The sequence below is a fragment of the Pinus tabuliformis genome, chromosome 1_1, assembly GCF_031772625.1.
Source record: "Pinus tabuliformis cultivar Carrire ecotype Pingquan chromosome 1_1, CPIR1, whole genome shotgun sequence".
In the NCBI taxonomy this organism is placed as follows: Eukaryota; Viridiplantae; Streptophyta; class Pinopsida; order Pinales; family Pinaceae; genus Pinus; species Pinus tabuliformis.
This window is the reverse complement of record NC_142297.1, coordinates 952,844,306-952,988,484: the sequence shown is the minus strand read 5'-3', so window position 1 is coordinate 952,988,484 and position 144,179 is coordinate 952,844,306. Positions and strand designations below refer to the sequence as shown.

The following is a 144,179-nucleotide window of genomic DNA, read 5'->3' as shown; positions in this document are numbered from 1 at the left end:
TGGCAAACCGTTAGTCGTTTGCATTGGCAGTCTTCACGATAGAGGTCACATGTGGCATTAACCATGAATGTTATGGTTTGTGTAGCCACCAGATGGATTAGCCACTAGCTGTTACCGCCGGATGTTTGGTGTGTTCACATGGGAGGGGGTTGGCCCACAGGCTGGCTCCCTCCTAACCTGCAACTATCAACACATATCATAACAAAATTAATGTGAAACCATAGTATGGTAAGAACTGCAATGGTGGTGTATCGGTATGTCGTTGAGTTTGTATAGCACAGGTCCCGAGTTTGACCGCCCGGCCTTTCATAATATTTTGCTACAGCGCGCCATTGACACCGATCCTTTGGGGAGGGACACATCGCGACCTCCGGGCTTGCCACTTGTCCCCTTCTCATTGGTCCACCATAAACCAATAAAATCGAGCCAAGTCACCACTCCTGGAGACCAATAAAAACATGACACTCAGTACGCTCTGATAAGCCGTTGACCTCCTTTCACCCTACCCAGTCACCTGCCACGTCAGTAGTACGAACTGCTAACTATGCAGTGATTGTACATTTTTTTTCAAAAAAATCTTTTATTTGGCAAAGCGGAAAGAACGTGATATCTTCCTCATACTAACTCGGTTTTGAGTGAAACGAGTTGCTTTGGGATCATTTCGCTGAGACGGATGCGGTCATTCAAGTTTTGAGAGATTCTGAGAACTTTGATTTTTGAGCTAAATATTGAGCACCTAATCAGTAAATGATAAATTTCATCAATAAATAACAATACACCTGATGATGAGATATTATAGACTTGGGTCTATAGATCCCCCTCCATGGGATGGGTCCTTCTTGACCTTACACTTTAGCAATATTATGCTCTCTCAATGGTGTATGCAATGGGAAAAAAGAAACTAGTGGTGCTTGAACTCAAGTTGGAGCTCAAATGTCATGAGGTGATAATGGTGATGATGAGTAATGATTTAACAATTATCTCATGAGAAAAATAGTGATAAATATGGAATAATAAATAAATAATGATTTATTTAATTATTCCAATGTGATTAAGTCAAAAGTGATTAGAAATAATTATTTATAGAGAATAATAAATAAATAATGATTTATTTAATATTATTCTCATAGGGTTTTTGGATTTTAATGATAAATAATTGAGGAAAATAGTTCGCTAAATTATTCCCTGTGGTGAAAGTGGGTTTTACCATGGAAAAACTCATTTTACATGTATTTCGATCAACCTAGTAAAAAATGGCTAGGTGCACAATTTTAGGTGATAACATATTTCCCCCCCAATGTAAGAGTGCCAGGAGCAAATCATATGGCCGAAATACATTGTAGTTTTAACTTTCATGAGACGTCGAAGGGGAGAGAGAGAGAGAGAGAGCATTGAAGCAATGCAAGGAAGGACTAAGATTGGAGAGGGAGAGACCTACTTGTCTAATAGAAGTCTCCTTTTATTGGTAAGTACATAATCTCAAATGAGGCATGGGAGGCATACCCATACCCACCAAGATAACCGTACAAATAATAGTGATGTGCCGAAAAATGTGGGTCTGAGAAATCAAGTACATGATACATGGTATGTTGGCATCAATGGGCCAGAAAATGATATAATGATATAATGAGTCCCATATACATAATGTGCCTAGAAAATAGAGATTGTTATTGATACAATGAGGTCTATTGATTTGAGTACATGAGACATAATGCCCCTAAATTTGTTATGGTGAGGGGAGATCACAACCAAAGAAGCCTTGTTGAATAGGAAAGGGCTCTGAAGATCTGAATAGACCATACAAAAGAGAAGTGCATGTATTGGGCTCTGCGATCGGAGGGAACCGAGCCATTCAAATCTACGGAACTGCATCTAAGGTTGGATCATGATCTTCGGACGTCGGGCTATGTGGGGGACTACCTGAAGGGCCACCACCTCATGAGGTTTGGAACATCTCACACACACTTGGGAAATGTCGATATAATATGTTGGATCATTGGACCATCAAGTGTACGATTCTTGATCGTGCAATAATGAGTTGGAGTCAATCAGGCGAGAAACAATAAATTCAAAGGGAAATGAGGATTCCATTTGCTTTATTCGAGGTTCCAAACAATTATGAATGTTGTAACCAAGGTACACCACCCTCCAAAACACTCTCCTGGAAAAAATTTGTTGAAGTCAACAGAAGAGGGCCTGCCAGAGTTGAGGCAATGAGGGTTCCTCAACAAAGGCACACGGATCATAGCATTGTGACTAATATAGACTAACACCAAGGATGATGATGGAGGAATGGGGGGATTGTTGGAATTATGACTTCCCTTATCATAGCATAATATTCAAGGTTGAACTTGCAGTGACTGATACAATTCCAGAGGGGATGGTTGATTACTTAGATGAGGGATTTTCAAAGACAGGTCAGAATAGCTGGAGGCCAAATGTGAGCAAAATGGGATGAATGTGACGCAAAGAGGGATAATATATTGTAACAGGACTCAATGGGACTCTGAACATACTCCATGGATGTAGGGGTGACTCATCTCTGATGCTCTGAACAAGGGAGCCTCTTTGATGTTTCCACATGGGGAAGGCCCTAAGGGGATTGTCAAAACATGGGTAAAAAGTGGTTACTCATGAAGAAACTCGACACATAAGTCGACCAATGCAAAGGAAAAGTAGTACCAGAGTACATGTGTCTCATATAAAGAGATTTGATTTTAATATGCGGCAAAGTGAGACCCTCTTGAAAAAATGGCTTCCTAGTGAATTTTCAACTTACCAAAAATGAAGAGAGACCCATTATAGAGTTCATTGAGAGATTTCCAACAATGTTGATTGTTTGTCAAATAAAGTTATGATTTTCTCGTAATGGCCAACGAAAAAAAACTAGGTTTTTTCCTATTAAAGTTATTTTTGCCCCCTATTCCAATTCAATTTCACATTAAACTATTGGAGAATTTGGAGAGGAGGAAGAGGTCGTAAATCTTGGTGAGCTTGTAGCAGATAAACTGACCGTTAGATTTTTTATCTGTGACTTTCTAGTTGATAACCGTACTTTTCTAAAATGGCCTTAATGCTTCGTGTAACGATGGTTCATAGTGAAGAACTAGGGAAAGAAGAATACATGAATGAACTGCTAGAGGAGGTCTAGAATCATCACCACAAACCAAGTCAAACATGGGGACTGAGTGGTGTGGCATCACATAGAGTAGAATGTTTCAATGCATTTTATGAATCATCAACGTTATGTGATGTGTATATGTCTCATCGAAGAGGTCAGTGGGAAAAACTATCCAAGGAATGAAAGGATAATCGACCGTAATAGGAATGAAAGAAATGAAAGGATAATAGGTTAAAACTGATGTTAATTAAGTGAGAGGGTGGTCAGGGGGAGCCATCATGCCCCAAGAATGAGATGTTCCCCCTAGCATATCATGAAGGGGGGAACTAATTAGATATGCAAAGGTGGGAATTATTCCCCTAGCTAGATGAGTTTGTGGAGCGCTATTATGTTCTAAGTGTTCAAATAAGGGATTCAAGCATCTAGGCCTACTGGCATAAGATCCTCCAGAGGATGATGAGTATATGTAGGGGCATATGTGCCCCCCAGTTTTGTATTTATGGCTAGAGCATGTTATGGACATGTCATATGTATTTAGAAGAGTGGACTCTAAACACTCATTATGGATATTTTGATACATAATGTGATTATGCATGATTTTATGGTGTTGTCTCCATGTCTTGTTTATGGTTGTCTTCTTATGGAAAGAATAGATAGATACAGTTAGAGAAAGGCCATGGTGGATTTTAAATCTCATTTGGTAATGTATCTGTAATTCAAAGGAACTGAATTTCTAGGTTCGCATACATGGTGTCACCATACGAAAGGGCGGTTTTGAATACGATGAATTGATGCTCACTTAGACGACACAGTGGTTGAACAAAAAAAATGTTAAAGGGACTAGGTTGTTGATGTAAGATGAAGGGATGATTAAGTGGATCATGCCCATGGTGATCTGGAGTGATATGGGATTCTAGATTTTCTTCAGCATGGCGAAGAATGATGGGACTAGAATCAACACTACCATATGTGATAAGAGGGTTGGGGAGAATTGCTTCTCATAGACTTTTGAAAATGGAAGCCCCATTACCCAAACATTGGCCGACAATGTAATGGCCACAAGGTGGATATGGTTTGAATTCTTGGGTTTGAATTAAGGGGTGGTTGAACTGATCATCATCATGGGAGACATGGTTCACATATGTATCATCACATCCACAAACTAGTGGATGTGACATTCACTGATGTTGATATCGAAGTGTCTTTCGAAGATGGTTCGAAAGAAGCATAATAGGAAACTCCTAAAGAGTTTGAATAGATCGATCCCATGGATAATGACAAGTAAAGAATGGGCGTTGAATTATCCTTCATATCGACATCAGAAGGGGGAATCACAATAGTGGGTTGAAAAACCTCATGTCCTAGTAAAGAACTGGGGCCAGAACTCGCAAGTAAAGAAGAAAGATTGTCACTACGAGCAGTAGCTAACCTACGAAGCACATGAAGTGTATCATGAAAATCTTCAAGACGAAGACAATGGTGTGAGTAATGTCTGTATGTATTGCACAAAGCACAAGGGTTTTTCATGCGCACAATTTGTTCTTCTTAGAGGACTCACATAAGGCAACATGGACCTCAGGAATGTTAGGATCAGGTAGAGTATCTGAGACCAAATTCTTAACATGGGGGAGTTCAACACAATTATTAGTGGAATGCTCAGGAACACCACACAAGGCACATGGAGGAGAAGTATTTGGTCATTTCGGAGAATTGGTAGTCGCTTGGGTTGCCTTGTCTTTGCTTCCATTTTTCTAGGATTCCCCCCCCCCCCCCCCCCCTCGCCAGATTCTTTTGCAACAGGGGTAGACTCCTGCTGAGGTTGTTGTGGAAATGAAGAAAAGGATGGGGAGGTAGGAACAGGTTGAACTGGATGCAAATCCATGTAAGGTTTGAGTTGGTCGAGAGGAGTGGTTATAGAAGGATTGATGTACCAAATTGGGATCTCTAAAGCCCTGTTAGGAAGACTCAACATGGCCATTACAGGAGTATAAAACATTATTGGTGGTGGAAATAAGAAAGGTATCTGACCAAAGGAGTAATAATCAGGAGGAACTCCTCCTGTCAAAGGATGGTTTGGAAGAATGACTCTTGAAGGTAAATGGCTTGGAGGAATTGTTCCTGAAGGACGAGTTTAGTCTTAAGCAATAGATTGTTGAGGAGTTGGCTACTAGGAAGACATACCGAACTGCTTGTTGGCAGCCCATGATGCTTGAAACATGCAGAAATTTGAAGATTTGCGCTCAGAAGGAGCAGGGGGTGGGCCATAATAAGCCCCAAGCACCGTGGAATGTTTATAGACTCTAGGGGAAACATCGGTCAAGGTAGGGGTATTTTTATTGCTTGTCATTGATGAAATAGTGGTTTGAGGAGAAGTCTGAGATTAAGGGTCATTGTAAGCCAACTAATTGATAATGATGATCTTAAAGCACATCTTGTGAAAGACAGAGGATGCAACAGTTGAAATGGTGTATGTGTAAATATGACCCAGTAAGATGTTATAATCTGAAGGGGCATCGATGACTTCGATATCAATCAAGATTGTCTTGCCAACAACGATGATGGGACAATTCCTATATAAACCGAGGGGCTACGAGGGGTGACCGTCCCAAGCACGTAGAGTGATAGTGGATGGTGATAGGTCAGGGGATCCAAGTTGCTTCTAGACACTAGCGACATCACACAAGTGGAGGCGCCTTCGTAAATTATACATCATTGAACAATGGTGTTTTTAATTAAGACTGATATCTAAAAAACAACAGATGCAGTGAGAGGAGGATGTTTCATTTTATTAACATCAAATACAATCAAATGATCGTCAGAGGGATCCACAATGCCCAAAGAAGATAGTAAATAATTCCATTGGGATGGGCACATTTGGAAGACTTCCAGTGTTGACATAGCGGCAAGAGACTGCGCTAATTCATCTACTATACTATATGTATGGGCGGCTTTAGAGGAAGCATAATTTTGACGTAATGATCCTTTAATGATATTAGGGTGAACCTTTCCCTTAGGCGGAGGGATATGTAAGGTACCATTTGGCGATGACAGGGGCTCAGTGGAACTTTTGGGTTGAGAATCAGTCATTGACTTATCGAGAAGATTGTCATATTAGCACGACCAAGTCTGGAGGTTGATATCTTCAAAATTTGAGGGCTATAGGATTTTGGGAGGATTGGGCAGCCACATATCCTTGATGAGGGAATGGATTGGTAAGCACTTCCAACTGCTAAGAAGGAGGGGGTTGAGTGATGGGTTGCAACCCTCAAGGGGTAGTTGTTTGAGCTTCCCATGTCTGATACATCTAAGGAAGAAGGGGACATTCATGAGTATAATTGACATAAGTCCTGCAACAAGCACAAGGTTTACTAGTTCTAAGAGCCTTTTTCATCTTGGGTTTTCTGCCCTATTTCTGGGTTGTATTATTAGATTGATCACCCTTATTAGTATTAGGTTGTCTATCTTGGTTGCCTTGATTACCTTGTGTTAAAATTGGAAAATAGGGTCAAATTACGGAAAACTCATATGATGGAGATCATTATTGCATTGGATTCCTCTTTTCGAGAGGTATAATTTTGATATAAACATCATCTCATTCTGACAAGGAGAAATGGAATTTTGAATTTATTCTTTCTCATGGACAAATTGTCAAGGTCGACCTCAGTCAAATGTAGGCTCATGAAGCGCAATGGATGTGTCTCTTCACCTCAACGAATTATATAAATAGGAGTGACCCTTCTCTCATTTGGACATCACTCATCTCATCACATCATCTTCTCTCTCCTCTCTTGATTGGTTCGTACAATTGGAGGCTCTCTCTTCTTCGCATGTCTAGAAGGAAGGCAGATTTTTGGACTAGTTTTGGAGGCCAAAATTGTTGAGATTAGGGCAGCGTTGACTTGGGAAATTTTGACCATGCATTGACTTCTGTTTTGGGGGCAGAATTTTGATATTTTCAGGCTGCATTCTTTGGCACGAAATTCAAGGTGATTGGGGATAGTTTGACTATAGCATTGACTTTCTGGTTTGACCACATAAATTACAACAATGTTTTCTGGGTTGACCAAGTTGTTTTGAGTTGACTTTGACCCTCTTTGGAGGCCGCATTTTTCTTCTGTTGACCGAGTTGATTAGAGGATGATTTGGGGCAGCTTTGACCACCGTTGACTTTCTAGTTAGGGCATTAACTATTGATTTGGCAGATCTGTTTTGAGCTTGTATTTATGATATTTTTACTCTCTCTATCTCTGTTGAACTATTGAAGAATAATAAGAAGATTTGATCAAAGGGTTTCCCCACATTGGGGTTTGTCCCTGGCATTCGCCACATCTTGTGTCCTCTTGTCTTGGCTTGTCTTCTGCATATGATTTTATGTTATATCTTCATTTATTGTCAATGTTTATAATTTAATGTGATTTCTACTGGATATAATTTGAAATTGTTCTTAAGCATAGAACATACCATTCTTATCTAAAATTAACATGGAATCGGAGCAAGAGTGAAGCAAAGCAATCACTAAGAGAAGTTGTTGGACAAGAACTATTCCCAATGACGACTACATCTTTCTTCAAATATGAGGATAAGCTTAACGACAAATCTGTCTATCATGCATGGAAGATGACTTTGGATTTGACTTTGGAAGAGAATTATGCCATGGAATATGTCAAAAGAAGAATAACAGAGCCTCCTTCGAATGCATCCACTGCTGCACAAACAAAGTACAAGAAAGGTGAGGTAAAAGCTAAGAAGATTATTGTTGATTCCATCATAAGCCTTTGGTTACCTATATTTATGATTTGGAAACATCTAAGGAGATGTATGAAAAGATAGTTGGGTTGTTCAAAGTAAACAATGCAAATTAAATTCTCTTTCTCAAGAACAAGTTGAAAGATATCAAGATGGATAGAGGAGAATCCATCCAATCCTACTTCATGAGGATTACCGATATCAAGAATGGTCTCCTATATATTGGTGAAGTCACTCGTGACCGAGAGCTCTCTCTTATTGCACTTGGGGGCCTTACAAGAGATTGGGATGTGTTCAACATTACCATTCTCAAAAATGAAAAGATTTCGGGATTTGATGAACTATTGGCCAGATGTATTCAAGAAGAAATAAGGATGATGGAAAGAGACAAGCCCTCAAATGGAAACAATCTTACTGCCTTCTCTGCTCTTTCTAAGAGAAGGAACAATGTTGTTCCAAGGAATTAAGGACAAGTGTTCAAGCTCGGAATCAAAGAAGGAAGGAAAGGAATATGCTTCAATTGTAACAGGTTTGGCCACTTCGCTAGAGAGTGTCCTCACAAGAAGGATACTTCAAGAGATTATGATAATAACAACAACTTCAAAGGCAATGGCAATCAAAGGAACAAGAGGTTCAAGAACAAAGGAAAGAGGAATTCTCCCACTCTCAAAACGGAAGTGGTCGTCCTCCCAATAAGTTGAGAAACTCTAGGTATGATGAAGTTAATGTCGTAAAGCAAAAATAATGTTATCTTATTTCTGCCCTCTCCATCGCCTCTCCTTTGGATGCATTGGACCATTGGTTGATTAATAGTGGTGCCTCAAGGAACTTCACTGGGTACAAAGAAGCTCTCTCAAACTTGGTTGAAAAGAAGATGAATATGGAGATTATACTTTGGGATAATGCCACTTATTCCATGAAAGGAATTGGGACCGTTACTCTTCACTTAAATCAAAGTAAAACCCTCCACTTACAAGAAATGATATATGTACCTGATTTGAAAAAGAACTTGGTTTCTATTTCTGCGATGAAAGACAAAGGTTTTAAGGTGACATTCATTCACGGGAAGGTTCGTGTTTGGAAAATGAACCCAAGAGATGCATTCACTCTTGGATTTAGGGTTGAAGGTGTCTATCAGGTTGGAGGAAGTTTGTTGGGAGCTATAACTTGTAATACTTCTCTTCAATATGAATTATGGCACCGGATATTTTCTCACGTTCATTTCAAAGCCTTACCCGATGTAAGGAAGATGGTCACAGGGATGTCCAAATTCAACTTAAATCATGAAGGTGTTTTCCAGGGATGTGAAGCTGGAAAACATACAAGGGGACCATTCCCCTCAAGTGAGACTCAAACCACTGATATTCTTCAATTGGTTCATTTTGATCTATCAGGTATGTTGCCCGTGACATCTTTGGGTGGATATTTGTACTATTATTTTTGTGGATGACTTCTCTCGCAAAACATGGATCTATTTCTTAGAGAAGAAGGATGAAGTATTCAATTTACTCCTTCAAAGCCTTGTTCAAGAATCAAACAAGGAAGAAGATCAAAATATTGAGGACCGACAGTGGGACCGAATATGAGTCAAATGAATTCAAACAATATTGTATAGAAGTTGGCATTAATAGGGAGACCACTATCGCATATACTCCTGAACAAAATGGTGTTTCCAAAAGGAAGAATTGTAATATCATAGAAGCCACCCATGTTATGCTTCATGATCAAGGTCTACCAAAGTTCTTATGGGGATAATCTACTAACACCGTTGTGTATGTCCAAAACCAATGCCCACATCAAGCTTTGGACTTCAAGACACCCGAAGAAGTTTTCACTAGTAAGAAACCTAATTTTTCTCATTTTAGAATTTGTGGTTGTCCTGTATACTTTCATGTTTCGAAAGAGAAAAGAAACAAACTGTATGCATCTGGGAAGAAAGGAACGTTTGTGGGCTACAATGAAACTTTGACGGCATACAAAATTTATATGCCTAGTCAAAGGGAAGTGCAATTAAGTCATGATGTCACTTTCAATGAAGATTCCACTCTTAGAAAGATCTTAAATCTTCCTATCCCTAGGAAGGACAATGATGATGTTGATGCAGAAAATCAGGATGAACATCCATCCGATGAACCGATGCCCAATGTTGAAGGTTCGATGGATCCTATTGATCCACCTCCTAGTGAGCCTTCTGCTTCAAGAAAAATACCTTTATGGATCAAAGATACTCTTGAAGATTTCGAGAAACACATTGCACCGAGGGCGACATTACTTGAAAGAAAGAAGTCGAATAGGTACCAAGCGTAATTAGATGCCATGAGTACCATTGTACAATCTGAGCCTTGTACATTCAAAGAAGTCATGAAGCAATAATTTTGGAAGGATGCAATGAACAAGGAGTATGAGTCGATCATGAAGAATGATGTCTAGGATGTGGTTCCTAGACCCAAGGACAAGTCAGTGGTCACTTTGAAATGGCTCTACAAGATCAAAAATGGAGTTGATGGGAGTGCTAAGAAATTCAAGGCCAGATTTGTAGCTCGGGGCTTCTCTCAAAAAGGAGTAGACTTTGATGAGATATTTTCACCAGTTGCCTAATATACCACCATATGTTCGATCATCGCCCTTGCTGCCTCGCAAGGATGGAACCTACACTATATGGATGTCAAAATTGCCTTCTTGCATGGTTCTCTTAAGGATGAAGTAATATGTGGAACAACCCGAGGGGTTCATGATCGTGAGACACATGTATGCAGATTGAAGAATGCCCTCTATGGGTTGAAGCAAGCCCCTAGGGCTTGGTATGAGAGGATCGATAGTTATCTTATGAAGTTGGGATTTACAAGAAGTGATGCTAACCCGAACCTATACTTCAAGGTTGAAAAGGGCAGACCTCTCATTCTAGTCCTTTATGTGGATGATCTCTTTTTGATAAGTGATGACCCTCTCATTTATCAATGCACGTTCGAGATGAAGGACCTAGGACTGATGCATTATTTCCTAGGGTTGGAGGTCTAGAAAATTCTAGGTGATATTTTTCTTTATCAAGGAAAATATATTGTGAAGCTACTTAAGAGATGTGGGATGGTGGACTGCAAGTCCGTGACTACTCTTATGGAACTCAACTTTAAGAAGCTATGTGGAAGTGTTTTTGGGCCCGAATTGGTGAACCTTATTGAGTACCGTTAACTTGTGGGGGCTTTGATGTTTTTGGTCAACTCTTATCTTGACGTATGCTTCATTATTAACACGTTGATTCAATATATGGTCTAGCCTCATCACATTCATTAGATTGTTGCCAAGAATATCTTGAGATATCTCCAGGGCACAATCCACTATGGACTGAGATACACTGCCGGGAATTTGAGGCTACATGGATATACAAATGTTGATTGGGCTGGAAGTGTGGTGAATCGTAAGAGTATGTCTGGGTGCTACTCCTCTTTGGGGTCTGTTTCTATATCTTGTATGAGAAGGAAGCAAAAATTGGTTGCACTAAGCAACGCCGAGGCTGAATACATTGTTGCGAGTATAGCCTATTATGAAGCAGTTTGGTTGAGGAAGCTCTTCAGTGAGCTATTTTGAGCATGTATTAGATACCACTGTGATATTCTACGACAACCAGAGCGTGATTTGTCTATCATAGAATCTTGTGTTCCATGATCACTCCAATCACATTGATATCAGGTACCACTTTATTCGAGATATGGTACAATAGGGAGAAATTAGGCTCCAACACATCAGAATTGATGAGCAGGTTGCAGACATTCTCACAAAGCATTTAGGGAAGTTCAAATTATTAACCTTCCGAGAGAGACTTGGATTCATGGAACGACCCTCCTATGAGGGTCACGTATGAGTTGGACATAGAGCTATGGGAGCTCCTGGGGGCGTGGGGTACTTCTTGGAGCTAGCTATGAGCGACCATAGGGTGAGTGGCTCACCTTCCCCTAGTGGTGCGTTGGATACAAGGTGAGTGGTTCACATTCCCCTACAATTTACATATGCATGAGATGAGTGGTTCACCTTCTCCTATGGCATATGAGTAGGATGAGTGGTTCATCTTCTCCTGTTAATGCCCTAGCACACATCCTACCCATAGAGTCTGGGACTCATGGGAAGTACCTCTCATCTGGCCAATGAGTTGGGAAAATATGGTTGGGGACCATAGCACTACCGATGGATGCATCGTTTCTTGTCGTACTCCCTATGACTAGGATGCATGGTGTTCAACAACTTGATTTGGGATCAAGGACTGACTTTAGGCAATGGAGAGTGGAATGATCTTATGACTCACTCTTGATCACTTATTCTTAATTATTAATTCATGGTTCAACAGAGAAGTAAAGGAAAATGATGACAGGGATGGTACAAGACAGGGATGGTACAAGATGACAAGTTGGCATGATGATGGATTGGTAGGTGGAATTCTCCCTAGTTTAGAGGGAGTGTTAAAATTGGCAACTAGGGCCAAATTCCACCTTAGGAAAACTCATATTATGGATATGATTATTTCATTGGATTCCTCTTTCCGAGAGGTGCAATTTTGATATAAATATCATCTCATTCTCACAAGCAAAAATGGAATTTTGAATTTATTCTTTCTCATGGACAAATTGTCAAGGTCAGCCTCAGTCAAATGTAGGTTCATGAATCCCAATGGATGTGTCTCTTCACCCTCAACGAATTGTATAAATAGGAGTGACCCTTCTCTCATTTGGAAATCACTCATCTCATCACATCATCTTCTCTCTCCTCTCTTGATTGGTTTGTACACTTGGAGGCTCTCTCTTCTTCGCACGTGTGGAAGGCAGATTTTTGGACTTGATTTGGAGGCCAAAATTTCTGAGATTAGGGCAGCGTTGACTTGGGAACTTTTGACCATATGTTGAATTCTGTTTTGGGGGCATAATTTCGATATTTTAAGGCCGCATTCTTTGCATGAAATTCGAGGTAGTTGGGGATAGTTTGATTGGTTTGACTATAGCATTGACTTTCTTATTTGACTACATAAATTACAGCAAGGTTTTTCTAGTTTGATTGGGCTATTTTGGATTGACTATGACCCTCTTTGGAGGCCACATTTTTCTACTGTTGATCGAGGTGATTAGAGGATGATTTGGGGAAGTTTTGACCACCATCGAATTTCTGGTTAGGGTTGCATTGACTGTTGATTTGACTATTGATTTGACAGATATGTTTTGAGCTTGTATTTATGATATTTGTATTCTCTCTCTCTCTCTGTTGAACTATTGAAGAATAATAAGAATATTTGATCAAAGGGTTTCCCCACATTTGGGTTTGTCCCTGGCATCCGCCACATCTTGTGTCCTCTTGTATTTTCTTGTCTTCTGCATATGATTTTATGTTCTATATGCATTTACTATCAATGTTTATAAGTTAATGTGATTACTACTAGATATAATTTGAAATTTTCATTGGGATGCTAAAGGAACATTGAAGTATATTGTGCTTAAGCATAGAACATACCATTTTTATCTAAAATTAACACCCTGAGATGGTTGGTTCTAGTTACCTTTACCCTTATTTCTTCTCTTGGGGTTGGGGGAATGGTAGCACTATGTTGAGCATACACTCGACTCTGAGGAGGTAATGGTTGTTGTGGCACGGTGGTGGAGGCATGGAAGGTTGAGGCACTAACATTGGCGCTAGAGCACTAGGCAGTACAAAGGGATAATAAGGGTTCACAACAACATTTTGGCAACCAGGTTGAGCAATAATTGGACCTGGCATCGGTTGATGTGAATGGGAAAATGCATATGACATGTTAGTACCTTGGTAAGAGTTGACACGCGAAGGATTAGAAGGGGAATATGTGTAAGAGGAACTGGGTTGGCCATAACTCATAGGAGATTGAGAATATGGTAATGGATGCAAGTGGGAAAGAGATCCAACTATACCGTCAGCGACATGAGATGCCCCTGGCGCAAAAGCAGCACCAAGCCAAGGCAAATCGAGAAGGACAATATAAACATAACCTGATTGTGCGTAGATCAGATCATATTTCAATGTTATCTGGAGAGCTTCTTCCTCAATCTAAGGGAAGTGTGAGGCGACATCTTTACCTATGGGGTCTAAAAGAGTTCTCAAAAACCAATCCATATAAACACAATCCTCAAACACGGGAGATTTAAGAGGCTCCTCCTTCTGTTCCAATCTTGTACATGGTCAGAAAGGCACGTGTCATAAGTTTGAAAAAAAGAAGTCAATAGTTCGGTACTAGAGTCATATCAAAGAGGTAACTGGAAATATGAAAGGAAGACATTCGAAAGAGTCGCAAAGGTAGAATGAGAGGCATGTGGCTGATCGAAATACCACTTGGCAGCAACTCCAATTAGAGTGCACTGGAAAAGACAAAGACAAATGGAACCCTTGGTGATGGAGTTTGATGAACACCACATGTGCGCAGAGCAGACATGATTAGTAGGGTCTTCTCTAGGCCTTCAAACTTGGGAATGTTTGAGGGAATTTTGGTGGGCATGGGAAGCTAATTCTAGTCATGGAGAAGGGGATCGTTGATGAGTTGGATTAAATCAGGGAGGCTCAAACCAACCATGTATGGAAGAAGAGGTTGTTTAGCAATCATACATGAAGAAGTTCTTATATTACCCCCTTGAGGGTTACCTTGGTTAGGACCGCTGGTACTACCTTGGTTTCCACCACCCGCATTAGCTCCTGACATGGTAGCGGCATGGGGTTGGGAGGATGTGGAATCAGAGGAAGAGCTAGAAGAATTAGAAGAACTAGAGTTTGTATGAGGACTCAATGGAGGACTTGGAGGATGGGTCCTAACATGACGAGCAAGAGTAAGAGGATGTCCAAAATGAAATTGGGGGTGAAGGCTACAAAGTCTTCATGACAGACGCTTAGGGGGCACAATGGTGTCAAGATAAAGAAAACTCAAAATTCTAAGGGGCGATGATAGGGGAAAAGAGTAACAAACAACAATCAAACACCTAGTGCAATGGTGCCAAGTGTAAACTAACTATAATGATATGCTACTCTAATCCAAGCAAACACATCCTATCAAAATGAAAATGACCTCTAGCCTAAAGGTGATCTAAATCCTCAAACAAGTCCTAGTTCTACTATTTTAGATGGCCTTCCAAAAGACTTCTTACATGACGGAATTTGATCCTCACAAGTAGAGTTGTCTAGAGAAAGGTAGGCTAGAGGAGCATCTTCTTTTCCCACAGCCACTTCCTATAGGGTGTTTTCCTAAGATTAGCCACTAAATTTACCTTCGTCCCACGGGGGAAAACGAGTATTGGGATTCTTGGTAGTCATACAACAATGTGGAACCCCGAACCAACGAGTTGGGCTAGCCTTGTGGAGAATCGCACACACTGATTCCTAAGCCTAACCCCCTCTCAAATGGGTCTATAGCATGCACCAATTTTGACTGTGGGCTTGTGAAGGATTTTAAGCTCCCTAAAATGTCAACTTTCAATGTCCCATTGTAAGTGATCAATCAGTACTTTTGGAATCCTATCCCACTGATCCTAAACCTAAATACAAAGATTGTTTGTCCCTAGTGCCCAAGTGGGCTTAATCTATGTGAGTTAAGTTATTATTAATGTGGAGTGTCTCAAGTCTTGGTTTGGTGACTGAAACCAAACTCATGTTCATTTTGTGTGTGTGTGTGTGTGTGTGTGAAAAATGTGTCAAGTGGATGAGTCAATTAAGCATTTTTATGATGTCATTGCTGCTGAAAATAAAGTGCATAAACTATAAATAATACTGAAAATGAACAGTAAAATAAACAACAAACTCAAGCACACAATTCTCCACCCAAGAAGGCAGTCAACCTGCAAGAAAAGTGATGGCAAATAAGAAACTCAAAGACACAAAAATGGCCAAAATATCTATTGCGTAAGGGACTGGGATCTAAAGGCAAAAATATGTTAAAAGTGATATAGAAAACTAGCAAAAAACAAAAAGTAAAATGCTGGAAAATTGCAGAAAACAAGTTGCAAATGGAAGGATGTTCAAGGGGATCCTAAAGAGGGAAAACAACACAAGTTTATGAGGGAAGAAAAGTGTTGTAAAAATTGTCTAAAACGACTACAAAAAGCTAGAAAAAGAACTAAAAAATAGTGGCAAAAAATGTTGCACACTAGACTCCTCAACTCAACAATTCTCTCCTAAATGATAGAGGTGTACTCTAAACCCTAGGGGGATTTTTCCTTCCTCAAAATGAGAAAAATACTAAGTGGATCCAAGCCTAGAGGTGGCTAATAAAAAAAAAATCCCAATCCCTTCCCGAGACAGAGTCAACACTCCTGGAAAAATAAAAAAAATAAATAAATAAATCTAGAAAAAATGCAAGGTGTGGGTTTTGACTTGAAAAGTGCACCCGAATGTATATAAAGGCCTGAAAAGTGCATTGGGGAGCATAGGTTTTGGGCCAAAAAGTGTGTTATGTTCTTAACTCATCCTCTCAGCAGATCTGCTCTAGATTGTGTCATCCCCATGCACGGCTAGTACCTGTGACTTGCAAAAAGATGTGAAAACCCAACGTAAACATAAATATTCTAGAAAATAAAAGAAATCTAAAAATAGAAATTAAAATTGAGAGAAAGAAGAAATCTGGAAAAAACACTGAAAATTGTTGAAACAACAGTCACCAAGGTTCTGAATTGCTACACCAGTGGAGTCACCATTTGTTAGTATGAAAATTCTTAGCAAGTGTACCAAAAATGTCTCACTTAAGTCATTGGTGGCTAGTGACCCTAACAGCAGAATATGGTTGTGTCTATACTTCATATCTGCAGCAAAATGTTAGAAAATACCTGCAGAAGAATATATTATGCAAACAAAAACATATAACAGCAAAAATATAAGTGCAACAACCCAATGGATAATGTAAATGATCAATTTTATTAATAAATAACAATACACATGATGAGGAGAGATTATAGACTTGGATCTGTAGATCTCCCCTTGTGGGATGGATCCTTCTTAAACTTACACTTCAGCAATATTATGCTCTCTCTAAGTGGTAGTATAGAATGGGGAAAAGGAAACTAAGAGTGTTTGAACTCAAGTGGGAGATCAAATGTCATGAGATGATAATGGGGACGATAAGAATGATTATGGTGAAGAATGGAGAGAAAATCCTTTATTTATAACAAAATATTGAGATAGATTGAGAATTAGAAAATAATAAAATATTATTGACTAAATCAAAATCTAGCTATTGTGAATATTTTATTATAGTTTTTGAGAGAGAAAATATATTTAAAATGGTCAAATATATTTATTTAAAAAATAGTTAAAGTAATTAACAAATAAAAATGATTTATTAATTACTTTATGAAGACTAAGTCAAATGTGAATTTGAAATAATTATTAGATAATGATTTAACAATTATGAAGATTAAGTCAAATGTGAATTTGAAATAATTATTAGATAATGATCTAACAATTATCTCATGAGGAAAATAGGGGATAAATATGGAATAACCCCTAAATATGGAATAATAAATAAATAATGATTTATTTAATTATTACAAGATGATTAAGTTAAAAGTGATTATCTTTAGTCTCAACATTTGGCAGCTAGGTGTCACCCTTTTGCCAGGTGGATGCTTTTTCTGATGACTGGGCAATTACGGTTAAGTCTGTGTTTTATGGTTATGTCTATGCAATGTCTAAGATGTTTTTTTGTCAAAACTGATAACCCCTGTGTGGGTTCTTTTGATTTCATGGACTGGTTTCCCCTTTGTTGGGGCAGTCAAGGCTAGACAGTCTTATTTTGTGATGAACGATGCTCAGTACTATTGAGGCCATGCCTCACTGTAATTACTTTTTTGTATCATATTAATAGAACAATCTTACTTAGAAAAAAAAAAAAAAAATAAAAATTAAAAGTGATTAGAAATAATTATTTTTAAAGAAAAATAAATAAATAATTATTTATTTAATTATTCTCATGGGGTTTTTTGGATTTTAATGAGAAATAATTTAGGAAAATGGTTCACTAAATTATTTCCTAGGGTAAAAATGGGTTTTACTATGGAGAAACTCGTTATACATGGTGTATTTCGATCAACCTAGTAAAAAATGGCTAGGTGAACATTTTTAAATGATAAAAATTAGATATTAATTTATATGAATATAAACCATAATTTACATGGTGTATTTTTATCAACCTAGTAAAAAATGGCTAGATGAACATTTTTAGATGATAACAATTAGATATTAGTTTATATAAATATAAACCATAATTTACATGGTGTATTTCAATCAACCTAATAAAAAATGGCTAGTGAACATTTTTAGATGATAACAATTAGATATTAATTTATATGAAAATAAACCATAATTTATACCTATATAACTATGTTAAATAATGATATATTAAGTAATATTATACTAATACTAATATTATGTTAAATAGTAATAGATACTAACTAATACCTAAGTAAATCATTATATAATAGGTCTAACATAATACTAAATATTATTTATATACCTAAACTAATTTAATTAATATAATGAATCTAATAATATATTTAATTAAACTGTCTTAATTTTTACTATATACAATCCTAACATAACCTATGATTAAATGCTAAATCAAACATATACAACTTACCATCCATAATATACTTTTAAATATTATTAATATAACACTAATTACATTAATTAACTCTGGTATATAAAATTATGTATCAATTCATTTAATATTAAATCTAATTTATTACTAGACTTTACTATTATAATATTATGTTATTTTATTACTAAATATCTATATGTTAATTCTATAAAGTAAAACAATTATCTACCTATTTTAATTGCATTACCTAAATTGATATAATAATACAATTAATCTAATACTAACTACTAATTAATAGTTAAATGTTTAAAAAATTACAAAATGTCTTAAAATGTGAGATTACATATAATACAAATTTATATACATAAATTTTACATTGCCTTGTGATTGATCTTTAGTAATTTGAATAAGGATTAAGAACAAATCAAGAAGGTTGATTGATATGAAAGCTCTCTCATACCACCAAGAATCAATATGTTTGCCTTTAAGGAAGAGGATTTTATGGAAAGTGGAAATGTAAATGCAATATAAATTCTAGTCTTTATTAAGAGTGAGATGCAAAAAGGGATATGGAAAAGGACTTTATGGAAAGTGAAGATGTAAATGCAAGCAAATCTATCTTAATTGGGACGGAATATGAATTCTATCTTAATTGGGACGGAATATGAATTCTAGTCTTAATTAAGAGCGAGAAGCAAAAAAAGGAAAAGGAACATAGTTACCTGAAATTTAAAATAGGAAAAATGCAATAGGTCAAGAAAATAGTTTCAAGACCAATTTCTTGTTCGAGCAGATACACACAAACCAATATCCGATAAATAATTAACAGATATCCACATATAAACATTTCTAAATTGAGGAGAAACGAATTCGCATTAAAAACAAAATGATCATGTCAAATGTAGTTCTAATAGCATGACGTACATTTCTAAATTCAGGAAGAACCAATTCGCATTAAGAACAAAATGATCATGTCATACTACAGATGTAGTTCTAATAGCATGACATACATTTCTAAATTCAGGAGAATCAAATCCGCATTAATAACAAAATGATCATCTACATCTAATAGTATGACATACATTTCTAAATTCACGAAAAACAAAACTGCATTGAGAACAAAATGATCATGCCACAATATAGATGTAGTTCTAATAGCATGACATGTGTAATGCAGGGCACCTATTAAATGGTTTGATAGCTAGCAGCCTAAAGTAATAAAAAGTTTATTCCTATGCAGGATTCAGTTTCAAATTCATTACTAGTTAACCATTCAGTTTCAAAGTCATTACTAGTTAACTTTACAAGGTAGCTTGACAAGATTCTAAATGAGCATAAATTGTGAACATTCAACAGTAGTACTAGAAATAAACAATTATACCAATAAACAAGAATGAAACTTGAAACTGAAAATTTTATTAGCAATCAACCGAGCAAAAATAGTACTTCACTGTTGATTACATAAATAAATAATGTCAATATAAAAAAAATTGAACCGAGTTCCTGGAATAGCAGAGAATTACAATAGTGCAATTCTTTTGCTGCATCTAGACTCAATCTCTTGTCAGCAGAAAAAGGCTAAACTCCCATTACAATAGTGCAACCCAAGTCAAGATTTCCTCTACAAACAGGTTGTGCTGCAAAAAATCTTTCTATTCCCTCGTCCACTGTGGATTTGAATCTCGTTTGCCCGTTTATAAAAACTGGTTTTATAAATTACAAATCGATTTTTTCTCCCCTCCTGCAATGATTTATGTTTTCTTTGTCTGCGCCTGATTGGACCATCGGATTGAAACTTCAACAGTTCTTGTAATTCAACACTTATCTGACTATACATGTGAGACCCACCTTGTTGGTCAAGATTTTGTATGCTTGGGCTAGATTGGCAAGCCTTCCCTGATGCCAGCGTATGTTGGGGGCTGCGTCAACGATGAATCCTATGTTTGAAATGATTTAGATTGTGTCGAGATTCGCAGACCATTGTTCTTCAAATCACCATCAATTTAGTTGTTCTACTTTGCTCCATGCAGAGTCCAATTGATATTGAGAATCAAAATGATTTTATTGAGCATCGAATCTGGAGAAGTTTGTGCACCCACCGAGACCACCATCTCTGTGGTAAAAAATCTCATCATTTCCGCGCCATGATTTCTATGTGCGCATATTCGTTGGAATCATCTTTTGACAGATCAAAATTGACCTGGAACAATCCAATGGCGAATTTGGCCATTCAGGTGCGAAGTTTGAGGTGGATTCATATGAGGAATTTCTATTGGCGCCCATTGTTATGCGTTGTCTTTCCAGAATTTGTGCCAGCTCTCAACAATCTGGCAATATACGAGGATTCTCCACTGGCATCGACGTTCTTCAAATTGTGCGTGCGCCATGAAAAATTGAAAGTAAAAACAATCAAAGTTATTTATTTTTGTAAGTGTGGTTCACGAATACTGGGTGCCAAACAAGCAAATTAACCTAAAGGATCTATCTGACTGCCAAACAAGCAAATTAACCTACAGTATTTATCTGACTGCCAAACAAGCAGGGTCTAACTTGAGATTTGACCCCTTAACCCAATTAACAAAGTAAACCAACAGAGTCTAACCTCAAGAGATTTGACCCAGTAACCCAATTAACAAAATACTTAACAACTAAAACTCAAATAAATGAACTAATCGTTAGACTTAATCAAAATTAATTTCAATGTCCAGGAATTTCATTCAATCTGTAATCGTGGGTTGATCGTAGTAATTCTGTAATTAGGGATTGACAATGCAACTTAGGCACCATCTAAGTCGCATTTGGTGACGGGGTATATTTAATAAATATAAGTGCATGCATTAGGTGCTTGACAGGTAGATATTGTCTGATCGCATCGTAGTTGACCATGAAACCCACCACACTAATTGGTGATCGATGTGGTCAACGTGGCAAATACTGTTCAAGTGTGAAATACGTGTTATAGATTTGAGAGAGCGTGGCACTAAGACAGGAATAGCTAACTCACATTAAGGTATGTGAGTTGGAATGTTTCCGATGGTTCACCGTGATTGTTCCACGTAAGCTTGGATGAGGAATGCCCGGGGATCATTAAAAGGAGGACCAGGCTTGAAAAGAACTGGGCTCCGGGCTTTCGTGGAGTTAACGAGAAACATGAATGAAATGAAATGATCTGATATTTTAAGGTCCACAAGACTAAAAATAGTCTATGAGACCATTAGTTCCTTATTTTTCGCTCTTCGCAATTTAGTCTTTTTCCGATTCAAAATGATGATGAGCTAACCCAACCTTCCAACAATCCCCTCGCTAAAAAGACAATGCCAAGAAACTGATGCTAACATGTTCTCATAACTTTCTCTTATGTCTTTGAATGCATCACATTCCAAAATGAAATGTTTTTCCGATTTGTTTTTCCGATTCCATAGCCCCAGACACAGTGAGGAGGTCAATCAATGTGTTACATTGAATGGGTACACATGTAATTTTTTGTTTTATAATATATATTTAATATTTACAATGAAAATGTTGTGTAATGTATAATTTCATAAATATACTATTTTTTATTAATATACTAGTATGCATAATTGTTTTTGTTGTTGTTGTGTCGTATATATATATATATATATATTAGTTATATATAAAAAGTTAAAATGTAATTGATTTATAATTATATATGTGTGTGTGTGTTTTTATCAAAGCAGGTGTCGAGAGAAGTATATGAGATAAACAACCAATGTGACTCTACATGCAATGTGAAAGTGATGTGGTAACTGAAGGTGTCACATCACTCTCTTGTAACCATCAAAAAAGTGTTGTCCTAAAAGCAAAATGTAGCAAAGAGGTGTCAACAATCCAACAAGCAAAGTGACAATCATAATGGTCATAACAAAGCATAAGAAAGAAGGCCAAAAGCCAAGCAATAGTAATCAAAGAAGTCATCAGTCATTAACATGATCGATCCTTGAAACTCTCAAAAGTGAAGCAATAAAGCCTAGAGAAATCATAAGTCATCCAAACACCCATAAAGAAGGGAGTTTTCCAAAATGTGGGGTAAAAAGATAGCAAACAACCTAATGCAAGGAAGGAGTAACATCAACCAAAATTAATAAAAGGTCCCTACATATTTTTGTGTGGAAAAATTATGGTGGGGTTGTGGCCACAACAGGTCCTCACATGAGAGAACAGGAGATGATGTAGATCGGATCCTCCTGAGACATTCTAACCTCTTTGCATCCCTTTAAGACCACAAACCACATTCAAGTGAAGTGCATGTATGTATCCCCAAGGAGGCAAAAGCACCTCCTTTATATAGCCTTTTCAAGAGGCTCTTTAAGCCCTCTTAGGCCGACTTAAGCAAGGTTCGCTGACTTGTCTCTTGGAGCCTTCTAGACGCTTCTAATTCACAAAATAATATTTGTCTCTTTGATACAAGTGCCGAATAGGGTCTTTAACAATGTAACAATGACCTTCGACTTGTAACCAACCCTATAAGCATACAATGGATGGTTCAACCTAATGACCATTGACCCAAGCATGAAACCCATGCTTTATAAATAATTTCCTTTTGCAATTTTCTTTCTTCTTTTGATCCGTACATAGAGATTACATCATTACATGAGTCAAATGAGAATTATAAAGACCAAAACTAGTTACATTCTTCAACACTAGACTGACTTGAAAATCATTTTTCTGTACAAGAATACCTCCCGATGCTACAAAAAGATCAACATAAAACCATTCCCTCAATCCATTCAAATCTTTTCTTACCTTGAAATTTCCAATGGCATCATTCATAGAATCCCATTGCTTATCATATTATAATATTTTCTATTTTCCCATAGTGCATTTCATATCAAAGAGATAGAATTCCCCTTCAATCAATTGATTGGTGAGTCTATGTCTCCATATGGTGTAATTAACGTTTGAAATTACATGAAGTTCAACCTTTTTCCAAATGCTTGTTGCAATTTAAAATATGTTTGTAACATAAATAGACTAGCACTTGTTATTACACAAAATAACGAAACAAAATATTACTTATATGTTGCATTTTGGAAGTTTATGGACAATTGTCCTTAAAGTTCTGTCATCATTCCTATGATTTTTCACATTTTCTTCTATATAAGCAAATAACTCTTCAGAATGTTGACAAAAAATTGTGGTCTACTAAAAAGAAAATTAACTCCAATTATCAGAAAATTAACTCCAATTATCCTGATAAGGTATAATCTTCAATTTTATATTGTATAACCGTTGTAAGCTATGCCTCTTATCGTAAATAGTTAGTCTATTCAATAAATATTTCATTCATGGAGCAGAATTGCTAGTTAATAGCTTGTGGTTTCTAGGGTTGATTAATAACCTCCATATATTGATAATTTCATTCATGGAGCAGAATTGCTAGTTAATAGCTTGTGGTTTCTAGGGTTGATTAACAACCTCCATAGCATAGATGACACACAACATGCCTTCCAATTTCTATAAGCATGTTTCAAGGCATTAGTCCTTTAAATGTCTAATTTCAAGGTCAGGCCCTCTCACAACAATAGAGAATACACTTTCTATATAGTTCATATTTCCTATTTATCGTGATGAGTTCTACTATCCAATGAGAATGTTAATGTATTTAGCAGCTTGTCCAAATACCCATGAGACATGTTAAATGCATGGAAGATGTAGCATTTTTGGCTTTGGAAGATGTTGTGTGGATGCTTGCTAACAATTCTTTTCTCCTCAAGGGTACTTCAATTGGGCTTTTGCAAAAATATTGCAACTCAAACAAAAATTCACAATGCAAAGCTGAGAGGCTTGCTAAAACTTGTCCTGCAATTTGACATTTTGTTATATCTCCATTGAGAATGCTTGCAATCTTGATCAATGTTAAGATGGGATGGAATTTTGATTTGCAAATGGAAGGTCAATCTAAAACATGCACTGTGAAGGCAACTATATTAAGAGTTGAGACATTTATAAACTTCACTATTTCTATAACTTAAAGAAAGCTTGGTTTATATTACATGAGAAGTGCTCAGGGTCATTGAATAGAAAATGGTGTCTTTCATGCACGTAATTTATCTTATAGGAAACTTAGTGGAAGGGGTGGGTTTAGTCTTCAAACATTTAACATCTCCATTATATTCTCCTCTCTTCAACTCCAAATCAAAGTCATTCATTTGTTGAGTTAGTGGGAAATAAATCAAAGTCAAAAATGTTGATCTTGGGTATGATAGGAAGCACTTACATAAAAAAACACTGCAACATGCATCTCAAAATGAACAGAGTTTTAAAATGTGTCAAAATGAGAGGAAAAACTCTCATGTTTAAAAATATATCTTGCCATCCTTATTTAAGTAAAAAAATTAAGGGATGTAATAATCGTTTTTGAAAAACAATACTTTTATAACTAATAAAACAAGAAAAACGGAAACTTCGTTCTTGCGAACGATGGAGTGGCAGGAACACATGCCTTGTTCAACAACAGAAATGGTACCAGCAATTTATTGAATAATTTTTTTATGAGTTTAAAGTTTTTTAAGACATGGAATTAAAAATATCCTTTAAAAAAAGATATAAAATTATCATAAGGAATATTAAGGCCCTTGAAACAAAAATGGAAATGAATTCAGTGCCAAAAAGCTTTTAGTCTTCTAAACAAGGCACCCAGAGGCAAATTATCAGTTCAATCATTTTGAAGGATGTTTTATAGTATAAAGACACTTTAGCTCAATACTCCAAGCTTAACCAGCACTATGTTTTGAATCTGAATTGCCTCTGAACTTGAATTGCATTCATATCCTTCTATGACAAATCTCTGTAATAGTGATTGTATTAATGTAGATCAAAATCCTCCAAAAACAGGTATATCAACGTGATATAGTATGCTTGTCTTTGAGAAAGCATCACAAAGACAACCACCACAAATTACTTAAATACTTTGCCAAAATAATCAAAATGACTGTTTAAGACCCACGTCTAATGCTATTCATGTTTGATGTCATGTTGGAGATGTCCACACAGCACAAGATACGATTAAAGCAGCGTAAACAATCAGTGACAACATATAACCATTTTGCAAATCGAGACATCCGTTGATACATCTGCTTAAATCTACAACATTCTATAAGCACTGGCAGTTATGATCCATGTTCTTAAGAATCAAATTTGATGAAATAGGATGAACATTTGCTTTTCAATCCATAACTATCAGAATGTGCATAACTATCAATCCATGAGTATGTTCTCTTTGTAGAGAACTCATTTTCAAAAAGGTGCGGTACAACTCATTCCTAAGCATAAAGCACTCTGGTGACTATCCGAAATGGATCATTGACAAAGAAATGGCTTCTTCTATATGTTCAGGTTAGTGCCTAAGATGCAGGTGAATGACCGCAACCCTTTGATAAGCCTCTCCTTCGTAAGTATAGTCAAAGCCCTTTATCAGTGCCCAGGGAGGTTCTGGTGTACACGAAGATAAGGAGCAAAGTAACACAGAGCTTATCTCCACACACATCAAAAAAAGAGACTAACAGCATAAAGTGCACACAGAGCTTCAAGTCACGCAGAACAAGAGGTATGCAGAGCTTTGAACAAGGCTTTGGGACAAAGTATTGTGTCCACGCTTTACATAACAGAAATGAGTGTAGATGCAAAACCTTCGACCGTGCAGAGGAAGGTAGAGTCAAAGAAGAGTTTACGTCCACACTCCACAATCAAAAGCAAGGGGAGAAAGCCTAAAGCCAAAGGCCACATAGCTTATGTGGTAGGAGAAGCTTACAGCAGAAGCCACCAACAAGAGGTCACCATGTGGCCTATCAAAAAAGCTTAAAAGGCCATCTCTTGCTTAGAAAAGAAAGGTGACATCCCTGGTTTGTTACTCAAGTGGTTGGAAGCATGGTTTGTTACCCCATCCATCCAGTTTCAATTCCACAGGACATGTTTGGCCCATTGTGATAAAGCTCGAAGAGTAGGTGACCCTTGGGATAGATCCCACACCAGCGGGGTCAGGACGTCTTGGCTCTTGCTAAGCCATAAGTTATTGGTATATCTGGCTTTCAGGCTGTTGCATATACTTTGGTGTCATAGTGACAGCTGGAAGGTTTGACCCTGGGCCTTGCCGAGGTTACTCCAAGTTACTGATTTACCATGGTAAAGGAAAAAAAAGGATGGTGACACCTTCACATTCTGCCCTCTGCACCACACAGAAAACCTGCACAAACCCAACGACCATGTGACCATTCAATGGTCAATCAGAGGTTGCCACATGGCAAGTCAAGCAAAGCCCTGCAAGGCCATTTAGTGCAGCAGAAAGAGCGAGGCATCCAAGAGGAACCCACAACAGTTCCTAAGTCTCTTGGCCTTCAAGGAAGGGAGGAAAACCAACACGGAGGTAAGAAAGAGGCCATAGGACGATGAACAAATGGGGGGCTTGTAGAGTTGGCATGAGTAGCTTAAAAGCTTGGGGTCTTGACGTTGTAGCAGCAGAGAGACTATGGACACAGGAAGAAATATGTTACTAGACCATATGGATGAACAGAATTTTTAGCATGCCTACAGGAAATAGAGTACCTCTGAGATTGAAAAATTTTAAAAAATAAGGTGATGTGCAAGGCACAGCCAAAGAGTAAGAATACACAATCTCTGTAGTGTATAGCTTTTATTTGTAATAATTCCTGATAATAAAAAGAGCGAAACAAAAATCCCCCAGGGGCAGCTCAATTGGCGATGGCTGTGAAAATGAAGTGTTAGGTACCAAGGGGTTCGAGGTTCATATCCCTCTAATTTACCCGTCCACAGAAAGGGAATACATAGGCACCTAGAGGTTATAGTGGTAGTGGTCAGAATCAACCCCATGTCACGCGAGTACAAAACCAGCACAATTGCCAGTTCCTCTAGTCACAAAAAAAAGAGGAGTCAAACAAAGGTGACTTCTTGCTAGTTTTCCCGAAATGGGTTTTTCAGTAACATCTGTGTTGCTGCTATGTATGTTTGTTTTCTTCAGCACTGCTTTCTTCATTTAATATGCAAGAAAATTTAATACAGAGAAACTGCACGCTTAGAAAAACAATTTGATTTCCATAAAATTGATTAAGGTCCGTACTAGTGAATGGACTCAGCCTTATGCATCTGGTGATGCAGGAATCATGCCATAGAATTGGGTGATAAACCTGAATCAGGCAATATCGCTAATATCAAAAGATGAAATAATTAACATTCAGGCAAAACTTCATAGTAAAACTGCCTGCAAGAATATCACAGCAAGAAAGAGATTCTCTTTCAAATCGTAACACAATCTATTGTTGATATTTCCCATTGCAGGATATATCAAAAGCAAAGTCAGCAGACGACCACAAAAATGGATTTCTAAAAAGAATGTATGTTGTCTTCCCAGACAACCACAAAAATGGATTTCTAAAAAGAATGTATGTTGTCTTCCCCCATTAATTCTTCGAGCTCTATTATCTTCTCAACAAGTCAGTGGACAACCAGAAAAATGACTTTCTGAAACGATCGTATGTTATCTTTGCCCATTTATTCTTCAAGCTCTATTATCTTCACAACTGATGAGTCACCAACTTTTTGAAATACAACTATACGATCATGAGGCTTAATTATGCCTGCTGCTTTTCCATGATCCAACGCTATCTTCAATATAGACTCATTTGTAGCACTTGTAGTCTCAGCCTGCAGAATGTAGGTGATCATTAGAGAAAAGAGCATTGCTAGGCTATCGATCTTGTTTACTATGAGGTGAATGTGAAATGCAATGCCCTAATGACAAGAATACCATATTACAATCAGAATCGAACATTTTGCTTAGAGACATGAAAACGTAAAAATGCATTCAAATTATTTAACATATGTAGCCGATACATGAGATAAATTGTGGACCAAAAACACCATGTCAATTCAAATTATTAAAGGATTATGCTAACTAGAATTAGTGGTCCCAAGTATTACTGCAAGAGATTTAAAATTAGCATATAGTTGTATCATTTTCTTAAGATGCGACTGCATTATAAGTGGGTACAAATTACGATGATGTTATATATATATATATATGAATGATAAAATGAAGGTGAGAAACAGATCTTCAATAAAGTAGCACCGAATCATTAACAAATAATGTCCTGCATCGACGCAGAGTCTCGATAAAGCCAAAAAATATTCAGGTTATACAACGTAATACAAGTGATGGAGGAGGACACGTGAGGATTGGAGAAATGAAATTTTTAAGCACAACCAACTTGTCAACACTTCTTACAACACATTTGACGACACTGAGCCGACCAAGATGCATAATTTCACTTTATAAATTCTTTGACTTTCGAAAGGCAATAAAAGAAAACTACTGACTTGAAGAAAGAAACTTACCGCATGTTTAGGGTCGGCTAACATAGGAAAAATTCCTCTGACAGCAAGACACTGCCTTGCCTGCAATGATTTCAGTTTTCCATTAAAAATTTTGAACACGTGGGATATTTTCATAAGGAAAAGCAACAGATAAATACATAGAAAATTGAGCATTAATTCCCCATTTGCTTTGACTTCGATTTTTATTCAATTTGCAAGGATTTCATCCAACATGATATATAACAACATACATGAAAACAACATAGTCAAATACACCCACACATAAACATCTCATAAATTTCAATACTGAAAATAAAGCATAAAAATGTTAAACAAAAGACAGAATATCCCGCAAGGCCAATCTATACGTCCACTGTAAAACACAGCACTCCACCCAGGAAAGAATATAATCCAAGTCCAATAAAATCAACCAAGGGTAATAAAAATACTCTCACCTACCATTTAAAACTCCTACAAAAAAACATCAACAAATACCTAACAAATTCTTCTTAAACATGATAGAATGCCTTGTGATTATTAATGAAACCAAAATGCCCTTTAGTACTTTCATTTTTCTTCATACCTATGACCAATGCCCCCTTGTTTTGGGAATCTATGATGAAGGGAAACAAAATATGTCAATATATGATTAATTTGTGGAGGTTACTAGGTCATCAGGACCACTACAAGCATTGACTATTGCATGCCTCACCCAATCTTAATGGCATGACTTTCTGAACTATTAAAGAAATTTTAGGAAAAATACATCATGTAGGCAAAGCTTAGGCAAGAAGATCCAATATATCTGCATTGGCTCCCATCTTGAGAGAATCTACATCCTTCCTGACAATTCTGGCTGAAATATCGATAGCCAACTCTGATCTAAAAGTTGCGATTACACCCAAACAAAAGGACTTAATATCCCTGTTAAAAGTTACATGATATTTTATTTTCTGTAAAGAGGAGATGCTTGTCAATCTTAAGGCATCCCAAATGCTTCTACTTGCCATTCTGGTCATCCATCTGTCCCTAATTATGAGTATTTTATAAGTTATAACTAGCATAGAATCATCTTAACCACAGATCTATTGTTATGCAACCAGCTCACAAAAGAGAATAAAGAGATAGATCAACGACTTCAAAAGTAGACTATTCGAGGGGGCAACTTCCTTTACATTACACAAATGAACAATTCTTCAATGATACAAATGACAAGATTTCCTGTCTATATATAGAAGTCTAAGGGGTCACAATATAATCAGAGCCGACATAACAATAATAATGTAAGGGCACAACAATAACAATAGTGTGCTTCTGTGAGGCACAATAATAACAGTATGGAGACAACATGGGCACAACAATAACAATAAGGGGCTACAATGACAATAATAATAAGAGAATACACTAGTATTATAGGGTCCTAACATGCCCCTCCTTCAAAAAAGTGTTGTCTTCAACACTTGAGTAGTTCTAAATGCTTCTATATAAAATTCTCATCCTCCCATGTGGAATCTTCAGCGAGTAAGTTTTTCCACTTGATGAGATACCCTAAAATTGATTGATTTCGTCGCTGTCGAGTTCTTGTTTCTATGACCGCTTCAGGTCCCAATATGGTTTTTCTTTCGTCGTCAAGTTCTAGCAATATAGTTTGAATTGGGAGTTTGTCACCTATAACCTTCTTTAAGCATGAAACATGGAAAACTAAGTGCACTTGAGAAGATGCAGGAAGTTATAATTTGTATGCCATAGTACCAATCTTTTGCAACACCTTGTACCGACCATAATACTTTGGTGATAATTTATTATCCTTCTTAGCCTGCTTGAAGAACATTTGTTTGTATGGTTTTAGTCCTAGAAATACCTCATCACCTACATCAAAACTTCTTATGTTGCGATGTTGATCTACCTGTTGTTTCATTCTATTCTGCACCAAAGTGAGGTTATCCTTTAAGAGTTGTAGAACTTTCTGCTGATGCTCGATGTGATCTTCCCCTGCTTGAACCTTAGAATTTTCTCTTAAATATGATGTGATGGACAGTGGATGATATCCATAAAGTGCCATAAATGGGGTCATTTTTGCCAGAGGTGACCATTTAACCCATTGTGTTTGTTTATCAGATACAAAGCAACGAAGATATCCTTCCAAACATTTGTTCAAATCTCAATTTGCCCATCAAATTGAGGATGATAAGATGCGCTATGAGCTAACTAAGTACCTAGACAAGAACATAATTTTGTCCAGAAATTTCCAGTGAAAATAGGATCTTTGTCGCTTAAAATAATCTTTGGGTTTCCATGTATCTTTTGAATTGTTTCCATAAATGCAGTAGCAACTATACTGGCTTTAAATGGATGAGATAATGCATAAAAGTGTGCACACTTGGTAAGTCTATCAACTACCACCATGACAACACTCTTTCCTTCGAACTTGGGTAAACCTGTGATAAAATCCATTGAAACCTCCTCCCAACGTTGACTTAGAATGGATAAAGGTTGTAATAGACCTGGGATCTTAATTGTCTCAACTTTATTTGTTGGAAAACCAAACATTCTGCCACAAACATTTTAATATCAGATTTAAGGCCATCGCAAAAAAAAACCTTCTTAACCCTGTGGTAAGTTTTTTAAAAATCTTGAATGCCCTCCTAAGCGAGAGGTGTGCAATTCCAAGAGAATCTTTTGTCTGAGTTGGGAATTCTTACAGAGGTATAAGCGATCTCTGTACCATAACAAATCATTTTTGCAGCTAAATGTATCAGATGTACTAGAATCTCGTTGTAACTTTTGAATGAGTGCCCACACTTCTTCGCCATTCTTCCATTCATCTCTTGCTTCGTTTATCCAATCTGGTTGGATAATAGAAATGGCACAAAGCAATGCTTCCACATCCTCTCTTGAGAATGCATCTGCAACAACATTTTTCTTCCCTTTTTTGTAGATGATTTCAAAGTCATAACCCAACATCTTTGTGACCCATTTTTGCTTCTCTTCGAAGGATAATCTTAGTTCTAAAAAGTATTTAAGGCTATCATGATTTGATTTTACCTTGAAGTGTCTTCTCATTAGGTAAGGACGCCATTTCTTAAGTGCATGTAGTATTGCCAACGTTTCCTTCTCATAAATAGCTTTGTGTAAATACTTTACTTTGATTGGATGACTTTCGAAAGCAATGGGTCTTTCTTCTTGCATTAAAACAACACCAATTCCAATTCCTGAGGCATCACATTCCACAATAAAGGTTTTGTGAAGTCTGGCGGAGCTAAGACCGGTGCTTGGCACATTGCCTCTTTAAGATGTTCAAAGGCCTTCATTGCTTCTGGAATCCAAGAAAATGCATCTTCCTTTAGTAATGTTGTTAGAGGTGTTGCTATTCTCCCATAATTCTTAACAAAATTGTGATAATACCCTGTCAACCTAAGAAATCCTCACAGATGCTTTCTGGATGTGGAGATTTTGCATTCCTTAATGGCTTTAATTTTGCTAGGGTCTACCTTAACACCTTCATGAGATACAATATGACCCAAATATTCCACCTCTTGTACTCCAAAGAAATATTAGGAGGATTTTGCATATAATTGTTTCACCTCCAATAGTTTGAGCACTCTGTCAACATGTTGAACATGATCCTTCCAAGACTTGTTGTAGATTAGTATGTCATCAAAAAATACTAACACAAATTCCCTAAGGAAGGGTTTGAAAATGGAATTCATCAAACCTCGAAATGTAGAAGGTGCATTGGTAAGGCCAAAAGGCATGACCAAAAAAATGACCCTCGTGAGTTCTAAATGTTGTTTTCGGAATGTCTTCAGTGTTCATTCTGATTTGATGATATCTTGAACGAAAGTCCAACTTGGTGAAGTAAATTGCTTCATGCAATTCATCCAATAATTCATCAATGACAGGAATGGGAAATTTATCTTTAATAGTGAGCTTGTTGAGCTCTCTATAATCCGAACACATGCGCCATGATCCATCATTCTTGTGCACCAATACTACTGGAGCAGAGAAAGAACTTTGACTAGGTTGAATTATACAAGCCTCTATCATTTCTGCAACCATATGTTCAATTTCACTTTTTTCGGCATAGGGATATTTGTAAGGCCTGATGTTTGGAGGAACACTTCTTGGAATCAAATGAATAGCATGATCATAATCACGAATAGATGGGACGCCTTTGGGAGTCTCAAATACCTTGGAATGATTATCCAAGGCTTTTTGGGGATCTGGAGAAATAGATGATTTCGATGTGGGAACCTCTAGCAAACATAATTGTGCAATTACGCCTCATTGTTCTTTCTTTAGAAGCTTTGTCATGTCGTTAGAGCTTATTATCTTTCCCGATTTCCTTATGATAAAACAGTGCGAAACACTCATTTAAAAGAATATTGAATGAATTAATTAACCAAGAGCAAAGAGCTCAATGATAATACAAAGATATTTACAATAATAGAAACATCAGGTTTCTATGTAGAATATGGAAACAAACAGTTTCATCTAAGAAACTGCTAAAAGAATAAAAATAGCAACAGCTAAAAGACTGAGCATTAAATACTAAGTAGAGATATTCTAATACCCTCCCTTAATGCTCAATCTATTTACAACACCAATAGACCCGCGGAATTTTACAAATTTATCAGGACCAAGAGGCTTGGTGAAAATGTCGGCGGGCTGCTCTGTTGTGGGAACATATTGCAACTGAACTGAGCCGTCTTCAACCAGCTGGCGAATGTAGTGGCAATGAGTTTCCACATGCTTTGTTCGTTCATGAAAGACTGGATTCTTGGCAAGTTTGAGCACTCCCTGATTATCACAAAACAAAGAAGTAGGCCCTGTCTGGAAAACATGCATATCTGCAAGCATACGACGAAGCCAAACTGCCTCACAGGATGCCTTAACTGCTCCCCGATACTCTGCTTCTGTTGAGGAGAGAGCCACTGCCTGTTGCTTCTTACTAGTCCAAGTAACAGCACCAAATCCTAGACTAAACACATACCTAGCTGTAGATTTACGGTCGTCAACCGAACCGGCCCAGTCAGAGTCAGTGTAGCCACTGAGAATAGGATTGGAGCTGCGAGTATATAAAAGGCCATAATCAGAAGTACCACGCACATATCGTAGCACCCGCTTTGCTGCTATCCAATGATCAGCTTTAGGAGCTGACATAAAGCGAGAAATGTAGCTTACTGCAAAACTGATGTCAGGTCTGGTAGCAGTAAGGTAGATGAGACTGCCCACTAATTGCCTGAATAAAGTTTCATCCACAAGGGAGAGGATGACTGTGCTGAAAGTTTGAGCCCTGGTTCCATAGGAGTCGTGGCCGGTTTGCAATCCTGCATTCTGAACCTTTCCACAAGATTTTTGGCATACTTGGACTGAGAGAGAAAGATCTGATTTTCAGTCTGCCACACTTCAACCCCCAGACAGTAATGAAGAAGTCCCAAGTCTGTCATCTCAAAAGTTCTGCATAGATCTTGATTGATCCCATGGATCAAATGTGCAGAGCTGCCAGTAATGATAAGGTCATCCACATAGACAACCACAAACAAGATATCATCACCAGTATGCTTGATATACAGGTTTGCATCAGATGGGCTCCGCTGAAAACCCTGATCTGTCAGGTACTGATCAATTTTCATGTACCAAGCCCGAGGAGCTTGTTTCAATCCATAGATTGCTTTAGCTAACCGACACACTTTCCGTTCTTGACCAGCAACCTTGAATCCTGGAGGCTGCGTCATGTAGACTTCTTCTTGAAGATCACCATTTAGGAAAGCACTCTTTACATCCATCTGATGAACTTTCCAATTGAACTGAGCTGCTAGGGCAAGAACAAGCCTTATGGTACTCATCTTGGCTGTAGGAGCAAAAGTCTCCTCATAATCGATGCCTTCCTTCTGTGAGAACCCTCGAGCCACAAGACGAGCTTTATACTTGTCTATGGTTCCATCAGCTTTGTATTTCACTTTATACACCCATTTGCAGCCTATGGGCTTTTTTTCGGCAGGAAGATCAGAAAGTGTCCAGGTGTGATTCTTCTGAAGACTCTGGAATTCGGCTTCCATAGCCTGTTCCCACTCAAATGTACCCTTAGCCTCTGAATAGGTTTGAGGCTCAAAAATACTGTGAAGGTTAGCCATAAGAGCAAAATTGACTGTAGACTGTTGTCTGTTCTTATGTCTAGAAGTTCTACCTTCAAGGAGCTCATCATCTCGGAGATCACCTATGGTTTTAGCCCACCATTTTGGCCGAAGAGAAGAAGAACCAATATCAGGAGTAGAGGAACCAATATCGGGAGGAGGTGGAGAAGGCTCAAGAACAATAGGGACAGCAAGAGGAGGATTAGCTTCTGGAGGAAGCTCAGATAGAGTATTATCAAATACTGATGCTACATCATCCCTCCCATCAGGTGGACTGACCGGAAGAAGAACACTGTGAGGCTGATCCTCAGAACGCTGCTCAGACGAAGAAGACTGAAAGAATCCTCTGTCTTCATCAAATACTACATCTCGACTGAAGCTAAGACGACCAGTGGCTATATCTATCAGTCTATAGGCCTTGTGATGATCACTGTAACCTGTCATCATGAGTTTCTGACTTTTGGGATCCAACTTAGAGCGCTTAGCAGATGGAATCCAAACATATGCAACTGAGCCAAATACTTTGAGATGACTGATCTTAGGCTTACGACCAGACCAAACTTCTTCAGGAGTCTTCCCTTTAACAGCCTGAGTAGGTGATCGATTAAGAAGGTAAACAGCAGTAAATACTGCTTCAGCCCAGAATTTGTTTGGAACACTCCTGTGTTGTAACATGGAACGAGCCATTTCAACAACCGTGCGGTTGCGACGCTCGACAACACTGTTCTGCTAGGGAGTGTAAGGTGTGGTTAATTGACGTTTGATGCCATGAATATCACAGAAGTTGGCAAAAGTTGAGGAACAAAATTCCCCCCCATTGTCGGTCCTAAGGGTCATGATATTACAACCAAATTCTTTTTCAACTAAAGTTTTAAACTTCTGAAAGGTACTAAGAGCATCAGATTTATTTTTTTTAAAATACACCCACATCTTTCTACTGAAGTCATCTACAATAAGTAAAAAATATTTGCAAGCAGTGATAGAAGTTGTATTCATAGGACCACAAATATCAGCATGAAGTAACTGAAGTACCTTAGATGCGCGCCAAGATTCTCCATTTTTGAATGAAGACCGATGTTGCTTTCCCGCTTGACAGGCGCTGCATACCCCCAACTGCTGAGTCTGAATATCAGGTAATCCTGACACAAGTCCCTCCCGAGAGAGCTGAGAGAGATACCGCATATTTAGATGTCCATATCGTTGATACCATAGAGTGCTGATGGGAGAGACACGTGCTGCTAGAGCCACTTCTGGAAAGTCACCTGTGTCAAGTAGCCTGTATAGACCATGGTCCTCTAGGCCAACAGCAACTGTTAGACTGGTCTCCCTGTCAATGATGGAGCACTTGTGTGCACTGAACACAACATCAAGCTGAGGAGAATTCCTCATAATCTGGCTGACAGATAGCAGATTAATCTCCATACCAGGAACATAGTATACATTTAGAAATATGAGCGTGCGTCCACCAGACTGAATTTGAACTGTACCCCTGCCAGCTACATTGTACTTTTCACCTCCACCAAATACCACTGAATCACTGAAAGGTGAGAATTCAATAAACCAATCACGCCTGTGAGAGAAGTGGCGTGATGCACCAGAATCAATGTACCATGCAGAGGAAGGAACATGTTCTGAAGACCTTTTAGCCATAAAGGCGTAAAAGGCAGAATCTGTCTGCGCGGAATGTTCTGCAACATTCGCTGTCTGATTTGGCCCTCCCTGTTTCTTCTGTTCAGAAGCAATCCTCTGTCGGCAATCTTTCTTCATGTGACCGAACCTGTGACAGTAATTACACTGCACACTTTTCTTCCTAGCAGGATCAAAAGACTGAGGAGAGCCTTTCTGCTGAAAAGACTGAGAGGACTGGTATTTTGCAGCAAATGCATTTTCCGAGGGCACTGATGAAGTACCACTACCAAACTGTTGTTTCCACCGATCCTGCTGCAGAAGTTTGGTACATAAATCTGGAAACTTCAGATCAACATTTGTGGTTGTAATGTTGAGTGTTTCTATGAAGTGTTCATAAGATTTTGGTAGACTCTTCAGAGTAATGACTACCATATCTTCTTCCTCCATGGTCCGACCAATGGCTTCGAGCTGATCTCGAATGTCTTTAATTTTGTTGAGATGATCCTGTAAAGACATATGTTCATCCATCATGATGGAGAACAACTGATTTTTGAGAAAAAATGCTCTGCTTTTGTTAGATGTCTCGTGCAGTTCTTTCAACTGTTGCCAGATTTCGGCAGCGGTCTTGCCAGAGGGAATCTGTGGTAACTGATCATCAGCGACAGAGAGCTTGAGAAGCATAACAGCCTCCCGATTTCGATCATCAAATTTATCTTGATCGGTACCAGTTGTACCGGGACGAGGCTCTTTGCCCAAAATGAGCTGATCAAGACGCCTGTATTCAAAAATGGTCAGCATTCTTTGTTTCCAAATGTTATAGTTGCTGCCATTAAAGCGTTGATTTCCTTCTAACATCAGATTGGTGAGCGTAACCATTTTCCCAAAGTTAATACAGAAGTCTGACACACAACAAAGTGTAGCTGCCTACTTAAAAATCTTCTTTCAAGATGACTGTACCAAATCTTAACAAATTATGTTGTGAAAGAAATAGGCTTGTACAAAAAAAAAATTACTCAGATCTGATCACGCCACTTTAAAGATGACTGTGATGCTGGTTTGATCACGTGCACTGATGATAACTGTGATGTTGATTTGATCCCACTTCAAAAATAACTGTGCTGCTATTCTGGTCCCACCGCTTCAAATAAAATCACAATAAACTTTAATCTAATTGCTAAGCAAACACGTGAAGCTGGAAAATACCTTTACGTGAAACTGCCGTCACGTGATCTGGAGGATCTCGATCTGTTGAAAACCCCTGATTTCTCAGCAAATAATTGGTGGCTCGGATCTCGTCCTGCACGTTTTTTTTTTTTCGTCTCTTTTTAGCTAATATATATACGTAGTGTGGGCACAATCGGGTCTCGGACGGACTCAATCTGGAGAAAACGTGAGCCAACGCTTCGGACGCAAACCCTTTGGCTTTGGTTCAGGCCCCTCGAGACAGTCAATGTAATACCACGGGACCAGTCACGTCGGGTTCACCACAGTCAATGTAATACCACGGGAGCTGATTCGTGCTTACTGTAACTTTGATTTGATTCGAGTGTGCAATTCCTTACTGATATATTCCCGTGTAGCTAACACTGATTGAGCGTCGGACATGTAGACTGTATTGCCACATTCCCGTGTGGCAAAGCAAATCGGAGGATCGATACAGCGTTCAGGTGCTTTCGCCGGTTTTCTCCTCGCAACTCGGGTCGAATTTGGTGCCGCTGGAAAGTGCCTTACTGAATTTGATATGTTTCGGGCGTGCCTCGATTCGAAGCTGGTCTGGTCCGATCTCTCAGATCACGTGTTCTAAAGACTGCTCCGACGATTGGCTTTCATTCCCCTCTATCGATTGATAGTAATTTTTGCCCTTTGCCGTTTTAGAACTTGGGCCCCCCGGGTTTCGAATCTTGGTTCTTCGAAGGCGTCGGCGGTCCTGCACGGCTTCCAAATTCGTTGATCGGGTGGCCACGAAATAAACAAGACTTCAAAACAAATAAACTGTTCACGATTCTGAGCACCGCCACAAAGTTAATTCCTCATAAAATGATAATGCAGGAGATGAATCCCTTTCTGTATCGAGATTGACGACTGTAAGCTTTTATCACAATGAGCAAAGCCGAGGCTAAGACTCAGTGAAGGCTACCTGGCTTACAGAGGGCTCGACCTTAGAAAGGAATGAAGGAACTCACGAGATTAGGATACGAGGAGGATAGCTGATCAAGAAATCTACAGACCCTGAGAGCAGTTTCGAAATGAACTACTGAATTTTTCAATCTATGAAAAATTATTTCGAAAAAAAATCCCTGTGCTCTGATACCATAAAACAGTGCGAAACACTCATGTAAAAGAATATTGAATGAATTAATTAACCAAGAGCAAACAGCTCAATGATAATACAAAGATATTTACAATAATAGAAACATCAGGTTTCTATGTAGAATATGGAAACAAACAGTTTCATCTAAGAAACTGCTAAAAGAATAAAAATAGCAACAGCTAAAAGACTGAGCATTAAATACTAAGTAGAGATATTCTAATATATGATACCCCTTAATTCAACTTCCTTTCCTTTTGAACACAACAACAATTAAATTTAAGAAACAATTCAAAAATTAAGGTTAATAAAAAAAAAAAAATCAAGAAAAGTTCTTGAAAAATTAAAAGTTATCGTACACAAAGATTGTAGCCATTGGACTCCTAATACAACATCAGCACCACCTATTGGAATGGAAAGCATTGGACTATTCAACACATATTCTTCCATGGATAGCTTGATATTATGGCACTTTCCAGAGCAATTTATGGTTCCTCCATTTGCAACCATCACTTAACACTCTGGTGTTGGATATAGGAAGCAATTCAATTCCCTGGCTATTTTACAATGAATAAAATTATGGGTATTACCTGAATCAATCAACACTTTTACATTTTTCTTCTTGATGTGTCCTATCTTGATAGTTTGAGGAGTGGTAATTCCGGCCAATGCATTACAAGATATGGTCGGGTTCAAGAAAAGTTCTTGAAAATTAAAAGCTATCGTACCCAAAGATTGTAGCCATTGGACTCCTAGTACAACATCAGCACCACCCATTGGAATGGAAAGCATTGGACTATTCAACACATATTCTCCCATGGATAGCTTGATATTATGGCACTTTCCAGAGCAATTTATGGTTCCTCCATTTGCAACCATCACTTGACACTCTGGTGTTGGATATAGGAAGCAATTCAATTCCTTGGCTATCTTACAATGAATAAAATTATGGGTACTACATGAATCAATCAACACTATTACATTTTTCTTTTTGACGTGTCCTTCTATCTTGATAGTTTGAGTGGTAATTATGGCCAATGCATTACAAGATATGGTCGGATTCATTTCTTCTTTCTCTAGGGTTTGTTCCTAGTGTGTATCCTCTTCTTTTGATGTTTCTTGTTCATTTTCTTCTTCCTCTTCACAATCTATGTAAAATAATTTCTTCTCAGCACACTTATGACCTTTAGTGTATTTTCTATCACAACTGTAACAAAGCCCTTTTGCTCTTTTTTCTTCCAATTGTTGTGGTGTCAACCTTGTAGGTTGTGGAAGGCTAGGGGCAACAACACTTCCATCTTTATAATTGTGAGTGGTAGGCTTCTTTGTTGCAATAATTTTGCTTTCAATTTTACTTGTCAACCTGAAAGCCTTCTCCAATGAATCAGGTTCCCAAAGGCGAACCTCGTGTTAGATGTTATCCTTTAAAGTCCCTATGAACACATCAATCCTATGCTCCTCTGGAATATCTTTTACCCTTATATTCAATTTTTGGAAGTCCTCAATGTGCTCCACCATTGAACACTTTTGTTTGAGCTTTATCAATTGGCTAAAAAAAGTGTTACTTTTTGTATCATCATAATGTGCTATCATTTCTTCCGTAAAAATTGTCCAAGTGACAATTTGTTTACGAGAGCAAAGCCATCGATACCATACAAATTGATCGGGTTCTAAATATAAAGTTGCAATGCGTACCTTTTGTGTGTTTTGCACATTAAGGAGATCGAAATATTGTTCCATCTGTAGTATCCATGTTACGGGATCCTTGCCATCAAACTTCCTCATATCAATCTTTGGAACATGTTGGGTTTTCAATCCAACGTTAGAGTTTATGAAATCATGAGTAACATTTCTTTTTTTCTCATCATGAGTTTCCTTTACTACCCTTTCGCCATTAATAAGCATTTCTTGTAGCAACTTTGTCAAATCTCTCTTCAAATCTTCCATGTTGCCTTTAAGTTTCGCTTCTATACCATCCATCTTAGCTCCCATGCCATTCTTTAAACCATCCATCTTGGCCTCAGTTACTTTTTGTGAGAGTGAAATTTGTTGCACTTGGTCTCGTAATTTGGATATATCATATTGCATTTCTTCCTCTTCTTCATGTGTCATAGTAGAGATTTTAGGTTGCTTACTAGGTGTTTCCATTTTTTATATCTTCGGGTCATCAATGAATGATAATTATGCTTCATAATGCCCTTTGAATCACTTCAAACTACTTTCTCAAACAAAACTTCTGCAAATTTAAATAAATAAATAAATAAACAAAAAAAAAAACACACACACACACACTTTTTTTCCGCTTTCTATGAGTTCGATCTTGAAACGTCTGTAAACTCTGTAATTTCGAATCTCGAAGTTCTGAAATTTCGGCATGTGATAGCCACTTGAGTCCTCTTTCCAACCACACAAGTCTGAGTGTGATAGGATTCTCCAAAAAAATGTTATGTTCAATCTCCCGTGATGACCTAATTATAAACTGGTTCAGTAGAGCGAACTTGTACGACGTGCCACGTGTCACTGTTTTGACCTTTGGCTCTGAAAACAATACCCAACAAACTACAGTCTGTCCTCTTTCTGTCACTTTTTACGAAATTTGAATTCGATGCTCAGAGAGAGTTATGACAATTTTCCCAAGGTGACATGTTTGAGATCAAATTCGGAAGCCTATTTGAAGCAATGAAACCCTAAAATCCAAAGCTCTGATACCAATTGTTATGCAACTAGCTCACAAAATAGAAGAGATAAATCAACGACTTCAAAAGTAGCCTCTTCGAGGAGGCAACCACCTTTACATTACACAAATGAACAATTCTTCAATGATACAAATGACAAGGCCTCCTTTCTATATATAAGAGTCTAAGGGGTCACAATATAATCAGAGTCGACATAACAATAATAATGTAAGGGCACAACAATAACAATAGTGGGCTTCTATGGGGCACAACAATAACAATAGTGGGCTTCTACGAGGCACAATAATAGTAGTATGGGGACAACTTGGACACAACAATAACAATGAGGGGCTACAATGACAATAATAATAAGGGAATACACTAGTATTATAAGGACCTAACATCTATTAAGCACCGACAAGGATTTAAAAATCAACTATAAACCTCTTGGTGTTGCTAGTTTTTTATTTTTATTTTTGACATGACGACAATTAACAAATGGTTGGCATTTATTATTATATTTTTTATGACAGTCGATATCATTTTATTTTCTTGTTTACATTAGACATCAAAGTTCAACCTTTCTTGGTGCAATGAAGGGGGCAATAAAGAGAATGGTGTAGTCAGCAACAACACATGCATAGACTATAGTGACTTTGCAGCCACACATTGTTGATGTAGCATCGGGAATATTCTCACATGTGGGCAAGTAGGTTAAGTGATGGGGCTTTGCACCCATAGACCCATGGTATTTTGATGACCCATTGTTAATTTTAGGTATGTTATATGTTGAGAGCAAATTTACTTCAATTTTCCATATTAGCTCAATATCAATTCCAAATTAGCAATCACATTTAGCATGATAGTAAAATGCAAATAGAACATAAACATAAATCGCAGAAAACAAGCCAAGACAAGGGGACACAAGATGTGGCACCAGCCAGGAACAAACCCCAATGTGGGGAAACTGTTAATCAATTCTTCTTATGTTCTTCAATAGTTCAACAGAGAGAGAGAGAGAGATAGTACATATATATGGGTGCAACATTTTGACTTGGCAAAATAAGCACAGAGATCTTCACTAAGAAGATAACACATGAGGTAGTTGATCTAAACTCAGGTGAAGGCATATTGCTTCAACTGATTCTCCAAGGTGATTCCATCACCATGCTGCACCCATCACAATGTTAAACCCATCACTGAGTTGTTCTCATCACTGTGTTGCTCCCATCACTGAGTTGCACCCATCATTGTGATGCACTTCGTTACACTATGCTGCACTCACCATATTGCATACAATCATCATTGTGTTGCACCCATCATGCTGCACTTCATTACACTATGTTGCACTCATCATCATCATTGTGCTACACCATTGTCGTGTTGCACTTCATTACACTATGTTGCACTCATCATCATCACTGTGTTGCACCACTGTCATGCTGCACTTCATTACAATGTTTCATTCATCATCATCACTGTGTTGCACCACTGTCATGTTGCACTTCATTACACTATGTTGCACTCATCATCATCATTGTGTTGCACCACTGTCATGCTGCACTTTGTTGTACCCTTCATTGCACTATGTTGCACCCATCATACACTCAATGCATATTGCAATACATCATCATCATGTCGCTACACTACTCATATCATGCTGCTACACCCATCATCATCATGTTGCTGCAATACATCATGTTGTTGTTATACATCCATGCTGCTATAGTACTTATGTTGCACGTAACATACTATAGAGGTATCATTTTGGATATCCTTCATTGTCAGTATGTCAAGACTCTAGTACAGCTCCTTATTATAAATAGATTGTAATACTGCTTCTTCTCCTTATGCCAAGACCGTGGGATTGTCACTGTGCCTTATTATGAGATCACCGAGATGCATACATACAAGTCTGAATCTCACTGTGATATATTCAATATTTTGTCACAGTTATGCTGAGATTGTTAGGGCTAGTGTAGGATTCAGAGATCCCTTTCTTCCATCAAAAGATAATCATCGTGCTTCCTTTCGTTGAGATATGCACCACTGAGGAGGAGAGCACTACCCTCTATATCATTATAATTATCACCAAGACTTCGTTGTTTGTCTAGATTGCTACAGGAACACAACCGAAAGATTCCATCAATCATTGAAGATTAGGTCTCTGCGATAAGCCTTCTTATCAATGTGATGATCATCCTCTATTAGGACAACGTTTATATAGATCCTTCCTTGATAGCGAAGAGCCTTCATTCATGACTGTGTTAGGAGGCTTCTTCATTAAGCATCGTTAGGGCTATATTAGGGCAACATTAGAAGCCTATCTTCATAACCGTGTTAGGCCTTCATCTCCATGAGAGTGTTAGGAGCTAGGGCATCTTCTTTAGGGCTATGTAGATCCTTCTTTCCCATGACAACATCTAGGGCATCTCCTCTTAGGGCAACGTATTATCTTAAGATCTCTCCTCCCACCAAAACCCAAAGACAAGTGGAGAGGAAGAGATCACAAGAGGTGTATTCCAAATGACTTGCAAGCCACCTCTTTTTATACTAAAACATCGAGGACAAATGGGGGCAATTTGTTGTTGGCTGACCTTGACGAATTGTCCCATAACACAAATAAATTCATATCTATATGAATACATGTCAGAATCGGATGATCTTTAGATCAATCCTACACCTCTCGATGAAAGGAATCCAAGAAAAATATCAGCTGCCATGAATAAGTAGACCCACATGAATTTTGGCCCTAGTTGCCAATTTTAACACTCCTCAAATAGGGAGAACTCCATCTGCTAATCCATCTGCCAGACTATACTATATCTGCCATCAATGCCCTGCACTGCTCTGCTCTGCTGAACTATGAATAAGAAGAAGTGATCAAGAATGTATCATACCATCCTCTACTGACCCGAAGTCAGTCCCATATAAGAGAATGTCTCATACCACTCTTACTGACCTAAAGTCAGTTCCAATAAAGAGAGTGTGTCATACCACTCTTACTGATCCGAAATCAGTTCCAAATAAAGAGAGTGTATCATACCACTCTTACTGATCCGAAATTAGTTCCAAATAAAGAGTGTGTATCATACCACTCTTACTGATCCGAAGTCAGTTCCAATTGATCCCAGATCAATATCATCCTAGCATAGGGAGTACGGTAGTAACATGATGCGTCCATCGGTACTACTATGGTCCCTATCCTCATTTCCCTACTCATTGGCCAGATGAGAGGTACTTCCCATGAGTCCCAGACTGCATGGGTAGGATGTCTCAGCAGGAGAAGGATGAACCACTCATCCTGCCTACATGTCGCCAAGGGTATCCCAGGGGAAGGTTGAACCACTCACCTTGTACACAACAAATCACTAGGGGAAGGCTGAACCACTCACCCTATGACTGTGTCTCAACAGGAGAAGGATGAACCACTCATCCTGCCTACATAGCAAACCACTAGGGGAAGGCTGAACCACTCACCCTATGGTTGCTCATCGCTCCAAGATGTACCCCCAAGCCCCCCGGAGCTCCTAGAGCTCAATGTCCATATCATACAAGACCCTTAGGAGAGAGTCTCTCCACGACTCCTAGTCGTTCTCGGAAAGTCAAGAATTTGACCTTTCCCAGGGGCTTCGATAGAATATCGGTGACCTGCACATCAGTCCCAATGCGATGGAGCCTTCTTGCTCCTCGATGTACCATATCCCAGATAAAGTGGTACTTGATGTCTATATGCTTGGAGCAATCATAGAACACGAGATTCCTCAACAATCGAATCCCCCTCTGGTTGTCACAGAAGATCATGATGGTATCTAGCACATGTCCAAACAGCTCACAGAAAAGCTTCCACAACCAAACAGCTTCACACGAGGCCATACTCACAACTATGTATTCAGCCTCAGCAGTGCTCAAAACAATCGTCTTCTGTTTCCTTCTCATCCGAGATATCAAAGCAGAACCCAAAGAGAACCAGCACCTAGAATTGCTCTTGCAATCTTCCACACCGCCTGCCCAGTCAGCATCAGAATAATCATCTAGCTTCACTTTTTCGGCAGTGTATCTCAATCCATGAGAGATTGTGCCCTGACGATATCTTAAAAGATTCTTGGCACCAATCCAGTGAGGCTCATCCATTTATGAGCTCAACATGCTAACTGCAAAACATATATCCGAACGAGAGTTCACCAAGAACATCAATGCTAGTATGAGTTTATAGAACTCAGAGGCATTTCCCAAATCAAGCCCGGCATTACTACTGCATAACTTCTTAAAGTTAGGTTTCATCGAGGTAGTCACGAGCTTGCAGTTCACCATTCCAAATCCATAATCCAACTCCCTCTTACTTTTGCAAATGAGTGGGTCTGCACCAGTTAGAAAGAGGTCATCCTCATAAGGTGCCAATATGAGAAGTGTATCATCCACAACCTTCAAGAAATGGTTTGGATCGACTTCACCCCTAGTGAATCTCAACTTCGTCAAATAGTTGTTTATCCTTTCATACCAAGCCCAGGGTGCTTGCTTCAAGCCATAGAGGGCTTTCTTCCACCTGCATACAGGAGATTCCCGATCATGAATCTCAAACCCCTCAAGTTGTTCCAAATCTGTGGACTTGCTACATGAGGGGAATGGTCCACTTGTAAGTTTTCCTTCAGTACATCTCGGACATGTACCTCCATGCTCTTCTTGAATTCAAGCATCCCTTTCACCATCTGACTCACATTGGGCAGGGCCCCATAATGAGCAAACCTCTGGTGCTATAGAAGAGATGTGTCAACTGACATGGTCCCTAATGGACCTCCTACAACTTGATACAAATTGCCAACCCTAAACTCAAAAGCATCTTTTAAAAATTCCTTATCTACACACGTACCTTTCCATTGATGAATGCCACCTTAAAACCTTTTGACTTCCATTGTCGAAATGGACACCAAGTTCTTCTTGAGATCAGGTACATAAAGAACTTCTTGTAAATGAATCGTCTTACCCTCATTCAATTGAGGGGTAACATTCCATACACCCTTTCTGGGATATGTGGCATTGACTCCAAGTATAATCTCAAATTAGAGAGAGCTTCCTTCTATCCGATGAAGTGCCTTGAAGCACTACTATCAATAAGCCAGATTCCCAAAGAGTCCAGAGCAGAAGTAGTGGAGAGGGCCAATATAAGTTAATGTTCCTTTTCATACTAGGAGTTCTTTGCTTTCCTTGAAGAGTCGGCCATTTCCTTGATGACCTGCATTCCTTTTACTTCTGTCATTGTACCTGTCATTCCTCCGATCATTGAAGATGCCCCTGGAATGATTGTTATCATCATCAAGTGATGTGTCCCTTTTATTCGAACACTCTTTCGCATAATGGCAGAACTCATTATAAGCAAGGCATCTGCCTTTCCTTCCACCCTTAGATCTGGACTTCCCATTGAAGTGACCTTTAGGTAGGCCACCAGATGTTTCAGCTGCGCCACTCTTATAGTCTTCTTTGCTTCGACTTCACTCTTGGTGAATTTGAAGAGTGAAGAGGAACCCATCGAGTCTTTTGTCCTTTCCAACTGACTTCGTTGATTGCTCTTTCACTCTTGCTTGGGCTTTGTCTTCACCACAGCTCTGATACCATGTTAATTTTAGGCATGTTCTATGCTGAGAGCAAATTTACTTCAATTTTCCACATTAGCTCAATATCAATTCTAGATTTAACAATCACATTTAGCATGATAGTAAAATGCAGATAGAACATAAACATAAATCGCAGAAAACAAGCCAAGACAAGAGGACACAAGATGTGGCGCCAGCCAGGGACAAACCCCAATGTGGGGAAACCCTTGATAAATTCTTCTTATGTTCTTCAATAGTTCAGCAGAGAGAGATAGTACATATACATCAGAAGTCAACATTTTGACTCGACAAAATAAGAGCAAAGATCTTCACTAAAAAGATAACACATGAGGTAGTTGATCTAAACTCAGGTGAAGGCATACTACTTCCACTGATTCTCCAAGGTGATTCCATCACCATGCTGCACCCATCACTGAGTTGTTCTCATCACTGTGCTACTCCCATCACTGAGTTGCACCCATCACTGTGCTGCACTTCATTACACTATGTTGCACTCATCATACTGCATACAATCATCATTGTGCTGCACTTCATTACACTATGTTGCACTCATCATCATCACTGTGCTACACCACTGTCATGTTGCACTCATCATCATCATTGTGTTGCACCACTGTCATGCTGCAAGTCATTACACTATGTTGCATTCATCATCATCACTGTGCTGCAACACTGTCATGTTGCACTTCATTACACTATGTTGCACTCATCATCATCATTGTGTTGCACCACTGTCAAGCTGCACTTTGTTGTACCCTTCATTGCACCATGCTGCACCCATCATACACTCTATGCATATTGCAATACATCATTATCATACTGCTGCAATACATTCTTGTTGCTGCACTACTCATATCATATTGTTGCACCCATCATCATCATGCTACTGCAATACATCCTACTGCTACTATACATCCATGTTGTTGTAATACTTATGTTGCACTTAACATACTTCAAAGATATCATTTTGAATCTCCTTCATTATCAGTATGTCGAGACTCTAGTACAACTCCTTATAATAAATAGATTGTAGTACTACTTCTTCTCCTTATGCCGAGACAATGGGATTGTGATTGTGTCTTATTATGAGATCACCGAGATGCATATATACAGGTCCAAATCTCATTGTGATATATTCAAGATTTTGTCACAGTTATGCCGAGATTGTTAGGGCTAGTGTAGGATTCGGAGATCCCTTTCTTCCATCAAAAGATAATCATCATGCTTCCTTTCGTTGAGATATGCACCACCGAGGAGGAGAGCACTACCCTCTATATCACTGTGATCATCACCGAGACTTTGTTGTTTGTCTAGACTGCTACAGGAACACTACCGAGGGATTCCATCGATCATTGAAGATTAGGTCTCTGCGATAAGCCTTCTTATCAATGTGATGATCATCCTCTATTAGGACAGCGTTTATATAGCTCCTTCCTTGACAACGAAGAGCCTTCATTCATGACTGCGTTAGGAGGCTTCTTCATTAAGCAGCGTTAGGGCTATATTAGGGTAGCGTTAGAAGCCTATCTTCATAACTGTGTTAGGCCTTCATCTCCATGCCAGCATTAGGAGCTAGGGCATCTTCTTTAGGGCTGCATAGATCCTTCTTTCCCATGACAACATCTAGGGCATCTCCTCTTAGGGCAGCGTATCATCTTAAGATCTCTCCTCCCACCAAAACCCAAAGACAAGTGGAGAGGAAGAGATCACAAGAGGTGTGTTCCAAATGACTTGCAAGCCACCTCTTTTTATACTAAAACGTTGAGGACAAGTGGGGGCAATTTGGTTGCTAGCCGACCTTGACGAATTGTCCCATAACACAAATAAATTCATATCTCCATGAATACATGTTGGAATCGGATGATCTTTAGATCAATCCTACACCTCTCGACGAGAGGAATCCAAGAAAAATATCAGCTGCCATGAATAAGTAGACCCAGATGGAGTTTGGCCCTACTTGGCAATTTTAGCACCCATGGTATTCCACTTTTTGGAAAAGTATAAGTACAAGGGTGATTGGTTCATACTTGTGGCTTAGCAAGAGAGCCGAGAGGGTCGAGCAGGGCCTGAGCTAGCTCAAAGGGCCGAACAGGGCACAGAGACGTGCAAGAGCATGAGACATTGAGAGAGAGATTATCTCAAATAAGCAAGAGATATGCACGAGTAATATTGCAAGTTTGTTGTGAGTGAGATACTCAGTTATATCGAGTCCAAGGAAAGAGCATAGAGCAACAAAGGAGATCCGGATCAGCCAAATTAAGAACGGATCTAGGACTTGATCCATTGGATCAAGTCCAGAGTAACTGTTGTATATGCAATTTCCTCGAGGGCCATTTTCCCTTGTACGAAAGCCCTAGATTTGTGTTGAAGGACTAATAAGAATTATGTTTTGGGGCTGAAATTTTGTGTTTATTGTGCATAATCTAATTGTTGGTTTTATAAGTTCCACTATGCTAAATTTGTTTCTAGACAAGCACATCAGTATCTTTCAATTAATTAGTTGGGTTAAACTTAATTTAAGATTGTCACCTGATCCGGTGTGTGTGCATCGAGTCTAGTACCCAAAATCTAACATGGTATCAAAGCTTGGTATCTGAAAAGGGCAATTAGATCCGAGATTTGCATAGGTGATAGATCTGAGAGGGAGCTATAGGAATTGTTGCAGGTAGCAACAATATTTTGAAGAACCATGCCATCAAAATTGGATAAGTATGGCAGAGACCTTGAGGGCCAAGAAGGCTTGCAATCTAGAGTCGGAGGGGATGAGCAGTCACGGGAGGGAGTTAGCAGGCTCAAAGGGACTCAACAACTCAGAGGAAGACGAGCTTTAGGTTCAGGAAATCACGGTACAATATGGCTCTGCAAGATGCTCAGGAGTGGGAGGCTTCTAGGAACAAGATGTCTTTGAAGAAGGGTCCCTGTCATACAGCGCAAATTGCTTATGCATCATATGGAGCAGCTGTACTAGCGGATCAAGGGTGGAATTGTGTTCCAAGATTAGAGCCACTTCAAGATGGTGTTGTGAGAATACATCCCTCGCTAAGAGGGTGTGTTGATGTTTTGAGTATTATTAAGAGTATTCTCAAGTGTGAGGAAAGTGGGCTAAGTGATGGAGCTTTGCACCATAGACCCATGGTATTTTGGTGACCCACGGTATTGCACCCTTTGGAAAAGTATAAGCACAAGGGTGAGTGATTCATTCTTGTGGCTTGGCAAGAGAGCCAAAAGGGTTGAGCAAGGCCGAGCAAGTTGAGAGAGTTGAGTAGGGCGCAGAGACATGCAGGGGCATGAGACACTAAGAGAGAGATTCTCTCAAGTAAGCAAGAGGTCTGCATGAGTTGTTAGGATATTCCGACACACAGGAAATAGTTAAGTATAACTTGGTCTAGTGTAGAGTTAGGTAAAGTATGTTTCTTTACTATGTACTTTTGTAACTTACAATCCGACGATCACGATATGTAGTGATCCGACAGTTCATTCTCTCCTCGATATTACCGACACTTGATCCATGGCTTAACACCCGATTGGTCCATGATCTCTATTTAAAGAGCATGGAGGGTCATTTGTAGGGTAACCGTTCATGAGAGAAGCTTATGTAAATTTTCATTCTTTTATTAATAAATTACCTGAAGTGACCGCGTTGGCTCACGCCGTGGACTGTTTCCCTCTTTGAGGGTTTTAACCACGTCAACAATACTGGTGTATTGATCTGTGATCTGTTTGTGAACAGTGTCCTTTGGTGTTCTATCTAAGGAACTTACTCTGAAAATTCCTACATAGTATCAGAGCTATTTGAGGGCCGCATCCGTTGGTGATCCAAATCTGAAGTCGGTAGAGCTGCATCCGACTATCGTTTCCTAGATCTATTGTTTCTCACTGCTTTCGGGCCGAGAGGATTGCTCTATTGTGTTAGGAGCATCTATTCCAGTGAGGAACCCCTTTCGTTTCACGCAAAAAGGTTTCCAGTAGCCCTAGCTACGTCATTTTTAAGATCTGGAGGTATACAGTGTTTATTTGCAGTTTCTAGTTTTTTTATCTCTCTGTTTATTTCGGTTTATTTATCTCTTTGTTTTTTATTACCCGATCTACACCTTTCATTTCTGTGTATGCTCTTTGCTAATCAATGAAAGAATTGAATTGATTTACATGAGCAAAATGAAGCTCAATAAGTAATACAAATATATTTACAGTAATAGAAACATCAAGTTTCTATTAGAAAATAGAAACAACCAGTTTCATCTAAGAAACTGCTAAAAAGATAAAAATAGCAACAACTAATAAGAATGAGCATTAAACACTAAATAGTATTATTCTAATACCCTCCCTTAATGCTCAATCTATTTACAACACCATTAGACCCTCTGAATTTTACAAACTTATCGGGCTGCTCCATTGTGGGAACATATCGCAACTGAACGGATCTGTCTTCAACAAGTTGGCGAATGTAGTGGCAATGGGTTTCCACATGCTTTGTTCGTTCACGAAAGACTAGATTCTTGGCAAGTTTGAGCACTCCCTGATTATCAAAAAACAAGGGAGTAGGACCTGTCTACGAAACATGCATATCCGCAAGCATACGTCGAAGCCAAACTGCCTCACAAGATGCCTTAACTGTTCCCCGATACTCTGCTTCTGTTGAGGAGAGAGCCACTGCCTACTGCTTCTTACTAGTCCAGGTGACAACACCGGATCCTAGACTAAACACATACCCAGTTGTAGATTTACGGTCATCAACCGAACCAGCCCAGTCAGAATCTGTGTAACCACTGAGTATAGGATCAGAACTTCAAGTGTATAGGAGTCCATAATCAGGAGTGCCACGCACATATCGTAGCACACGCTTTGCTGCTATCCAATGATCAGCCTTAGGAGCTGACATGAAGCGGGAAATGTAGCTCACTGCAAAAATGATGTCAGGCCTAGTGGCAGTAAGGTAGATGAGGCTGCCCACTAATTGCCTGAATAAAATTTCATCCACAAGGGGGGAGGATGACTACGCTGAAAGTTTGAGCCCTGGTTCCATGGGAGTCGTGGCCGGTTTGCAATCCTGCATTCTGAACCTGTCCACAAGATTTTTGGCATACTTGGATTGAGAGAGAAAGATGTTGTTCTCAGTCTGCCAAACTTCAACCCCCAGACAGTAATGAAGAAGTCCCAAGTCTGTCATATCAAAGGTGTTGCCTAAGTCTTGTTTGATCCCATGGATCAAATGTGCAAAGCTGCCAATAATGATAAGGTCATCCACATAGACAACCACAAACAAAATATCATCACCAATATGCTTGATATACAGGTTTGCATCAAATGGGCTCCGTTGAAAGCCATGATCTGTCAGGGACTGATCAATTTTCATGTACCAAGCCCGAGGAGCTTGTTTCAATCCATAGAGTGCTTTAACTAATCTACACACTTTTTGTTCTTAACCGGCAACCTTGAATCCTGGAGGCTGCATCATGTAGACTTCTCCCTGTAAGTCACCATTTAGGAAAGCACTCTTTACATCCATCTGATGAACTTTCCAATTGAACTGGGCTGCTAGGGCAAGGACAAGCCGTATGGTACTCATCTTGACTGTAGGAGCAAAGGTCTCCTCATAGTCGATGCCTTCATTTTGTGAGAACCCTCGAGCAACAAGACGAGCTTTATACTTGTCTAGGGTTTCGTCAGCTTTGTATTTCACTTTATACACCCATTTGCAGCTGATGGGCTTTTTCCCTGCAGGAAGATCAGAAAGGGTCCACATGTGATTCTTCTGAAGACTCTGGAATTCAGCTTCCATAGCCTGTTCCCACTCAGATGTACCCTTAGCCTCTAAATAGGTTTGAGGCTCAAAAATACTATGCAGGTTAGCCATAAGAGCAAAATTTATTGTAGATTGTCGTTTGCTCTTATGTCTAGAAATTCTTCCCTTAAGGAGCTCATTATCCCGGAGATCACCAATGGTTTTAGCCCACCACTTAGGCCGAAGAGTAGAGGAACCAATATCAGGAGGAGGTGGAGAAGGCTCAAGAACAATAGGAGCAGCAAGAGGAGGGTTATTTTCCGGAGGAAGCTCAGGTAGTGTATTATCAAATACTGATGCTGCATCATCCCTCCCATTAGGTGGACCTACTGGAACAAGAACACTGTGAGGCTGATCCTCAGAACACTGCTCAGAAGGAGAAGACTGAAAGAATCCTCTGTCTTCATCAAATACTACATCCCGACTGAAGCTAAGACGACCAGTGGCAATATTTATCAGCCTATAGGCCTTGTGATGATCATTGTACCCTGTCATCATGAGTTTCTAGCCTAGCAGCTGAAATCCAAACATATGCAACTGAGCCAAAAACTTTGAGGTCATTGATCTTAGGCTTACGGCCAGACCAAACCTCTTCGGGAGTCTTCCCCTTAACAGCCTGAGTAGGTGATCAGTTAAGAAGATAGACAGCAGTAAATACTGCTTCAGCCCAGAATTTGTTCGAAACACTCCTGTGTTGTAACATGGAACAAGCCATTTCAACAACTGTACGGTTGCAGCGTTCGGCAACACTGTTCTGCTGAGGAGTGTAGGGTGTAGTTAACTGGCGTTTGATGCCATGAGTATCACGGAAGTTGGAAAAAGTAGAAGAACAAAATTCACCCCCCGTTATCTATCCTAAGAGTCATGATATTACAGCTAGACTCTTTTTCAACTAAGGTTTTAAATTTCTGAAAGGTACTAAAGGCATCAGATTTATATTTTAGAAAATACACCCACATATTTCTACTGAAATCATCTACAATAAGCAAAAAATATTTGCAACCAGTAATAGAAGATGTATTCCTAGGACCACAAATATCAGCATGAATTAACTGGAGTACCTTAGATGCGCACCAAGATTCTCCATCCTTGAATGAAGACCGATGTTGCTTGCCAGCTTGACAAGCGCCGCATATTCCCAACTACTGAGTCTGAATATCAAGTAACCCTGACACAAGTCCCTCCCGAGAGAGCTGAGAGAGATACTACATGTTTAGATGCCCATATCGCTGATGCCACAGAGTGTTGATGGGAGAAACACGAGCTGCTAGAGCCACTTCTGGAGAATCACCAGTGTCAAGAAGCCTATATAGGCCATGATCCTCTAGGCCAACAGCAACTATAAGACTAGTCTCCCTGTCGATAATGGAGCACTTGTGCGCACTGAACACTACATCAAGCTGAGGAGAGTTCCTCATAATCTGGCTGACAGACAGTAGATTAATTTCCATACCAGGAACATAGTACACATTCAGGAAGATGAGTGTGCGCCCACCAGACTGGATCTGAACTGTACCTTTGCCAACCACTGTGTACTCTTCACCTCCGCCGAATACTACTGAATCACTAAAAGGTGAGAAGTCAATAAACCAGTCACGCCTGTGAGAGAAATGGCGTGATGCACCAGAGTCAATGTACCAGGCCGAAGACGGGACATGATCTGAAGACCTTTTAGCCATAAAGGCGTAAAAGGCAGATTCTGTCTGCTCAGAATGTTCTGCAACATTCGCTGTCTGATGGGGCCCTCCCTGTTTCTTCTGTTCAGAAGCAATCCTTTGTCGGCAATCTTTCTTCATGTGGCTGAATTTGTGACAGTAATTACACTGCACATTTTTCTTCCTAGCAGGATCAAAAGGCTGAGAAGAACCTTTCTGCTGAAAGGACTGAGAGGACTGATATTTGGCAGCAAAAGCATTTTCTGAGGAAGCTAATGAGGCACCACCACCAAACTGTTGTTTCCAACGATCCTGCTGCATGAGTTTGTTGCATAGATCCGGAAACTTCAGATCAACGTTAGTGGAGGTAATGTTGAGTGTTTCTATGAAGTGCTCATAAGATTTTCGTAGACTTTTCAGAGTGATGACTACCATATCTTCTTCCTCCATGGTCCAACCAATGGCTTCAAGCTAATCTCGAATGTCTTTAATCTTGTTAAGATGTTCCTGTAAAGACATATGTTCGTCCATCATGATGGAGAACAACTGATTCTTGAGAAAGAAAGCCCTGCTCTTGTAAGATGTCTCGTGCAATTCCTTCAGATGTTGCCAAATTTCAGCAGCTGTTTTGCCGGAAGGAATCTGCGGTAACTAATCATCAGTCACAGAAAGTTTGAGAAGCATAACAGCCTCTCGATTTCAATCATCAAACTTATCCTGATTGGTACCAGCTATACCAAGATGGAGCTCTTTGTTCAAAACGAGCTAGTCAAGATGCCTATATTCAAAAATGGTCAACATTCTCTGTTTCCAGATGTTATAATTGGTGCCATTAAAGCATTGATTGCCTTCCAACATCAGATTGGTTAGCGAGGCCATCTGCACGTTTCCCAAGACACAGAAAACAACAAAGAAGTCCGGCACAGATTTCAATGCAGATGTCGGTTGATCCAGATAAAAAACTGATAGGTGCTGGTGCAATATGAAATAGAACCGGAAATCGTAATTTTTATGGACAGATGATACCTGTATCACACCAAAACAATATATAAAAAAAAAAACGCGGCTCCGGACGTGCGTCCCCTCCTCGGTTCACTCAACGGTTGCTTTCTTCAACCTGGCAAATGACACGCACTGCTGAAGCATGCGATCATAGAACACAGAGCTGCGCAGTTTTAAAAACTCTGTGTAAACCGAGGCAATGGAGATATGCGGTTGGCGGCTCTGCAGCGGACAGTTCCAGCAAGCGGAAACAACGTTGGGTGCTTTTCCTGTCGCAGAGGCTCGGCCTTGATAGACAGTCCTGACAAAATCTCAGTTCCCGACAAAGACGGGAATGAATTTCTCCACGGTTTTCCCCTGAGTATATCTATATTTCAGATTTTTGCGGGGTGTTCGGCGACGGCATTGGCAACGCTATTTGGAGCCGAGCCGAACGAGTATTTCTATTGCAAATTTGGTGGTCCGAAAGTGGCTCGGCAAACATCGAGGGTTATCAAATCGTATCGGTCATTGTAGTTCTGCGACCCGAAATTATGCACTTGTCGAATGCGAAATTGAGGTTTTCTCACAGATATTCTAGCGGGAGTTGAGGCAATCAGCAGAGAATGCCAGAGATCGATAATGACCACGCTTGGAACAGAGAGCAGTCGAGAAGAATGAAATGGTGCTCGTGACGGGTCACGCTGACGGCACTGTGCTACAACTCAGAATTCACGTCTTGCGTGAGAATGAAATGCACTTCAAGAACACCATAGATCCATTGAACACGAACCTAAAAAAAATTCACACCAAATCGAACCGATAAATTACCACAGTAAGATTCGATCCGGCTGTGGCACGAGCAACTGAGCAAGAAAACAAAAAACTCCACAACGAAGGATCGATGGGATCAAATGCGTCGAATTTGCAAGTGACAGATACGATGTGAGATTCCCGTGGTGTTTTGCCAAGGCCAGTCGAACTCCAGCGAAAAACAAATAGGACGCCCAAAAAAAAATTCAGATTCCTAGAGAGCAATTTCGAAATGAAACACGAAATTTTTCAGATAATGAAAAATTATTTCGAAAAAAAATACCTAAGCTCTGATACCATAATCAATGAATGAATTGAATTGATTTACATGAGCAAAATGAAGCTCAATAAGTAATACAGAGATATTTACAGTAATAGAAACATCAAGTTTCTATTAGGAAATAGAAACAACCAGTTTCATCTAAGAAACTGCTAAAAAGATAAAAATAGCAACAGCTAATAAGAATGAGCATTAAACACTAAATAGTATTATTCTAATATTTGCCCCGCGACTCTGTGCGATCTGCGCAAATCAGGAATAGAAAGAAAGTTTTTTTTCTCATGCATATGCTCTTTTCTGCCGCACCTTAATGTGATCTCAGAAAATTAGAAACATTGAGGAAAATTGTTAGTTCCCGGGTAAAGCTAACTGCAAACCATAAGGTTTGTTTTTTTTGTATGTCCGTTTTGGGTTTTGTGGTTTTTGTTTTGTAGGCAAAAAAGAGCTTTCTCAAGTAAGCACACACCCCAAAGCCTTGGTGACTCTAAAAAAAAAAAGCAAAACCCCCCTTCCTCTTTTCCAAAAATTACTAACCTTTTAAACTAGCTCACTTGATCCAAAGTTACTTTATGAGAATTGAGGTCTTGAGTTCAAGTCTTTCTCTTTGTTGAGCTAATTAGATTAAGTTTGGAAAGGAGGCGTATTTCTTTTAAATATAACATTATCATTCATTTCCGCACATTCCCGCATTTTGTTGACATCTTCAACAACTTTTCTTCAAAAATCCATAACTTCTTCATCCAAAAGCCGTTTTCAGAGCCCTTTTTTTAATCAGCCTAATTTTTCAAGATCTTTCCATTGGAACACTTAGTTTCAACATCTATAGCTTCAGTTTCTGTTAAAATGGAAAATCCATGCCAAGTTATTCTTGAGAGCACCAACTACTTCCAATGGTGGTCCAACATTGTGGATTTACTTAGAAGTAAAGGTCTTTACAGAATAGCCTTAGGCCAAGAAACCAAACCGAAAGATGAAGATAAGGCAGCCAAATGGGAAAATAGGCAAGATCAAGCACGTGGGTTGATAGGGATGTCTATTTCTCCAGACCTTAGATTCCATATCATAGAACTTGCTACTCCTAATGAAGCAATGAAACAGATCACTAAAGTTTTTGGAATTAAAAATGAACTTAGAGCCCATCAACTTGAAAATGAGTTGCTTACATTGGACCCCAAATATTTTTCTTCCATTAAAGATTTTTGTCCAAGTTCAAGACCATTAAACTTCTCTTGGAAGGTGTTAAGGTTAAAAAAGAAGACGGTAACCTTATCTATTCCATTCTTACTAAGTTGGGACCAGCCTACTCTGTGTTTGTTTCCACCTTCCATTCTACAAGAGAAATCTTCATTTCTCAAGGAGAAGACTACAAGTCCCCTTCCTTTGATTCATTTTGTGATTCTTTAATAAGAGAACAAGAAAAACTGTTACACCTTGGTCTTCTTAATCTTGGAATCTCTTCTAAGAAAGCCTTAGCCGCCCAGCAACAACCAAATTCAAAGAATCCTAAGAAGTCGTATCCTAAAAAGAATGGTCCTAAACCAAACAAGGGTCTTAAGCAATTTCAGCGTCAAAATGAAAAACCATTTCAACAAAATGATAAGGCAAATAAAAACAAAGGGAAGAAGACTGATAGACATTGCCACTTTTGTAATCGAGATGGCCACTTAGAATCCAAATGCTTTAAGAAGATGGAAGCCTCAAAGGCAGCAATGAAGAAGCATAACATCCATTTGGAGCACTCTTTAACTTCAACTTCATCTTCAGGAATAGCACTTTTTGCATGTGGTTGTCAAACATCTCGGTCTGGATATGCACTAAATGTATCTTCTTCTTCTAATTCTCATGAGTGGCTCATTGATTTTGGAGCTTCTTATCACATGGCCAAAAACAAAGCCATGTTTTCTTCTTTAAATGATTGTAACACCAAAAATATATATGTTGGTGATGATAGATCTCTTAGCATTATAGGGACTAGAACTGTTCATATAGACAATGGTCAATTTAATGATGTATTATGTGTTCCAACCTTATCCTGCAACCTTCTATCTATATATCAGATAACTCATTTAGGTGAAGGTAAAATCGTTGAATTTTCACCTCACGATGTTGTAATTAAGGACCTAAGAGATCCTAGACAAATTTTAGCTACTGGCATTGCTAATGATTCTACAAGGTTGTATAAGTTTAACAACTTTGGGTCATCAAATCTTCCCTCGGTATTTGTTGCTCATAATGATGAAGTGAGCAAACTTTGGCATGAGCGATTTGGTCACTCAAACTATCGTTCCCTTCAGAATCTATTTAAAGAAAATATGGTACAGGTCTTCCAATGGTATCTTGCAGAGATGGTGTTTGTTCTGAATGTGTACTTGGAAAACATCATAGGGATAGTTTTGAAAAACATGCCACTTGGCACGCCTTAGCCCCATTACAGCTTGTGCATAGTGATTTATGTGGTCCACTTCCAGTTGTTTCATTATTTGGCTACAAGTATTTCTTAACTTTCATTGATGATTTCTCCAGACGCACTTGGGTATACTTCTTAAAACTCAAGAGTGAAGTATTTAACATGTTCTTGGCCTTTAAGGCCTTTGTTGAAAAACAATCTGGACATCAAATTCTTAAGCTAAGATCTGATAATGGCAGAGAATATGTTAACAACAAATTCATCAACTTTCGCACTGAGAATGGAATTCAAATGCAACATAATGTTCCATATACTCCACAACAAAATGGTGTAGCTGAAAGGAAGAATCACACCTTAAAGGAAATGGCTAATTGTATGCTTCAATCTAAAGGACTTAGTCTTAATTTTTGGGCAAAAGCAATTTACTATGCAAATTACATAATAAATCGCACTCCTACTAAGGTTTTAAAGAATATCACTCCAGAAGAAGCATGGAGCTCAATTAAACTAGATGTAAGTCACTTTCGTGTTTTTGGAAGTGAAGCATGGGCCCATATTCCAAATGAGAAACATAAAGCTTTAGAACCTAAGAGTGAAAAATGTATTTTGTTGGATATTCTGAAGATGTCAAAGGATATAGACTTATTCCACTTAAGTCCAAAAATGTTATCATTAGAAGAGATGTAAAGTTTGCTGAAAAAATATATCTGCCTCGAGCCTAGTTCGGCAGATGTGCCACCGCTCTCTATCTCTTCTACTTTCAAAAATATTTCTTCTTCAGATGATGAAAGCGAGGATGACAATCCTCCCCCACCTTCTCAAGATCCTCCTTCATCTCCTCAGCTTCCAAAATGGATCTGTGCTACTCGGGATGCAGCAGGTACTATTGCCAGTGATCCTACAGATCAGCGTCATACATGTTCTCAGTTCGATAGAGCCTCTTCTTTACTGGCTCAAGCTTCAACAAATTATGATCCTGACACCTTTGCAAAAGCTTCAGGCCATCCAGATTGGGATGCAACTATGAATGAAGAATATCGTTCATTATTGGCAAATGATACATGGGATCTTGTTCCTCTACCAAAGGGACGAAAACTTGTTAGATGCAAATGGGTTTACAGAACCAAGTATGGACCAGATGGAAAAGTTGATAAACATAAAGCTCGTCTTGTTGCTAAGGGTTTTCCACAAGTTGAAGGCATTGACTATACTGAAACCTTCTCCCCTGTTGCCAAAATGAACTCTATCTGCCTTGTTCTTTCCCTTGCTGCCTCTTTCAAATGGGAAGTCCATCAGATGGATATTAAATCTGCCTTCTTGCATGGGGACTTGCATGAAAAAATCCATATGGAACAACCTACTGGTTTTATACAAACAAACTCCAACCTTGTATGTCGGCTTAAGAAATCCCTTTATGGTCTCAAGCAAGCTCGTCAGGCTTGGTATGCCAAAATGGATAGCTTTCTTTTAGAAACTAGTTTTTCTAGGTGTCATTCTGACAATACTGTCTATAACAAGAAAGTGGGCAAGTCTCTTATCATTCTTGTTCTTTATGTTGATGATCTTATCCTCACTGGTAGTGATCCCAACCTTATAAACCATGTGAAATCCAGCCTTAAAAAGAAGTTTGAAATGACAGACTTAAGACACTTGCAAGTCTTGCAATCCAAGGAAGGTATTTCCCTTTCCTAGTCCAAGTATGCCTATGATCTTCAATGCCATTTTCACGTGGAAGATTGTAAGTCAGCCCATTCGCCCTTTCAGTCTGGAGCCAAACTTTCAGTCACTTGTACTTCCCTTGAAGTTGATGCTACCTTATACCGTCAACTTGTAGGAAAACCTTTGTATCTAACCCATACTCTTCCTGACCTTTCCTTTGTTGTTGGCCTTATTGCTCAATTTATGCAAAACCCACATGAAAGTCATTGGAAAGCAGCAAAAAGAATACTTCGTTATGTTCGAGGTACGGTTCAGTTTGGGATTCATTACAGTGCAGAAGCATCTCCTCTATTGGTTGGTTTCGCTGATTCCAATTGGGCTGGTGACCCTGATGATCAGAAGTCTACTGCAGGTTATGTGTTCACTCTTGGTTCAGGACCTATTACATGGGCTTGCAAGAAACAAAGTGCCATTTCTCTTTCTTCAGCAGAAGCAGAGTATCGTGGTGTCGTAGAAGCTAGTAAGGAAGCCCTGTGGCTTCGTCAGATCCTATCAGAGTTTGGCTTTCAGCAACAGCATCCGACTACACTTTGGTGTGATAATCAAAGTGTCATTCAACTATGCAAAGATCTAGTCCAACATCAGCGCAGCAAACACATTGAACTGCACATGCACTTCATCAGAAAGCTTAGTTCTTGAAGTGCAATATTGTTCAACAGATGATCAAGTTGCAGAGATCTTTACAAAGGCTCTCACAGAGGCGAAGTTTACTAAACTTCGATTTATGGTTGGAGTTCAGGAAGTTGTCACTAAGGGGGGATAGGCTCTAATGCCTCCTTCCTTCTCCTATTGTGTCATATTTGTACATCCTTCAATCTTGTCCCAAGTTGTTCTTAAGGGGGGATGTTAGGATATTCCGACACATAGGAAATAGTTAAGTATAACTTGGTCTAGTGTAGAGTTAGGTAAAGTGTGTTTCTTTACTATGTACTTTTGTAACTTACAATCCGCCGGTCACGATATGTAGTGATCCAACGGTTCATTCTCTCCTCAGTATTACCGACACTTGATCCTTGGCTTAACACCCGATTGGTCCATGATCTCTATTTAAACAGCATGGAGGGTCATTTGTAGAGTAACCGTTCATGATAAAAGCTTATGTAAATTTTCATTCTTTTATTAATAAATTGCTTGAAGTGGCAGTGTTCGCTCAGGCCGTGGACTATTTCCTTCTTTGAGGGTTTTAACCACGTCAACAATACTGGTGTATTGATCTGTGATCTATTTGTGAGCGGTGTCCTTTGGTGTTCTGTCTGAGGAACTTACCCTGTAAATTTCTACACGAGTAATATTGCATGTTTGCTATGAGTGAGATACTCAGTTGTGCCCGGTCTGAGGAAAGAGCACAGAGCAGCAAAGGAGATCCAGATCATCTAGATCAAGGACAGATCTAGGGCTTGATCCTTTAGATCAGATCCAAGGTAATTGTTGCATATGTAATTTCCTCGAGGGCCATTTTCCCTTGTATAGGAGCCTTAGATTCTTGTTGAAGGACTAGTAAGAATTGTGTTTTGGGGCTGAAATTTTGTGTTTACTGTGCATGATCTAATTGCTGGTTTTATAAGTTCCATTGTGCTAAATTTGTTTCTAGATAGGCACATTAGTGTAATTCAGTTAATTAGCTGAGTCAAAGTTAACTTGAAATTGTTACCAGATCTGGTGTATGGGTGTGTGTGCACTGAGTCTAGTGCCCAAAATCTAACACACATAGCCCGCTTAATAGTTTCTGCTTTGTCGCAAATCACACAGCAACCATCTGCAATGCCTGATTGATGTACCCTATCAATAACTAGTAAATTGTTGTTGAGCACCAGCCACTAATGCAATATCCACTTAACAGATGAGTGGAATTTTCAGATATTGGCAATACCTAAGCCAAATTTGATCCCAAATGTTTCTGTACACCTAAACCAATTCCCACTTAGGAAAGAGCATATAGAAATTTTCGAAAACAAAGACACTGACAGTAACTCTTATTAAGTACTCTAGCCATTCATAACAGGTTAAAAGGGTCCAAACTACAGTATCCAGTGTCCATTAATTACTCAAGTGTTTTCAATCATTCCTTTTTCCAATGTTACATCATTGTTTCAATGTCAGCATTGCATATTTCAGAATCCAAGATACAAACCAAAAAATGAGTAAATTCCTAACACACTAAAGGAGACTGGTGAGATTTCTGCTTCTTAAGAAAGCCATGTCTTCAGTCAACAGGCCCTTAACATTGTAGAGCTTTCCCAGTCCAAAATGCATTAAGCTAAATGTTAACTGGTATTCAAGAGCAACAACAGGCATTGCTGGGTAATAGGAGAGAGTACTGAGACGTGAGAACAGTAATGGCATGCTGTATTATGCCAGTCTCTTAAACCAAACTGCTAATAACAAAGAAGAAATGAAGAGCTTCTCTCATGCATTGAGAAGGCTTCAAAAACCTTTCAAGTCTAAAGATCTCATGTCCCTCTGAAACCAGAAAATGGGGAATAATGTTTATAGTGGAAAATCAAAACCAATTAAAATAAAACAGAAATCTTTCTTTGTTAATCAACCATCACATATATGGAAACTGAAGCAAAGCGGCTGGATCAGCTAATGAATGAAACCATTGACAGGACTCTTAGTAATGATACAAGAACAGGTACAAATACGAACACTAATGATCTCAACTCCCTAGTGCAAAATCTGATTGAGGAAGATCTTAGAAAGATGGGTCAACTTCTTGGCTTGTTTTGTCTGCTGGAGTCCAAGTCTGCAACAACTTGGGTTTGGAGTGATTGTGAACCCGAGTCAGTACAGCATTTAGGTAAGGCTGTCTGTTCTCAGTTTTTCCATTTCCTAATCGTCTTCATAAGGCTGGTTCAGGCCAGCCCTTGAGCAGCATTCTGTTCTGCTTTCCTTCATCCCAAGTTTTTGTTTTGTTTACGTTTGTTTTCTGTTGTTTACCCAGTCAGTAGGCTAAACCTTACTTCATTTGTCGCAATGTTAGGAGAACCACCACTTCTGATCAGTCTTGGCCCCAAACCAATTCAGTGTGTCGTCCCAACAGGTTTTGGGCTGATTTGTGCCAGAATGGCCTGTTCGGGACTGAACTGGCTAAATCTGCAGGAGGCTGGGCCCTTCCCCAAATAACCCAAAAACACAAGAAAAAGGAAAATTATGATCTATAAGGTTACTTAGCCCAGCCAGATGTACCCAGATGGTTCTAGAAGTCTCCAAAAGGACTTCAGGCCACTTCCGCCACAATGATGTTGGTGTTGGAGCTTCACACACACCAAGTCAAGGATACAAATGGAAAGGATAATCTAGAGCATCTAAAAGATGATCTCAAGGATTTTATGTAGTAACTTGATTATAGTATGATGACTTTTGTACTCTAGATCATCCTTGACGCCTGCATTCCATGCTCATTGTAGATTAGTAGATTAGTGATAGAAGTTGCTTCTGCACTGCCACTGTATTTACACCGTTTAAACATTTGAATCCCATTAACCAACCATTCTTTGCACATTAATAAAATTATCTTATCTAGAGATCATTTAGAGCCTCAATGTTTATGTATTTTCTTTTATAGATTTTATTATGTCTCTGGGAACTTAAATCTCAACGTAATTTTGCTATTTGCACCCTTACACAATATATATGAACAAACTCTGCACATTTGGTGTCTAATAATTTCTATTTACATTGATGCTAAGTTGCACAAAGCACTGAAACATTTCTGAGTTTCCGAACGGGTACGTTTAGAAACATCACCTCCCAAAAATGGAAACATCATATATGTTTATATAAAAAAATAAAAAATAAAAAATAAAAAAAATTATTATAAATAAGTGAAAAACACATTAACTTGCAAGAAAAAAGGGAACAAAATCCATAGATGACAATTTAGAAGGAAAACCAAGTCTATATTAACTCTCATAGATGATTACATGGTGGTCGAGTTTCAGCTGAGTTTCGGAGTTCCAGGTACGAGTACGTCCCGAAACGTAGAGTTCCTTGAAATTTCGTGCAACATATGATTGATGTACATGAAATTAAGTATTAAAACTTCATTATTTTATGTACTTTTTATTCAACCAGTTTTGTCCTGTAAACTACCTTGGGCATCCTAATGGGCAGTTCATCACAACAGATCTCAAAACTTTGAATTGATTTCTCTGGCTTCCAACAAGTTTTAGCTTAATTGTGCCTGAGTTCACTTTTGTTAACTTATATCTACAGAAATTTCCATGGACCTTAAGTATTGTGTGAGTGTGGTTCCAAAGAATGGTTTTTATTTTCCTTTTGTGATCAAGTTTGGTGCTCAGTCTTGAATCCAAGTCCCTTATATATGCTTTGATTAGTAATGATAAAAAGAAAACAAGCAACCCAAAAAGGAAATAATTTTCGATGTTATTGTCAAAAACCTTATTAAGACAATGTTCCATGGAAATGCATCCCCCAGGGTGGGGGAGGGGAGGCAGGAAACGCAGGGGGAAACATCTCCCCAATGTGGGGGGCGTGTTTCCCCAAAAAGGTGCTTGTGCATGTCCCCCCTCAAAAAGGGTTGGGCACCCCCCTTGAATTTTACTTCAAAATAATAATTTATGGGTGGGAAAGCCTAATATTCAACCCTAGGGCCCAATTAATACTGTCACTAATTGAATTGAGGCTTCTGTGATCCATAATAGTTGTAAGCAGAACTTCGGCGAAAATCACATGAGGAAAGACCTTTGTCGACGCATTTCGAACCAACCAGTATGGTTCATCGTCAGGACAAGTTGAAGAAACAGATCCAGCTTAGCATGTTAAATAGTCTGAGCAGAGACTCCAACGGCTAAATCGACCAACGGCTAATTTTGACCTACGGTCCATAGGTCAAATACTATTCATTAATTTAATATTATTATTATTTTTTAATATTAATACATAAAATATTTTTACTGGTTAGTTATAAAAATTAATTAATTTATTTATTAATATATATATATATTAAAGTTATAATATTAGGTTAATAATACAAGTTAGGATCCAAAATAAATAAAATATTATTAGTGGTTAGTTTAAGAAGATAATTGGCTTATTTATTTAAATTATCCATTGATTATTGTTGATATAAAATATATATATCATATAGTTAAGGTTAAAATTAGTTAGAAAAGGTAAATTATTTAATTTAATAATATAAGTAATTTTTGTTTAATTAAGTTATTTATTAAATCTAATCAATATTATATTAGTAAAATAGCTTTGATAATACTATATTATTAATATCAGTAGGGAAAATATTATTATTATTATTATTATTATTATTATTATTATTATTATTATCTATGGAAAAAAGTTAAATTAGGTAAGATATATAGATAAATTATTTAGGTAAAGGGAAAGTATTTATTAATAATTATTAATTAATATATATATATATATATATATATATATATATATATTAAATTAATAAATTATTCATTGATTATTATAAAAATATATATCATATAGTTGAGGTTAAAAATTTTATTAAATGGTTAGTTAGAAAAGGTAAATTATTTGATTTGATAATATAAGTAATTATTTATAATTAATATTATATTGGTAAAATAGCCTTGATAATAATATATTATTAATATTAGAAGTGAAAATATTATTATTAATTTAATATTATTAATATTAATATTATTATTATTATTATTTATGGAAAAAAGTTAAATTAGGTAAGATATATAGATAAATTATTTAGTTTATTTATCTAAATTATTTATTAATAATTATATAAATATATAAATATATATATATATATGTATATAAAAATATTAATAATCTTAGGTTATTTAGATAAAGTTAGGTAAAAGACCGTTGAAAAAAAAAAATACTCACTTTTAATTAAATTTTTAACATTACCATTAATTGACTCAGGATGTTTGATTGTGGTTCTGACCTCATTGGATTTCATATGGAGAAAGTAATATTTTCGATCCCACTCAACCCCAGCAGACTTAACAGTTCTCAGAATTTCAGGATTGGGGGGATTGCAAAGTTCCATTGGATTCTATCATGTATGAGGGTATGGAACTAGCATTTAATCAAGAGCACCAAGCCCTCCATGTACCTCGATATTGGTGCCATCGATTATTAATCTCCTCTATCATGACCTTAGTAAAATTGTACCTATCACTCAAACAAAAACTCGACTTGACATGTTAAACGTTTTCTATCTTATTTTAATGCTTAGAGGGTGATATTGATGATGACCATCCCAATATACGCAATGATTTTTGATGATATGTAGCTATTGTAGAAAATCCACGAAAATTCTAATCTGCTTGAATGAACAAATCTGAAACTAAACTAACTTGTAACCCAAGACAATTTTCTCTACTTAATTTGCAGCTGAATAGGAACAGAAATAAGACAGTCACACAATATCAAAAAACACAATTTTTTTTCTAGGTAACCCAACTGGGAAAACCCGCTGCTTGATTGAGAATTTTATTGGTAGAAATTTATATCAACAAATATCTTACAACACAGTCCTGTTTCAATAGAGAAAACAACTTCTCCCTGCTAGTCCTTAGCTTGAAACACCTTGCAAGAATGTTGATCATGCTGCTTCCTTTCGTTGCCTGGCTGAGCTCCTATTTCATTGCACTGATTTCTCCTAAATCCTAGCGCAATAGAGGCTCCTATTATTTAGGAATTACTCCTAAATTCTAGCGCATTCCTCAAGGAATTCTCCTCTATCAATCTGCCCTTCCCACCACAAGCTCCTGCACAAACTTGTGCTCTCTATTGCCTTGTCTCACCAACTCACGCTCACAAAACAATGTAATAATTATGTGCCTTGGTCCTCCTTATAAGCTTTTTGGATAGGCTAAATCTGGCAAAGTAATTATTTCTGGAAATCAAACAGCTAGTTGAAGAGTTAACAAAGGCTATCAAGTTGTTGTAACTCGTCCTGCCTAATTTAGAAGTTAAGGCTCTCTTAGCTTGTCCTTTCCCAAATTAACTCGCACTAGAAGACAACAACTAAGCCTTCCACATCTGCACTAGTCAAACTACTTCATGCACATGTCCTAAATTTTAGGAATTCGCCTTGTCCTAATTTTTACGAATTAGCTCCTAACTTATAGGAATTGGTTCCTAACTTATACGAACTTGTGCATGCTATGGAAAACTGCTTCTTGGTCTCTTTGACTAAGGCACAAGTCAAAAAAGGACCTTTCTCGCTACTATTTACGACAGGTATTTTTTGTAGCATGAAATTTTTTTGGACTATAGAGGCCATCTAGAGTCTCTTTGTTGATCTATTTTTGGTTCAAATGTGGCTTGCACCTGGTATTATTTCGGTTATATGCACCCTTGCTATATGTATGAGAAACTTTGCATATTTGTGTATAATAGTTTGAATTCATATGGATGCACATAAACATTTACGTATTCTTTTTTCAAATTTTGAAAATTATTGTATATTTTGGTTGATCGGTCTTTTGGTCCGGTCTTTTTTCCAATTCCCAGTTTTGGGGTCGACTGGTTCGATCACCAGTCCGATTTTGACAATACTGGTTTATTGTCCATTATTCATTTTTAGCCTTAATTTTTGAGCCTCGACTCTAGATACTAAAGACCTTAAACCAAGTCTTTGACTAATCGCTTTTTACTATTTTTGAGTATGAGTAATTTCAATTTACTATTCTAGTCTTCAGACTTTAGAATAGACTATTTTGCTTAGTACTAATCAGATTCTAGAATAATGTCAAAGAAACTTAGCTCAAGTGGTATGGTTCATGATTTGTGTCCCAAGTAGTGTGGCTTCAAGTGTCCGGAGACATGTTGGCCCTTGGGGCATTTATGAAATATTGGTTCTGCCAGGTGGAATAGTGGCATCCGTTTCTACGAAGTTACCGATTATGCCTAGTGGAATGTACTCATTACTGTTTAAAATAAAAAATCAGATTCTAGAATAATGAATGATGAATTTAAATCAATCTATACAATATTTTACTATTTATATTTCATTGAATCATTTATGATGTATGAATCAATGTATTTCTTATATATATATATATATAGATACAACTCGATATCCTCATCCACCCTGAATTTCTCTAAAATTTGGGGGGCCTACCACACCCCCCCCTCCCCCATGCGTCTTCCCGTTCCCGTGTCCCTCCATCCCAAAAACTCGGTGGACCATTGATTTAAAATAACTGATCAGTGATAACTTTGATAAGCAATCCCTGGTAATTCGGAGTACTTTCTCTTGTTTTTGACTTTTTTCTTTTTGGTGAAGATGTTTATATAAATATACATAGTATTCATCGTTTCCCAGCCTTATCACATCCAGATTTTCTAAAAATTTGTCATATCCACTACCCCTCTCCACTGTACACATATTCGCTCCCCCCTCGTCTCCAAATCCATTTCTGTACTAGTTTCACTGCAGCCTAGGGTCCTGCTGTTTGGTTTTAGAAGTCTCAAATCTATCTTTACAGTCAATAGCCCAAGCCATGTAAATTCTAGTAGACACAGTCCTAGCACTCATGTTGTATGGTTCCAGATATTTTATAAACTTTTAGTGTGTACTGACATCTGATAATGCTGATGCTGATTCTGAAACAGAAATAACATGCATTTTGTATCTAAATTTTTGTATCATACACTGATATAATTGCATTTCTTTTATCTAACCAATAAAGGGGTGGATTACCTGCGATTAGCATCTGCAAAACATTCTGGTAGCAGTATGCAGATCAGTATATTTTATTTTTTGTTGTGTAATAAAGATTTTCAATATAAGAGAAACCTAGTAGTTTATTCAAGTTTTGGTTCTTGGCATTCGTTCTTAATAGTTGCAATTCAAGTTCAAAATGCATCTGATTCTTTTGACGTGATGCAACTCATTTGAGGCAGATTGGCAAGTCCAGTTTGAAACCCAAGCTATGTCACCTGGCTGAAACCCAAGGGCATAGGGTGGCTGTGTCCCAACAAGGGAAGTCTCATGCCAAATATGACATGCTGGCTAGGGCCATGACCTAAAAAAAATTATCACCCTTATTTGATATTAGAGACTGAAATCACCACCATCTTTTAGCTATTCACGACTTAAAAACACTTCAAACACAAATATATACTATCATCAACACCAGTAAAATTACTAGCATTACTGTTTTATGAAAAATTCTCAAGCATTCTCAATTCATAGATTACAATGGCCAGGAATTCATACAAACAAGCTCATCCTTGCACTTGTCGATTTCAGATCAAACTTGTCCCTGTTCAAGTCAGGATCGGACAAGGCTGACAAGCCAAATGGCTGTTCCATATCAAATTCATTTGATTCCATTCTCTAGAGCTTCTGCTGTTCAGGGGAAAAAAGCAATGTTCACCATTTATAAAGTTTTTGTGAAAAATGCCAAACTTCAAATAGATGTTTCTATACAAAAAATCATGTTAATACAGAATTTTGAGATACACATTCATCAAACCAGAAACCATGTCTGCAAAAGCAGAATGCATATCCATCGCTAATAACTTATAAGCAGTTCCATTGGTGTCAATGTTCAGTCCATTCTTGATTTGACTGAGTAATTTGGGCTTCCTAAATGCATCTTTAAACAAGTCATGATGGCATTTATGCTATAGCTTTCTTCTAGGAGGCTCCAGAAAATTCCGCTGATTATCTGATCCAACTTTCAAATCTTGGGTGGTGATATTTTAGGAGATATGATCAAAGTAAGTCAAGCTTCTTGGTGTTGAGAAATCAGTATGCTAGTAGATTAGGGTTGATTCCTCTTTACTTGATAATTTCTTGTGAATGTGTGTTGGCTTTTATTTCTTTTATTGTGTCTTCTTCATCAAGCAATTACAAAAATACAAAATACATGAAGATCACAAAAGACAAAGAACACAAAGATGTAGGCTCCAATTCAGGTAAAAACCACACAAGGGGGAAAACCCAAACAAATCCTCTTCTTACAAATTCAGATCAAAGTGAGATACCCAAGACCAAGACTGCCACAAAGACCCAAGTCAACCCTCCTTCAATTCACCTCCAACCAAGCCAAAGTCAACAAAAGTCAACGTTGGTCACACCTTGTCAAATCTGATCAAGACACAGAAATTTGGATCTGCAATTTTGCAGAGTTGCCCCAGCACCTACACGTGTGAACAGAAACAAGCCAAGAAATGTGAGTTTTCTCTCTCCTTTGATTTCTCTTCTCTCTCCTTTGACTTCGTTATCTTTCTTCTTCTATTTGGCACAGAAATCAACGTGTGTGTTGAGTGAGTCAATGAGGTTGAAGTGTCTTCTATTTATACATGTCCAAGAGGTCAAAAAGGTGCCTCTTCAAGGCTGACTTGTCCAAGCAAGGCCAACTTGGTCTTGTTGATGACAAAAATGACTTTTGGACTCTAATAAAATGATTTTTCTTTTTCTTACAAGAAGTCCAAATAGGATTTTGACTCAAAATAAATTTTCTTTTGACTTAATAAACCCTAAAAGCATGAAGAACATGCTTTGACTAGAAAATGAATATAATAATTACATCAATAGTACATTTGAACTACATTATGAAGACCAACACTAGTTACATTTTCAACACTCCCTCTAAACTATGGAGGTATTCATAATGGCACGACATGATACTCTCAAATTAAAATATTCTCATAAGGGATTCGGATTGATAAGCATCAGCATCATCACAATCAACATTGTCAAACATAGCAAGACCTTGACTAACAAGCGCTATCTCTCCACTAGATCAGAGGACAATGCTAGGAGGCATACATTTGGACACCACCACCGCCTCTTAAGGCATATACCCCATCCAGATGTTCACCAGGTATATCCTTACAAGACTATTCTTATCTTGGATATCACCCATCCTCAAAGAATATCGGTCCTCAAGACTACTCTTATCTTGGATACCCTATCCTCAAAGATTATCGGTCCTCAAAACTACTCCTATCTCGGATACAATTCCTCAAGAAGTATTGATCCCAAATGCTTATCCAATCCACCATTCTCCCTACCAGTGCCTTCACTAGGCTTACTGTTGTTAGTCCTGGCCATAGTGCATGACACATGGAGAATATAGTGTCCACTCTCACTCCCTCTCTACCAGGGAGGAAATATCCACACGTCCAAATTTGTCCCTCAAATACTCAAGCTTCCTGTTGAGAAGAGACTCTGTCAATATGTCAGCTACCTGTTCATCAGTGGAGATGTACTGTAGCTTCACGACCCCATCTTGTACCAGACTTCGAATGTAGTGATACTTGATATTGATGTGCTTTGTCCTAGCATGGAAAATTGGGTCCTCTATCAACCTTATGCAGCTTTGGTTGTCACAACATATGATGGTAGGATCCAAAGGTCCTTCAAACAAATTTGCAAGCAATTGTCGAAGTCAAACTGCTTCTCAACCAACTTCACTAGCTACTATATATGGCTTTAGCACTACTCAAGGCAATTGAATCTTGTTTTCTACTCGTCCATGAAATCATAGAGGATCCCAAACAAAAACATATACCTATAGTACTTTTTCCATTTGCGCCATTGCTTGCCCAATCTGAATTTGTGTAACCCAATAATTGTATCTCATTACCTGCAGCATATCTCGGTCAATTATGTATGGTCCCACGAAGATATCTGAAAATGTGTTTCGCTGCTATCCAATGATCATGTCTTGGCTCCATCTGAAATTGGCTAAGAGTGTTTACTGCAAAACATATATTCGGTCGAGTATTCACAAGATACATCAAAGATCCAATCAACTGTTGGTAGGATGTAGGATCAACAAAACTTGAATCTGAATTCCTTAACTTCTTCAAATTAGTGATCATCAGAGTTGTCATAGGTTTACTATCCATCATACCAAATTTCTACAAGATCTTGATCACATATTTTCCTTGACCAAGATAGATCTCACCAAGTTTCTGCCATATTTTAAGTCCCAAATAGTAGTGCATTAATCCAAGATCCTTCATATCAAACTCAGTTGCTAGTTGCTTCTTGCATTCACGAATACGATGCTCCACACCTGTTATTAGTAAGTCATCCACATAGAGTAGTATAATCATGGGTTCATTCTTTACCACCTTGATGTAGAGATTAGGATCTGCAAAGCTTTTGACGAAACCAAGTCTTAGTAAATAGGCATCCATTTTGGCATACCATGCTCTAGGGGCTTGTTTCAAGCCATATAGAGCCTTCTTCAACCTGCAAACATGTGTTTCCTTGCCATGAACTTCAAATCCCTGGGGTTGCTCAATGTAGACTTCTTCATCAATTGTCCCATTCAGAAAGGTTTTCTTTACGTCCATTTGATGAATGTTCCATCCCATAGTAGTTGCAATAGAAATGAGTGATCTAATGGTTGTATATTAGATGTTGGAGCAAAAGTTTCTTCATAGTCTATTCCTTCTTGTTGAGAGAATCCTCTTGCCACAAATCTTGCTTTATATTTGTCAATACTTCCATCAACTGCATGCTTGATTTTGTACACCCACTTGGAAGTCACAACTGATTTGTCTTTAGGTCTAGGAACAATTTCCCAAACATCATTCTTCATTATGGATTGGTATTCTTCTAGCATTGCATTCTTCCATTCTTGATGTCCGACTGCCTTTTCATAAGTGGTAGGTTTTGCTTCAATCAGTTTAATTATGTAAGTTGCATATCCTAAGTATCTCTTGGGCTTCTTGCTTTCTCTGAATGTTCCTTTTGCTATTGCATGTCCTTCGGCTTCTTGTAGGGTTAATATTAACCAAGCTAGTATTTTTCGAGTTTCTGGAATGATGACTGGTTCACTTGGTCCTTTTGGTTCTGCTTGGTGATTGGCTAAAGGTTTTGTAGGATTGTCTTGCCTTGAAATTTCTTCATTTGTAAAGATAGGTTCTTCTTCTTCATCAAAATCAATGGGAATATACTTGGACTTCTTGTATGCAATACTTTCATCAAAAATAACATCTTTGCTTACTACAATACGGAGTTCTTCCTTTTTATAGACTCTATATGCTTTCGATGAGGTGTTATATCCAACAAAAATACCTTCCATACCTATCGAGTCCAACTTCTACCTTTTGTCCCAAGGAATGTGAATATATACAAGACATCCAAAAATTTTGAGATGATCAGCATTTAGCTTCTTTCCTATGAATGCTTCTTTCGGGGTCATGTCATCAAGAATTCTATGAGGACTTATATTTTGTATATAGATTGTTGTCACAGAAGTTTCTCCCAATAAGAACTTGGGAAGGTCTTGGTCATGTAGCATGGATCTTACACATTCTTCAATGGATTGGTTCTTCCTTTCAGCGACACCATTTATTGAGGATTGTAGGGAACTATTAGCTCCCTCTTAACTCATGCTTCTTTGCAAAAGGCCACAAGTTCGCTAAAAGTATATTCTCCACCATTATCTAATCTTAGGGTTTTGATCTTCTTTTCTCTCAAATTTTCTACTGCTACTTTAAACTCTTGGAACTTTTCGAATACTTCATCCTTAGACTTCAAGAGGTATATCCAAGTCTTTCTGGCGATCATCAATAAATGTTACATAATATTGAAGACCACCAAGTGACTTCTTTGACATGGGTCCACAAGCATCAAAGTGTATGAGGTCCAAAAAAAAATTTGATCTTGTATCACTGCTAGTAAATGGTTTATTTAATTCTTACCAAGGGCACATCCCTTACAGACTCCTTTGTGCTATTCTTTTAATTGGGGTATAACAGTGACCATTTGGTTCAATGATGGCAATATCTTGTAACAGAGGTGTTCATACCTTCTATGCCATAATTCATAGGGGTTGATGTCTAAATGTACTAGAGCTTTGATGAGGAGTTAGAAGTCTATACAACCTCTCATCACAAAACCCAATAGCCCTTGCATTTTCAATACTAGATCCCTTTGCCCAAATAATAACTTTGCCATCAACAAATGCCACACTATCACCTTTATCTTCTAAGCAAGAAATAGAAAGCAAGTTCTTTTTCAAACCTGGAACACAGAGGATATTGTTGAGATGAATATTTTTGTCGGATTCCAACTACAAGGAGGTAGATCCAATCCCTTTAACTGAATATCTATTCTTGTCTCCAAGTTCCACTGAGTGAGAAGAGTTTCCTTTTGATAAAGTTTTGAGTTGACCATGTTCCCCTGTCATGTGCCTTGAAGCTCCACTGTCAATTACCCATGTATTATCATCTTCAAATGAACTTGTAAGAGCGGAATAAAGACTTCCATCCATGACTTCTTTAGATAGCTTGGAGATGAACTTGATGATGCAACCTTTGATAGATTCAAGGAGACTCCTAAGAGTATTGAGACCTTCCTTCATGTATCTTGCCATTAGAGAGGAAGAGAGAAGATAGTTGCTTCAAGAATGTCTTCAAACAAGAGTACGAACAAGATGTGATCTTTAAGCTTCCTTCCTCCACCTTAACTCTGATACCAAGTTGAGAAATCAAATTTCAATCTACTAATAGATCAGGGTTGATTCCTCTTTCTTGATAATTACTTGTGAATGTTTGTTGGCTTCTGTTTCTTTTATTATGTCTTCCTCACCAAGCAATTATCAAAATATAAAGTGCATGAAGATCACAAAAGACAAAGAACACAAAGATGTAGGCTCCAAGCCAAGACAAAACCCCACAAAGGGGAAAACCCAAACAAATCCTCTTCTTATAGTGAGATATCCAAGACCCAAGACCAAGACTGCCACAAAGACCCAAGTCAACCCTCCTTCAAATCTCCTCCAACAAAGTCAAAGTCAACGAAAGTCAACACTGGTCAAACCTTGTCAAATATGATCAAAACACAGAAATTCAGACCTGTAATTTCGTAGAGTTGCCCCAGCACCTTCGCAGGTGTGAAAAGAAACAAGCCAAGAAATGTGAGTTTTCTCTCTCCTTTGATTTATCTCCTCTCTCCTTTGACTTCGCTATCTTTCTTCTCCTATTTGGCATAGAAATCAATGTGTTGAGAGAGTGAATGAGGTCGAAATATCTTTTATTTATAGTTGTCTAAGAGGTCAAATAGGTGCCTCTTCAAGGCCGACTTGTCCAAGCAGGGCCGACTTGATCTTGTGGATCACAAAAATGACTTTTTGATTCAAATAAATGATTTTTCTTTTTCTTGCAAGGAGTCCAAATAGGACTTTGACTCAAATACATTTCTTTGACTCAAAATGAATTTTCTTTTGACTCAATAAGCCCTAAAAGCATGAACATGCTTTGACTAGAAAATGAATATAATAATTACATCAATAGTACATTTGAATTACATTATGAATACCAACACTAGTTATGTTTTCAACACCTAGATGCTCCTAAAATCATGCATCAAAGAAGTCATGTAGGCATTTCTGCTATAACTTTTCATCTGGGAGGTTCTAGAGGTTGAAACCTGGACCATAGTGAGGGGAACTCCCACTGATCATTCGATTCAATTTTCAAAACTTGGACTGCTATAATTTAGGAGATATGCCCTGAGGAAATTGCTATATTAGTTTGCATGCAAAGTATTTGAAGAAATGCCTAAATGATTTAATGATTCATTGCATACAAACTGTTTGATGAAATGCCCCAATGAAAATGTTGTTTTATGGATGGGGATAGTATTGTTGTATGTTAGCATTGTTGTATGATAGTACTGTTGTAGTTTATATATGCCTATTTGCATGCAAAGCATTTGAAGAAATGTGTTAAAGGTGTTTTATTACAATTTGCATACAAACTATTTGATAAAATACCTCAAAGACATAAATCAAAAGTTGCATGATTGAGTGGTATATTTCAATTATTATGTTACAAGTGGAATCAAAGAAATGTTTCTTATTGATTTCATACAAAATGTCTACATGAAAAAAACTACCTAATGGGTTGTATACAAAGTAATTGAAGAAAGATTTACATGTAAAGTGTTTAACAAAATGTATGAGAAATGAAAATCAAGTTTTTGCAAGTGGTTAAGATAAATTTAGTATGGGTATGTGGCACTGGAAAACTCTGGAAAAAGGCCATGGTTGAAGAAATGACAACCTTCGCAAGAATGAGCCTTGGAATCTAGTGGACATGCCGACTACATGAAAACCCATTAGCAGCATATGGGTATTTAAGAAAAAGTTGAATGTAGGAGGCAGAGTTGAAAAATACAAAGTTTAGTTAGTAGCAAAAGATTATTAACATGTAGAGGGTATTGACTTTGGTAGGAATTTTTTCTCTTGTTGCTAAGTTAACTTCTATTAGATTTTTCTTATTTATTGTTGTTTCTTTTGATTTTGAAGTAAAACAGATGGACATGAAAACAATATTCCTACATGGGGATCTGAAAGAAGAAATTTACATGAAGCAACCAAAAGGCTTTAATGTGAAAGGAAAGAAAGAGCTAGTATGTAGGCTGAAATTATCATTGTATAGATTAAAGCAATCACCAAGGATGTAGCATCAAAAATATGATACTTATATATTGGGACTTTGCTTCACAAGGAGCAAAGCAGATCACTGCCTATTTCAAATTAGTTAGCGATCGTCTCATTTATTTGGTCTTGTATGTCAATGGTATGTTGTTAATTGGAAATGACATGGAAATTATCAAAGTAGTGAAACTAAAAACTCAATTGTCCTTTAATTTTGACATGAAGGACCTTGTCGCTACAAATTTCATTTTGGGCATGGAAACTAAAAGAGATAGGGCAAACAAAAAACTCTCATTAAATAAAAGGAAGTATGTCAAGACAATATTGCAGAAGTTGAATATGCAGGAATGTAAATCGGTAGAGGTCATATTCCTGTAGGTGTAACGTTATTTGCAAATAAGTGTCCCAAGACACAGGAAGAGGAAGAGGACATGTCCCATCTTTCATATGCCACTACGGTTGGAAGTTTGATGTATGCAATGGTCTCTACTAGACTATTGAACATGGAATGGGAATATTGAACATCTATGCCAAAACCAGGGAAGGGGCATTGAACAGTAGTAAATAGGGTTTTTCAAGTATTTGTGTTGCAGAGTTAGTGATGGATGGTGCTACCAAAGAAGACCAGAATTGGACAAAGTGTATAGATGGCTTTGTTGATGTAGACTAAGTTGGAGATTTAGAATCGAGATCCCAAAATATCTACAAGTGGGCATGTGTTTAACCTATTTGGAGGAGCAGTCATTTGAATGAGCAAGATGTTGGAAATATGGTAGCCATGGTCGATATTTTCATCATGTGAAGAAATAGAAAATTTAAATTTAAATTTTTCCTCCTAAATACCACAAGTTGACCTCCTATTGTTTAAGTCGATTGGGCCCCTTAGAGGCACCCATTCGACCCCCTTTGAAGACTATATAAAGGAGACCACCTCTTGTCATTTGGCAAATCGATGTGTGTCTTGGTTATCTCTAATCCAGCAAAGTTAGAAGCAGAAGTAGGGAACCGAAAATCAAAAGGGCTTGGCACTTGATCTTGTTCTTGGTTACTAGTTTGGCTATTAACTTCTTGTTGTTGTTTCTAATGTATTGATGAACTTTAAGCTCTCTGTCGTGAAGAAATATTTTTGGGTTTTCCCCTTATGGGTTTTTCCCTGGCCTCAGGCCTAATTTCTGTGTCTCGTCTCATTGTCTCATGGTTATTTTCTAGCTCCTTCATGTTTATTAGTTGAAATTTTCTTTTGTATAACTGCTTAGTGATAATGGATGTTATATATATGTAATTGATGCTAATTGATCATTGGAAGTAGTTATCTATTGAAAAAAAATGTCCTAGCTTGTTTGCCCTAGAAATATCAACAAAAGAGGCAAACTATAGTGGCACTACCAACTACATAAGCCAAATACATGGAAGCCATTCATGCAAGGAAGGAAGCAGTATGGTTATAGAGATTATGATCAGGTATTGGGTTGGTACAACAAGTTGTAATGATAGATCCCAACAATTAGAATGCAATCTTCCTAGCAAAGAATGCAGTTTATCATTTTAAGATGAATCATATTGACGTTCTATATCACTTTGTAAGAGATATGATTGAAGACAAAAAGGTGTTGTTGATCAAGGTAGACACTTTGAAGAATGTTGCGAAGTTATTAACAAAATTTTGTTGAGAAAATGGTACCAAGTGTTTCCTAGGTTTATCCTTTTGGCCTACGAATACACTTAACATCTTTTTGTCTAAGTGACATTGTGAGATTATTAATGTCAAGGGGGGCTAAAGTATCTTTTATGTGTAGTTGTACCATGTAATTTAAATTATTAAAGTCACTTGTGTTTAAATGTGACTTTATGGGTAAAGTACTAAAGTTCAATTTATAATATTTAAGTGACTTATGTTTTATAAGTTACTTTATGGGAAAAAATGCACCAAGGTACAAAACATTTAAAGCAGGGTTACTTGGGAGCAGGAGCGAAAACGGGGAGAGGGGGCGGGAGCGACATTTTCAGAAGTTCCCGGTTTGGGAGCGTTTCCAAGAGTGTTTTCTATATATATATATATATATATATATATATATATATATATGTCAACAAAAACATGTAGAATGATGAATTAGATATAAAAAACATAGATTGAACCATATAACAACAATCATCTAGAAGTTATAACCTTCATCAACCACGTCCACAAGTTAGTAATATACAACATATTGAGTCTCATGATTCATCAATCTTAAAGTTTCAAGCTTTCAAAATTCAATATATAACATTTATCATTATTGATCACCAAAGTTGTACTTGTAAGCTAAGTGTAACCATTACAACAAAGAATATCTAACATGAAATGAAATGAAATGAGATAACTTTCACGAAGCATCATATTCATAATTCATTACCAATGAGTTATAATTGCCAACTTCAAACTTCAAACTTAAATTGTCATATATTGTTTACAAAAATATCATAATAAACATGAAAGATTCAACAGTTGTTAAAAGTTAAAACTACTAGAAACTAGAAAAGACAAGTAAATCTGTCATCTACAACTTCCTCTTGCCACCGCGAATAATGTCTAATTTCTTAACAGGTCGTGGTGGTCTTCTAGGAGTCTCCTCCTGCACAGTCCCACGACCAGAACCAGAAGGCAAGTACATGGAGGCGGTGACAGCAAAGGAACAAGACTTGGGACTCGAGCACTGCTAATGGATGGTGGGGGTCGCATGGTTGTTGCTTCATCTTCATCTCTCATAAGTTCTGCTTCCAGTTCTTCAAGATGTATAGTGCCATCCTCCAAATTATGCATCCATAAAGAAAGAATTGAGGAAAGGTTTTGAAATGACTGATTTGGGCTATGTTCATTACTATCTTGGTATTGAAGTAACTCAACATTCGAAGTCCATATTCCTTTCTCAAAAGAAGTACATTGGAGATCTGTTGAATAGGTTTTACATGACTGAATGCAATCCTCTGACTACTCCAATGGATCAAAACTTAAAGCTCACATCCATTGAAGGAAAAGAATTTGAGGATGCAACAAAGTACAGACAGCTTGTAGGAAGTCTCAACTACCTAACTACTCCCAGACTAGACATTTTGTTTGTTGTTGGAATCCTCTCCAAGTTTATTCAAAAGCCTTGTTTGTTCTGATGCAAAAAGAGTTCTAAGTACTTGAAGGGAACTCAAGACTTTGGAATCAAGTATACATGGGTGGGCGACTTCAACTTGATTGGATACTCTGATTCAGACTTCGATGGAGAAAAAGAAACTGGGGTATCTACTTCGGGTTATGCTATTAGTCTTGGACCAAGCGTTGTCTCCTCGAGATCACGCAAACAATCAGTTCCAGCAGATTCCACAACAGAGGCAGACTATGTGGCAGCAATTGAGGCAACAAAAGAAATTGTGTGGCTTAGGAAAATTCTAGAAGATTTGCAGGTAAAACAAGTACAATCGACTCCACTCATGATTGACAATACCTCGGCAATAAAGTTGGCCAAGAACCCAAAGTTCCATCATCGAACGAAGCACATCAATACAAAATATCATCTCACTCGACATCATGTTGAGGCCAAAACAATCCATCTTCGCCATTGTTCACTAATGAGCAGATTGCAAACATCTTCACCAAAGCACTTGGAAGAGAAAAGCTTGAGAGATTCAAAACAATGCTTGGACTAACCAACATCCCTTCAGATTAAGGGGGGCGATGTTGACACCTAATCATAGGGATTGGGTGAACAACTGTAATTAGTGTAAATAAACAATAGAGAAAATGGAGAGTCATCAGGAGATGAACTGAACAGTCACTCCCTCTTGTATATAATAATGAACAACCTGAATGAATAATACGATTACATTTGAGTTACCTCCTGGTCTGACAGCGCCAACATGGTATCCATCTGATCATAAACCTCCCCAATCATTGGTTTATCTATATCAGCAAAACGAATCAGGTGATAAATGGGCTTGGTGAGTTCCAATACTTGCATCACATGTGCCCAAAACTGACCATCAAGAGGGGTCTCCTCCACCTGTTCAAAACCTTGCTTGTTTGTTGCATTTGTAGCCCTTTCCTTTAATACCTGCCAATGTGAACTTGATACCACACTAGCCAATGACTCTCTTACCTTCAAAAGGTGTCTGAAGGTGAGGTAATAGCTAGCAAATCTAGTCTTTGCAGTCTTCAATAGCTCCAATCTTGAGTGACTGCGGAAAATCCCATGGGTATTGCTATGATTTGTAATAAATTTTATCATTTGTTTGCCTTTCTTGTACAAATCACCAATCCAGTTGTATTGTTGGTTTTTGTTCTTAATAATACCATGCATCAAAAGGTTCATTGTATGAACCAAACACCCAGACCAAAATATGTTGGGGTATTTATCCTCAATAATTAATCTCGTTGCCTTACAATTAGCAGCGTTATCAATGATGACTTGGATGTCATTGTATGGCCCAATACGTTCAATTGTTTCAAGTAATGGTTTTGCAAAGTTGATGTCGATCTTGAACTTCTCTGAGTAAGCATATGCTGATAGAAAGATGGCACCACTAACACACACAGCCAGAACACTTGTAAATGGCTTGCCTTTTACATTTGTCCATCCATCAGATACAATGGACACCCCATGCTCAGTCCAAGAATTTGTCATTCTACTCAAATAATCTGATATTTTTGCTTTTTCATGATCAAATCCAATGGTTCTAGCCTTGTCATACCCAAGGTTCTTGTATCCTTTAGGGGCATCATTTATGGCAGAAACCATTTCATGCCAATAAGGTGAGCGAAGAACATTGAATGGTATCCCACATGCATAGAGAAACCAATAAACTTTTGAATCCACATCATTCCTACACTCTTCATTAAGGAAATTTGATATGGTTCTACGCCTTAAAGTGATGTTTAGTGGCCTTGTGCCTCCATATCCACTGCCATGGGAGGATGTTGAAGGAGTTCTTTGTGCATGTTGATGTGATTGTGAACTTAGTTCAAAAAAACCCTTTGATTTTTTAGATTTGTATTGGGCTTCCTCCTCTTCCCTTATGTATTTGGCTCTATTTGTTGTTGACACACTTGTACAAGTTTTGATTCCTATTGCTTTATCTTCATCCTCTGGCCTTTTCCCACAGAGGTGCCTTCTGGCACGGGTGTATGAACCTGTGTAAGTTTTGTTGCAATGGGGGCAGTCAAATTTAGTGATTCCGCCCCCTTTCCCTGCTTCAGGCCTAGAAACTATTTCCACAATGGAGTTTGGTCTTGTTTAGTTTTTCAGGCTGAATCATGTTCACTCTCTTCCTCCTCACCAAGGTACTCCTCTCTGGGGTTTTCATCAAATCCCCTATAACCCACTTCTTCATCCTCTTCTTCATGATCAACCCTCCTCCTCCTCCTCTCCAACACCATAATAACCAAAAAAGGAACCAAAAAGAAGATAATGCCAAGCCATATAACCATGATGTTTGAAATTTGAAGTTTTGAATCTGCAAAAAAATGGAGGAATGGGAATGGGAAATAGAGAAACTTTTTTATTTATTTATTTAGTTAGCAATGAACAAAAAAAAAATGCTAGATTAAAGTGTAGACCCTACCTCTTTGGCCTTCAATCCCAAGCTCCAATCTCCCCTTGCAAGTTCCTCAAGCTCCCCTCTCCAAGCTTCCAACTCTCTTACTCCTCTTTCTCTCATATAGATGAAGTGAATAATAAGAGGGGAGAGGGTCTATTTACTTTCCCCCTCCCCTTTCCCTCCCTTTTCTCTCTCCTCTCCCATTTCCCTCCCTTTCAGCTCTCCCCTCCGTCGTCGGCATCACCCTCCCTCTCGGTCGCACAGCGTTTTTTTCCGCCGGCCAGGAGCATTTTTCCAGAGGGGGAGTGATCGCTCCCCGACCACTCCCCCTCTAAAAAAACGCTCCCAGAGCATATGAGAGCAGTCAAGGAGCAAGCGCTCCCGACCACTCCCTAAAACGCTCCGGCAAAATCGAGGACCATTGTTTTTTGCCGGGAGCACACTTCCGACTAGGCTCCTGAGTCACTCCTGCCCGGAGCACAAATTGGGAGTGGGGGCATCGGGGGGGCTCCCTGCAACCCTGATTAAAAGTACTAGGAAATTTTTTTAAAAGAAGGGGACCACAATGTATAAGGGGCCAAGTGGGAGATTGATCCTAGCCATTGATCTCATGCCTTGAGATTAAATCTCTGCCATTATATCCCAGGAATAGGGTTTCCATCTTTTTCAAAAAGACAAAAGGAGAAAAGGAAGTATTATTCTAATTCTCATGGATTATTCTTCTCAAAGGAAAGAGAAGAACGAGTGCTAGCAGCAAGAGGAGCTCAATTTGGAAGGAGTCCAAAGGAGAGGAACTCGGGTCTGCTAGAGGGCAGCAGCTTGAGATGGGAGGAGCAAGCTTCAAGAAGAAATAGAACAGCAAAGAGTACAAGAGAGCTTCAGTAGTTCAAATCTCAAGAAGGCAGAGATTTAAGCTTGTGAGGGAGCTCGAATCCCAAGGAGGAAGTCTGAGTTTTTGTTGCTGATTATTCTGGGATTGTATTAGGTGTGACACCTTCATCCTGGCAGCAGAAATTTGGTTTCATCCTTCAGCCACTGGAATCCCAAAATTTTCAGGACTACACAGCAGAAATTTCAGGTCTCATTCTCTTGTGAACAGCTCAGCGTATTTTTTGGGATTGCTCAGCTTGATTCTCAGGCTGCATTTTCTGGGTCTCTGAGCACAATTTTTGGGCCTGTAAACTGAGATTCCTGGGCCTAATATGTGAAGTGTTCAGTTATTTCTTTGTGTCTGCTATCAGTCAGAGATTCAGGGATCGAATTCTCAGTGAAGATGGCAGGATATGAGCAGCTCTAATCAGTTGAACCTAACCCAAGTTTAGAGTTGAAGAGGACTTTTCAGTGGTAAAATTCCAGATCCTAAGGAGCTGATAAGAGGCCAAGTATCTCACTGAGGAGAGAAGACTGAAGGTGCATCTAACTACCAGGAATTTAGTGTATAAGCAACCTCTGTGAAGCAGCTTAAAGGGATGAGATAAGTGCAATCTCCTCTTATAAATTTTGTTGCAAAATTTCCTCTAAACAAGCAAAAAAAAGCCTCCTTTCAGAACTGGTTTTCCCCAAGAGGCAGTGGGGTTTTTCCAGGGCCTAGTTTGACCAAAAACACTGTGTACTGTGTATTTAAATTGGTTGTGCTTGCTCATTTAATTTTTATATCAGCTGGAAAGTTAAATGGTAGAACTCTATAATGTTTCAAGAAAAATTTGCATAAGTTTTAATATCAGCTAATTGTTGTTGAGGCTGTGGGTTAAACATTCATGCCAAAAACCTTGAAAGTATGAGGGCTACCAGCAGACCATATTTTACCAGAATTATAAATTTTCTACATGGTATCAGAGCTTCCCAAGCTCTAGATCTGAGAAAGGACCCTTCAGATCTGAGGAGAAATCAGCTAATATAATAACCAGCAAGCAAACTTCTGCTAGAACAGTGTGATGCCAGCCTAAAACCTCTGTCAGAAACCCAAAGGACTGTTGGTTGTGAGGGAGAATAGGCTGCCTAGTGACAGATCTGTGAGAGATCTGAGATTTGGTGTCAGTTGGAGGGTCATGGCAACTGGTATAAGGGTGGACGGCAGATTGGTAGGGGCAGAAAATTTTGGCCCCTGGAAAGAGAGAATGACACTCTTGTTTGAAGAGTTGGAGTTATGGAACATTGTGGAGAGCCCTGTGCAACCTCCTACAGATTTTTTTCAATTGAGTGAATTCAACAAGAAGAACATAAAAGCAAAGAGAAACATTCTCAATGGCATCAAAGACCACCTACTCTCTCATGTGACTGGGATGAGATTTGCCTACAAGATGTGGCAGTCTCTAGTCACATTACACCAGAGTTCCAATGAAAACATGAAAATGGTGTTGAGGCCGAAGCTAAACAGCACCAAGATGACCAAGACCGACAATGTGACCTCATACTTGGTCCTCACTAAGATCTCACAGGTGAAGGATGGGTTGGCTGCCATGGGAGAGGCTACCCCAGAGAACCAGTTGGTCAGGATTGCATTAGATGAATTCACTGAGAAGTGGGATGGATTCATACATGGCATTGTGGCCAGAGAGCACCTTCCAGATTGCAGGAGGATGTGGGATGATTTCATCCAAGAGGAGATTAGGAGGAGTGATAAGGTGGACAGCCAAAGTGGTGGGGCAAGTGAGGAGGAGAATGTCGACCTTGCAGCAAAGGACAAGAAGCAAGGGTCCACTAGTGGGGTCAAGAAGGAGGAGGAAGAGAAGTTCGAGAAGGACATGAGCAAAGTGAAGTGCTTTGCTTGTGGGGAGATTGGTCACTATGCTTCTAAGTGTCCCAAGAAGAAGAGGAAGAAGAAGGATGTGGTAGCATCAGCCAAGGTGAAGGAGTTTGCCTTGAGGTTTGAGTCAGAGTTTGTGCTGGTGGTGAGTTTAGCCACTAGTGCTACATCCATGAGTGTCTGGTTCATAGATAGTAGAGTATCTTTCCATATGACCGGGGTGAGGGAGCACTTTACAAGTCTTACCGAGGGAGTAGACTCTGAGGTGGCACTTGCAGTTGACACCAGGGTCAGAGCGGCAGGAGTGGGGACAGTATCATTTCAGAGGCAGTCATTACCTCCTTTGAAATAGACGGATGTTCTTTATGTATCGGGACTGAGGAGGAACCTGATATCAGTTTCGTGTATTGATGACAGAGGATATGTCGTGTTGTTCCGGGATGGACAGGTGGTGATGTATCTCGTGGGATCTAGAGTGGCTTATGCTAGAGTGAATGGTGTCCATGATGGGAGTACAGGTTCACAGAGGCCATGAGTATGACTGGCTTCTGGGGTGAAGTGAAGATGGCAGCATATGAGAAGCTCTAATCAGTTGAATCTAACCCAAGTTTAGAGCTGAGGAGATAGAATTGAGGAGGACTTTTCAGTGGTAAAATAAAACCTCCTTTCAGAACTGGTTTTCCCCAAGAGGCAGTGGGGTTTTTCCAAGGTCTAGTTTGACCAAAAACACTGTGTACTGTGTATTTAAATTGGTTGTGCTTGCTCGTTTAATTTTTATATCGGCTGGAAAGTTAAACAGTAGAAGTAGCTATATAATGTTTCAAAAAAAAATTGCATAAAGTTTTTATATCAGCTAACTGTTGTTGAGGCTGTGAGTTAAACATCCATGCCAAAAACCTTGAAACTACGAGGGCTACCAGCAGACCATATTTTACCATAAATATAATTTTTCTACAAATTTGTGAGCATTGAAAAGTTTTATCGGTGTAGAGAAGCAATGGGCACTATTGCCCTAGATTGTTGATCATGTACTCCTAAGAAAACAACAAGTGGGAGAATGTTCAATGTGTTATATTTTTTGCACAGCTACCTCCACATGTTGTATATTGTGTCGAGCAGAGTGGGGGGCTCATAGTGGGGTGGCAACCACTTGTTCAAAAGAGTCATAGGGGGGACGAAGTGTAATGTTCCAAAATAGGAAAAATAGTGATATGCAAGCAAATAACAATTTTCACCACGGAAATTTCAAAACAATTAGAAAATGCCCATAACTATCAAAAATATGGACGCAGCTGAGCCATTTTATCATAAACTGGTGTAAGAGTACAAAATATGGAAGGAATGCGCAAAGCCCAGGTGAAGCAATGACAACCTAAAGCTACAATCAACTAACCAACTGCTGCACCGTGCAGTTCCCAACAATTCTGCACTGTCTACTGCAAAGATATGGCTGAAAACCCCACCTTCGGTGCTCAGAAAATTTCTGCAAATTTATATCTAGGCTCCTCAGGCAAAAACCCAGAAATGGTTTGGCCTGATTTGACCTCCCAAAATCGACCCCCAAAAGGCACTGCGCAGTCCCCAACAAGTCTACAGTATCTATTGCAAAGATATCGCTGAAAACCCTAACTCTGGTGCTTAGAAAATTCTGCAAAATTACTTGTAAGTTCCTTGTCAAAAACTCAAAAAAAACCCAAAAATAGTTTGGCATAGTTTTGACCTTCCAAAATCAGCCCCCAAAAGCCATACATTTTCCAATAGTTGTTGAAGCACAATGTCTGTCAAACCACCAACAAAATCCTCTCCATATACTCCTGAAATGTAGCAATCAACTCCACCAATACTTCCCTTATTTCTCCCGGCAAGCAATAGCCCCAATGGCTGAAACTCTATCTCCCACGTATGCCCAGTTTCTCTCTTCTGCACTGGCCACAGAGTCTGCAAAATCACTCTTGAATATTGTTGTCACTTCCAACACTCAAACTCACCCAACAGCTAACAAATCTATTGAGTCTTCTTCTCCTAATTTCTCCAAGCAGTAGCCCTCCTGAAGAATGTTGCAATGGCCCCACAATAGATCCACTATTGCGTCCTCCAGAAATACGCACTGTTGGGGCCAACTGAATATAAAAGCTGGAAACCTCTCTACAAATCTCCTCCGGATGATAATGGATAAACCTCTCTACGATGGCACTCGAAAGTCCCCGAAGAAAGGGTGAGTTCTCCGCTTGGAAAACTCTTGCTAAACAGCAAGTGACCCGGCTAAACATTTCGAGCAACAGAATCAAATTCGATTAGCCAAGAATGCCAAATGAAGTGTGTTGCCTTCCTTTTATAACTTTCGTGGAGCTTTTCTTCCCGCCTTTTCTCCCCTCTCATGCATTTCGAATCATTGGCTTAGGAAGTGCGTATTTCTTATGTGGGTGGTCCCCACATATCATTAACAAAACAAACTAAAATAAAATTAACTTACCTCTAACTCCTAAGTCTTCTATCAAAAATCAAATGGCCTCCATTTTCACCAAAATTGGCCCCCAAAATGTAGAAATAAATCCTGTTCCAAAATCATTTAGGAAGGGACATTACACAAAGCCTCCTTGCTCGGGGGGTTTGCATGGGAGCAGAAGCCCCCCAGTGCAGGTTTGGGAGCAATACCCTGAAAAAAATGTGCAGTTTTTGCATCAGGTTTTGGTGGTTTTCAGCAAACGATTTTCGCTTTTCGCTGTTTTGTGGCACATGGCAGTTCAGCCCATGGTTTTGTAATTTAGTTAAGGAACTACAATTGTATTTTAATCCAAGATAAACAGATCTGTATGGATGCTGTGGGGCATACCTATTGTACTGTAATACTGTAAAGAAGAGATATACTGAACAAACAAACAAAAACTTTTTGGTTTTCCCAGTTTGGGTTTCTGAAGTAAAATATGTGTTATGTGTGCGCATCATTGCATATTTTCTGATTTTTTTTAACCATGGTGAATCGGTACATCTTTTCTGATTTTATTAAGAATATGTTTGCACCAATTAATCGTACAGGGTTAAAACCTACACCCCCCACCCTGGTGGATGCATCCCTGTGGAACACTGCCCAAAACCCAGAGAAACTACACCAAAGAAACCTCTCTACTGCACACCTCATAAAAGCCCTTTCCTCACCCTCATGTATGAAGTTCACACTATTACTGGTCAGTCTTCAACTAAATTTTTAATTGAAAGAGAATTTTATCCCTACCATACACTCTCAGGCCTTAATGCTTCTTATTTTGTCAACTGTCATGCCCACTTTCCAATTCCTTTTAACCCATCGGTACAACTTATGTATAAATTTACCATCACTAGAGTCAAGAGCACAGCTGCAAAGCTCTAATCCATGGCATCACATTTATGTTGCAAACATATAAGCTACTTGATAACATGAGCATACCTCCTATCTTGTCCTCACTTAAATTCTGGCATAATCTGTTTATTCCATTGCATAAATTGTCGGATAGTTCTTGGTGTTGTTTGTAGGATACAATTGATGAAATATCTATGTTAGCATTATCAGTTCCAGAAGTACCCAGAGCTATCCCATTAGGCAAAAAAGCAACAGGCAACAGTATCAATATTTGGGGGAAATGACACTTTTATTAATAAAAGCAAGATTTCTTATAGTTGAAATGGTATATAATATATTAGATGCAGAGTCCTGATTCATCATTTATGATTTAAATGAAGCAACTGGGATTAAAATATATTTCCTTGCCTGTTAAAAATAAAACATTTAATTATTACTAAAATGTCAAAGAATTAAATAAAACGACTGACATACAGAGAACAAGCAATACAAACCTGTTTGACTTGCAGAAGTGCTACTGTAGATGAATCATATGAATCACAATGTACGTAAGGGAATATATTTATTATTAAATAAAGTAGCATCAAAAAGCTAACAAGAAGAGTAATTTGCTTAAAACCTTGAGTGAATTCACTATAGGAAGGAGCACATCAACCAGCAAAAAATGAAACTATATACTACCCACATTTTGTTGGAAGTTATTCAACTATACCTGAAATGCACCAGTAAAACTCCATTTTAACCAATTAGTTGTCAACCGTGGAATGACAACAGCTAAAACTGGCATAGTTGGCCTATATTTTGCTATCAATCTGAAACAACCAAAAAACAAGCAATTATAGATTCAAGATTTCTTCCAACACACAAAGCAAGCACTACAATGTTGAAATCACAGCCAACTTGTATCACAGCTCCATGCTGATCAACCAGACCATGTAATATTTTGAGTACCTTGCAGCACGTCCAGATGATGTGAAAACAACTATAACAGAGGCCTTCACTTTGATTGCTGCACGTACCTGCAAGTAAAACATTTTAACATAGAGGCTTTTGGTTGAGTTGTCACCAATTTCCATATACTTGCAGTGGATCATTAAAAGATAGAGCAAATAGCCAACCACACCAATATTTTCATCAAACAAAACCTGGTGCACTCCTATCGAAAGTTTAATAAGGGAAGTTTCACTATCAAAAAGCACATTCATACCGCTGATGATGCAATGGATTCCAAATGTGTCATTGGTTCGCCCACATATTTCACAGTTTTCTTGAAATAAGCAGCTTGGTTATGAACCTTCTCTGCCTGCAGTTGATTAATATTGTTCCATAAGTTTTTCATTATGAGATGTTTAAGCACGTTTTACATCATACAGAAAACAGAAGAAAGAAAATGTCAGCTGAAAGCAATATTATAATTTCACAAACTATATACCGACTCTCTTTATGCCATACATTACATTTCTGCTCCATTTCAAGCATTTGGAATTGCCAACTTAGCATAACTATAAACGATAAAATATTCTAACCAGAACAATATACAACAGCTAACAATTGATGATAAAAGCAACTTACTTCTGCACAGATCTTTCCCACTATTGATATGGTCTCAACAGGGTATAAACCCCGAAGAGTTTCTGCCCCTAGCAGTATTCCATCTGTGCCTGTGACAATGAAGTGCATGGACTAATCAGGAAATGCAAGACTGGAAATTTGCCACAGTTGTCACTGACTTAAATTCAACCATATATAGACCAAAATACAGTAAACTGGATTCCCAACACAAGATTTTGCAATTTTTTGCCAGTTGAATGTCATATCAAAGACAACGTACGTGAATAGAAACCTAAAACAATAAAAATATCTAACTGAATAAAATCTTAAAATTTTATTCAAATAGTTCTCTATATGTATAAAAGTCTTGGGAAAACTTGCATTTAACCATACTTACCATCAAGAACAGCATTTGCCACATCAGTTGCTTCAGCACGAGTTGGCCTTAGATTATCAGTCATACTGTCAACCACACGAGTGATAATAGAAGGTTTTCCAGCCATGTTACACTTGTAAACAGCAGCTTTCTGAAATAAAAATACCTGAGATGCAAATAGAGGTCGTTTAGGAACATCCTAGTCTATCCTAGAACAGTTCAATTTGTTGATGTTACAAATTTTCTGACTGACTGAAGTTATATTTCAGTTTCACATGTCCTACTTAAATTTGAAATTTCGGAATGTTATGCTAAAATTAAGTTATTTCTGTTTCCTATATTCTCCAAGAAGCAATTAACGTTGCATGCAAGCTACAAGTTTCTGCATTCAAATTTCAGGCAACAATAGGATTTTTAACCATTTCTTCTACATTATCACTATGACTAAAGATTCACTCTAAATATCCCATTTGTTTGTAACAGGTGCAAATGCATGTTCTTTTAGAGTTTTATGTTGCATTTCTAGTTGCTTCCATTGTTTTTAAAAAATATTAGCATACCTATGTATTCCTTTATTAAGGTACATCAGTCATATGTACTAAATGCAAGTCAAAGAGTTGTAAACTAAATGAATTTAGATCAAGATTAGGTGATTAAAGTGTTTTGTCTGTTGATGGGGGCTATTGAGATATAATGAAAACACGTGAATATGTGTGTATAAGCACCATAGTTTAAAAAAACAGCCGTCTGAACCGGAAACCGGTCAAACCGGCCAGTAAGATAGGCCACGGTAACAAACCGGTAGAAAAACCCAGTTGGAGGGCCGGTTTGTACCAGTTAGGTACCTAACCGGCCCGGTTAGATATCAAATTTGTGGGAGAGTTCAGGACCAACAATGGCAGTTTTCCAGGTGGTTTTGGAGGAAAACCGGGGTTGTTTTCCTTCCAAAACAACCCCCCTAAACCCTAAACCTAAGCAAAAAACCCTAAACCTAAACCTAAGCAAAAACCTAACTCAACCCTAGCAATGCTAGCAATCAATGGTTTTACTTAAATTTTTAACATTACCATGAATTGGCTCAAGATGTTTGAGAGTGGTTCCAACCTCATTGGATTTCATATGGAGAAACTAGAATTAGATCTCACTCAAAATCCAAAAAACTTGAAAGATTTCACGATTTGGAGGATTGTAATGTTTCAATTTGATTTTGCATGTGTGAGGGTATGGGATTGGCATTTGATCAATAGCACAAAGCCCTTTATGTACCTTGATGTTGGTGGTATTGATTGTTGAACTCCTCTACCATGGCCTTAACAAAAATGTACCCTTCACTCAAAGCAAAATAATTTGTTAGGCATACTAAGTTTTTTCTACCATATTAGAAGGTTGAAGAGATGAACCCTTCACTCAAACCAAAATCATTGGTTAGGCATATTAAACCTTTTCAATTTCTACCATATTATAAGGTTGGGCAAGGCAATCCAAGTCTAAAGACTTTGAAGCTTGAGCTAGATGATATTTATGTAGCTCTTGTTGATGATCCCATTTCTAGTAGTGGTGAATCAATGATGAGTTTGATGAGTGATCATATTGATCAGTGATTTGTAGTAGGCCAGTGGTCCAGTAACTTGTAGCATTGTTTTTGGACTCTAGAGGCACTTAAAGCCTCATTGATTATGCATTCTGTTGTTGATATGTATTGCACTCAGTGCCATTTTGATATATTCACCCTTACATGGTATATAGATGCGCAAACTTTGCATATTTTGTCTCTAATGGTTTGAAATTTAAAAATAATTTTTTCATTAAAAGTTAATTATTTTATGTATTTTATTCATATTTGATTTATTGAATCCAGTTTGATCTGGTTCCGGTTCAAATCCCCAGTTAGATAGGTGGCTGGTTCCAGTTTTTAAAACTATGATAAGCACACATGTTGATGTGTAAATTTTAATGTTTAAGCAATATGACATGTGACCAAATATAATATAAAATCATATGTAAAGGTCAAGTGGTTAAAGCATCATAACATACTAGGAATGTTAAAAAATGTTATGTATGGTGATTTACAATGTGTTAGAGAGATGTATTTGAAGCAGGGCAATAATAAATTACTATCTTCTATCTTCTCTCCATCTTTATTTGCTATTTTATTTGTATGCGTCCTAAAATCAATGCTTTTTGAGTTTCTAGGTTACAGATTATAGGTTGGAATGAAAAGTAGAGCCATATGACAAATGCCAATACTAAATTCTTCCATTCATATACAAAACACTGAAAAAACATCAACGCAATTTGGGAAATAAGCAAAGATGATGGGAGCAGAATTTGAACTTTCAGGAGAAAGCAGCCCTTGGTGTATCACACTTCCAAAACCTGTATAAAGAACAACCCACAGCCAAAATAGCAGAGATAATTCAAATGACCTTGTTCCTTTCTAGGTTCATAGATAATAATCTAGTGATGATTTGTCTGCGGAGGTCTTAAAAGTATCCTTCATACCAAAAGCAAAAGTATTTAAATGCAATCCCTGATAAGTGTATGACCCACTCCAGGAATACAAGACACGCAGACTTGAACATCAACATTAACACATAATAACTAAAAATTAAGTAGAAGTAACTACTCTTCGCAGATGGAAACTGCGATTAGTGACATGTATAAGCCAGACATGCAAATCCCCCATAGTAGTTTTAGCTTCCAGCTCTCCCCATTGAAAGGATCAAAGACTCATAACCAGACATAAGTAAATAGTATGCAAGAGCTTCAAATCAATCTTCAGCAAAGGGAGTACTATTCTACCAGAAGATAGAATTCGACACACTTCAACAAAAGACTAGCACAAGAATGAAAAGCAGGGTAGCCTGAGATTAAAGATATGGTGAATGCTGAGCACGAGCTTGGATACCTCGTATATATCATTAGGGGCTGCATAATGCTGTGGGCTAAGTTGCACGAAACGCCAGAACGTTTCGGAGTTTCCAAAACGGGTACGTTTAGAAACATCACCTCACAAAAATGGAAACGCCAGCTGAAACATCAGCCAAAACAGCATATATGAAAATATATATATATATATATATGTATATATAAAAATATATATATATATATATATATATATATAAGTGAATAACACATTATCTTGCAAGAAAAAAGGGAATAAGACCCATAGATGACAATTTAAAAGGAAAAACAAGCCTACATTAACTCTAATAGATGATTACATAATAGTCGAGTTTCGGCCAAGTTTCGGGTACGGGTACGGCCCGAAATGCCGGGTTCTTTGAAGTTTCATGTAACATAGGTTGTGGGATAATGGTGGCAGAACACATTAATATACTACATGCATACATACATATATAAAGTTATAAACATACACATATATGCATACACATAGACACACATTGACTAAAGACAGATAAAGTTCCCGATACAATAACCACAGCTCCTACAGTAGAAATGCAGCTCACATATGCAAAATAAACTGTGCACACTGTCTACAGGCAAAAGATAGCATCCAGAGTCCCAAAACCAGCTTACATAAGCAAAACCATGTGCCCAAAATGATAACAAGTTAAAACACCTCCCATAGCTGAGATGCAGCATTGACAACCTCTCAAAGTTTGTAGTCAAACTCTCACTATCAAAATGCAGTACCCACAAGCTCCCAAGTCTGAACACAATACAGAACATCATACATATAAATATTAAAATCTCTAAAACCTTTGGAAGTCTCACTTGTATAAAATCTGAAAGGACTAATGTGCGTGTAGCGCTCTAAACTTAATAATTTATCATATTCTAGACAAGCAAAGATTAAGAGCAAATATAATAGCATTGTAAGGTTCAAGCACGCAGGCAAGACTAACAGTTAGCATTAGCAAAGTAGGAACATTTATGCATCTATCTTGCACACTCAATAGAAAATGAAGAAGCACGAAAAAATATAATCAAGACTATAAAATTGTAAACCCCAAGAAACATGAGCAGAAATATATCACCTTCTCTGGTGGAAGATCGATCCCCAAATTTCCACGAGAAAGAATAATACCGTCTGCTTCTTGCAAAATCTCGTCGAAGTGTTTTAAACCCTGAGACAACTCAGACAAGTAAATACCAATCCATACATTTTTTTATTGCATGCATCTTGTGGAAAAGTTTGCTCAAAAATAAAAATAGACAATAAAAGATACAGCTCAAATCAAAAAGCAACTCCAAATACCTTTTAAATAACCTCTTTGCTTTTACAACAAATAAATATGTAATTACTATATTTATTCAGCAATCAACTTACCTCTATGGTCTCAATCTTAGCAAATATCTGTGTCTGGTGAAGCTCACCAAGCTTAGAAAGATAAGCACGAGTCTGCAGGATGTTATATAGAGCACCAAAAATTTGAATTCCTTTACCAAAATATATTCCAAACTGACAAATTTACAGCACTTGCTCTGGTGATATTAATAAGGATCATTCACTAACAAAATACATAAAGGGAAAGGAAAACCAGTCATATTCTTCTTGATTTGAGACAACTTCCCAGACACCATAAAGGAAGCTCACTATATGAATCACTAAAAAAAAGGGCTATTAATTTTCTTAACAGCATTTTCAGATACTAATGTTGACCAGGTCCATAATTTCAAAGAACTATAAAAAGGTCCGAAAAGCAAACAAAAACTTACTTGTCTAACATCTTCTGCATGGCGAGTATATGACAATGAAATAAAGTCAATGTTGTTCTTTACTCCCCAGGTTGAAATGACCTACGAACAGTGGCACAGCCAAATACAATCACAATTAATTTGAAATGAGAGAAGTAACAATGCCAATACAAGAAGGAAAGCTCCATCCTATATATCTTACCTACTATTGGACCTTGCAATTTACACTTGTTTCAATTACAATTTATCCTAAATAGAATGGAAACATTTTCCTCATTGCTATTTCATGAACAGTTAATGGCAAGCTGGAATGAAGAATGAATACTACGTCATGAGAACTGAAAGAGAAGCATGATAAGAAAAGCCAAACCAAAATGGACAAAAATCACTTCGAGCACTAATCTCTTGACCCATCCAAATTCAATGTTTTCAACTGGGGAATGCCACCCTAAGCTAGAGCTACAATGTTAAAATTAGCAACTAGGGCCAAATTCCACTTTGGACAGCGCATTTGATGGAGATAATTATTGCATTGAATTCCTCTTTTCGAGAGGACCAAAATCAAACTAAAAATAACTAAATTTGGACAAGGAGAAATATGTTTTTGAAGTGAAGCCCACATGTGTAATTTGTTAAGGTTGGCCACATCATCATGTAGTTTCATGAAGCCCAAGCAACGTGCCTTTTGACCCTCAATGACTTGGTTCGTACACCTCATTGGGCAGCTGATCTTCTCACACGTGTGGCAGAAAGGAGGACGAATTTCAGGAGGCTAAATTTCAGATCTGTTGCAGGGTTTGACCAGCGTTGACCAAGGGCTATTTGACCTCCTTTGACTGCAATTTTTCTGGGAGAATTTCTGTTTGGGCAGGCCGAGTTTTTGGGCACAGAAACCAAGGCAAAAGGAGCACTTTGACCTGTGTTGACTGCAGGCCTGTTTGACCGCAGAAGTTGACTACAGGCTGACTGAGTTTGATAGCTGATCCGTTGACTGTTTTGGGTTGACTTTGACCTGCAAGAGAGGCTGAGTTCCTCTCTCCTTTGACCGAGCTCTTTTGGAGAAGTTTGACCAGACTTTGACTGTCGTTGACTTTCTGGTTAGGTCTGATTTGACTGCTGTTGACTGGGGGCAGGATCGCAGACTTGACAGGGCTGTTTTGGACAGTGGTTTTGATCATCTATTGGCAAGTCAATTTTGACTTTATTGTACTCTCTCTCTCTGCTGAACATTTGATATAATAATAAGAAGAATTGATCAAAGGGTTTTCCCCATCTTGGGGTTTTTCCCTGGCATTCGCCAAATATTGGTATTCTCTTGTCTTGACTTGTCTTCTGCAATTTACTGTTTATGTTCTATCTACAGTTACTGTCAATGAGATTAATGGTTTATGTGATTGCTATTGGAAAATAAGTGGAAATTATCATTGGGCTAATAAAAGTACATTGAAGAAATTGTTGCAAGCATAGAACATACCATTGTTATCTAAAATTAACAAGGTAGAACTAAACAACCACTCACAAATGCATAGAAACTCTACAGCATATAATTTCTTCTAAAGATTGATTGAAAAAAAAAAACTAGCTAAACTGACCTAGATATGGTGTATTTGTAGATATGCAGAAAACTGAGGTTGCAAAATATTACTGGAGCTTAAAAATCACACAATTGCTGCTCGATTTTTTAAAGTAATTTCATAAGAATTCAAACTGCCATCCTACACAGAACAGCATAAGACCATTTTTATTTTTAAATCTTTTTTTTAGTGGGGTAATATAGATCCATGCCATATTCCTGATGGATGCAGATACAAAACATGCTCTAGAAGGATCTGGATCTCATACTTATCTGGAAGTATCCATCAAGGAGGAAAGGATCCAGTAATATAATGAAAATCAGATTGAACTGCCTAAGAAATTTAATATTGATTGAATGAAATATACAACTTTATATATTCTGAACTTCGAAGAAACTTCAGTTTAAAGAAAAAATCACATTTGTACTAGGTGCAGCCCTTTCTTTGAAAAAAGTGAGTTAAAAACAGAATGGCAATTGACTTTCTATCGAATGATGTTTACTTAGGTTTTCCATATAAATGGTTTGATCCATCTGCTTACTTTTTAAGGTTCTTCACTGGAAATTCACAGAAGAATCGAACCATACTACTACTTTGCAAAACCTTGCAAGACACTTTGTCTATGTTGCCTACTATTAACAAAGCTGGATGTATCTTACATGCTTGGCCAATGGCTACGTCACTCAGTGTAGAAAGCATATTACATGCTTGTCTGCATCATTCAGTTTAAAGAAAATCCACATTTGTACTAGGTGCAACCCCTTCTTTCAGAGGTTCTGTGTTATGCACAGAATGGCAATTGACTTGCTGTCAATGTCAAGTCATGCTAACGTAGGTCTTCCATATAGATGACTTGATTCATCTGCTTACTTTTTAAGGCTTTTTCACTGGAATTCACACAAGAATTGAACCATACTACTTTGCAAAACATTACAAAAAACTGTCTATGTTGCCTACTATTAACACATTGCAAGACACTTTGTCTATGTTGCCTACTATTATAAAAGGCTGGAAGTATCATACATGCTTGTCTGAATCACTCAGTGTAGGTAGATCAATGCGAACTTGCGAGGCATGCATCGTAAACAAGGAACCAGCAAGTGTAGCTGTGTTTTTCACAAGACAAACCACATCTTGACCTTTCACTTCTGCAACCTGCAAATATTACATTAGTGTAACTAATGTAAAACTTATGTCCAAGAAAAACATGATTTAAAGATCAACATTCACAACCTTCAACATATGAATGGATTTTACCTCCAGCCACACAGAAGTACTCTCACTTCCAGTGAAAAGGTATTGACCAACGAATATCGTGTCACCTTGCTTCACCGCCTAGAGGATCAGTAGAAAAAATAACGCACACAAGGCATGATTCCATTAGCCATATTTCCACAGATATAAGATATCACAAACCAGCATCTATCATCAACATTTAACCACTACTTTCCAGCAGAAAAATTACACATATATGTGTTGACAAGCTTATTCTTTATGATTTCAAACTCTTAAAGATACAAGAGCATAAATCAAAAGACAAGGAGAGAGGTGGTGCGACAAGAGACATGGACAATCATAATAAAATCCAATAATTGCACATATCTGCTACTGACATAAAAGAGGATAAAACAAGAACATTTGCATATTGCCTCACTAATGAATGCAATAATTTATTTAACATCCCATACTCCAACAAGTGATCTATTGTACCTCTTTCAGTTATGTTTACAAGGTATATCTGAGAAAGTTTTTCAAAGCTATGTTTGCAGGGTGTCTGAAAAGGTGTTTCAGAGTATAAAGTGATGTTAACAAGGGAAGACTTAAATACAACATATGTAATGCATCATTCCCCCTTTTAGAGGAGTGTGGCATGAAAAGGGGCTACATGGAGAAATAAATCTCATCAAAATGCTACAACTTGCAACATAATCATATACGATAGTCAGTCACACTGAATACCGGGGAAAATTATGACATGGGTCTTACCAGCATGATATATATATATATATATAGAGAGAGAGAGAGAGAGAGAGAGAAGAATGATAGTCAAAGTATTTAAAAATACAGATCAACTTCCCATTTATACAAATTAGTGGAGACCATCCGTCACCTTGATGTTCTAAGTAGATCACAGATCTGATAGACATGTATTTAAGAAGACTTTACAACGAAGACTATCATCTTATTTCCATAATATGCCAAATCGATGCAAGAAAGGGGTGCCAATAACACATCAGCTCACCATAAGGTGAACTGACCATGCTTTAGATCAGTGGCAATTTAGTTGAAATGTCTGTCTGTAGAAATAGTGATCACTTCAGAACGCTATTAATAAAACAAGCAAAACATGGTTAAGCATAGTTTCATGAATCAAAAAACTTACATTCACTGAGACAAAATAAGATAAGATAATTTTATTTGTGTCCAAGACTCCAACAAATGACCAGAAAAGTATATCAATGGAGCTAAAAGAGAACATCCAGTACAGGTACATAGTAGGAGTGCAAAAGCAAGCATTCAATCTGTCGTGAACAAAAAGTAGAAAGGCTACTAAAATATTTTGTACCTGGGCAAGTCCTGCATAGTTTATTGGTAAAAGTTCTGATGAGGCTTCTCTGCTAGAATCTGGGGTCAAAGTCACAAAAGCATTAGCCTCCAGTTCAATAGGTGTCCCATTCTTATTGAAAACCTGCAACTCCGGACCCAGTGTATCCAGCATGACCTGAAGATGCACACGATTAATTGCACACATACTATGAGCAAAGAAATGGATGTAAGTATGAAGAAAACAGATGAAAATTTACTTCAACTTCAATATTTGCCAGAACTATAAAGAAAACTGTGTGTTATCAAGTCACTAGCATGGTCACACATCACATGGGACTTCTTGATCAATCATGGGTGGCAATATATGCCAATATATCACCAATCAGGGTTCAATTCCTCCCAAGAACTGACAAGTTTAACAGAGACACCATGGCCACTTAAGCAGACCAGGTGGCAGCTGCCATAGAGTGTGACACAGTATCCCACTTCTTGATTAGAAGATGGATGCCCAACACTCATTACGTTTTAAGGGGGCATACCTCTAATTTTGCATCTCTGCCATTCGCTCCACACAGACACACGTGCGCATATATAGATAGATAGATTAAACATAACAAAAAGAATAAATTTGTTGAGGATAGGTATTTTGTTACAAGGCCACTAGACTTTCACACTCTCAATAAAATATCAAATTAGAAAATTTAATAAATGAAACTGGTAACATTGGGAAACAATGAGTACTAAAATATAAAAAGCCTTAAGCAATCCCAAAGCTTAAAAGTGCAACCTACCATGAACAACAGTAAACTTAGCAATATATGACCCACCCATTACAAAGACAAGATTCTGGCACAACATACCTCAGATCTTCATGGAAAATAGAAGATCAAATTAAGTTTGTTGTTAAAAGGTGTGCCTCCTCTGCCACTGTTTGCTTCAGATTTTCCCTTTAGTTGAGGTCTGCATAGAACACTTCCAGGTGGCAGGGTGGTGCTAGGGCAGCAGATTGATGATAGCAAGGTGTTGGAGCATCCTTCCAGTTGGAGCAGGTAAAATCAGGGTGTTAGAGCATCCTTTCAAGAAGTTGGGGCTCCCTGATAAAACTAAATGCTTTCTATCTGAGTACTAGAGAGTTGGTGCTTCCCTTCAGTTGGAGCCAGTAAATTATTGTACTCTTTTATATATTAGAAAGCATTCTGTGGTTTTCTCCGGAATTGGGTTTCCACATAAAATTTCTTGTGTATTGTTCATGTGATGTGGTGTTGATTTGTCTTTTGATCTAATGCTTATGATAGTTAATGCTCTGTAAGTACAGAATTAATTAAAAGAAGTGAAATACTGATTCACCCCCCCTCTTAGTATTTCCAACATTCAACTTTATTCACTCTAAAACAGGTTATAAAATTGTCCAGGGCGACATCCGTATTATCCTTTAACATGGGGAGATAAAAGCCCAATGATAATTGTGCCGACCTCTACCATCTGTTGGCACTATTGTATCACTGTATGCGCCAAAATTTATATACACATTCAAATATAAAGGCTATGGTAAGAGCTTTTCCCTTGATAGGCAATTGGATGGACTGGAGAACTGGAAAAGGAAACAAGTAAAAAATGGAAAAGACCCTTGGCTCAGGTATACAGGAAATTTTTGTGCCGAGATTCTACAGCCCAGTATAAGGGAGATGTGTAGGTGTAATGTAAGGTTGTAAACAATTTTACATGTCGGCTCAATATCTTGAATTTATATTAATATATTCAATTTATAAGACAAAGGATTTGTAAACATTTACATGTCAGCTCATGTGGCCTCAAATAAATAATAATAAAAGGCTAAAAGTAATATAAAGCCCCATATGGAAGATGTTGTAGTGTCGGTAAAAAGTTAAAAGTAACAAAAATAATAAAATTCAATTTGTTATATTGTAATTTTTTATTATTAATAAAATTAAGAATAACTTCTTAAATAAAAGAAAATCATAATCAGGCCGATAGGCCTTCCTATGCATCAACAATCGTCAACACTTTTACCCTGCTCCGTTCGATCAGGTGAGACACTTTCAACCGTTGATTTGAAGTGTGACTGCTTTTTCCAAATATTGGTTGAGTTGCCTTCTTTTCACCTCCGATTTCTGCTGTGCGCTCCGTGGCATGGCAAGATATTTTTACTACTTTTTCCCATTTTTTTATGTCACTCTTCAAGATATTTTCACTGCTTTTTTCCATTCTTTTATGTCACTCTTGGCCTCATAGTAATTAAAAAAGCAATCGAAACCTTGTGTAATCAGATTATTGACTACATCAAGACACGTGAAGCGTAGGGCCCTTCACATTTATTTTATTTTGTCATCCAGTAGCATGCAGAGTTTATTACAATCGTTCACTACAACGGGCTGTCTGACTTTTCTCTCACCTGCAACTATTTATTTCCTTCGTGCAACTGATTGAGCACTCATCACAACCACTTTGGTATCTAATTTGGTCTGCTTGGACGCTGAGATATTAATTTTTTCTTTGTTTTTTAACTTCTTCAACAACTATCAAGATGTCGAAGGTATATATGTATTGTCCATTTTATTAATCTTGTACTGTTTCTTGGGAATGACTGAAGAATTATTTAGAGATGTTTTAACAGTTAATTGGATGTACAGAAGATGGTGTTGATGAGAAAAGCAAAATGAGGGCCATGAAGGCTGTTGTAGGGTCTGGAGGCACGAATAATCATTACCTTTATTGCATATATAGGCAAAATATTTTCCATCGATTTACTAGAGTTTTGATGTTTCATACTCCTTTACTAATGTTGCGAGTGCTCTGTTTCAGTGGACTCTATTGAAGTCAACAAGGAGGGAAAGATAACTGCTATGGGAGAAACAGATCCTGTGTATCTTGCAAAAAAATTAAGGAAATTGGGCTACAAAGCAGATTGTTGAGCGTAGGTCCTGCAAAGGAGGAGAAAGAGGAGGAGGAGAATATACCTATTGTGTAGCATGTGAATCCCAGCAGCAGCATCTATGGATACCCATCATATGGGAGAGATGAGTATTGCAAGGACTGCACCATCTTATGATAAAAAATAATCATAGTTGAGAATCCAATCACACATTTGATATGAACTGTAATCGCCATGTCTCCATACATACAAGAGGGACCTCTGAGTATACTCCTTTAAAAGTTATAAATAATCATAGCTGGAAGTCCAATCATATGTTTGATATGAACTGTAATTGTCATGTCTCCAGGCATACTAGAGGGACCTCTGAGTTTACTGGATAATACATATACACGATATTTTTTTCCATGGGTTATCGATGGGAACTGGAGACCCATAAGCATTAAATAAGAAATTTTCTATTTTCTACAAAAACTTCGTTTATGTTTATCAGATTTTCTAAATAGAAATTTCATAAGAATACATTAATTGATTAAAATTTCATTGTGATACATTAATCGACTAAAATTACATTGTAATATATATGGATTTGGATTGGTGTATAGTTATGTTTATAAATATCGTATATATATATATATATAGTAAGTTTAATAAGATTATATATTTATTATGTTGAATATATTACCTCAATAATAGGGTGGGGAATTGAATAGGTAATTTCACATTAAGGAGTGAGGAATTGAACAGGTAACTTTATATTAAAGAATTCCTTAACAGAACTCCTAATCACCGGAAGACCAATATGGTATATTTTAGAATTTTCATTTAAAAAAATAAAAAAATTACAAATAGTCTAAAATTAATAAGTTGAGAATATTCTTTGTCATCAGATGCATTTAAAAGTTTTCAAACTATTTTTTTATTAAACATTTATTGATATTACAAATTCTCATCATTACAAATGTCACATAAATATTTTTATCACTTTTTACTTCTATACTAATATTAGAAATTCTTATCATTACAAATGACACATAAATATTTTGATAACTATCCATATTTATCCCCTATTTAATCTATAAATCCATGCTAATTATTAACCATTTAATCTATAAATATTTGCTACTTATACATCTAATTATCCATAAATCTTTGCTACTTATACATCTAATTATCCATAAAGGTAGCTAGTCTGTAAGAGGATTTTTCTTCTTGATTGTCAAAAATAATATATCAGTCAAAGTGGCACATGTTCGTGTTCCCCTAGAAAATAAAATTCCAACATCATCATCATATAATATATGCAAAACCACTTATGGATCTTTAGCACAGTTTACTATCAGAGAAATAGCTAAAATTGTGAGGGGCACTATTTTATTGACGCTTCAATTTCATAAGCGCTTTCTATTCACAGGCAACATGGTCTCTCTTTTTCATTAATACTTCTTGCTGTAGTTTCGAAAAACTGTTCCAATTTCTCATTATTACGCCTCGCTTCAGCCATATCGTCTGATTGATAACCAAAGTCAATCCTGAGTGATCACTAAATTCAGTCATATGTGGAATCGACGGATCAAGTTTTACTAAAATCAAAACCTTAGTCTTTGGTTGAATTTTTGGTCATGCCAGTTTTTAGAATTGGTACAACATTATAAGGACAGAAAAATCTTTATTTATATTGACAAATTTGACCAAAATTTTATTAAATTTCAAAAAATTACTTATAGCTAAAAGAAAATACATTTTTTTTTTCTAAATTTTGAAGTTAATATTAATTAATTTTCACTTACAACTAAAAAAAATTGTTCACATTACGAGAGCTAGAGAAGTTGTATTAAAGAATAATATCATAGGAAGTTGGAGCTAGAAATCTTCTAGTAACCTGATCTAGACAAGTTTACCCAAACCACCTTAACAATCCCTCTTTTAAACTTGACTAGGGGAGATTAACCTGGTCTCAATCATTCATTAGCCATCTCACATGAGATGTCACATTCCCCCCTTCAAGCTAGGATACTAGTGGACCTGCCACCCTAGTACTTATTCAAGTGGTCCATTTCACAACTTGGTGACTCCATGCTCCAATGCACTACATGTATGCCTCGTCAAAGCCTTATAACAATCCATAATCCTAGACATCATGTATGTTTGAACAACATGCCTTACAACTTCCTAGGGAAATGCACTTTCATTGAACCAAAACCCTTAGGGTGTTCAAAAATAATATATCAGTCAAAGTGGCACATGTTCGTGTTCCCCTAGAAAATAACATTCCAACATCATCATCATATAATATATGCAAAACCACTTATGGATCTTTAGCACAATTTACTATCAGATAAATAGCTAAAATTGTGAGGGGCACTATTTTATTGACGATTCAATTTCATAAGCGCTTTATATTCACAGGCAACATGGTCTCATTAATACTTCTTTCTGTAGTTTCGAAAAACTATTCCAAATTCTCATTATTACGCCTCGCTTTAGCCATATCGTCTGATTGATAACCAAGGTCAATCCTGAGTGATCACTAAATTCAGTCATATGTGGAATCGACGGATCAAGTTTTACTAAAATCAAAACCTTAGTCTTTGGTTGAATTTTTGGTCATGCCAGTTTTTAGAATTGGTACAACATTATAAGGACAGAAAAATCTTTATTTATATTGACAAATTTGACCAAAATTTTATTAAATTTCAAAAAATTACTTATAGCTAAAAGAAAATACATTTTTTTTTCTAAATTTTGAAGTTAATATTAATTAATTTTCACTTACAACTAAAAAAAATTGTTCACATTACGAGAGCTAGAGAAGTTGTATTAAAGAATAATATCATAGGAAGTTGGAGCTAGAAATCTTCTAGTAACCTGATCTAGACAAGTTTACCCAAACCACCTTAACAATCCCTCTTTTAAACTTGACTAGGGTAGATTAGCCTGGTCTCAATCATTCATTAGCCATCTCACATGAGATGTCACATTCCCCCCTTCAAGCTAGGATACTAGTGGACCTGCCACCCTAGTACTTATTCAAGTGGTCCATTTCACAACTTGGTGACTCCATGCTCCAATGCACTACATGTATGCCTCGTCAAAGCCTTATAACAATCCATAATCCTAGACATCATGTATGTTTGAACAACATGCCTTACAACTTCCTAGGGAAATGCACTTTCATTGAACCAAAACCCTTAGGGTGTTCACACACCCCTACTATTATCACACCATTACCACTCTCAATCACAAGCTAGCTAGGGAAATGCACTTTCATTGAACCAAAACCCTTAGGGTGTTCACACACCCCTGCTATTATCACACCATTACCACTCTCAATCACAAGCTAGCTCCTTCATATCTTCAAAGACCATTAACTCTCTAGCCACATCTCTAGCTTTTTTTATCCCTGCCTTCACTTAATCTCTCTTTCCTTACATTCATACTTTGAGTTTCCCTTCCTATCATAAACAAATTCCACAAAGCTTTGACAATTTTGAATCCATTACATTTTCTTATTCTAATATGCTCTCACAGTGGCTCTCGCTTTGGTTTTGATACTAGTTGTTAGGATCACTAAACACCTAGAGAGAAGTGGTGTTGTCTAAAGACACTCCTGCTAGAATCTCACTAGTCACCTAGAAAGACACTCTTGCTAGAATCCCACTAGTCACCCAGAAAGACATTCTTGCTAGAATCCCACAGGTCACTCGGACCAATTAACAACAAATCGACTCCACTAAAAAATAAAACCATGGTCAAAACTATAGATTGTAATAAACTTGGAACTGAAAGACACTCTTGCTAGAATCCCATGGGTCACTCAGACCAATTAACAACAAATCGACTCCACTAAAAAATAAAACCATGGTCAAAACTATAGATTGTAATAAACTTGGAACTGAAAACCACTACTAACTTGACCAAGTAAAATTTTCCCAGATTATCTTAACAAACTATGTCTAAATAATAATATAAATCTAATAAATGTTATCTAACGAATTTTCAATAACAAAATTAATAAGTATGTCAACTTTAAAAAATAATACCTTTTTCAACTAGCAAAAAAATTCAAAAAATTCTATACAACAATAGACATCTAATGAATTTTCAATAACAAAGTTAATCAAGTATATCAACTAGTAATTATCTCAAAAGGTACAAAGAGAGGCCGATAGGATTATTAAATTGGAATTGTTGAATTTTTCTAGAAGAGTTAATTGGTTTGTGGAAAACCTTGTTTTCTTGGACTGGATCATTGTGCAATTACTTTTCTTTAGATGTTTTGTTTATATCTATATTACAAGGAACACATTGAATGTCTTATTTCATTTTAGAGTAAGTTAATTACCCAAAATCAAGAGGTTAAGTTAATTACCCAAAATCAAGAAACCTCTATAGATGGCCAAGCATATACGAAGCTTGCTAGTGACCAAGGCAATAACCACCATGACTATCCCCTACCAATATATTTCATTGAAAACCATAATTGTATATTGCATTTAGAAAGTCAAAACATAATATTAGAAAACATGTTGATATATTGCTATTAAAAAGTTAATTCCATTAGAAACCATGATATTATTATTATATTTTATAAAGAATAATATACATATATAGAATGATACTACATTGAAAACCATAATTGTATAGTGAGATTAGAAAGTCAAAATATAATATTCGAAACCATGCTAAATATGACATCATTGTTCTTTATTAAATTTGGTTTGTGATAGTGTATTCATTTGAGCATAATGCTCATAAGCATAAGCTAAATAAAATTAGGTAACGAGGATGCACATAAGCATAATGCCAAAGCCTATCATGTGAATGCTTTAAAACTCTATGGGTTTGGCCTAGCAACCCCAAGACACCTACACTTCTATTTGGGGTCTGAGCAATTATGTTATATATTTTTAAGATAAGTTATATATTTGATTTTGGGTAATTAACTTACTCTAAAATGAAATAAGACATTCAATGTGTTCCTTGTAATATAGATATAAACAAAACATCTAAAGAAAAGTAATTGCACAATGATCCAGTCCAAGAAAACAAGGTTTTCCACAAACCAATTAACTCTTCTAGAAAAATTCAACAATTCCAATTTAATAATCCTATCGGCCTCTCTTTGTACCTTTTGGGACAATTGCTAGTATACATATCACAATAAAAATATATAAGTAGTGGCTATAAAAATAAAAATAAATGATTAGTAATTATAATTATTAATTAAAATATTTTGACTCGTTGAAATTACACAAATAAAAATTAAATAAAAAAAAAAGATGATAAAAAATAAATAAAATCTATAATTATAATTATTTATTATTAATAATTAAACCAGCCTAGATCTATCTTAACTCTAGATCTATCAAAGCTACGAGAGGGATCAAATCTCTTGAGCTGCAAATCTTTCCTCAAGTTTTGCACTGCAAACCTTTCCTCTCGTAGAGTCCATTGAAAGTATGCAACATGGGTACTCCTTGGATGCAAAATTAAAGTCCGCATCCAACAAGTGCTCCCACTCGAAATTTGAGTAAAATCATAAAGAGATAAGCTGAAAATACGAGTTGAAAAAGTAGTTTTTTTCTTTTTTCCCTTCAAACCTTGATGAGGTAATCTAGTCTTATTTTATTATTTCCACTATTATTTTATAATATTCCTTAGGATGCCCATTTTAGACCTCAAAATTTCTCTAATGCAAAACAATGCCTCAAAAAGATGTGATGTCGTTAGGACAAATCCTTAAATCTCGGTCTTCTTCGAGATGTTCAACTAAGCTCAGACCTCAGACTTTTTTCACCTTATCTTTCTGATTCAGATCCACTGAAAATCTTGCTCAAATCTGCCCACAGCTAGGTAAATATATAGTGGTTGAGAATGCGTAATTTGGGGCCAACCTGCCCAATGAAAAGTTGTGACTTTTGCTAGATCCGACATGATATTTTTTATGAATAGACATGATTTATTTCAAGTCAACCTAAAGGAGATGAACTGACCTATTTAGTGGAGATTTAGGATAATCAGCTCCAAATATGCTCTGCAAGGGACTTCAACGGTGATCAAATCTAGCTTCAAAACACCCCCTAACAAGACTCCAAAAAGGGCCCAAAATGTGGTAGCAATAGTTTGAAATATAGGACCAAAAATCACATGTCCAAACTGAGGCTTGAACAAGGGTATTACCTTATGCAAGGGGTCAAAATTCAGCCTTTGTGGCAGTCGCAGAGGAGGCCTCAAGGGCAGACCGACACCGGCCTCCAACTTTTTTCACCTTATCTTTCTGCTTCAGATCCACCGAAAATCTTGCTCAAATCTGCCCACAGCTAGGTAAATATATAGTGGTTGAGAATGCGTAATTTGGGGCCAACCTGCCCAATGAAAAGTTGTGACTTTTGCTAGATCCGACATGATATTTTTTATGAATAGACATGATTTATTTCAAGTCGACCTAATGGATATGAACTAACCTATTTAGTGGAGATTTAGGATAATCAGCTCCAAATATGCTCTGCAAGGGACTTCAACGGTGATCAAATCTAGCTTCAAAACACCCCCTAACAAGACTCCAAAAAGGGCCCAAAATGTGGTAGCAATAGTTTGAAATATAGGACCAAAAATCACATGTCCAAACTGAGGCTTGAACAAGGGTATTACCTTAGCCAAGGGGTCGAAATTCAGCCTTTGTGGCAGTCGCAGAGGAGGCCTCAAGGGCAGACCAACACCGGCCTCAGGTAGACCTGAAACAGGCCTGTGACTAGCCTCAGGTAAGGGTCGCAGATGCCTTAGATTTTGATCAAAAGATGTCTCAAAACAATGCCTCAAAAAGATGTGACGCCTTTAGGACAGATCCTTAAATCTCGGTCATCTTCGAGATGTTCAACCGTGCTCAGACCTTGGACTTTTTCACCTTATCATTCTGCATCAAATCCATGAAAAATCTTGCCCAGATCTGCCCCTGGCTAGGGAAATATATATTGGTTGAGCAGGCCTAATTTGGGGCCATCCTGCCCAATGACAAGTTGTGACTTTCGCTGGAGCCGACATGATATTTTTTATGAACAAACATGACTATATTTGAAGCTGACCTGATGGAGATGAACTGACCTGTTTAGGGGAGGTTTAGGATACTTAAAAAAATACAATTTTTGACTTCCACATCATCTTCTTTCAAGCTGATTAGGACACATGGATTTTGGCCAATAATTTTGACTTTCTTGAAGGGGTTGTAATGAGATATTAAAGCCATAAATTAATGGGGCATGATCTAGTGCAAAACCCATTCATCTGGGGCATCAATCTTCAAAAATTAATCTCTCCAACCAGGAGGACCCACAAAATGTGCCACCTATCAAACAAAATGGCATGACAAGGGATATCACTCTAGGAGGTCCTTATATCCAAAAGTATTAACTTGTGCACGCAATTTACCAAAACAAGTGTGGGCTCATTCACCCTTTGACATCAATGACAAATTCTTCCAACAATTTCCCCCTTTGTCATTCATGTCAACACTCATGCCCCCCTTATCTTCATGCTTCACTTCCATTGTCTCCACACTACACTTCCTTTTCTCTCCCCCTTTGATATTAATGGCAAAGGGTGACTCATGTCTTTAGGGCGGCTCCCCCTGAACATATGGCACCCAACATGACTTATGTCTTCTTATCCTTCCCTTCTTTGTTATCCTTACAGTTCTTTTGTATGGCTGCAATTTTCTTTTGCTCTGCTTGGTCTAGAACATATATGTTATTTGGTCTTCTTATGGTTGTTGCAACCAATCTTCTTGAGTCTTCCTCTCTGATTTCATACTTTTGAGAGTCAAACAAGAGATTATACCCTTGATCACACATCTTGCCAACACTAAGAAGATTGTGCTTCAAATCTTTAACTAACAAAACATTTTGTGCTTTCATATGTTCGCTTCCAAGACTTGCTACACCTTTTCCAAGTATCTTAACAGAGGAGTTATCTACATACACAACACCTTCGCTCTTTTCTTTTAGGCTAACAAATTTGTTTTGATCTCCAGTCATATGTGTTGAGCATCCACGGTCTATGTACCATCCATTTCATAATCGGCTTCTCTGTCTTTATGTGGAGCATTTTCAAGCCTCCAATCCTATGCTTTGTGACCAAGGTTATTGCACTTGTAACATACAATGTTCTGATTCATTAGCGATTCAAATGGATTATAGTTTTTGTTAGTAGGTACATGAACATTTCCTAGACTATTTCTTCCATAATCATTCTTGCTTCTTAGATAATTGTATCTTGTGTTGATTTTGCAATGGATTGCTTTATACCCAAAATTTTCATAGGAGTCACAATGACCAAGAAAAATATTTTCATATCTGGGAGAGGGATGATCTTCTAAAGTTGTTTTGTCTCAAAGGTGGTTCAATTCATTGTTTATCTTGGATGTTCTTGGGAACATTAGCAGAGCTTAAAATAGTAGCATTTCTAAATTCCCTTTTAACTTCATCCTTCAAAGGCTTGGAGTGCCTTCCTTGCTTGAAGATGTACCTTCATAACCAGGACCCGTTTTATCTTCTAGAGATCTTTGACGGCTAAGAATGTAATCCAACACTAATGAGTTGTTCAAGTTCTTGTTAAGTTTATACTCTTCTTACACTCTTCTCCATTCTTCATCTAGGTCTTCAACACTTCCTCAATTCTCTTTGCTTCTTCAAGATGGACCTTTAAAGAGATATTTTCTTCATCACAATTTTTTCAAGTAAGTTCAATTCTCTATTTTTATTTCTAAGCAAGGCATTTCCAATTTCACTATTCCTCAACTTTTCTTGAAGATCTTCATCTCCTTGTTCAGTCTTTGAATCTTTTTCTGAGTCCCCAAAAGGAATCTATTCTCATATTTGGTTCTTCATCATCCAAATCATTGACCTCTTTGTCATCATCATCATTATCTTGATTTTCTTGGGTTATGAAGAGAATTTCTCTTGCATCTAGCTCTTCTGTGTCACTTTCATCTAAAGAGTTGTTGTCATCTTTAGAATAAAGAATTTTCTTGTGGAAACTTTTATTTTCCTTAAAAGGACATCTCTTAGCATAATGACCTTTCTGCCACATTCGAAGCATTTAAAAGGTAACTTACCTTTGTATTTTTTGGTTCTGTTTTTTAGCTTCTTGATTAAATTTCCTTCTTCTACATCTAACTCATCGTCTAGAGTTCCTTCAACCCTGTACTCTTTGTTGCTTGTCTTCCTTGTGGCTTTAAAAGTTGCTTCTCGGGTTGATGGTCTGCCTTTTGTATCTATTCTCATTTTGTATGCTACAAGAGTGTTATGTAATTCTTCCATTGTCATCTCGGTCAAGTCCTCGATTTCTTCTATGGTAGATACCTTGGCATTGTATTTTAAGGGAAGCGATCTCAAGACCTTTTGTACAATCAAAGGATCTTCAAGTTTTTTTCCTAATCCTCTGATGGAGTAGACAACTTCATCTACTCTGAGTGAGTCACAATATCTTCCCTTTCATCCACATTTTCAGATTTTCAAACTGAGCCCTATACTTTTGAAGTTTGACCTGCTTAACTTTATTATCACCTTCTTACAGAGTTTTAAGTTTATCCCAAGCTTCTTTGGTTGTGGTGCATGACATCACCTTGGACTTAATGGCTCTTGACAAACCACCCATGATGGTATGAAAAGATTTTAAATTGCAACTAAACAACTTCTCATCGAGATCAGTTGGAGGATTTTTAGGAACTTTGTAGCCATTTATGATGGAGAACCAAACATCCACTCCTAAAGCCTTCAAGTAGGTTTCCATGCAATTGCTCCATAGTGGATAATCATTTCCATCAAACACTAGAATTGTTCTTGAAGAGATGCCTTCCATTTCCATATCTACTCACGATCTTCCCTCCAGTGATTAGACTATTAGAGGGTAACCTGCTCTAATACCAATTGTTGGAAATACTGAGAGCGGGGGTGAATCAATGTTTCGTAAATTTCAACAATTTAAGTATCAAAACAATTAACCAATAACATCACATCAAATGAACACAAGATATATATATATATATATATATATATATATATACAATATTTTTATATTACAAAGGAAGCTACAACTTCCGATTTACCAGCTACAACTGGAAGGGCTACAACCCCAAGATTTACCACTTCCCACTGGAAGGAGGCAAAAACCCTCTGAAGGAAGCTACAACTCCCTTCCCTAGCACCACCCTGCCACCCTCTAGAATAAAAGATAAAATAAGAATTCTCGGGCTCCCATACTAGGGACAATGGCCCAATCACATCATCATTCAAACAACTTCAGTTCTGCCCCTTGTCATATCAATAGTTCAACTAAGAAGTGCATACCTTAGATCATCAAACCCACAAGTGATCTTACCCCAGCTTGCTTCAAGATCAATATCAAGGTCTGCTTCCAAAAGAGATCTTCAACAAATTCAAGATCTGCTCTCAAGATCTGCTCTCAAGGTCTGCTCAAGAAAGACTTGGTCCAGGGCTGCTCTAAAATCTGCTACAAAGCTTCAAGGCCTATTGGCATTATGAGACAAGTGTTGGCCTTGATGGCAAATCACACTGATGACAAATCATAGTGCAGAAGGATAGCAGCAAGGAATTGATGATCAGACTACAAGTATGAAGAGAAAATATATACACGCTGGTTCACTATATACCAAGTCGCGTATACAAGCAGGTTCACTATATACCAAGTCGCGTATACGCAGGTTCACTATATACCAAGTCGCGTGTACACGCAGGTTGGCTTCAGTAAAAGAGCGTGTATGTGGAAAACTTATCTTTGGTCCGTGGCGGTTATTCCTTGGAAGTTGTGCCTATGGTTTTTGACCATGGTGTCTCGACGGACGTGTTGATCCCTAGTTTTGAAGTTGATGGTATTGGATTTCTATGGTTTTGGCCCGTGGTATTGAGCAAGGCCTAAGGCTATATAAGGAGAAGAAGATCATTAGGCAAAAGTATCTGAAAAGTCTTGAATATCTGATGAGGTATTAGATCTTGTATGCAGGTTCTGGGTTGCTTGATCTAAGCTAAGGAGAGATCACACTGGTTGATGGAAGACTAGATCTAAGGACAGATCGAGATCTAATGGTTTGAAATGCACTATTATGATATGGTTGATTACGCCTATTTCTAGATCTGCATACTGACGCAATGTTATGTTCTGGGTCTAACTGATGTCTGGTACAGCTGCAAGTTAAGAGAATTTATTTTTAGATCTGTACGCAGGTTGTCTTTGGTAAAAGCACGTGTATACGCGGGTTTCTCTCATTGAAGTAGTGTATATCTTTGAAGCTTGATTTTTGGTTGCAGTTGGGTCTGACTGCTATTGCAGAGTTCTGTAGTCTGCTCTGTGTTCTGGTGACTGGTGTTGACAGGGTTTCAGTGGTTCAGTGATTCAAAGATTGATGATGCTAGTATTGGTTATCTTGTGCTTCAATGATCTGTTGTGAAAGTTGAATGAATTGTGGTCTTCAGATTGTAATGTTGTGCTTCAGGAATATCCAGTCTGAAAATGTATGAAAAGTGGTACCTAAAGGAAAGAAGATTGTAGGCGAGCACCTACGTACTAGTATCTTAGCTAGTACAAGAGCAAAGGGGTTGGAGCTCCCTTCCAAGGAAGTTTGGAGAACGAGAGAAGGTTGAAGCCTTCAGCAGGTTGTAGCCTGCGTACTGGTATAAGGTTGCACCAGTACAAAAGATTGTAAACTGAAGTTTCATATTAAAGAAAGATAGAGACGACTTGCAGCAGGTGGTTTTCACCCACATTGGGTTTCCACCTTATATCATGGTGTTCATGTGTGTGTTTTCTGTGTGATGATCTGTTCTGTTATACTGCACTTGTTTTACTATCATGGTTAATAATGTCCTGATGCATTTACTGAAGATAAGCTACTGAATCATAAGTTTTCTTGTTATACGCTGGTTTCTTTAGACACAGTAGCGTGTACACGTTGTTTCACTTAACTGAAGTAGCGTATATGTTTCTGAGCATAAAATGAAAAAGTTTTTCTGATAATACTGATTCACCCCCCCTCTCAGTATTATTTCCAACAATTGGTATCAGAGCAGGTCCTTCAGAGAAGCTTGATCGCTTGAAGGTAGATCGTTCATCATGAGCAACTACGAGAGAGAAGCATCAATCAGGCCACCGGTTTTTGATGGGACAAACTTCAATTATTGGAAGGTAAGAGTTACTGCCTATCTTCAATCTCTTGGTACAGAAGTTTGGGACATTGTAGAGACAGGCTACGCTTTTCCTTCAGCTACTCCTACAGATGCAGCCGAGAAAAAGAAGTATGAAACAAATGCAAAAGCAGTCAGTACCCTTCTAGGATGTATATCCCAATCGGAATTCATGAAGGTAATGCACTATAAATCCGCAAAAGAAATATGGGACAAAATTGTCACGAGCTATGAAGGAGACGAACAGGTAAAGCGTGCTAAACTTCAAACTCTCAGGATTAAGTATGAGACTCTCAGAATGTATAATGATGAAAGTGTGGCTAACTATTTCCTTAGGGTAGATGAGATTGTTAATTGCATGAAAAACTTGGGTGAAGAAATAAAAGAGGCTATTGTGGTTGAAAAGGTTCTAAGATCATTGTCCCCCAAATTTGAATCTAAAGTGTCTGCAATAGAAGAAAAGGAAAATCTACGAATTCTTACTATGTCTCAGCTTCACGGAATTCTAACTGCTTATGAAATGAGAAAAGGAGGTCCATCAGACAAAAGAGAAGCTGCTTTCAAGGCTTCGGGCAAAGAAGATTATTATGAAGCAAGTCACGTGCCAGAAGATGAAGAAGAAGAATCAAATTTTGTCAGAAATCTTCAAAGGGGTTCTGGAAGGTTCAGAGGTAAGCTACCTTTTAAATGCTTTGCTTGTGGAAGAGTAGGTCATTACGCTGCCAAATGTCCTCACAAAGATAAGAATGACAAGGGAAAGGAACCTGTTAAATGGAACAAGAAACAGAATGAAAAGAAGAAAAGCTATTACACTCATGAAGAGAGTGATGGTCTTTCAAATAGTGACGAAGATGAACAAGGTTATAGATATAAACTTTTAATGGCTTTTGAAGATGATGATTACATGGATGCTATAGATGTAGAAGGCTTTTATGAAGAAATGAATGATCTCAAAGTTTGCTTAGAAGAGAAAAGTGTTATTATTGATTCTCTACAATGTCAACTGGCAGAAAAGGAAAAACATCTTGAAAAATTGGAATGTGAGATTGTTTGTCTTAGAAAGGAGATTGAGAAAACAAAAGCAATTAATCTTAAATTTGTTAAAGGATCTGAAACCCTGGATGAGATTATCAATGTGCAGCGTTCTCCTCTGATCAAGACAGGTCTGGGATATAATGGAGAAACATCTCAAGCTTCTACCTCTAAAAGTTATCTTGATGCAGCAAGGAGGAGCGAACAAAGACCAAATAAAAGTCATCAGGTGAATCAGGGACAGTTTACCTCAAGAACAAATAAAGACTATCAAGAAGTTCGGGGACAAGCGGCCTTAAGAACAAACAGAAGCTACAATCAGCCACAGGTAAAATCTTCCCAATTTGCCCCAAGAATGGATGTCAATAGAAGCTACAATCGGTTGGATGATAGATCTGATTATCGGAGAAATTTCTTTAATGGCCAATGCTTTTCTTGCCATAACTTCGGTCACAAAGCAGCTCAATGTGTTGCCTACAAGACAATCATGACTAGAGAAGCTCAAAAGCAAAGAAGTATGACTGGAACCATGAAAAGGACTTATAACAACTTTTCGGTTCTTGAAAATGAAGTTGAATGCTCTATTTGTAATAACTTTGGTCATGAAGACTCTGAATGCAGGAGCAGGTTCTGGAAGACAACTCAGAAGGAACAAACCTCAAATGTCAGAACATGGAGAATAAAGGAACCGCAACCAGAAAGATGTGGGATAGCCTTTTATGCAGAAGGTCAAGAAAGTCTATGGTACATTGACAGCGGATGTTCGAAGCATATGACAAGGGACAAAAAAAAACTTGAATCATATACCGCATTAGAAAAGGGAAAGAAAGTTTCTTTTGGAAACGATATCTCTGCAGCCATAAAAGGAAAGGGCGTTGCTCCGTTGAAAGAGAAGGTCAAAGCTGGAAATGTTCTGTATGTTGATGGATTGAAGCATAATCTTCTGAGTGTCAGTCAAATGTGCGATCAAGGAACAGAGGTAATATTTAGATCAAATGGATGTTGTGTTCGTGATCTTGATACAGGTGAAACAGTGATCAAAGGAAGAAGGACTCCAAATAATCTATACATATTTGAAGAAAGACAACAACAATGTTATTTGAGCAAGAATGATGAACACTGGCTATGGCATCGGAGGTTGGGGCATCTAAGCTTTCCACAAATAAGGAAAGCATGCAAATATCAGGCAGTTCGTGATCTTCCAGATATCAAAATTCCAGACAACACCATAAAGAAATCATGTCAGTTTGGAAAGCAAACCAGAACTAATTTTCCGGAGAAGGAAGGATCAGCTAGCATGCCTCTTGAGCTAGTACATACAGATACATGTGGTCCATTCAGAAAAAGAACACCTCGAGGAGAAGAATATTTGATATTATTCATTGACGATTTCTCTAGGTTTGTCTGGTTGGGACTTATGAAGCACAAAGATGAAGCATTCGAAAAATTCAAATCCTTCAAAGCCTTGGCTGAAAATGAATCAGGTCACAAGATTAAGTGCCTCAGATCTGACAGAGGTGGGGAGTTTACCTCAAATGAATTTTTCGATTTCTGTGAAGAACATGGGATAAGAAGAGAATTCTCTACAGCTAGAACTCCGCAGCAAAATGGAGTTGTGGAAAGAATGAACAGAACAATCCAACAAATGGCTCGTGCTATGCTTGATGAATCAGGTACTCCCGCAACTTTCTGGGGTGAAGCTGCACATGCTGCGGTTATTATTCTCAACAAAACAAATGTCCGAGTAAACAGCACTCAAACTCCTCATGAGCTCTGGTGTGGTAAGACTCCTTCGGTGAAGCACTTCAAAATCTTTGGGAGCAAATGTTATATTAAGAATACTGATGAGCAACTTGGCAAACTTGAACCAAGAGCAGACGAAGGCATTCTTCTTGGTTATTCTCCACATAGCAAAGCATACAAGTGCTACAATAAAAGACTTGGCAGAATTGTTGACAGCATTGATGTTGTGGTTGATGAAAAGGGATACACTCCTAGGCAAGTTCATCATGAAGACATCGAAGAAGATGAAGGCTACCCTCAAAGACAGAATGATGAAGAAGAACCTCAAGAAGAACCAGAGGAGCAGACAAGAATAGAAGAGAAGACTCCATCCAGATATGTCCAGAAGAATCATCCAGAATCTCAGATTGTGGGACAGAAAGAAGCAGGAGTACAAACAAGAAGAACAATTGCAGAAGCTTCAAGCTATTTGGCATTACTCTCTTCCAATGAACCACAAAATGTGAAAGAGGCATGCAAAGATGAATGTTGGGTCAAAGCAATGGATGAAGAGCTTGAGCAGATCGAAAAGAACAACACTTGGGAATTGGTTCCTAGACCAAAAGATAAGAATGTCATATGGACAAAATGGATCTTCAAAAATAAATTGAATGAAAATGGAAAAGTAATTAGAAACAAGGCCAGACTTGTTTGTAAAGGGTATGCACAGCAAGAAGGAATAGATTTTGAAGAAACTTTTGCTCCTGTTGCAAGACTTGAGGCCATCCGAATGTTGCTTGCTCTCTCAAGTTTTCAAAACTTCAAGGTATTTCAAATGGACGTAAAATCAGCCTTTCTGAATGGAGACTTAGAAGAAGAAGTATACATTGAGCAGCCAGATGGTTTCATTCTTGGGAATGATTCAAACCTTGTATGCAGATTGAAAAAGGCTCTCTATGGTCTCAAACAAGCTCCAAGGGCTTGGTACTATCGGTTGGACAAATATCTTCACCAACAAGGCTTTTCAAAAGGATCAGCAGATAGCAATCTCTATATGAAAGTTGAAAATAACAAATTGCTAATACTTGTTGTGTATGTAGATGATATTATCTTTGGCAGCAATGAAGAGGCTATGAGTCAAAACTTTGCCTTGGTCATGCAGAAAGAATTTGAAATGTCATTACTTGGAGAATTGACATACTTTCTTGGATTGCAAATCCAACAAAATGAAGGAGGTATTTTCTTGTCTCAAACCAAGTACCTCAAGCAGATCTTGAAGAAGTATGGCATGGAAGATTCAAAGCCAGTATGTACCCCCATGGTTACAGGATGCAGTCTCAGTACAAATGATGAATCAGCAGCAGTTCATCAACCAACTTATAGATCCATGATTGGGAGTTTGCTTTATTTGACAGGTACCCGACCAGACATTATGCATGCAGTAGGCATTGTTGGAAGATTTCAAGCCAACCCAAAGGAAACTCATCTTCAGGCAGTCAAAAGAATCTTCAAGTATCTTCAAGGGACTCAAAACTATGGCCTATGGTATCCTAGAGATACAGATCTCACTCTTCATGCTTACACAGATGCAGATTGGGCCGGAAGTGTGGATGACAGGAAAAGCACAAGTGGTGGTGCATTCTTCATGGGTTCCAGATTAGTATCTTGGTTCAGCAAGAAACAGAGTTCAATTGCCTTATCTACAGCTGAAGCAGAATATGTGGCTGCGGCATCTTGTTGCACACAACTTCTTTGGATGATGCAGACCTTGCAAGATTTTCAAATCACTTGCACTCCACCAGTCTCTATCTTATGTGATAATACAAGTGCAATCAGCATTTCAAAGAATCCAGTCATGCATTCAAAGACCAAACACATACCAATCAAGTATCACTTCCTTCGGGAACAAGTGCTTGAGAAGAAGGTCAAGTTGGAGTATGTTCCTTCTAAGGAGCAAGTTGCTGATATTCTCACAAAACCACTGCCCAGGGAAACTTTTGAATATCTCAGACAAAAGCTGGGAGTAGTTGATGCTTCATCTTGCTGTTAAAGCTTGTCTGTTCTAAAGAAAAGTTGGTGTACGCGTGTTGTATAAAGAATATCCGCGTACATACGCCGTTTTATGCAGGTGAAGTCGCGTATATGGAGTTCTGAACAGCTAGGGCAGACTCTGGTTGGAGAAGGTTTGAGATGGGTATGCCAGAATCCTTCAGGCACAGTTTCAAGGGGTGCAGCAGGCACAGTTTCAAGGGGAGCAGCTTAAAATCTAATAAATCATTGTTGGCATTTAAATGTTTTTGGTTCTAGTTCACAACTGTTGTTGGTTTCAAGAGAAGGAACACAGAAGGAAATCTTGGTTGTTGATCTAAAAGATGATTATATGCTGCTGATGACTTTCATAAGTCTTGATCTAGATCTTTCGTCTCTATGTCATGTATCTCTTTTGTGATATCTCTTTTATGGTGTCAAGGTCATGTAACGGCCTATGTTGGTTTCCCCACTATGCCTGGGATGAATGATGTAATATAATTGGTTGTTATTTTCTGATGTATCCCCTCTTGGTTGGGAGTATGGATGTATGTATTGAGTCTTTTGGTGATAGGAAGGTCTTTTAGGGTGTATAAGTGGTTCTTTTTTAAGAACATCTTTTGCAGATCTTGCCTACAGTCAGGGGGAGCATGTTCAGCACAGCAGAGCAGAGATATCAGCACATTCACAGGGGGAGCACAGCCCTTTTCCCTTGATGACAAAGGGGGAGAATGATTCATCTTGGGGTTGCCATCAAGTCCAAAGGGGGAGATTGTTGGCATTATGAGACAAGTGTTGGCCTTGATGGCAAATCACACTGATGACAAATCATAGTGCAGAAGGATAGCAGCAAGGAATTGATGATCAGACTACAAGTATGAAGAGAAAATATATACATGCTAGTTCACTATATACCAAGTCGCGTATACAAGCAGGTTCACTATATACCAAGTCGCGTATACGCAGGTTCACTATATACCAAGTCGCGTGTACACGCAGGTTGGCTTCAGTAAAAGAGCGTGTATGTGGAAAACTTATCTTTGGTCCGTGGCGGTTATTCCTTGGAAGTTGTGCCTATGGTTTTTGATCATGGTGTCTCGACGGACATGTTGATCCCTAGTTTTGAAGTTGATGGTATTGGATTTCTATGGTTTTGGCCCGTGGTATTGAGCAAGGCCTAAGGCTATATAAGGAGAAGAAGATCATTAGGCAAAAGTATCTGAAAAGTCTTGAATATCTGATCAGGTATTAGATCTTGTATGCAGGTTCTGGGTTGCTTGATCTAAGCTAAGGAGAGATCACACTGGTTGATGGAAGACTAGATCTAAGGACAGATCGAGATCTAATGGTTTGAAATGCACTATTATGATATGGTTGATTACGCCTATTTCTAAATCTGCATACTGACGCAATGTTATGTTCTGGGTCTAACTGATGTCTGGTACAGCTGCAAGTTAAGAGAATTTATTTTTAGATCTGTACGCAGGTTGTCTTTGGTAAAAGCACGTGTATACGCGGGTTTCTCTCATTGAAGTAGCGTATATCTTTGAAGCTTGATTTTTGGTTGCAGTTGGGTCTGACTGCTATTGCAGAGTTCTGTAGTCTGCTCTGTGTTCTGGTGACTGGTGTTGACAGGGTTTCAGTGGTTCAGTGATTCAAAGATTGATGATGCTAGTATTGGTTATCTTGTGCTTCAATGATCTGTTGTGAAAGTTGAATGAATTGTGGTCTTCAGATTGTAATGCTGTGTTTCAGGAATATCCAGTCTGAAAATGTATGAAAAGTGGTACCTGAAGGAAAGAAGATTGTAGGCCAGCACCTACGTACTAGTATCTTAGCTAGTACAAGAGCAAAGGGGGTTGGAGCTCCCTTCCAAGGAAGTTTGGAGAACGAGAGAAGGTTGAAGCCTTCAGCAGGTTGTAGCCTGCATACTGGTATAAAGCTGCACCAGTACAAAAGATTGTAAACTGAAGTTTCATATTAAAGAATGATAGAGACGACTTGCAGCAGGTGGTTTTCACCCACATTGGGTTTCCACCTTATATCATGGTGTTCATGTGTGTGTTTTCTGTGTGATGATCTGTTCTGTTATATTGCACCTGTTTTACTATCATGGTTAATAATGTCCTGATGCATTTACTGAAGATAAGCTACTGAATCATAAGTTTTCTTGTTATACGCTGGTTTCTTTAGACACAGTAGCGTGTACACGCTGTTTCACTTAACTGAAGTAGCGTATATGTTTCTGAGCATAAAATGAAAAAGTTTTTCTGATAATACTGATTCACCCCCCCTCTTAGTATTATTTCCAACAAGGCCTACTTGCTAAGACAAATCCAAGTACTCCTCAAGGACTGCTTCAGAACTATCAAGGCCTTTTACAGGTTTGAAATTAGCAAGTACAAAAGTTTTGTTACAAAAGTCTACTCCAGATAATTCAGGCACCTTCTTCAAACTTGCATTAGCTTGCCTTTGACACCTTCAAGATCAACTTCAAATATGTTCTTCAAGGGACTTCAACAGTGATCAAATCTAGCTCCAAAACACCCCCTAACAAGACTCCAAAAAAGACCTGAATTGAGGTAGCAACAGTTTGAAAAATGGGACCGAAAATCACAAGTCCAAACTGAGGCTTGAACAGGGCTATAACCTGAGGCAGGGGGGCGAAATTCGACCTCTGTGACAGCCACAGAGGAGGCCTCAAGGGGTGCCAAAAACTGGCCACAGGTAGACCCAAAACAGGCATGTGATTAGCGTCAGGTAAGGGTCACAGATGCCTCAGATTCTAATCAAAAGATGTCTCAAAGCAGTGCCTCAAAAAGATGCGTTGTCTTTAGGACAGATCCTTAAATCTCAGTCTTCTTCAAGATGTTCAACTAAGCTCAGACTTCAAACTTTTTCCCGTTATCTTTCTACTTCAGATCCATGAAAAATATTGCTCAGATCTGCCCATAGCTAGGGAAATATATAGTGGTTGAGCAGGCCTAATTTGGGACCGACCTGCCCAATGAAAAGTTGTGATTTTTGTTGGAGCTGACATGACATGACCTGTTTAGGAGAGATTTAGGATACTTATATTATTAAAAAATAAATAAGTGCGGGCTCATTCACCCTTTGACATCAATGACAAATTCTTCCAACGTTGTTGATTGGGCAGAATTTGTGTGTCAAATGTGTGATTGAGATTGGTTTATATTTTGCTTCTGGTGAAGATTTAAGAACCTTGTTTTTATTCAGTAGATCTGTGAATTAATTGCCACATGCTGGGTTCAAAATTTAGCAGTTCCAAGAAGCCACCCCATCACTCATAATTGTGCGAACAGCAAGGTGGTCAGGCTTGTGTTAATGCAGGGACCTGGGTTCAAACCCTCCTATGTAAATTTGACATCATATGTACACCCCTCAAAGCCTAGCAGCTTAGCCAAAGAGATTCTATAAGATGTATTTCTCAAAAAAAAATATTGCAATATACAGTTTTCTGTTTATTGATCAAAACCTTTGCATGCATGTTGGAAACTGAATGCTGACAAGTAGGCATGCAAAAGAAAGACCAAAAACGAATGCTAAAATTCATATTATCATTAAACCAAAAAGTTATTTATGCACGCTGAAAATTAAACAATCAGAAATTTATGCATAAACCAAAAAGTTATTTATGCACGCTGAAAATTAAACAATCAGAAATTTATGCATGTACGGTAAAGCTGGACATGTACAATGAGATGCATATACATGTGTGATAGTAGATACCAATGTTCATGCATACAAAAAGTCCCCATGTGCTCAGCTCTACTAGAATTCCAATAATAAAAATATTCACTCCATACGTGTTTCCTGGGTGGCACTTACAATTATTATCTTGACTGAAACAAAGACTGCATTCACAACAAGTCCAATAAACATCAACTATTACTTTAAACTTAGGATGAATATTACCAGTTAAACAATACCAAATGAAAAAAAAAAAAAAGAGGATAAAATTTATCACTGACCTAGGTTGACATTCTATTTATAACAAATGGCATTCCATCTGGCAATAGTGGTTTCATAATTTTACAAAATCTCCTTATTTGCTTTCTTTTGTTGATTGTTTTGAGTTTCATATTTATCACACTATCAGTATGCATCAGGATCTAAAAGATAATGGAATCATAATGATAGAACAGAAAATCAAACTTACAGCACAAAGCTTCTTAGTGTTCTTCACAGCCGTTTTGAGATTTTCAAGAGTTTCTTGATGATATTCATTATTTCCCAAAGAGAAATCAAAACGAGCAACTGTCATGGTAAAATCATTGCTGCATTAGTGATTCAAGTTCTATTAACATGAATTTTATATACCCAAAATAAACCAATTACCTTGCAATATGATCTTCTAAAACCTCGCACAGAAAAAAAAAAAAAAAAAAAAAAGGCTACCGGATGAAAGTGAACACCTTACTATGCCAAATAAAACCAAAAAGAATTGATAACAAAACTCACCAGACAATCCAGCCTTGAGGCACCCCTCGATCACTTCTACAGAACGTGATTTGGGGCCAAGAGTTCCAACTATCTTGGTCATTGCAGGGAAGAAACTCTGCAATATTACAAATTATATAATGTGATTCACCAATAAGTCAAATGAATTATGAAAGGCTACTATAGTAACTACAGATCTTTCAAATTATAGCAATTGCTCAGGCAACTACAGTAACTACAGATATTTCAAACAATGACAATTGGTCATTGCAAAAAAGAAACTCTGTAAGATCACAAACTTTATAATTTGATTCACCAATATAGATTAAATGAAAGGCTACTACAGTACCTAGTACCTAGAGATCCTTCAAAGTAAAGTAGTTTGTCATTCCAGAAGTATAATTCTGCATGGTTACAAAATTATAAATATGATTCGCCGATAGTTCAAAAAAAGGGCCACTGCAGTGCCTACAGATCTTCCAAACTATAGCAATGGGTCATTGCAGGAAAGACGCTATGCTTTGTAATGTGATTCGATAAGGATCAAATGAAAGGTTACTATAGTACCTACAAATCTTTCATACAATAGCAGGGCGTTGAGGCAAATATATTAGACATAGAATCTCTAAATTCCAACACCAGCTGATAAGACAATTGATGAGAGGATGCAGGAATTTAAACTGTGTTTTAACCCATATAAATGCATATTCAAGAAAGGATTGCTTGATGATAGCTTGTGCTTCTCCTGGGATGTAATCGAAGTTTTGACAGGTTCTAACTGTAAAGGTGATTTACATTCTTTTCAGCACTCATTCACCTGTGCAGTTTTTTTAACACCTGATGCTGCTTCATTACCCTTGGCAGATGACATCACCAACGTCAAACAGCCATGGGCAATTACTCAATGTACGGGTGAAAACCAACTTGATACAGGTACATGATCAATTGCAGAATTCGAACTTGTGACATACAGGGTAAAAGCCACCAATCAAGTGAATGGAAGCATCCTATTTTGTCAACAGGTTGTTCTGTCATTTTGAAGAACAAATATATGGGGAAAGCACCATTAATATTCTAAAGAACAAGGGTCAAATTGGAGGGTCCCTCCGAATAAATTTTCATTTAGAATGTTCAAAGCAACACTTCACTTTCAGATACTGCTAGTTCTAATCAAATAAGCTACAAAATCTCTTATGTTGCTTTTTCGTGTGAAAGGGAAAAACTGTAGAGACCATTCTCTAAAAAGTATATGCCCATCAAAGGGCATCTCGTGAGATTGAACCACTGTGTATTACTATCTAAGTTGCATAAAAACAATCTAGATACAAATCCACCGGATATTTTCCAAGTTCCTTCCATGAATATGCCTAAATCCTATGCTCCCTCTATTTTGCAACATATTTAGTTAATGGCTAAATCAGTCTATGTTAACGCACTTGTTTTCTACTGAAATATTCAGTCGATAATATCCTTGATTGGTTCCAGTTTGAATCATGCTACTCTTGGGACTCCGGCAGACTACAGTGCCAGAGAGAAGAGACCAGGTATCGAACCTGGGTCTGTCCAAAGTGAATGCTCCATTTCTCCTACCGCTAGAACGCATCCTAGCTAACTTAACAAACTTTTTATAATGAACTATAAACAATTGATAGTAAATCGGAAGGCACTTTAAGAAACAGGAGAAAGCACAAAAGTAGTTCGGAATCAGTTTTGACTGATAGAAACAGAGCTCTTTATAACGCTATGAATACTCAAAAGTCACAAGTTGACTCGGCTCTCCGAGTTGACAAGCGGTGTCAAAACTCCTGCTTAAAATCGGTCAGACTCAGTTTTGGTCAATAAGGTGGTGGAGTTTTACCAAGTTTGACGAAATTATGTTCCCTGACTTTTTTAATAAACGTGCCCTAAACTACCAGATGTTTTCACTATTTTGGAAGCAATACAATGAAATGTAGCCAACTTACAATACTCAAAAGATCCACTTCAGCTGAGATGCTACATGTGAAGGTATCTATTCCACTATATTCATGTCATAGGTGAAGGGCTTTCTTCTATAGATTTACCAAAGACTTGCAATTGGCCTTAACCCTATTAAACACTCCACTCACGGACCAGACAGACAAAGAGGGACAAAATGTGTCTTTGGGATTTGGATCAACATAAGGTATCTAAACAATCAAATTCGCCAAATGACCTGCAACTTCCCCAACCGTATAAAACAATCTGCTCGTACGGACCAGACAAACCAACAGAGGCAGAACGTGATTTTGAAGGTTGGAACCTCAGTGGAATATGAGATAACCTATAACCAAAACTCGTTGACGTCTATAGAGTATCTTGATTTAACAAATTGCAGGGAATCGCCTTGATAAGTTTCATTAGTTTCGTAGACGCGAATACAACCTTCTACTGGATTACTCAATGCGCATACTATAACGAAGATTTCAATGTATTTTGCATCTATTCGTGAATATTAAGATACCCATCAAAAATTCAAGTATCTGGCGCAATACTTTATATAGCTTAAAGGTATTTAAAGTCATATCCGCCTTCTATCACATTGATTTCAAATAAATTCAGTTATTCAGCTGCATCCTGTCTGACTGTGACTCTAACCTGAGTTTGGCCAGACCTCTAAGCTCAAGCCTCAGGATATCTGAGATCGAAAACCAAAGAAAACTTAAACAGTTTAATCTTAGGGTTTTGTTGAACGACTTACAGTCTTGGATGGCTCCAATACGGAGATCATCCTGATAGGCTCCTCTAGCAATAGGTGTGTGCCCTGCATCTTTGCTTCCTTCCGCTTCGAGGATCTTCTGTGATGAGTACACTGATTTTGGGAAAGACACAGGATACTCCTGACTCGATAAATATCACAGAGCAAGCGCCGTCTTCGGCACCTCAATCCTTCGAAGGACGCGCAGCTTTTTACACAGGATACTCCTGACTCGATAAATATCACAAAGCAAGCGCCGCCTTCGGCACCTCAACCCTTCGAAGGACCCCGACCTTTTTACTAGTAGGTAGTGACAACCACCGCAGTTTACCTGACCACCCCACCTAAACGTACCGTCCAATATGATGTATATTTTTTTGCCCATTTATATCAAAATGGGGAATTTCTTTCAACTTTTTAATTTAATATGTGCATCTGTGGTGTTTAGTTGGAAAGTGATCTGTTTCTCAATTTCCCTTGGGAAGTTAACAAGTGAAATAGTCCCTTTGACTTATATATTTAGATATTTATTTTTGGTAGATGGAATAGTCCTTTTGACTTATATATTTAGATATTTATGTGTTTTTATATATTTAATAATTTTTATATTTAACTATTAATTACTCTAATGTTTTAGATATATCAACTTTGATAACTAACTATTTATGTAAATTAATTTAGGTTATAATTTATTTTTGAAATATATTTATAAGTGTTTAAAAAAGGTATTTTTAAATAATTTAACTACCCAGTTGATTTTTATTTAAATAATGGTTATTCACCTAACCTTGTCAAATCTAACGGTTGTCAATATAGTCGTTACTTGGTCATAGCCGTTGGGGTTTCTGCTTTATCTATTTAACATGCCGAGCCTGTTCTGCTCATTCAACTTGTCCTGACGATGAACCACACTTGTTGGTTTGAAACGCGTACACAAATGAAATATTTTGTGATTTACGCCGAAACCTAATATGAATCATAGAAGCCTCAATTCAACAATTTAATATTTATTTAACTTTTAATAAATTTATATTAATTTAAATCATACTTCGATAATATAAAAAATTTACACATAAAAAAAATTACATATCATATGGATTATATAAAACTCTTTCAAATTTTTTTCATTCAATTTATTTTATAAAAGTATTTTATTTTATTTTTATTTTGTTTTTAATAATAAATTTTTTGAAAAAAATTATTGTTTAATGTGTATTTTTAATGTACAAATGATTTAGATTTTGAATAAAATTCATTAAAAAATTAAACTCAAAAAATTAAACTTAAAATTATAACACACTTAATTATTGTTAACCTATAAATAAATGATTATTTTTAAATTTTATACTTAAAAATAGATTTTATTATATTTATGTATAAATATATCTCAAAGAAAAGTAAAACAAGTGGAAATTACAAATACCAACAGAACACCTTAGTTGCGGTACAAATATACAACTTACTCGGATACACATATTGAGATTTCAGTGTTAAATGTTAAAAGTGTTTTTTTGAAAAAATTAATGTAAATGTTATAAAGTGCGTAGATTTTTTTTAATTTAAGAAATAAAAATTATTAAAAATTATATATATGAATCTAAGGATATAAATCTTTAAAAATTAGAAATTTATAATTATATGTTTAATATTTTTGAAGATAGGTGAAGTGTTTATTCGATATTTTGGGTATATAAATAACAATAGATTACTAAAAGTCTTATACATCAAATTATCCACTAAAAAATGTTCAAAAAAAAATAAATATATATATGTTTTTAAATAATTAAAAAAATTGTAGTTGGTCTCACTCAGTCAATGGCTCTCCATTCTATATTTGGGAAGAGAAACTCAGAAGAGTGAAATCTGCCCTAAAAAGCTGGGCCAAATCTCTCCCTAATCCAGCTACTGAAAGGAAAAAGATCCAATGCATGCTAGATGCCCACCACCAGATCTCGGAAGAGGCCCACATCTCTAAAGAAATTCTTGACAAAGAGGCCCATCTTCAACAGCAATATCACAAAGCCTGCCTGAACGAAGAGGAAGCCTGGAGGATCAAATCTCGCTGCCTATGGCTCAAAGCAGGAGACAAAAACACCTCATATTTCCACAAACAATCTCAAGCCAGAAAAAGCTTCAACTATATAGCAGAAATCAAAGAAGAAGCCGTGACCCACAAAGACTTTACAGACATCAAGCAGGCAGCCTTTCGCCATTTCCAAAATCTGTACAGCGAAGAGGCGAATGGATCTCAGAATTCTTGTCTGCTGGACGGGGTTCCCTCTTCAATCTCAGCTCATATGAATCTCCAGCTAGAAGCCAAAGTCACCATGGATGAGGTCAAAGCTGCTCTCTTTGCCATGGACCCTGATAAAGCCCCAGGACCTGACGGTTTCTCTGCCAGATTTCTTCAATCCTGCTGGCACATTGTGGGAAAAGATCTCCTTAAAATGATACAAAAATCGCAAGATTGTCAGAAAATTGGAGGAAGCACAAACTCCTCGTTCCTTGCACTTATTCCTAAGGAGAAGGGCGCCAATTCTTTCAACAGATTTCGCCCCATTTCTCTTTGTAACATTGGCTACAAACTGATCACCAAAATCATTGCTAGCAGGCTGAAACACATCCTTCCTAAAATCATTCCTGAGAATCAAGGGGGCTTCATCCATGGAAGACAGCTGGTGGATAACTTCATTTTAGTTCAAGAGGCAATCCTATCCAGCCACCAGCGCAAGGAAAGAGGTATGGCCATCAAACTGGACTTAGCAAATGCTTTTGATCGTGTTAGACATAGCTTTCTGTTGAATGTTTTAAAAAAAATTGGATTCGGAGAGAGCTTTATAAACTGGATCCGGGCTTGCATCTCGGAGCCATGGATAGCCCCCTTAATTAATGGCAGAGCTGCAGGTTTCTTTAAAGCTACAAGAGGATTAAGGCAGGGTTGCCCCCTGTCCCCTCTGTTGTTTGTTATCCAAGCCTCCGTTCTCAGCTTTCACTTAAACAAAAAAATGCAAGATCAGGAGATTCCAGGGATTTGCATTGCAAGAGGAGTTCAGAACATAAATCATGCCCTGTTTGCAGACGATACACTGCTTCTTGGGGCTGCTTCAATCCACTCAGCCACCAGATTCAAAGAGGCTCTGGATGAGTTTGGCATGATGTCTGGAAGCAGTCTCAACAAGGGAAAGTGTCACATATATTGCTGGAATACCTCACCCCCTATGCTCAACTCCATTGCCAGATGTTTAGGATTTGCTGCCTCTGTTGTATGGACCTCATTTAAGTATTTAGGAATGCCTATCTTCCTCAAGCGTGCCTATAGCAGGGACTGGATACCTCAGCTAGAAAAATTCAAGGTCAAACTTCAGGCATGGGGCTATAATTGGTTAAACATAGCAGGCAAGTCAGTCCTAATCAAATATGTTCTCTGCAGTCTCCCTTTATTCCAGTTCTCAGTGCTTCTAGCTCCTGTCGGCATCCTTCAGAAAATGGATCAGCACATTCGAAATTTCTTCTGGAAGGGAGGTAAGCAAAATGAGAGGAAAATCCCCCTGGTCAACTGGGAGACAGTCCTCAAACCTCAGATGGAGGGAGGCCTAAACTTCAAGAAGCTTCCCCTACAAAACATCGCCATGGGAGCTAAGCTACTTTGGAAAATCATAGCGCCCAAGCCTAGCTGGGCTCAGCTAGCGCTCTGGAGGAAATACTTCGCAGGCGAGAGACAAGATGTCTGGACGGGCCTCTTCCCCAAGGCACCTCTTCATTCGCCAGACTCAGCTCTAAAGCTGCCCCTCTGATCCGTTCCAAGGCCTATTGGATCCCAGGAAATGGAAAAAAAAATCAACATATGGTCAGATCGCATAATGGATCGAGATTCGATTGGGGACTGTCATTCCATGAAGAAGCTGCGAGACTGGATCACAAATACAGGTAAACACACTCTCTGGGACATCTCCAAGTGGGAAGGGACGCGTTGGGCTGGCTGGAACTTCCTTGATCCACCGACGAAACTTCTACAGGACGTCAATCACCTCTGCGATATGTTAAATGGAGCTGCCCCTTCACACATTCGCAGGAGAGACAGACGAGGTTGGGGCTCTTTAGCTGCGGGTTATACTGTGTCGCATGGCTATTCGAATCTTGCTGCAATCCCATATGTTCCTCCTGATCCGGCCCCGTGGAAAACTGTTTGGGGCATTCCATCGCTGCCCAAGATCGATATGTTTAGTTGGCTTCTTTGCCACGGTAAAATACTCACCGACGAGAACCTGCAGAGGCGTGGTATCTATGGCCCGTCTAGATGCTCTTTGTGCAGAGAGAAGGCGGAATGTGTCACCCATCTGGTATTAAAATGCAAATTTTCAGAGCAGGTCTGGAGAGAACTGATGGAGCATTGGAACCCAAATTTCGAACTTCCTGCCTCCATATCCGATCTTTTCACTAACTGGCAGAACAGATATCCAGCTCCCCCTCCTAAAAACAAAGTGATAAAGGCCGCCTGGTCTTCCCTCCTCAAAATTAGCTGTTGGCAAATCTGGCTAGAGCGGAACAGCAGAATATTCAGAAACACCCAGCACGATGCCAAAGTGGTAGTGGCTAAGGTAAAAATCCAGCTAAAAGAATGTCTGGAGGATCATAAAGATGATTTGAATCTTAGTCAACTCGACATTATTTGGGGGACTTCCTTAAATCTACAATTCCGTCAAGCCAACAGAAACATTATTCCTCTTGAGGAATGGCAAGTAAGGGGGATAAATAAGGAAGAGTTTCGAGACTGGATCTCCAACCATAAGGTTCATTCTCTCTTTTTCGATGGGGCAGCAAAAGGAAATCCTGGCAAGGCTGGGGCAGGAGGAACGGTTAATAACACGGAAGGCATTCTGATCCACAGCTTTGCCTGGGGGCTAGGGTTCAATTCCAGCATTCAAGTGGAAGCATTGGCCCTCTACCAAGGTCTTAAGCTGCTATTGAGCCTGGAAATCAAGGAGGCAATCATACTTGGGGATTCTCAAGTGATCATAAAGCTCATGGTGACCAATACTGCCCCCCGGGACTTAAGATTAGCAAGGCTGATTCATAGAATTAGAAGCTTGGGAAAGTTGTTCCAAAACTTGAAATACTTTCATGTACTAAGAGAAAATAATAAAGAAGCAGATCGTGAAGCAAATAAGGCCGTTCTTCTCTCTGCCGGGGCAATGATAAGGGACGGGGAAGAAACTTGGGATCCAATACCATAAACATTTCAGCAGCTATGTTTTATTGCCTGATTCTAAATCAGTTTGTTTGCATTTTCAAGCTTGGGCAAATTACAGAAATCAACTCCATTGTAGAACCTAAAAAGAGCTGGAAGAGGAATACAAACCCTTCAGTACTTCAGGAGGTCGGTTCTATTTGGACCTGGACAACTCCCATTGTAATCAGAATTCTGGCAATTAGGCCAACCAGCTAATATAATCCATAGCCGTTCTTGTGAAAAAAAAAAATTTAAAAATTGTTTTTTATAATTTAAAATAAAAAAGATAGTAATATGATATAAAAAGATTAATTTATAATTAGTTTTATGTATAATATTAAGTTTAAATGTTGCTGAAAAGTAAATTATTTTATTGGGTATAAGTTATATATATATATAGATATATATATATTGAAATTCACTTATGCTCCAAAAGGTTTTTTATTGTAAATTCCCCATCAGCAGATGTAAGAGACATTATTTTACAGGAAGGACCATGGTTCTGGGGATCGATGAACCTATTCATCACACCTTGGTTCCCTGATTTTGATGCAAACACCATGGTTGTCTCTAGGATGTCGATGTGGGTCCGACTGCACAATCTTCCTCTACATTTCTGGGATGATAGAGTTTTAACAGGTATCGGGAACATCATTGGGAAATATATCAAGACAGATACGCAAACATTGGAAGAAAGGATCCACACATACACACGGATATGTGTGGAAGTAGATCTCAGCAAAGGTTTACCAGATTGCATACAACTGATCCATAAACATAGGAACTGGACTCAACTGCTAGATTATGAGAACACAACCTTCAGATGTAGAATCTGCAGGCAAACAGGGCATCTTCAAAATATGTGTCCTGACGCCAAGAAAGACACCGGTAGAAAGAAGAAGAATGGGAAACAGCCCAAAGGCTGGAATTTCCCTCCACCCATGTCGGATGAGGAGGAGGACGCAACAGAGGAGGAAACCACACAAATCGAGATCAACCAGACAACACAGGTACTAGAAAATCAGGGGGAACACTCTCAGGATCCAAATGAACCACAAAATAATCAGGTACAATCAGCAAACATACCAGAAGCAATGGAAACAAGTGGGTACAAGTGTATCCATACATCAGACAATTCAGATTCAGACAAGGACAATGCAATTCCTGATACTGGCACTCAGCTTGCACTTGTCTCTTCCTCGTCGTCTCAAGGGGAATGGCGCAAGGTCGAAAAAAAGAAAGGGAGAAAAGCCTAACTTTTCTCCGATTTGTATATTAGTTTGATTGTATGTTTATGCTTATCATTAGTCATGGACTTGATGATGCTATGTTTCTTAGCAAATGCAACATGTAATTTTGTTTTCACTAATAAAATTATGTTTTTTCCGAGAAAATATATATATATATCTATATGTATATGTATAATGGTCTTTTCACGATATATTTTTTTGGTTAATTTCAATCAAAATCCATCATAGATTTTTAAAAACTTGAGTTCAAGTTGTTTAATCAGTGGAATTCGAGTCTTGAATGCATTTATGCATTCAAAAATGCATTTTAAATAACAACAAATTACATTTTGTCTTTAAATTGTTTTGTGGGATTCCGTGAAAAAATATATTTTATATATATAATTATGTTCCCACCCCCCTTATTTCCCTAACTCCCATGTCCCCCTTCCCTGCTCTTCCTCTTCCATGATCACTGATTTGAAATGGAGCAGATTAGTAATTTTGTGCTAATTCCCCATTCAAAATAAAACCCAAGATGCTTATCATTTGCTTATCAAGTGCTTAAGGATTCACCATGTTTGCTTAATTAATTGATTCCCATGAGAGTTTCTTATGTAAATGTTATAAACAATTTAACATAAAACATATGTTGAACAACAACAAAATAACAGCAAAGAACATCAAAATACAACACACAACAGAGATTTGATGAGGAGTTCACCCCTCCTGGGCTACGTCTCCTTGGTCCAGCTTCCAATGCTTCGGCCTCTCTATTATGCACAAAAGTACAACAAAAGTGTGTTTACAATGCTCGAATGCCTCTAAAACTTGTCTCAATGAGTTCAGAATACCCCAAAAATGGCTATCTAGCCTCTTTTTGCATCCAATTTGGATAAGAATTGAAGAAGTTATGACTTCTCCTAGTTCTCCCACTATTTGTTCTTCAAATTGCTCCAAAACTGACATAACCCACAAATTCGCTCCAAAATCCTCTAACTGAGCGAATATTTCATCGTGTGGCGAGCTGTATTGTGTTGTCCGTATCACAAATTGCAATCGACGAAGTTTGGGGGGCTAAAGGTCTTGTTAACATGGCGGCAATGTTGTGATAACAATATCGCGGACCCGACAAGACATTAAACTGCAACATATAAAATATCGCAACCGGGCAGTGCATCGCAAATCGCAATTTGGCAATTACTATCAGAACCATCGCAAACACAACCCTTTTTTGCGATTGCGATATGCAATAAATTGCATCGCAACCGGGCTTCGCCAGGGGCCGATTCTTATCTACTTACGATATGTGGTTGTGATTAGATCGCATCGCAACCTGTCTGTGTCGGGGCCGATTTCAAACACCTTTCTACCTGCGACTACGATTTGTGATATGCGGGGGCCAATGGAATCGTTCCACTTGGCGCCTCTTCATTCGCTGAAGGGTTTTGCCATGTCATCCAATCCTGCCATGTAGACAAGTCAAACTTGAACTTTGACTTGCTCTAACTTCTGCATACGAGCTCGGATTTGAGTGTCGTTCACACTGTTGGATTCAGAATGACAAGATCTTCGATCTGAAGCTAATTTTAACAAGATTTTGACACTTTGATTTTTTAGCATAAACTTGAGCCCCTGATCACTCCTCCCCACTGAAAGCCTTTTCGACTCCAAAATATTATACAGTTATTGAACATATGAGGGTATTGTTCCCTCACCTTCCCCTCTTCAATCCATTTGGCCTTCGATGGATTTGTACCTTTGGGACCCACTCGAAGATAATCAACATTTCCCCTCTTTGATGACCTCGCTCTTCTGTTAAGTATGGTGTCTCGCTGAAGCTCATCAAGAAATTCTGGAGAAAAATATTCAATTGATGGAATTTGTGCACTTTCTCCTTGATCTTCAATAAAAGGAGGCTCATACAATCTCAAATTTTCAACATTAACAACAGAATAAATTTGCATATATGAAGGCAAATCAAGCTTGAAATCATTATTACCAATCTTTTCCAGAATTTTAAATGGACCATAACGGATTGGTTTCAACTTTTTACCTTCACCTTGAAGCCTTTCCTTGCTAATGTAGGGCCAAACTTCATCACCTACTGGAAAATGATGATCGACACAATGCTTATCATGCCTTGCCTTATACTTTCCTTGACTCTTTTCTAGTTGTTCTTGAACTGTTTGGTGAATCAACTGAATTTGCTCAATGAATTTCTTTGCTCTATCTATGTCGCTATGTCCATCTACAACTACATCTTTCTCAAAGATGAAATCCAAAGGTGATTTAAGCAAATAACCAAGACATGCCTCAAAAGGCGAAGTTAAAGTAGAAGAGTGTTTTGCTCGGTTGTAAGCATGATGAATATAATGCAACTGTTCATCCCACAACTTAGGATGTCTGTTGCAATATCCTCTTAATAATGAGTAAATGTCCTGTTAACCACTTCAGTTTGACCATCTGTTTGCGGATAGAAGGTTGTACTTTTCTTCAACTTGGTGTCCATCAAGTTCCATAAACTTGACAAAAAATTCCCAACAAATCGGGAATCACGATCACTTACAATAGAAGTAGGTAATCCAAAATGAACCCATACATTTTGAAAGAAAAGTTGAGTTGTTTGTTCTGCCGTAATTTGTATTTTACAAGGTATTAATATGCACATCTTGTTGAACCTATCCATCACTACGTACAAATAATCATGACCTTTTCTTGATAAAGGAAGACCTCCTACAAAATCCATAGAAACATTCTACCATGGACGTGAAGGCATTGGAAGTGGTGTGTACAATCCTAGTTTTCTATTACTAGGCTTACTGACTACACACAATGAACAACCTCTAATAAAACGTGACACGATTTCAAGCATACGAGGCCAATAAAAATACCTCTGAAGATTTTCCATTGTTTTACTTACACCGAAATGTCTAGCAATAAGAGAAGTGTATGCTTCCCTTGTGACATTTACTCTCTCTCCCTGTGGAACACAAAGTTTTCCCAAATGATACAACATATTATCATGTACATGGTAGTCTAATTCCTCAACTTGGTGGCCTTGACTCAAGTTTGAATATACCTCTTGAAATTTAGCATCATGTGTGTATTGTTCAACATAACTTTTAGGAAAAACATAATTATTCTTGAGTAAAAAGGCTACACTAACAACCGGTCTAGAAAGCATATCAACAACTCTGCGATAAATACCTTTCTTGTACCTGATTACCAAGTGGAATTGCTGTAAGAATCTCATCCAATGAAAGTGCCTTGATTGCTGCAATTTTGTTTGAGATTACAGATATTGCAAAGGTTGATGATTGGTGTGAATAATGGTTTCTTTTCCCATTAGGTAGTGCCTCCATTTCTTCACACTTTGCACCAATGCGCAAAGCTCTTTATCATATGTAGGATAGTTAATAAGAACACCATTAAAAATATCAAATTGAAATGAAATGGGCTTACCATGATTTAAAAGAACTGCACCCATGGCATAGTCACTTGCATCTGTTTGTATTTCAAATGGTTGTTTCAAATCAGACAATGCTTAAACTGGGGTTGAACTGATATTTTGTTTTAAAGCGTCGAATGTTTTTTGTTGTTTGCCTCCCCATTTGAAGACAACCTTCACGATGGTCAAAGCATGTAGTGGAGCTGCTATGGAAGAGAAATTGGCAATGAACTTCCTCTAACACTGTGTTGCTCCCAGAAAACTCCTTACTTCTATGATTGATTTGGGTATTGGCCAATTCACAATAACCAAAACTTTCGAGGGGTCAATCTTCAGCTCACCTCCTCCAATTGTGTGGCCCAAACACAGTAAGGAAGTTTTCTCGAATTCAAATTTAGACAACTTCATAAATAATTGTTCTTTTCTCAAGACATCCAACACTTTCCTCGCATGCTTGACATGCTCTTCTCATGATTTGTTGAATATCAAAATATCATCTAAATAGACAATTACAAACTCATCAAGAAAGGATCTTAAAACATCATTCATAACTCTCATGAATGTAGCTGGAGCGTTGCAAAGACCGAAAGGCATAACCAGCCACTCAAACAATCCCTGTTTGGTTTTAAAAGCAGTCTTCTAAATATCCTCCTCAGTTATTCTAATTTGATGATATCCACTTCTCAAGTATAATTTAGTGAAATATTTTGCATTCTTCAACTGATCTAGCAAATCATCTATTTTGGGCAGTGGGTATCGATTCTTTATGGTAATTTTATTCAAAGCTCGATAATCTACACACATGCGCCAGGTTCCATCTTTCTTGGGTACCAAAACAATTGGTGAACCACATGGCGAAGTAGAGGGATGAATTACACCTTTATCTAATAATATATGGACTTGTTTCCTAATTTCTAAGCTTTCTATAATTGACATTCGATACATACCGTTGTTTGGGTTTGGACAATCTTGTTGTAGCTGGATTTCGTGTTAAATTCCCCTTTTTGGTGGCAATCCTTTTGGTTCTTGAAACATGTCTCCATATTGATTGACCACATCAACCAATTCAGCTTTCAGCTTCACGTCACAGCCTGCAAAGGATTCATGCTCCGTGTCATTCTTCTGCTTGATCATAAGGAGCACGAGACTCTTGCTGGAATTGACTAGTCGCTTCATTTTCCCTGCGCTTACCAAAGACATATTAAGCTTCCTACGATGGGCTCTCACAATATACTCCACTCCGTCTTTGAACAATTGTTCTCAAATATATGGAAAATGACTTTCCTGTCATACAAATACGAGCTTCCCAACACAATTCTAGAAATATCCAGCGGCACCACATCTAATTCGACTTCATCAACGAAATTGGCAGTAACTGCAAACCTGAAAACGCATTTCCATGTGACTCAAAGAATGGCATCCTTGGTTATCCAACCCAACGGATACAATTTATGATGAGGCATGGTTTCTAGGTTCAACTTCTTGACCAACTCTGTAGAAATTAAATTTGCCTGGGATCCATTGTCAAACAACGTATCAATCTTGGTGTGTTTGGAAATAACTCTGATATGGAACAACTCAATTTTGTTTTCTTCATTTGAAGTGTTGTTGGAGTTATTTGTTGTGTTGGTGCTTGCCACAACTTCCTCTTTGCTTGTTTTTGCCACGACTTTTCCTTTAGTGACTGTGGCTGCAATCTTTGTTTCATCACCTGAGTCGGAACCCAAGTCTTGTTGTACAACAATGTTTGTCTTATGTTTCCCTTTATTGTTAAATTTCTTCGGTCTTAATTCAGGATGAAGCTTCCAGCAATGTGCTTCATCATGGCCCTCTTTGGAACAATTCTTGCACATGGATTTCCCCCCTTCTTTCTTAACAGAAGCATTTTTCTTCCACTTTCCTTTAAATTTCTTTCCCTTTTCACCACTTTGGAATGGCTTCTTCTTACCTTCTTCTTGTACATTTTTCCCTCTTGCTTCAAGGTGTGTAGCTTGAACACAAACCTCATCAAGATTCGTGGGATTAAACATAAGAATGGTGTGTCAAAGATAGTTATGCAAACCTCCTATGTATTTCAGTAAAGTATCTTGTGATTGTAAGTCTAGTCCTAGCATAAGAGCTCTTCTCCTAAACTCCTGAGTATATTCTTGCACATTTTGACCTTTTAACTGTCTGATATTGTGCCAATTCATGATAGCTTTTTGCATATGGGCTAAAGGGTAGAATTGTCTTTTTATAGCAGTAATGAAATCAGACCAAGTAATAGAGATTTTACCATGTTTTTTGATCTCGTCTCGAGTCCTTGCTTCCCACAAAATGAGTGTTGCATCCTCCATTCTTAATGAGGCCAACTAGATTTTGATATCATCCTATTGAAGGTTCTGAATTCTACGATACACCTCCAACTGACAAATACAGTTATCCAACTTTGATGCATTAACTTCTTCATTGTACATAGGCAATTCAAATTTAACATCAAGCTTTATAAAAGGTGATTTTCTAGTTCCTTTTGAAGAATGATGATGAGTATGAGTAAGGGTTGCTTTAGTGGAAGAGTGTGAAGATGCTTGTGAAATAGAAGATGAAGAAGATGGTGGAGAGGGTGGAGGTTTGTCTCCATTCCCATTACCTCCTTTTCCATTACCTCCTCCTGAAGAGCCTTCTCCTTTAGGAGGTTTGGAACTTTCTCCTTGCAACCTGCTATTCCTCTCTTCATAGAGGACTTTCACCATCTCTGTCATATCAAAGAAAACCTTTCTGAAGGTCTTTTCATCTTCTGTCATGTTTGTAGGTTCTCCTTCATGAGACATGATCTCTGGAGTCTCAACTAAAACTTGAGGCTAAACTGGTGTTGGAGATTGTGGCAACCTTTCTCTTCTTCCCCTTGACCCAACTTCAGGGCTTCAAACCAGCTTTCCTTCACCTCTTTTGATTTTTAACCTTGTAAGCATGACATAAGCTTACAAACAATTAAATCCTTCTTCCACAAAGAAAATCTAGTAAGCAAAAACAAGTGTTATGATACCAAATTGATCTGAAATGGAGCATATTAGTAATGTTGTGCTAATTCCCCATTCAGAATAAAACCCAAGATGCTTATCATTTGCTTATCAAGTGCTTAAGAATTCACCATGTTTGTTTAATTAATTGATTCCCATGAGAGTTTTTATGTGTAAATGTTATAAACAATTTAACATAAAACATTTGCTAAACAACAACAAAATAACAACAAAGAACATCAAAATACAACACACAACACAAAGATTTGATGAGGAGTTCACCCCTCCTGGGTTACATCTCCTTGGTCCGGCTTCCAATGCTTGGCCCTCTTTATTATGCTCAAAATTACAACAAAAGTGTGTTTACGATGCTCAAATCCTTTGAAAATTGTCTCAATGTGTTCAGAATACCCCGAAAATGGCTATCTAGCCTCTTTTTGCATCCAATTTGGATAAGAACTCAAGAAGTTATGACTTCTCTTAGTTATCTCATTGTTTGTTCCACAAATTGCTCCAAAACCGACATAATCCCACAAATTCACTCAAAATCCGCTAACTGAGCGAATATTTCACCGTGCGGCAGCCTATATTGTGTCGGTTGTATCGCAAATTGCAACCAGTGAAGTTTGGCGGGCTGAAGATCTTGTTAACACGACGACGGTGTTGCGATAGCGATATCGTGGACCCGACGGGACATTAAACTGTGACATATAAAATATCGCGTCCAGGTAGTCCATCGCAAATCACAATTCGGAGATTATTTCCAAAACCATTGCAAACACGACCCTTTTTTGCAACTGCGATATGCGATAAATCGCATCACAACCAAGCTTCGTTGGGGGCTTATTCTTATATACCTGCGATATGCGATTAAATCGCATCGCAACCTGTCTGTGTTGGGGCCGATTTCAAACACCTTTCTGCCTGTGACTGCGATTTGTGATATGTGGGGGCCCATGGAAGCCCGCCACTTGGCACCTCCTCATTCGTTGAATGGCTTTGCCATGTCATCCAATCATGCAATGTAGACAAGTCAAACTTGAACTTTGACTTGCTCTAACTTTTGCATACAAGCTCGGATTTGAGTGTCGTTTGCACCGTTGGATTCAGAATGACGAGCTCTTAAATCTCAATCTGAGTTTAACAAGATTCTGACACTTTGATTTTTGAGCATAAACTTGAGCACCTCATCAATCACTTACATATGCAACTTACGGATCCACGCCAGTTCTACCCATCCTTGCACCTTTATGATGATAGTTAATATGCCCTCTATCCTTTTTGTCCTTAACATGGCCGCTCATGGGTTCCGCCGCCATGCAATGATGGTTCACTCGCACTCGCATGCTCGCACTATTGATAACCAAGGCTAAATCCTTGGAATCTACATCACTTCAGATTTTTGAGGATTTTCGAGGGTGGGTATTCAAGTGAAATTAATTGTGATAAGAAATCAATCGTGTGGAAAGACATTTAAATCGATTATAAAATGGCTTGCTTCCTGGTTCAAGCTCCATTCAATTTCTCAACAAATTAGTGCTTTGGTCTATGGTTGAGGAATTGGGTAATAGTTTGGCTTGTGCATTCAACTGTGGCATCCATACGGGCCTCCTCTGGCATCCCCTGTGAAGAGCTTGTCCTAGCTTTGTTTCTAGCAACAAGGGATTCCAAGGCTCGTCACTTTTGTTCATGGGTAATTTGGAGAAAGGGCCTTTCAAGCTTGCAAGGTTCTTCTTCTGATCCCAACTTCGTGACTCTCTGGAACACTCAGGTTCTTCCTATTGTTAAACTCAAAGGTATCTACGAGTTCCCCTTACTGAATTTAGAAATTTTATAGTCCCTGAATAGATAGGTCAATCATCACAATTTGGATTATGGTATCATCATTCATGGTTTCTCTCTAGCTTGCTCGGGGAAGTCTTTGGTTCAAAGGCAATTCGTAATCTTGCTTAGAAGTAGGGTTTGGTCTATGCATTTGGTTGTTTGTTGGACTGTCAATCGGCAAGATCAATCTGTCAACCTCTGGGTTAGTTGGGGGCATCCCCATTTTCTCTAGCAAACCAGTTGCCTTTTCGCAATGGACTCTACCTCGAATTTAGATGATTCTAGGAAGGATAATCTGTGTACTAATTGCAAATCCAAAATTGAAGTATTGCAGCAAGAACTATATGAATTACGGGTGAACTTCTAGAAGTTGTACCATTTGTAGGTAGCATAAGAGGAGCACCCATTGGCTCTTAAGCAGCAATTGGCCATAATAGAAGATGGAGTTGATGCTCTCAAAGGAATGTTCACTAAACTCAAGCTCACCAAGACTGTGCCAAATCTTTTGGACCAGCTTATGGACATCCCATGTTAAACCCAATATAAATCTCAACGAGCGAGGTCTAGAATCAGAATAATCCTAATGTCTTTTGTGTTAGGTTATTGTTTTGTATGGTTTCTTTTTGCCAATGCAATTTGCAAGAGAATAGTTACGTTTACATTTTGTAAAGTTTGGTCATCATTGGCAGAAGTTATAGCAATGTAATACTATTATGGGTAGTGTCGTCACATATGTATATAGGTTGATAGAAAGAGTCATGTTCTGTGTCGGTATGATGGTTAGGAAACGTCTGTGAATATGAAGTTGTACTCCCTGTGTATTTGTTGTGACCTTACATAGAATTACTAATAAAATTACTCATTTTTATTAAAAAAAAAAACAAAAACAAAAACAAAAACAAAAACAAAAAAACTTTTTCTTTCTTAAATGTAAAAAAAAATAACAACCCAAAACTCAAAGCCCACCATAATTTGAATTTGACTATATGATAATTAATAATATTGTCATTTTATATGGTTTATATTTCACTTTTAAATACATAAAACAATTTAGTGCGTTGAAATATCCTAAAACATTAAAATTATACAATCTTAACCATGCACTTGCAAAGATCATTCTAAATATCTCATTATACAATTTCAACAAAGATCCTTCTACATTTTTAATTTGATTTTAAGTACAGTTGGTTAGGAAAATGTATCTAAAAAAATATTTAAAACATAAAATATTTAAACTATGCATTTCACAATGAAAATCTTCGTCGTTACAAACCATCAAGAACTTATTAGAAATAACATTGTTTTTATTTAATAAAACTAACTCAACATACATTTACAATTAACTCTCATCATTAACTAATAGCTTAATTATAATAAATTTTAACATTTTTAAAATATAATATTTTATTATATTTAAATATTATTATTATAGTTATTGATCTTTTGATTGGAAATCAAATGAAAATTCTCGTGATCTTCAATTTTCTCTTCTTTTATTGAACAAAATATCAAAAGAATTTGGAACTGTTGCGGACATGGCTATGTGCGATCCGGCTAATTCCATTGCACCATTCAACAACAATGTCGAGAAATCCATAACCCTGCTAAAGAATCCAAGTTCATCGCCATCCAATGCATCAAACCACCTGGTGAAGGTTATCTGATCGACTTCGTTGTTGCCTCCATTTGGCAGTGGAGGTCTCCAGTTGATGTCACTGATGTTGTGGCTAACCCTAACCCTACCCCTCCTGCAATCTTTGTCGAATCGACCTCTGTCCATGGTCCTGTGTCATTGTTGCAATTGAGGGTCCTCTCTTAAAATATTTGGTGCAGGCCTACTCTCCCTTCATTTCTCATGAGTAGAAGACAGTTTTGGGAAATTGTATGTAGTTGAATTCATCCTTCCCCCAAGTTGTATTCAATGATTATGTTCTTCCAACCTTTTCTGTTCTTGTGAGGCTCCTCTTAGGGGGAACCTTCTGTTGGCATGTGTGAGTTGTTGATCTGGTTTCATCCCTTGCAGCTAGGATTCAAGAACATACCGAAATCCCCTCTGCCTTTACGCATCTCCTTTATGAGGGTTGACAACTCCATGATAGGAATATGCTAAGTGATCACGGTGTAGTAAAGGACATGTTAATAAATCTAGTTTCTAAATTGTGTGGTTGAGCTCAAGGAAGGGGTGTGCCCTCTTCCTCTGTTAGGCCCCTACACTAGTAGTATGGGGGCCGTGTAGGGCCTAACATCCTCTCTGGACATATCTTTTAAAGAACCCTAATGCCAAGAATTGTGCACCAGTGTCCTAAAGAGCTCGCAAGGCCAGCGTTCGTTGTGGATTAGATTGAAAAAAATCCTCTCTATTGAAGTGTCAAATGATCAATTTGACTCTCTTAGTGTTGACTACATGGAGGATGCTCTTATTTGTCGATTCAATGGATTATGGCCTTTAGCATCTACGCTTCAGGATTTGGTGTCTAAGACCTAGTCTTCGAATACAAATTTGTTCTTCTACTCGAAAGTTTTCTTTATAGTATATTTCAAGAATATGGAGGATCGACAAGGGGTCCTTGATCTTGGACAATGGTTTTAGGGTCGATCTAGGCTTTCCTTCCAACCATGGTTTGTAGATTTTAACCCCCTAGATATGCGAGCTTTGGCCACTCATATTTGGGTTCAACTCCCTAACTTACCCCTTCATTTTATGCACCCAAATATTTTAGTCAATATTGGTCATGATTTATTCAGATTGACATGGATAGGCTAGCGAAGGGTATTGCAACATTTGCATGCATATGCGTTGAAGTCAATCTCAACAAGGGATTGCGTGATGAAATCCTCCTGAACTAGAGGGGAG

General features: G+C 37.9%; 1 protein-coding gene across 1 annotated transcript; it reads right to left on the bottom strand.

Moving 5' to 3' along the window:
• Positions 1–27,597: 27,597 nt before the first annotated feature.
• Positions 27,598–126,914, bottom strand: LOC149217654 (pyruvate kinase 1, cytosolic-like). The gene is made up of 16 exons (XM_089393026.1): positions 126,596–126,914; positions 123,898–123,994; positions 123,596–123,693; positions 99,563–99,718; positions 98,254–98,331; positions 98,020–98,151; positions 95,444–95,524; positions 95,055–95,126; positions 94,762–94,851; positions 90,782–90,926; positions 90,406–90,494; positions 90,041–90,136; positions 89,785–89,852; positions 89,546–89,645; positions 28,818–28,877; positions 27,598–28,127 (listed from the first exon to the last, which is right to left on the bottom strand). The coding sequence occupies exons 1-16, from the start codon at positions 126,662–126,664 to the stop codon at positions 27,975–27,977; spliced, it is 1,584 nt and encodes a 527-aa protein (XP_089249152.1). The 5' UTR covers positions 126,665–126,914; the 3' UTR covers positions 27,598–27,974.
• Positions 126,915–144,179: the final 17,265 nt, after the last annotated feature.

Bases quoted from the DNA above. Each gene is read 5' to 3' on its own strand.
- LOC149217654 (XM_089393026.1), bottom strand. From the start codon at position 126,664: ATGCAGGGCACACACCTATTGCTAGAGGAGCCTATCAGGATGATCTCC. The intron at 99,719-123,595 runs GTAAGTTTGATT...GTGCATCTTCAG, and splicing joins ACACTAAGAAGCTTTGTGCT to GTCATGCTGGATACACTGGG. The intron at 90,927-94,761 runs GTGATATATTTC...TTTGCATCTCAG, and splicing joins TCGATCTTCCACCAGAGAAG to GTATTTTTATTTCAGAAAGC.